General features: G+C 42.6%; 4 protein-coding genes across 7 annotated transcripts in view; 2 read left to right on the forward strand and 2 right to left on the reverse strand.

The window, feature by feature from the left end:
- LOC112102628 (EF-hand calcium-binding domain-containing protein 6-like) overlaps positions 1 to 7,219 on the reverse strand; it is a 77,971-nt gene extending 70,752 nt beyond the window's left edge. Inside the window, exons 1-3 of the mRNA XM_029910616.1 lie at positions 7,197 to 7,219; positions 2,893 to 3,000; positions 929 to 994 (exon numbers count right to left, since the gene is read on the reverse strand). Coding sequence (XP_029766476.1) covers positions 929 to 994; positions 2,893 to 3,000; positions 7,197 to 7,219 — 197 coding nt within the window. The remainder of the gene's footprint in view (positions 1 to 928; positions 995 to 2,892; positions 3,001 to 7,196) is intronic.
- A 33,124-nt stretch (positions 7,220 to 40,343) lies between these two features.
- Positions 40,344 to 44,438, forward strand: SLC25A4 (solute carrier family 25 member 4). Its single transcript, XM_024219242.3, has 4 exons — positions 40,344 to 40,551; positions 42,416 to 42,902; positions 43,509 to 43,649; positions 43,964 to 44,438. The coding sequence occupies exons 1-4, from the start codon at positions 40,441 to 40,443 to the stop codon at positions 44,119 to 44,121; spliced, it is 897 nt and encodes a 298-aa protein (XP_024075010.1). The 5' UTR covers positions 40,344 to 40,440; the 3' UTR covers positions 44,122 to 44,438.
- Positions 44,439 to 48,176: 3,738 nt separating this feature from the next.
- CFAP97 (cilia and flagella associated protein 97) lies at positions 48,177 to 95,286 on the reverse strand. 4 transcript variants are annotated; one of them, XM_024219239.2, is made up of 7 exons: positions 95,203 to 95,286; positions 94,592 to 94,667; positions 81,486 to 82,385; positions 81,312 to 81,383; positions 65,193 to 65,461; positions 53,016 to 53,166; positions 48,177 to 50,073 (listed from the first exon to the last, which is right to left on the reverse strand). In XM_024219239.2, the coding sequence occupies exons 3-7, from the start codon at positions 82,348 to 82,350 to the stop codon at positions 49,946 to 49,948; spliced, it is 1,485 nt and encodes a 494-aa protein (XP_024075007.1). In that variant the 5' UTR covers positions 82,351 to 82,385; positions 94,592 to 94,667; positions 95,203 to 95,286; the 3' UTR covers positions 48,177 to 49,945. The 4 variants fall into 4 exon arrangements, with proteins under 4 accessions (XP_024075007.1, XP_024075006.1, XP_024075008.1 ...); XM_024219238.2 differs by having other exon boundaries at positions 94,569 to 94,667; XM_024219240.2 differs by lacking the exon at positions 94,592 to 94,667 and having other exon boundaries at positions 95,203 to 95,279.
- Positions 95,287 to 100,307: 5,021 nt separating this feature from the next.
- The window catches only part of SNX25 (sorting nexin 25), a 165,390-nt gene continuing 147,708 nt past the window's right edge, over positions 100,308 to 117,989 (forward strand). Inside the window, exon 1 of the mRNA XM_024219250.2 lies at positions 100,308 to 101,293. Within this exon, the coding sequence (XP_024075018.2) occupies positions 100,832 to 101,293 (462 nt within the window). The 5' untranslated portion in view covers positions 100,308 to 100,831. The remainder of the gene's footprint in view (positions 101,294 to 117,989) is intronic.

The following is a 117,989-nucleotide window of genomic DNA, read 5'->3' on the forward strand; positions in this document are numbered from 1 at the left end:
AGCCCACGAAAGCTTATGCTCTAATAAATTTGTTAGTCTCTAAGGTGCCACAAGTACTCCTGTTCTTTTTAAAGACTAGCCATTTTGTTTTTCACATAAACGTTCCCCTTCCATCATTTTGTTTAGAAGAAGCAGACCATATGCCCAATGATAACAGAATTTAATTTAGAAGCAAATAAGTAGAACTAAAGGAGAAACCATAGTATCTAAGAATGGTCAAATAAAATCAAGGGATAATCAACAACAAACCACCTGGTCTAGGTTTTCAATACACTATGAATTGCGACTGATCATTTAAAGGCACAAGGCATGTTTGTTTGGCCAGGTTGGGAGTGATTTTATATTACGGATTGGAGATTCTGTTACATTCTGTTAAAGCCTGATCCTGTGAGAAGCCAAGTACCTCACTCCCGTTGACTTCAGTGGGAAATGAAGGTGCTCAGGACCTTGCAGGATCAGGCCTTTGTTTTGTCATTTATCATTTTTAATTGGTGTAAGGCACCAAGAGGGCCTGATTCTCTGCTCCATTACACTAGTTTTACAGTGGTGCCACTCCATTGAAAACATCGGGATTGCACTAGCATAAAACCAATGGAACAGAGTGGAGAGTCAGATCCAGTTATTTTTTATGTAACACACCCCCTTTTTTCTATCTTAAGAAGATTCAAACTGCTCTTTTCACACAATTGTAGTTTGAAAGAGAAAAAAGTGACTGAAAAAAATCCATTATTTCCCTGCCTTCTCAACACCTTTGGTCATTTCACGTGGCCTCACCGACACTGAAATGCAATGTGTTCATGCCACGGACACATGCAGTGGCAGGCAATGTGAAAAGCTGAGTATTAAGGAAACATCCCTATGAAATAAAAACTTGTCTACAACAACTTCATGATCATAAATGAAGGGAACAAAAGAAACTCATTCTTACCGGCTCTCAACTGCTGCTTGAAACTCCTGCTGACTAATGACCTCTCTCTCCAACCTGTCAATTTTTCTGAGAAATACAGAAAAAGGGATCAGACCCCATGACGTTCAGAAAACATATTATCCTGCATATTGAAAACAAGTGAGCCCTAGATTAGTGAAAGGACACAGCTAGAAGATCATTTTGGCCCACATTTCATGACTCAGATAGACGGCCCAATACCATTCCAAGGTTTCTTCTATGTCATCTACCTTGTGCGATAAGGGGCAAACCTTGCCTCAAGTGTACAAGGCCCTGCCACAGGAGAAGTGGTCTGGCTGCACTGTGCACAAATGGGGCATGACTTGAGGAGTCCATTTTTCCGGGGGTTCCTTTATGCACAGCTGCTACACAGAGAGGAGCAGACAGTGGGTCGGCCGGCAAGTGAAAAGAACCAGCGAATTTGCTGATTCCTGAATCCATTGGTCAGGGAGGGTGCAGACACCAGGAAGACTACTCCCCATGTGAGGCTGTATGGGAGAATTCCTATTTCCTTTGCCCCTCAGCTCTCAAGGAATTCCCCAATGCATAGTCAGACTAGTCAGACTTTGCTGGAGACAGGATTTAGGGCAATGACTACTTTTCATGTATAGTTGAGGTAGTCAGTTATTTTTTGTCAAGGTCCAAATTTCATGGTCAAGGTATAGTCAAGGGTCAGACTCCACAGAAAAAACCCCCCAACAATAATTATAATAATAAGTAAATAAAAATATTTTGGGGTTCAAAAACGTCTGGTTATCTGGATTTGGCCCGCAGAATGTCTATTGATTACCTGAGTATATGGCATATCAGTTGAAAACCTTCAATGACTTGCATCTTAACAAAACGCGCTGACTGAACACACCAGTGAATCATTTAAAAGGCGCACTGTCAAGAGTTACAGGCTAAACTGTGATTTTAACGGTCTGTCTATGACTGAAAACAAATTCATCAGCTCCCTCAAAGCTCAAGGGCTGTAACACAGAGAGTTCCAGTTTCTAGCTGAGCTTCTGCAGCAATAAATGCAGGGCCTGGAATCTATTTGTAACTGTGGGCAAATCCCGAGGGACACCACAGCCTCACACAGCTAAGGAGAGAGTGGGCATAGTTGGCTTTCCAGCACCTTCCTTGACCCTAGGGGCCACCAGCACAAGTTCTAGCAGCCTGAGGGAGTAATGGGGAAAGCTCTTCAGAACACAGAGCACTCCAGCCACACACCCTACAGCGGGGGTGCCAGGAGTCGGTGATGCATAGCCAGCTACCCCAGTTCTACACCACCCAGGGGTTCACCTCCATAAGGAGCATCCCCAACTGGCAATTTAAGCCACCTTTCTGTCATCTTTACCCTGCAGGAACAGGCAAAGGTGACAAAGCGGGGCTGAGGATCTGGCACTTCAGTTTTGCCTGCTCTCATGGGGACGTAGGGCACTCTGCACTTTGCAGGGTCAGGCCCTATGGAGCAACTCTCACGACGAGGCAGAAAGGTCCACCAGGGCCCCGCAAATGCCTAAAATATATGTTTTAATTAAATAAACTAAGAGTGGTCATTTCTTCACAATCACTCACACTTCTCTGAAAAGGAGGTCGGTGATGATGCCACCTTCTCAATAATATAGAGGCTAGCAAGGGGTCATTGGCTTTTAATGAGATCTTGATTAGCATCTGGAACCATTGCTAAGGCTCCAGGCCTGCAAAGGGATCTGATCTGTACAGAACCTCACTGAAGAGTCCAACTGATATCAACCTATTCAACAACAATGGAACTCTGCAGGGGGATCCACACAGTTGCACCCCACTGCAGGATCAGGGCCTAAAACATTGTCTCCTGTAAAAACTCCTTTTCTTTCATTCTAAATTTGTATTTCCAGTGTTCGTGGATTCTTTCTATTTTAGCACCTTCAATAGTTCTAGCTCACAATCTGTCAAACATAACAAGAAAAGACACTTACTGGAACGTGGCCAAGAGTGAAAGGAAATCAGATTGAAACAAATTTGCCAACTTTGCTTCAATTGCAGTCAGAGTGGAAGCTGGGCTGATGCTCCTTTCACGATGAAATCTACAAAGGATGCAATTTAAAAGCAAGGATTAATACAGATATTGCACATACCTTCTTTATTCTATTGATATTCTTGTGCTGCAGCTAGAGCTGGTCAAGAGATTTCTGACAGAACAGTGTTCCACGCAAAAATCCAGATTCAATGGAACTAAAATGTTTTCTGGCTAGCCGGCTCCCAGCTCTGGAAGGCACCGAGAGAGAATAAACATGGAACAACACAGTGCCATAACTACAGTACCTTCCAAAGTATAACCACGCTTTTGAAAATAATGTACTAGCCCGCACCTCTCCACACACGTTATGGCTAGACGGTTTGGTCTGTGCTATTGTTCAGAAACTGGCTGTGGATATGAATCACTACAAACACACCCTTGGTGTGCTTTATAATAACTCCATTCAACAGCTTACAGGCTACTATTACTAGGATACCATCAGCGACAGACCACCGATGGATGGTCTGTTGGAATGTTATTTTTAGATGTTGGTTGGAGAAGTAGAAGATAAGATACTCCTCTGTGCTCAGGCACTCCTGCACACCCTGTGGGTTCTGTAAATCATGCTAACATAGAGCTTTTAGTGACATCAAAAGCCTCTGCGGCCTGGTCAGGATGACTGAGGAACAGAAAGCAAGACAACAATTACAAAAGTTATACATGACAATCATGTTTTAAGAGAAAAATATTAAGGCCAAATCCTGGCCTTACTATTATGATGTGCATTCTTAGGTAGGTGAGTGATGATGGCTAAGCAAAGAGCCCTGAAGTCATTATGCTAAAGCAGAGCAAAATGGGATTAGTACAATGGGCTTAAGCCAAACCCCACTGACATCAGAGAGAGTTTTTCCATTTACTTCCATGGGCTTTGGATCAGCCCAGGGTGCTCAGCTATGCCCCCTACTGCTGTTCCAAAGCAGAGTCATGTGCACTTCTCTCAATGCCCGCTGACAGGGTGTGCGCCTGTGCAAGGGCTCACGCTCCGTGCCATGCTCCCATTCTAGTAGACCACACCACTTTAGGGCTATGGAGTGCCTCCAGATATGCCAGCCAACTCCTTCAACTGCTCATGGAGATACTAGGTGGCTTCTGTCCTGCTTCTGCACAGGTGAGAATAGGGTTACCAGTCCTCTTCCCCCACCCAGTGCTCCAACACAACAAGACACATCAGAATTTTGCTCTGAGCAACAGAACATAACAGTACCTTTCTAAGAATTTATACAAACTTCAGATGAATCTGATGCAAGGACCAAAGGCCCAAGTGTTCGTAACCAATGAGAAGAGTAATAGTTCCACATGATGAAAAAATACAGAATAAAATCTGAATTAACTATGGTAGCTCCTTCCTATGGGTCTCCAACACACCTTGTCTTACTTGTTTATATTTTAGCTTGTAACATTTCTGGGCCACAGGCTGTCTTGCACAGCATCAAGCATATTATTGGTGCTTAGCAAATAACGAACAACAGTAATGACAGCATTGGCCACATTATTTTGTTGTAAATACAAAATGGCATTGAAGACCTTTAAAAATATGAAGATTTGAAAAGAAAAATGGTATTATCTATTTCTGAAAAATAAACATCATTTCAATGGATTAAGTATTTCATTAAATAGGATCGTGAAATAATTCATTTACTCCTGGACTGTTACTTTTCTGTTCACATTTTGTTAATAATGTTCAGCTGAATTTTGTGACAGTCTTTAAAGTTCTTCTGGTACTGAAACTCCCACAGCAGAGGGCAGGAGAATAGCACAGAGGAAGCATGGCTCAGACTGAAAAGGGAGTCTCTCCAAAGACAAAATGGATAGTTTTACTGTTTGTTAACAGGTTTATTTCAGGTTACTTATCTTGTCATGGAGGCAGATTCAGTCTTTAGAGGCCCTATCTAGTAGTAGTTATCTCCAGCTTTCCAAGTCATGCAAACTGCAGAAGGCCATGGCTTATGGCTCTGTACCAAGCCACTTATTCAGGGGGAAAGTCATCCTGCTTCAGAAGGCTAATGTTAAAATAAACTTGTGCTTGCTGAAGCAAAATTGCACATCTCCCACTGTGGTACAATATTCCCTAATGGTCTATATTCCACCACCTCTACTCCAAATGGGAACCAGGCAGCACATGAAAATTTCTACAGGCCAAGGTTCAGAATAACCTCTAGCCCTCAGTGGTGCCCAAGATGAGAAACGTGCATTGTCCTGATTTAAGGGACCTTTTTTTTAAAAACACAAATCAACAAAAACCTTTGCATTGAGGAGACCTTTCCCACTTACCAGAAGGGAGAGGTTCTCTTTTGGGGATGTGGAGGGAGAGGGGAGCCCTGCCCTAATTCCATCTGCCATTTTTCCAGGAGCGTTGTAGGGGGAAAGGGTACAGTGTAGGCTTGATGAGCCCTACTGGATGACAGAAACAACGCTGTCGGCCAGAAATGCAACATATTAGACTTTAACTCTTTCCTGGTTGTCACTGTTAGTCAGGCAAGAAAGCCTCCACTTCACAAAGCACCCCATGAAAATTAGGTGCAGCCTCCACAGATGCAGAGCATAGGAGGCCTATGGAAGTCACAGAGGCGGCTTTCAACTGGATAAGGGCCGTTGGATTGTATTTTCACTTCTCTTTCTGGTCTGAGTCACTGGGCTTAATTCTACCTTGTGAAAATGGGTGCAGCTCTACCAAAGCCATATAATCAGAGAAAGCAATGATAAATAAGCGACGACTTCATACGAACTTATGCTTGGAATTAGAGAGAATTTTGTGTGTGATCCCTCTGTCACTACGATCCTGGAAGTTCCTTAAAAGATCCAAATAATTGATCCCAGTTTGGCTGTTTTCAAGACCACATCTTGCCAGGAAAAGGTTAAAATGCTCCTTTTTGAGATGCATGTCAAATTTTTGTAGGATTGACAAGAAGGATTCTTTTCCCACCTTCCAAAAAAAAAAAAAAAAAAAGTGAATCAGACTTCACTTTATTTAAATAAAACTTTAATATGCAGAATGTCACTGATGAGCTTTCTCATTACTTATTCTGTTGCATGATCACTGTATTTATTCAGTGTTCAAGGGCCACATTCAGCCACCTTACTCGTAATGGGCAAAAATCCCAACTCCACTGAAGTCAATGGCAATGTTCGTATTGGCTTGGGTGGAGCCAGGGTTTCATTCAATGAACAGAACTTTACTCTACAAGCAGTCCCATTGATAGGAGTTCTCCCCTCCACTGTGGCTCTTTTATCCTGCTGTGGATCAAGCCAAAGAAGAATTCCCCCTGGAGTAGGCTTAGCTTAAGGCCTATCTGCAAGCCCCAGCATTGGTGGCATGTCAGGAATGCATTGAGTAACCATTATTTAATAAATCTTCATATAGTTTATTATAGGTCTGGCTACAAGCATTGTCTTTGGTGCAAGATCTAAGGGAAAATTGACCTGGGGTAAGTGACTGGTCCTTTGTGATGAGGAATAACCTGAATCTTGTTGTGATTTTTGGTCTTAAAGGCCATCTACTACAGAGATGTGCTCCCATGGGTGGCAAGATAAGCCAGAATGTCCGAGGGGACTGTCTGGGACCCCGTTTAAGGCTGTTAATGTGCCTGATCAGTTTGCACTTGGTGCAGTTGATTGGTGAAATCTAAGTTCAGAATTCACAACCAATTTGGAGTTTGTGCCCTAGTTTTTAAAAGTGTGCCCTGAGTTGGTACTTGTACTCTTGGGCCACCATTGTGAACTTAATAAAAAGTGTCAATCTATAAAAAGAGATTGCAAACACTTTGGGCTTGTTTGTTTGGTCCTCTCCTTTATACATAATCAGTCTTGCTAAACTGCTTGCCTTGGTCCTGATTTTCTAAATGTTTGGAATAAACACTTGCTACTCAAATGGTTAGTGCCTATTAATACAAAAGGGACCATTTTCTTATTAGAAGCATCACCAAAGCTATGGATATAAACAATATTAATGGATACATTTTCCAGCAATTCAGCAACAAATGTGGAGATCACTGCTATACTGGTAAACACAAAGGACCAAATAATGCTCTTCTCGCTTATCTAAGTAACCCTACTGAGTAATACCAGCTGGCTGGTTAGTGTACTGGGGTTTGGATTCAACAGGCCTTGCTTCACATCTCATTACAGCCCACACAATACCTCCAGATCATTTGCTGTGGGCGCTTCCCCATTTAGAACAGATTCACAGACTAAAAAGCATTTTACCTTTCCTGTTTTTTGTGGGTCATGTTTTTCAAATTCTTCTTTCATGTTTCTAAATCCTTCTCTGAATTTATCTTTCAGCCACCTTTCTATGTCAAGTGAAGCTCTGCGTTCCCACTCTGCTTTCGAGATTTCTCTGCTTTGCCCTTCAGTTGTGATATGGAAAGAAAAGTTTAAAAATTATTTAATATAAACAAAAAGAAGACAGGCAATATGGTGAGAAAAATAATACGACTCTAATGCACTGAAACTGTATAGTACTGAAGGAGTCAAAGGATGGGAAGACAGCAGTAACTCTCCGTGATCTAGTTACTGATAAGTCCTAACAGTGGTGAAACAGCCATCTTTCTTCAATCAGTGATGCCTCCTGTTAGTTAGAGCACAGCCCAAGACTCATTCAGATTTTCCAGGTACTTTTTTTTTAATCCAATTAAACTTAAAGACATCACTTCTCTGCACCTTGTACAACTCCTTTGTTGCTTTCTTTGCAAAGTATTTCTTGGGTGTAAATTTAACCAGGATCAAATTTGCAAATGACACTAAATTTTGAGGGGTAACAAACACACAAGAGGACAGAACTAAACTGCAAAGTGAGATGGAAAGTGGGGACTGCAGGGAACAAGCAGAGATCCACATCTACAGTGAAATAAGCAACAAAGATACAAGGTGAAGAGAAATAACCATGCAGCTGCGTTGGTTGCATTTAAGTGAAGTTATTTTCATCTTGTCTCCAGTAGAGTGAAGATGAGGAATCATAACCAGACAGTTAGGAGGGGAGGTGTCCCATAAAAGGATCTCAAGAAGTGGTGTACAGAATAAAAAAGTTTGATGACACCTGTTCTAAAGTGCAAGCCAGCATCAATCCAAGCTTCCCCACACTGCACCACCAATGTGCTTTAACCCTGACTTCGAGGGATCACCCTGAGATGTAAGAGAACAATTCCTCCTCCACAGCCATTCAGTCTCTGCTCATTGGGGAATTCAAGGCAGATCCTTCATACACCAAGCCACACATTTGTATGCATCTCTGAAACTGAACGCAGAGAGCATTAGGCTCCCCATGTCTACCCTTAAGCTAGAAGGCTGGACCCTATGACAGAGACTTACATTATAGGTACTCTCACTGCAGGTCTGTTTGCTGTATTTGTAATATATTTGCTAATGTATGTGTTACTTGATCAACTGTCAGACCTGTTCATGATTATATTGCCCTCTTGTGAGTGTTGTATAAAGAGAATAAAAGCCTTACATATATTTGTAACAAAGGTTTTTCTTTAACTCAAGTAGTAGATGCCTATGTTTTTGGAACCAAAAGTCCTTGATGATTCTATCCCTGATGTTGCAGACAGGTAACTGAGTAGATAACCATGGTGTCTGTGCATAGGTAACATCATATAGTGCAGGATATTTAAGTAAACATTGACACAAAGAAGAAAAACTCCCAGAACCTAGGAAAGGCAACCAGCATAATCAACTATAAGCATTCTATAAACAATACTTGGAGGATCTAAATTACTTGTTCAGTGCTTAGATGTTATTCTGATAAGTACTATAGAAAAACCTCAGATAGAGAGAGTGGTGGAGAATGGTATCAGTAAACAACAAATACGGTGGAAGTTTTGTGATGTGGATACCTAGTCCAATAATAACTGAATTAAAACCATGAAATTCATTTCACAGAGGCTACCAGACAGCCAACAGACAGAGAGTAACTATTTTAAGACTTGACTACTTCTGAGCCAGTTGTCTAGAGATGTATCCATAACCAATCCCACAAGTGATTCACTTTCCATGACCTTTTTTTTCTGATTGCCATGAAGGTTACTGAAAGCTATGGATTCAATTAACCAATATTTATTTATTTTTTACCAGAAACTTTAGCATTGTTTGAAGATCCATTTTGGAGCTCAGCTCCTAGTTTTTTAAGTAGTATATCTCCTTTCAGAACTCCTGTTCCTTCTGTGTCATACCTGCAAAGAGCAAGAGGAGAAAGTCATTATCAGATTTAGCTTCCTTTCTTAGAGAATAGTTCATGCTTCCTCTGCATTTGTCACCTTCCTGTGAACATCAAGCACTGACAAAATGTCAGCAGAGTCAACCCAATGGACCAGGTTTTTTCAATAAACCAAAATTGAACAATAGAGAGACAACACTCCCAGCTGTCCCCATAATATTAGATAAAATAGAGGCAATGGTACCTAGTGGTAAGCACATTAGCCTTCTATTGTAATATATAAAAGAATAAAATCAATAGGCCAAATCCTGAGTCCTCAACTGACCCCCATTCCTCTGCTTCCACTGAGAGCATGGAGCAGCAGATGGGCTCTGCACCTCGTGTTCAGGAGTCATGATTTGACTTAATATCATATACTCCCAATTATCTGAAACCCTATTACCCAAACCTCTGCATTATCACTCACTCCCATGACAGCAAGGCTGCAAAGGGATGACCCGATGTGGTCACAGGGCCAGTGACACCCGATCCTGGCAGGCACCAGGGGCAGGGAAGGCTGCAGTCCTGGCAGGGCAAAGCAGAGTCCTCGGCAGGGAGGGCAGCACAGGAAGCCCTTGGCAGCCCCGCTGTCACAGGAGTGAGTGAGCGGGTCCACGACTGCAGAGGGCTCCCTGCACTGCCCTTTCGATTATCCAAACTCCCAATTAGCTGAATAAAATCTGTGTTCCCCAGGCTATTTGGATAATTGGGAGCATGCTGTTATAATAATACTTGCACTTACATAGCCCTTTCCATCCAAGGATCTCATAGCACTTTACAAACACTGATAATTCTATAAATCAGGTTTATAATGGAAATTACAGTATGAATGATCCTTCCTTGCAGCAGACCTGCTGTTATAACTATAGTGAACTATTGAAAATTCATGTGACCAGTATTTCTATGGAAAGCATCATCACGCTGCTTTGCACCAGTTAAGAAGCTTTGGTGTTTGCCTATTGGATGCACTAACTGGTTACCACATATTGGAGCAGACCCTGTTCTGCAGCTACTTTGTGTGTGGAACTCCCATTGGCTTCACTTAGAGTTCTGTATGCAGAGCAGCTGCAGATTAGGGCCCACGAGTGGTCAGTGGAGTCCTCTACCCTGTGCCTGGACTAAGCATCTTCCCTGTGGCTAATATGACAGATGAAAGTGGCTATTTGTATATCTTACACTGTCCAGGTTCTCTCCATTTACCTTTTCCTCCCTTTATCTGGCCCCACACCAGCATCACACACACATATCCTCACAAGTCTACCACCTAACACCAGAGGGGTGCTCTTTATTTTTTTAAATGGGAATGAGATTATTATCTAAAACTTGAATCAGATATTACCTTCTCCAAAGCTTTTCAAACTCCTCATTTCCAATGTGAAAACCTAGTTTGTTAAGTAGGTTCTTAAACTCAGGCATCAGAATCCTGATGTCATCACCTGGGTTCTTCTGGGGCATCAGATCAGCAATATCCAGGGACCTATTTCCAACAGAAGACAATATGATCCTTGCCTTATGAAACTTACCCTATGCCTGCTACACAGAAATTCCTCATTCTCTTACAAAGACAGAATTATTACATTTTGATTTAAAAGAAAAAAAAATCAATCCTGCTATGTATTTGGGGGTTTCTCTGCAATTGCGTTATCCCTTAGCAGTGGAAAAGAATCAAGAAGGTAGTTTGGTTTGAGTTTTTTTTATATGGTCCACTTTGTAAAAGGATGCTTCCCCCTCCCTCCTGATCCCATTCTATAGACTTGGATGCTGCCAGGGTCAAGCCTGATAAATCCTGAACCTTTTACCAATGAGAGCATTTAACATTAGAAGCAACACATCAAGGGATGTGGTAAATTCTCCATCACTTGGAATCTTTAAATCAAGATCGGGTGGCTTTCTAAAAGATATACTCTAGTTCAGCCACAAATGGTTGGGTTTAATCACTGGGGGAAGTTTCTGGGATCAGTGTTACACAGGAGGTCAGACTAGATGATCACAATGGTCCCTTCTAGCCATAAAATCTATGATTGCTGCAGAAGTGCTTATACCTTTGTTTTGCTTTTTCTTTTAGTTGTGCATGCACCTGTGATGCAGTCATCATGATTCTGTCCCCCTGTCTGTGGTTGATGGGATCAAGCCAGGCTGGAGCCCCAGAAGTAGCAGGATCACGAATTGCTGCATACAACTCTTCAAACTTGATAATGGCTTTGTCCTGTAGTTTAAGCCTGTTACAATGCAGGATTGTGAATGTTTGTTTTCAGTGTTTGCATTCTCTTCAGTGACATAAAAGAGATAGATCACTTACTGATGGAGAAGCAGACCATACAAATCAAATCTCTTCCTTTCAAACACTTCTTTCTTCCACTACCTCAGCTCACATACAAAGGAGAAAGCCACTAAGTGGCAATGACATATATATTAATACTTGCATTAAATGCACTAAAATGTGTTGGTATTAACTCCATTAACATTCAACTAGTGATTAACTATGGCTGAGCTGGTGGAGCCTGGTGACATCTCAAAGTTGGCTGGCAAAAGATCGTATTGTATAGGACTCAAAACTGCAGATGCAGAGCCTATCCAGCCTAGCCTGAGGAGTTCCCACTGCCCTACGATTAAATGCATCACCACCACCAGAGTAAGATTTTATTCTTTGACAGATGTCTTCAAGTTGCAGCTAATCCCCAGGTTACCAGGCAGCAAGCACATCCAAATTGCCACCCAGCAGCTGAAATCAGCTTGCCCTTCCCTGCACAGGTCACAGGAAGTTCCACATCAAGGGGTTCGACAGTAGCCTCATGGTGCCTGACTGGCTCCCTACCCTACATAAACCCAAGAGGCATTCCAGGAAGTGTCCAGGCAACAATGTGGATCATTAGCTAGCTGCAAAGTCCACCCTGCATTCTCTGTTCCTGAACTCCTGGTATTGACCATGGCTTTGACCTGGACCTCGACTACCACTCATACCCCAGAACACCCACACAGACCTGATATCAGGTACTGACCTTTGGCCTGATCCTTGACCGGTCTCTGGCTCTGCCCGTCAGCCTGATTACTGCCCCTGATACTGACTCTGAACCCCGGTTGTTGTTCCTGCCTACTGAGCTCCTGCACTAGTCTCGCCTACCTTTGCACAGAATCGTGACCCACTCTTTCTTCTGTACAATTTGTAACAAGAATGGTCATCTATAGGAGATGTAAGAGAACAGCCTTAATACAAATGCTGTTAGAATACCACGATCTGATCTTTCATGAATAATAACTCCATATGGCTTTAAACCAGGGTGAAGAAAATTCAAGTTGATATGGCTCATCCAAGAATAATTCTGAATGCTGCTGTTGCTACTGCATCTACACTTACTTTTAAAAAGGAGATATTTACTAGGGACTAGGGGTCTGATCCAACAGCAATAAAAGACTCCCACTGACTTCAGTGGGTGGGGTCTCAAGCACTATGTTCTTCAGTGCCCTATTTACAATATTCAATTAAACTCTTGTAAGATGCCATTTCAATCCAGTCTGCCACTGTACACTTTTAATATGGATTTTTGATCAGTTAAACAAAAATAAGTTGTCTAATTTGATCGGGCATGTCTTAATTTGCCTTTTCCCTGCAAAATACAGACAAGTCATATTGCATTATACTGTGCTTAAATAATGCAAATTTAAATAAGAACATAAGAACGGCCATACTGGGTCAGACCAAAGGTCCATCAAGCCCAGTATCCTGTCCTCTGACAGTGGCCAATGGTAGGTGCCCCAAAGGGAATGAACAGACAGGTTATCATCAAGTGATCCATGCCCTGTCACCCAATCCCAGCTTCTGGCAAACAGAGGCTAGGGACACCATTCCTGCCTATCCTGGCTAATAGCCATTGATGGACCTGTCCTCCATGAATCTATCTAGCTCCCTTTTGAACCCGTTATAGTACTGGCCTTCACAACACCCTCTGGCAAGGAGTTCTTGTGTTTGTTTTAAACCTGCTACCTATTAATTTCATTTGGTGGCCCCTTGTTCTTGTATTTATGAGAAGAAGTAAATAACACTTCCTTATTTACTTTCTCTATACCACTCATGATTTTATAGACCTCTATCATATCCCCCCTTAGTCGCCTCTTTTCCAAGCTGAAAAGTCCCAGTCTTATTAATCTCTCCTCATATGGAAGCCATTCTATACCCCTAATCATTTTTGTTGCCCTTTTCTGAACCTTTTCCAATTCCAATATATCTTTTTTGAGCTGGGGCGACCACATCTGCACGCAGTATTTAAGGTGTGGGCATACCATGGATTTATATAGAGGCAATATGATATTTTCCTGTCTTATTATCTATCCCTTTCTTGATGATTCCCAACATTCTGTTCACTTTTTTGAATGTCACTGCACATTGAGTGGATGATTTCAGAGAACTATCCACAATGACTCCAAGATCTCTTTCTTGAGTGGTAACAGCTAATTTAGACCCCATCATTTTATATGTATTATTAGGATTATGTTTTCCAATGTGCATTACTTTGCATTTATCAACATTAAATTTCATCTGCCATTTTGTTGCCCAGTCACCCAGTTTTGTGAGATCCTTTTGTAGCTCTTCACAGTCTGCCTGGGACTTAACTATCTTGAGTAGTTTTGTCTCATCTGCAAATTTTGACACCTCACTATTTACCCCTTTTTCCAGATCGTTTATTTATATGTTAAATAGGACTGGGCCCAGTACAGATCCCTGGGGGACACCACTATTTACCTCTCTTCATTCTGAAAACTGACCATTTATTCCTACCCTTTGTTTCCTATCTTTTAACCAGTCACCAATCCATGAGAGAACCTTCCCTCTTATCCCATGACTGCTTATTTTGCTTAACAGCCTTTGATGAGGAACCTTGTCAAAGGCTTTCTGAAAATCTAAATACACTATATCCACTGAATCTCCTTTGTTCACATGCTTGTTGACCCCCTCAAAGAATTCTAGTATATTGGTGAGGCATGATTTCCCTTTACAAAAACCATATTGACTATTTCCCAACAAATTATGTTCATCTATGTGTCTGACAATTTTGTTCTTTATGATAGTTTCAACCAATTTGCCCGGTACTGAAGTGAGGCTTACTGGCCTGTGGTTGCCAGGGTCACCTCTGGAGCTCTTTTTAAAAAATGGCGTCACATTAGCTATCCTCCAGTCATTTGGTACAGAACCTAAATGAAATGATAGGTTACAGATAACAGTTAGAAGTCCTGCAATTTCACATTTGAGTTCCTTCAGAACTCTTGGGTGAATACCATCAGCTCCTGGAGACTTATTACTGTTTAGTTTATCAATTTGTTCCAAAAATATTTTAAAATGGAGCTACTCAAATAATAAAAACATGCATTTGTGACTCATTTATACACTGGTTGATAGCAGGGGTGGAGGGAATTATTAATCAACCATTAACCCCTATTATTTGCTCAGTTCTAATTGCAAGTAAGCCTGAAATTACATCCACAGTGCTATGGGGTATGCACAGATGTGAATGGATGTAAGACAATGAAATTCACACACAGTGCCTGCAATTGTTAATATAATACACAAATATTATTTCTCAGTAACTATGAACTTATTTCACTAGTGTAATGCAGGTTATTTGCCTGAGTACAAAGCTATGACTCAGTGAAGGGATTATATTACCGTCATAAATCACTTCAGGGTCCTTAACCAATTTACGAATGGTGCAAAACAAAAGAATAAAATGAGATTTGAAAAGATAACTGTGATGAAGCTCACATAGTGAGGAATAATGTGAAGCAAAAATCATAGGCAGGGGAATTATGGACCAGGCAGTAAAAATATAGAGAAGGCTGTGAAGGTTATGGTGTGTAATACATTGAAGAGGAGCCAAAAGTGTGATGAAGTCATTAAAAAGGAAACAGCAATAGTACAATAGCAGGAATAATTCAAGCAAATTATTGAGGAAATTATTCCTCTTTACTTCATGCTTGTTAGGCTTCCAGTTGAATTACTGCTCTCAGTCTGGCATATCATTTTTTGTAAAGAAAAATCAATTGAGAAGAGTAAAGAAGATGTTTAGAAAATAAGATCCAGGAGAAAATATTAAGAAAACTTACAGAAAAATCCAACTCAGTTTTCTCACACCCTGAGGGTATTTTAGCTGCCAGAACTCTTAGAACAGTTAGGCAATTGAACAAGATGCCAAAGTTGCTTATAGAATCACCATCACTGGAGGTATTGAAAGCTCAACTTGACACCCATCCGTCACAGCTAGTGTAGGAATAATAAAATCCAACTTTCAGGGAGACAGACAGATGACCAACTAGAGGTTCTTTTCAACCCAAAGGACTGTCTGAAGAAGAATGAGTTGCAAGATTGGCATCAGGAAATCTACTTTTAACAAATTTGCTTTTTAAATATAAAACTGCGCTCTCCCTCTTATAGTACAATATTTTCCAGACCATGTGATTTAGAAAGGTGCATCTGTGCTTTATAGTCACATCATCGTATTGTTTCCAGTTTGAAAATACTGTACTATGCTGGCAAGTGAAGGATGAATTTCTTGAGTAGGGAACAAAATTGGGAGAGGGGGCTATTGCAGTAAACCAGGTCTGCCATAGTCAAAATGGAAAATTTACTCATATTTATATTATAGGCAGGGCCGGCTCCAGGCACCAGCCCACCAAGCTTGTGCTTGGGGCGGCACCTGGAGGGGGGCGGCGCGGTGCTCCGGCTCCGGCCGCCGGAGAGAGCGGGGCCACGGCCAGGCTCGCCGCCCTGCCCCCGGCGCTCTGGCCGCCGGGGGGAGAGCGGAGCCCCGGCCGGGGCTTGCCACCCTGCCCCCGGCGCTCTGGCCGCCCTCCCCCCCGGGGCCCCCCCCCCCGCGGGCGGCAAAAAAGCCAGAGCCGGCCCTGATTATAGGTTATGAATAGTGGAAGTCTTTTGCTACCTTCTTTAGCTTTTATCTGATCACATACCTTAGAAGAAGTTGCTGATACTGCTTGAAGCTGATATACCTTCCCAGAAATTTGGTCAGCATCATTAGTAGCACATCTCTATGAATGAATAAAAGTAAGAAATATATCTATAGTGTGATTTGATCCAGTCCACCTCCATACATTGATAAGAGACAAAAGTGGGGGGGGGGAGAGGGAATTGGGAGGAAATATAAAGTATTTCATGGTACTAAATATATGGGAAAAGACCACTGGCTTTGTTTCATACCTTTAGTGATACACATGCATGTGTCAAAGTTAAGTAAGAGGTCCCAGACAATGCAAACTGCTGTGTGAGACACATACCTATTGACCTGCCCCTTGCCCTCAGGGTCATTGTTTTTGAACAGTTGTCTCATAGTAAAATAGCCTCCAGATCTCATTTTTTCATGCAAAATGTGCTCCAGCTTAAAAAAAAAAATTGATACACATTTAATAGCAAATATACAAATAACAGACACCTCTAATATGTACTTTTAACTCATTTTTTTCCTTAAAGTACAAGAAGAGGATGTCAACTGTCACTGACAAGATGATAAGAAATCAAAAAGGAATAAATATTCCACAATGAAATGATGTATCTTTAATAACCACCCGGAGGGGAGGGGGGGGGAAGTACTTTCTGTAGAGTCTTGAGCAGGAAAAGAAAAATGTAAATTTTTTTTCTGCTCAGCTATAATATAGGCTTTCAAGTACTGTTGCGCGACTGAATTGAGTGAACCTTATTGGCATTGCCAAAATAAATATGATCTTTGCTTTCTGTGTTATCATTAAACCATGTGTTGCCAAGTTACATTTTGAGAAAACTACAAGCCCAATCCTGAAACCTTTACTCAGCCCGTATTCAGACAAAGTTTCCATTGTCTTCAATGGGAGTTTTCCCCACGAATGACATTGTCATGAGGATGCCATTCAACATAGGTAAATTCATTCTGGAATAATTGTGAAGGAGTGTGTACAATGTTTCAGAGTTTAATTAATACTTATAGAGGATGTTACTAGGTAATTGAATTATACAGACTTATGCTGACTGTTCTTTTCTGACAGAAACCTTCTAAAAATCATATATTTTTAAAGGACTGGAGCTAGAATTTCCTGTGGAAAATATTAAAATTGAACACTGTAGTATAAGTTAAGTTAGGATATGTAGTTATAACCTATCACTGTGCTTGGCTTTCAGGGCAAAAGGAGGAAATGTACGTGTACTTCCTTCATGCCAGTTCACAGGGATTGCTGACTGAAACCTTTCTTGGTACCGATATAGCCTATGAGTCAAATTTTATTCTACCCATTTATTTATATGGACTGTATTTGATTAAAGTCATACCTCATCAGCTTCAATCCTGAGCTGTGTCCCAGACTGAGACAGTAAACTGGTCCTGCTGCTAGCAAAACTTGCTCTGCTTACTGCTGGGTTTCCAGTGTCGGCTCGTTGGCCTGGGTCATTAAAAAAAATAATCACTTTTCAGAAACTATGAACAATGTATACAGGCAAAGAGAGCTAGTAGATAGGGCACAGAATTCAGTCACAGAGGGACCACCAGATCATCTAGTTGGACCTCCTGTATATCACAAGCCACCAATAACACCCAGCACCTGCACACTAAACCCAACAACTGAAATTACACCAAAGTATTACAGCCCAAAGGAGACACATTTGCCACAGGGAGAGAACAGGAGGGACCGAAGTGCACCAGTGCCCAAGGTCCCTGCAATGGCAGGGAAATGATTAAGTGAGATATGCCCAGATAATCCTGGCAAGGGACCCGCACCCACACGCTGCAGAGGAAGGCGCAAACCCGTCTAGCGAAAATTCTTTCCTGACCCCATATATTGCAATCAATTAGACCCTAAGCATGTGATCAAGAACCATCCAGCCAAGCATCTGAGAGAGAGAATGCTCAGTGCCACCTCAGAGCCCTGGTCCTCCATGTCCAATGTCAGTTCTCCAGCTGTGGCCATCTCCAATGCTTCACAGGAAGGAAATAATGCATTGGAGCAGGAGGAGGAATACCTCCTTAGCCCCTGAAGCATGAGCTTTAGGAACATAAGATACAAACTGGAAGCGAGCCCCAGGGCTGTTGAGCCTTGACCCCTACCATCACAAGCAACCCTGACAGACAACTGCATTCATAAATTTGTTCAGCTCTCTCATAAAACTAATTAACTTGTGTGCCCCCACAACTCCTATTGGAAGGCTCAGAACCTCACCCTTCTGCTGGTTAGAACAGTCTTCTAGTTTCCAGCCTGAATTTGTTCATGGCCAGTTTATACCTATTTGTTCTTGTGCCAACACTGTCCTTTAGCTTAAATAGCTTTTCATCCTCCCTAGTATTTATCCCCCTAATGTATTTATAGAGAGCAATTATATCCCATCTTCGCCTTCTTTTTGCTAGACTAATCAAGCCAAGCTCTTCCAGTCTCCTGTCATAAGCTAGGCCTTCCATTCTCCTGATCATCCTTGTAGCTGTTCTCTACACCTGCTCCAGTTTAAATTCATCTTTCTTGAACAGGGTAACCATAACAGTAGGCAGTATTCCAGATGAGGTCTTAGAATAGCATTAATGCTTCTCTATCTCTACTGGAAAGGGCAATCAGGAGACCTCGGTTCTAGTCCCACCTCTGCTACTGGTTTGCCAAGTGGCCTGGGGCAAATCACTCATTCTCTTGGTCTTATATTCCCTAAGCATATTCTACAGATAATGTGTTGCTCTTTGTATTATAGGTATGTTGATAAACAGAATCGTAGATAAAAATGGAGGGCTCGAAAGGACCTTAAAAGGTTATCTAGTCTATCTCCCCATGCTGAGGACAGATCCCTGCAGGACCCCACTAAATACATCTTCCCAGTTTGACAGCTAATCATTGATAACTATGCTTGGAGTATGGTTTTTCAAACAGTTGTGCATCTACTTAATAGTAATTGCATCTAGACCACATTTCCCTAGTTTGCTTATGAGAATGTCATGTGGGACTATGCCAAAAGCCTTACTGAAATCAAGTTATATCATGTTTATTGTTTTCCCCCCATCCACTAGGCCAGTAATCCCATCAAAAATGAAAATTAGGTTGCTTTGGCGTGATTTGTTCTTTAGGCACCCATTTGAAAAATCTTGCCGATTGTCTGTGGCTGTATATGGTCCCATCTGGTGCCTTAAAAAATGTGCAGGTGTATAACTTACTTACAAATATTGATAATAATTTGTGATTGATTTCAATTTGATTGGAGAGGGGGGGAAAAGATGACTTCAGATGGTCATAGAAATGCCAGTGTGGCCTTTCACAGCAAAAAATAGGGGATATGTCTGTGTGTTCTTGAATTTGAGCCCCAAGTAATAAGATATTGACTTAGAAATATTTAAAGTTTATATCTGAAGATTTTTCATATTTCTTACTGTATCTACATACCTCCCTTTTTGACTAATTTACAGTTTTACCTAAAAAACACATGAGAATACACACATACACACACACGGCACAATCTTGCAAAGGCAAGAGAAAGCCAAAAGATGACATAATAAATATGTGTTGGGCTTTTCTAATCTCTACAGTCCAAATTCTGGCCTCTCATTGACTTCAGTGGGTGGCATAGGCTGCAAGGGAGGGTAAAATTTGGTTCAATCAGTCTGTAATAGCACATAAGTGAAGTCATACTCTGAGTGCATGCAAATCGGGGTATACATGTGCAAAACTGTGCCTTTGACATTTCAATGTTCTAAATGCAGCATATTGACCAATGTGTTGTGTCAAGTATGACCCCCAAAGTGACCAAATCTTGACAGGTTTAGTATAAAGTAAGAATCTAAAAGCATGGGAAAGGCCCGTTTCCAAATATCTTAATATTGTCTTGCACAGTTCTGTACATTTGTGTCGTTTTGTTGTTGGTTATACACATTATTCTTTTGACATTCCCTTTTGGCTGAACCAGTAATATAAGCAAATGGCTTGACTGAACATGTCCTGTTGTGTTTAAGGATTACCTCACCAAAGCAACTGAATCTAGGCTAATAAAATGGTTTATTTTTTTCAGTACTTCAGTTGTGGCTGAGCTACATGAGACGGGGAGGAGAGAGCAAGAAAAGAATAAGGAACATGATATAAGAACCTGAAGAGAATTGACCTGAAAAGAGCACTAGTGCTCCACTGCTGCTTCTTTGCCATCCCATTAGGAATACTCCTGTGTTGTGAATAATGTCCCCTGAATCCTATGTGCAGCATTTGAGGACTGTGGCATCACAATAGTTTGTTCCACATCTTCAGGTTTTTTTCACGCATTTTTCAAAGTTTCACTTCCCTGTTTCTATTCTTTTGTGACATCTCAAATGTGGTTCGTATTTTGGTGGAAAAACTAACTATAGAAACTGCTAGTCATTGATTTCTTCTACATCGGCTATTTGAAGAATTAGATTGGCATGAATAGTCTTTATTTTTAGGTTATTCTTGTCCCTAAGTATAATGTACAGTAAAACATTTTATAACATGTAGCTGTTAATAATAAAATCACAAAGTGTTCAGATCTAGAACTTTTAATCCATAGACCCTTATAAAGGAGGGGAAGAATCCCTATGTGGTCACCTTTTGGTATTATTATAGTTTATAATGGATTAATAAATAATGGCTATTATAAGCACATTATAGACATGAGTACTAAGTGTTATAGATGGTTATAAGCACATCAGTAGAAGTCATTATAGATGGATACAAGCAGCATTGTACATGAAGAATGTATTCACTTGTTCTGTGGTCCAGAAGGATATGCAGGAGGTCAGACTAGATGATCATGATGGTCCCTTCTGACTGTAAAGTCTATGAATCTGTGAGAAGGAGATGAGTGGCAGACCAGATGAAAGTCTCTGGTGAAGGTAAAAGGGGGGAAAAAACAGGGGTGACATCATGGTAGGTGCCTGCGACAGATCACCAAATCCAAGAGGGAGGTGGAGGAGGTATTTCTAGAACAAATAACAGAAAAATCCAAAACCAGAAAGTAATAGGGAATTTTAGTAGCTACCCAGACATCTGTTGGAAAAGTAATATGGCAAAACAAAAAAATCTCCAGTTGGTTCTTGAAATGTGTTGGGAACAACTTCTTGTTTCGGAAGATGGAGGAAGTAAGCAGGGGTCAGCCATTTGGGACTTGATTATGACTAACCGTGAGGAATTGTTTGCAAATATAAAGGCTGAAGGCAACTTGAGTGAAAGTGATCATGAAATGATAGATTTCATGATGCTAAAGAAAGAAAGGAGTGAAACCAGCAGAATAAGGATAATGGACTTCAAAAAAGCAAACTTTACAAATTCTCTGACTCTGTTAGGTGAGGTCCCATGGGAAGAAAAATCTAAGGGAAAAAGGAGTTCAGGAGAGCTGGCTAAATATGACTCCATCAGGAGCTCTTTAATGACTTGAAAATCAAAAAGGAATCCTACAAAAAGTGGAAACAGACAAATTGCTAATAACAAGAAAGAAAGTATAGCACAAGCTTGTATGGAAAAAATCAGAAAAGCTAAGACACAAAATGAGTTACACCTAGCAAGTAGCATAAAAGGCAATAAGAAAAGGTTCTTTAAATGCTTTAGGAGAAAGAGAAAGATGAAGGAAGCTAATAATGGATGACACCAAGGTGTTTGAAGTCTATTTTACTTTAGTCTCCTTCACTAAAAAAGTTAATGTTGAATATTAACAAGGGGGAAGGATCACAAGCCAGAACAGGGAAAGAATGTGTTAAAAATATTTGGAGATGTTAGATGTATTCAAATTTGCAGAACCTGATGAAATTCATCCTAGAGTACTTCCAAGATTCCTTCAGCTCATTCTGTAACTGTTTGCAATTATCTCTGAAAACTCATGGAGGATGGGTGAGGACTCAAAGGATTAGCAATGGGCAAACATAGTACCTATCTTTAAAAAGGAGAAAGGAAGACCCAGGGAATTATAGATATGTCAGCCTAACTTAGATATTTGGAAAGGTACTGGAACAAATTATCGAACAATCAATTTGTAAACATGTAGAGGCTAACAGGTTGATAAATAATAACCAACATGGCTTTGTCAAGAACAAATCATGCCAAACGAACCTAAATCTGCCCTCCCCACCACCAGGGACCGTAGGGATGTGGTGATGGCCGCTTCCGGGAGCAGCGCGGGGCCAGGGCAGGCAGGGAGCCTGTCTTAGCCCTGCTGCGCAGCACTGCCACCCCTCCTGCACCCCAACCCCCTGCCCTGAGCCCCCTGCCACACCCCAATCCCCTGCCCTGAGCCCCCTTCCACACTCCGCACCCCTCCTACACCCCAACCCCCTTCCCTGACCTCCCTGCTGCACCCCAACCTCCTGCCCTGAGCCCCCTGCCGCACCCTGCACCCCAGCCCCCTGCCCTGAGCCCCCTTCCACACTCCACACCCCTCCTGCACCACAACCCCCTGCCCTGAGCCCCCAACCCCCTGCCCTGTGCCCCGTTGCACCCTGCACCCCATCTGCACCCCAACCCCGTGCTTTGAGCCCCCTTGTACACCCTGCACTCCTCCTCTGCCCCAACCCCTCTCTCTGAGCTCCTTCCTGCACCCCACACCCCCCCACACACCCCGCACCCCCTGCCCCAGCCCTGCATGCAGGGCCATGAATGTAATTTCGCCACCCAGATGTGGCCCTTGGGCCAAAAAGTTTGCCCACCCCGATGTAAGGAAAGGATAGTCAAAACAAATGATGCCTCGGGTACATCATAAACCTTAAACACTTTAAACCAAAAATAAATACTAAGTTTACACTTGCTGCAGACCACAGATGCATATCACAGGCCAAGTTCTGCTCTTAATTACACTGCTAATGTAACTCCAGTAAATCAACAGAGTTATCTGGATTTACACCACTGTAACCTGAATCAGAACTTAAATCTGTGACTGTTTAAGAAAATTCACCATTTCATAGAACAAGTTTTCACCTAAAAGCAAACCCTGGTGTGGTATGACCAGGGCCAGATTAAGGCAGGGGCTTTAGGGGCTGCAGCCAAGAGCCCCGGCTCAAGGCGAGTCCCACAAAAATAAATCACAGGCAGCGATCTCCAACTCTGGGGGGCCACTAAAAGTCACGCGGCACAGCAGGGCGCTCAGGCAGGCTGCCTGCATGCCATGACTCCACGCCGCTCCCGGAAGCGGCCGGCTGCTAGACCGTCTCTGCGGCCCCTGGCGGGGTGGGGGAGGCAGCTCCGCGCACTTGCCCCGCCCCCAGCACCCATTGGCCAGGAACCGGCCAATGGGAGCTACAGGGGTGGCGCTTGTGGGCGCAGGCAGCGCATGGAGACATGCTGTCCCCCTCCCCGCAGGGGCTGCAGAGACATGCTAGCAGCAAGCTGCTTCCAGGAGCAGCGTGGGGCCACAGCATGCAGGCAGCCCGCCTGAGCCCTGCTGTGCTGCCAGCCGGGAGCTGCCTGTGGTAAGCGCCTCCTGGCCAGAGTCTACACCTCGCACCTCCTCCTCCACCCCAACCCCCTGCCCCAGATCAGAATCCCCATCCTGCACCCAAACTCCCTCCCAGACCATACACCCCCTCCTGCACCCTAATCCCCTGCACCAAACTCCCTCCCAGGAAAAAGAGTTGTATACAGGGGCCCCACAAAATCTAATAGCCCCGGGCCCACAGGAGAGTTAATCCGGGTCTGGGTATGGTGTACATACTAGCATCTGAAAGCTAAAAATTTGGATAGTTGAGGACATAAATAGTCAATGCTATAGAAATATTATTGCTGCACTCAAAAAAAAAATCCTCTAGTCCAATATACAACAACTTTCCTAACAAAGACCTAACCAGAACACTATTTGGAAATAAAAATGCAATTAAAATGCACTTAAATTGTAATTAAAAACATTTCCATTCAAATTCAAACAAACTCAGCTGAGGACTTCTGATACATAAAGAGGGGAACAAACAGCGAGCTGGTAAATATTTTGCTTACAAATGGGAACTATCCCTCCGACATAGGGGCAGTTAATTTATACGTCTGTCTGTATCTCTCTCACACACACACTTCCTCAATTATATCTTCCCTTATAGCTGCTGTGCGTATTGCAAAAAAGAACTAGATAAGAGGACAGGTCCATCAATGGCTATTAGCCAGGATGAGCAGGGATGGTGTCCCTAGTCTCTGTTTGCCAGAAGCTGAGAATGAGTGACAGGGGATGGATCACTTGATGATTACCTGTTCTGTTCATTCCCTCCAGGGCACCTGGCATTGGCCACTGTTGGAAGATACTAGGCAAGATGGACCTTTGGTCTGTCTGACCCAGTATGGCCTTTCTTATTTTCTTAGCGAATCCCCATATCTATCCCATACGTTACATCATCCCCAACACCTGGTGCTTATGTTGCCTCCCTCTCAGCTGATCCTTATGCCTAACCCCCAGGCATGTGGCATCTTCTGACAGCAGAGATGCACGTTAGGTGTGCTCTCCTCACGCGGCAGCACTGCCAACCCCGGGGGCTCCCTCCAGCTCCCATGGGACGGGCCCCTCTCTGCCAGCACTTACCGACTAGCGGGAGCTTGGGCTTGCCCGGCTCCGGGCGGGCTGAGTTCTCCTGCGGCTGCCGTGGGGACAGGAGGGAGCGAGCACCGCGGAACGGGGGCAGCAGCAGCTCCGGCTCAGGGGGCTGCTGGGGCGGGGCCCGGGTGCCGCCGCTGCCCCCTGCAGGCTGCTGTCCGCAAGGCGCGTACCCGCGCAGAGCCAGGCGCTCGGGCTCGCCGAGCCGGGAGAGCGGGTGCTGGATCACAGGCGGCAGCCGGGGCGAAGCGGTGCTGGGAGCCTGCGGGCGGCTGGAGGGCACCTCGCCGCGGGCAGCCATCCTGGCCGAAAGGAGACAAGAGAAGGCCGATCCGTGTCGGGCTGCTCACCCGCTCCTCCCCGGCGCCAGGGGTTAAAGCCCCAACACAAACCACCAGAGGGCTGTACCTCGCTGGGTGCGGGGAGGGGAGCCCAACGTGCCCTCCCCTCCCCCTCGTTTAAAAGGCTGCGCTTGGGGAAAGTTTCCAGCCTCCCGTATCTGGGTTAGTAAATTCCTCTGCCCTGTGCTGAGAGCCCGGGGTGCTGCTGAGCCAAAGAAGCCCTGGTAGTGCCCCGTGCTCGCCCTGGCCTTTCCCCCAGCAGCCCCAGTCTGTTTGGAGCTGGTGGTGTTTCTCTTCTGGAACAAGGGGAGGTTGCTACAGGCAACAGAAAACGCCTGAATCCCTTTTCAACAACATTTCTGCAGAGAGAGCCAGAAGCACCACTGGGCGGTCTGGCTGCATTCCCAACCCCGCGACAGAAGCCATGGGAGGAAGGGAACCCCCCGCCTCCCCAGCTTAACCACTGGACTCCCCTCCCTACACAGCTACCGGAGGAGCGTTACCACCAAGAAACGGATTCTTGCATACTGCACGGAGCATGGTCTTGTGAGCATATGTGGGGCTCCCCTTTGTAACAGGCAGCCAGTCCCTTGGCACATGTATGGAAATGAAAATAAAATATAGACTTGAGCCACAGATATCAACCTGACTCCCATCCCCAGGATGCAGCTGTCTACAAATCCGGGACTAAAGCCTGAGTAAATAGATCTACCTTACACTGTATCCTGAAGGTCAATAAACTTGGACTCCCTCCGACCAACAAGGAGACAAAGTTGAGGCGCTTCAGCGGAGAGTGTCTAGCTCCCATACCTTCAAACCCAGGAACTGGAAAAATGCCCTAGGTGTCAGCTATCAGAGGAAAAGGGTCTGTCTATTAGATGGACAGGACAAACCATAGGGCTTTACAGAGATGAATATCAGGCCAACCCATCTTTAAATGCACCCCGAAGTGAACAGAAAGTCAATGCAGATCTTATAGACCTGGTATAATGTGTTCCATAGCCAACACCATCAAGTAAATAAGCAGCCATCTGCATTTTGCACCAGCTGCAGCTTCTAAGTGATCTACAAGGATAACCCTATGTAAAGCATATTACAGTAATCCAGTCCTGAGGTGACACAGGCATGGATAACTTATGAGGTGGACATCAGAAAACCAGGGTCATAATCATCTTCACAGATGCCTGTGGAAAGCCCCTCTGATCATATTATGTGAGGATTCAGAATCAAAATTAATGATGTACACCAGGGGAATAAGAACAGGAGTACTTGTGGCACCTTAGAGACTAACAAATTTATTTGAGCATAAGCTTTCATGGGCTACAGCCCACTTCATCAGATGCATGTCCACAAAAGCTTATGCTCAAATAAATTTGTTAGTCTCTAAGGTGCCACAAGTACTCCTGTTCTTTTTGCGGATACAGACTAACACGGCTGCTACTCTGAAAACTAAGGGAATATGAGTTTAAAAACTATGGCCTAGATCCACAGAGGGATTTAGACTGCACACCTAATTTTTAGATACCTTGAAAGTCACTGGAATCCCAAAATCCTGAATTAAGCCCCTAATCTCCCTATAGAATGCATGAGGAGAGATAGATGCCTGAGAATGGGCTCCATAAAAAAAGCATGCTAGTGGGTAGCCAACTAAATTAGCCAATGGGAGATGCCAACTAGATGAGTGTATCCTAAACCCACCCCTCATACAGAGTTAGGCACCCAAGTCTGGGTTGCAGGGAGGTGCTAGCCTATCTCCACTAGCTCTCCACACCTCGGAACCCCTCTCCTAGACTCAGGTGCCTAAACTGTTTTTGCAAGAAATAGCAGAGAAGGTGGTACCTCCCTTATGACTTTTAGCCCAGTGGTTAGCTCATTCACCCAGGAAGTGGGAGACCCAGGTTCAATTCCCCTACCTAAATGGAAGAAATTATTTTAAGAAGAGTCTCCCACTCTCAGGAGCATGTGCGAACCACTAGGCTATGGGATATTCTGGTATGAGTATCTTTCAGTCTCTCCAGCTGAAGCTGTTCCATTGTGCATAAATACTTAAATAGTCACTGAGCCAGAGGGAGAGAGTGGACATGATTCCACACTGGTGGTTAGTCCCTCTAATTTATTTAATCCAAAGTGGAACAGTTTCAACAGGAGAGATTGAGGGAGACCCACATTAGAATATCTCATAGCCCAGTTCATGAGCATAGGGAGATCCCTTTTCAACTCCTTTCGCTCTATCTGGTAGAGAGGGGACTTGATTTCCGGTATAGTGGTGAGTGCTCTAACCATGGGGTTAAAAGTTATAGGAGAGGCAATGTCTCCTGCTGCTGGATTTTGAATGGGCCTACGTCTGGTAGCTGTGCTCTGAGGACCCCTACCAGATAAGTGTCCCCCTGCCTATTGTCCCCAATCTTCACCTTGTTTGAGAATACCGCTGGGATTAGGTATGAGATAGGCATCTGGACGCCTACAGCAAGACATTAAATTTAGACCACTAAGGGATATTTGTAGAGATAATTTAGGCACTGAGTGAGTTTAGGTGAGTACAGGGGCAGGCAGCAGATGCACACTGGTATTGTGTAGGGTTACCATATTTCAACACTGAAAAAAGAGGACACTCCATGGGGGCCTGGCCCTGCCCCAACTCTGCCCCTTCCCCACCCCCGGCCCCAGCCCCGCCCCTTCCCCAAAGCCTCTGCCCCAACTCTGCCCCCTCCTCTGAGCACCCTGCATTCCCCCTCCTCACTCCCGCTCTGATCTTGGTTGGGGGTTGCTAAGTGCTTCCCTGCTCCCCACTCGCCCTGCAGCCTCTGCGCCGCCCGCCTGCCCTGCCCCTGCACCCCCCCGCTCCTGCAGCCTCTGTGACCCGTGCTCCCCACTCGCCCTGCAGCCTCTGCGCCGCCCGCCTGCCCTGCTCCTGCACCCCCCGCCCCTGCAGCCTCTGTGACCCCTGCTCCTCACTCACCCTGCACCCCCCGCCCCTGCAGCCTCTGAGACCCCTGCTCCCCACTCGCCCTGCAGCCCCTGCACCCCCCTACCCCTGCAGCCTCTGCGCCCCCTGCCTGCCCTGCCCCTGCAGCCTCTATGCCCCTGCCTGCACTGCTCCTCCTCGCCCTGCAGCCCCTGCACCCCCCGCCCCTGCAGCCTCTATGCCCCCGCCTGCCCTGCTCCCCCGGCAGCCTCTGCCTGCTGGGGGCTTCAGACGCTCGGCAGCGCGGGTCCCTGCAGCCCCGGCCGCAGCTTCCTTCCTGCCACCGAGCACGTTCCCCGGCCTGTCTGTCCCCGCCGGAAACAGCTCCCGCAGCGCCGGGTTCCGAGCTGCGCGGGGCAACGGGGCCACAGGAAAGGTCCCCCAGTGGCCGGGGGGGTCCCCGCCCGCAAGGGAAGCCCGAGCCCCCCCGTTCCCCGCCTGAGCATTGTAGCTGGGGCAGCTGGGCTGCGTTGCGGACCCGGCGGAGCGTGCTGGGCGGACCCTGGCTTACGCTTCCCTATTTCCCCGGACATGTCCGGCTCTTTGGAAATTCCCCCGGACGGGGATTTGAGCACCAAAAAGCCGGACATGTCCGGGGAAATCCGGACGTATGGTAAACCCTAGTATTGTGGATCACAGTAGCAACTAAATCTGGGATTTAAGTGCCTAAATCTTGGGTTTAAGCACCTAAATCCCCTTGTGGATCTGGGCTTCTGGCCCCAGTCCTGCACTGAGAATTGCATATGGGTCTCTGTGCCTGAAAATGTCAGTTGGTAATCTCCGACTGTCTGAATGATTCAAGGACATCCAAAATATTTGGATAATCAGAGTTTCAGATTAAACAAAATGTGACTAATTGGGGTATGAGGAGGGTTGACCTGTATGTGGTAATTGCTTTTTGTTATGACTGTATAAACTGTGGGACTTATTTAACTTTTCGTGCTCATACAAGGTACTGGATTGACAGCACTGAATGATTATTTGTTACTTCTCTTAAAACAAACTCAGTAGTTTTCAAAGATTTCCTAAGATGAAATGTAAAGATCAAACTATTTATATGTACCAGTTTGGAGGTTTAAAAGTGTACCAGGGCACATCTCTTTTTCGTAATACAACAACAAAAGGATTATGTCTTGTCTTTTAGATTGTAAACTCTGGGGGCATGGACTGTCGTTTAGTATGTGTTTGTATAGCACTTAGCACCCTAGGGTCCAAGCCAGTTGTGGCCTTTAGGGCTACCACAGTATAAAAGTTATTATAGTATATTATTATAAGCCATAATAATTAACAATTGATTCAATTAAAATGAATGGGAGCAAATTTAGAATTGATAAAAAGAAATACATAATGCACAATTAGCCTGTGGATCTAATTACCACAAAATATCATTCAGATAAACCAAAAATCACACCACATCAGCTGATTATCTGAATTGTTAAGACTGTGTTAGCAACCCTCTGCTCTGACAGAAGCAGAGTACTGGGACCATGCCCCAAACTGAAGAGAGAACAGGGGAGGCTGGTCTATTGTATCAGCTAAAAGGAGTCTGAGATTCTCCTCACCTCTTTACCCCCTGGGCTGTGGGAACCATCCACCCTAGACTTCCCTCCTCCTCTGGCCAGCTGAAAGAATGGGGGGAAATCATGAACTGTAACTTGGCCACGAAGCCCTCAGGGTGTTCAGCAAGTCCATCCCAAGACTCTGGGAGACTGTTGAGCTGTGGCCTCCCCACTAGGCCTGCTGGGCCCCAAATAAAGCCTGTTACAACAACTCATGTGCATAAAGTTACACACATATGAGTGTTGGCAAGACCAGGGTCTCTGATGAGAAAAAAAATCCAGAGTTACAATAAAGATTTTTTTTAAGATGTTGGAAGAGATATAAACTCTAGGCTGAAGCTTTCCCTGTGGGCAGGGCCGGCTCCAGGCACCAGCTTGCCAAGCAGGTGCTTGGGGCGGCCACTCGGGAGAGGGGCGGCACGTCCAGCTCTGTAAGAATCCAAAGAGTCAGAGATAAGGATTATTCCTTTGATTCAGTATTTATAGTTTCTGCTCACAGAAGGCAATCTGAACTGTGTTTTCAGACACATGGGCCAGTGAATTTCCATTGTCGAACACAATGGCCCTTGCTTTTAAGTTAGCACTTTTACGCAGTAAAAATCATGGAAGACAGGTGAGATTCCAGAGGACTGGAAAAGGACAAATATCATGCCAATCTATAAAAAGGGAAATAAGACAACCCAAGAAATTACAGACCAGTCAGCTTAACTTCAGTACCCAGAAAGATAATGGAGCAAATAATTAAGCAATCAATTGTTCACAGTCAAGCTGGAAGGGCATATCAAGTGTGATCCTGCAGGGATCAGTTTTGGGTCCGGTTCTGTTCAATATCTTCATCAAGGATTTAGATAATGGCTTAGAGAGTACAATTATACAGTTTGCAGATGATACAAAGCTTGGAGGGATTGCAAGTGCTTTGGAGGGTAGAATTAAAATTCAAAGTGATCTGGACAAACTGGAGAAATGGTCTGAAGTAAACAGGATGAAATTCAATAAGAACAAATGCAAAGTACTCCACTTAAGAAAGTACAATCAATTGCACACATACAAAATGAGAAATGGTTGTCCAGGAAAGAGTACTGCAGAAAGGGATCTGGAGCTTATAGTGGATCACAAGCTAAGTATGAGTCAATAGTGTAGCGCATGCAAAAAATAAGTGAACATTGTTCTGGGATGCATTAGCAGGAGTATTGTAAGCAAGACACGAGAAGTAGGTTAGACAAGCACCTGTCAGGGATGGTCTAGATAATACGTAGTCCTGCCATGATTGCAGATGACCTCTCAAGGTCCCTTCCAGTCCTACGATTCTATGATTCTTCATTTACATTTCCAAGGCTCCACTCGTGCTTGATGGGTAATTTAATTACAGGGATATATGCAATGTAAAAAGTAATGTAATAGCAAACAACAATCCTTCAGTAGTTTTCATGAAGTTTACACATCAAGCACATTCTCATATTAACACTCACACACACTTTTGGTCTAGGGCCATGGCTCTCAACATTTCCGGACTACTGTGCCCCTTTCAGGAGTCTGATTTGTCTTACGTATCCCCCAAGTTTCACCTTACTTAAAAACTACTTGCTTACAAAATCAGACATAAAAATACAAAAGTGTCACAGGTCACTTTTACTGAAAAATTGCTTATTTTAATTTTTACCATATAATTATAAAATAAATCAATTGGAATATAAATATTGTACTTACATTTCAGTGTATAGCACACAGAGCAGTATAAACAAGTTGCCTCTATGAAATTTTAGTTTGTTCTGACTTTGCTAGTGCTTTTTAGGTTGTTGTAAAACTAGGCAAATATCTAGATGAGTTGATGCACTCTGGAAAACCTCTGAGTACCCCGTCTAAGAACCACTGATCTAGGGTTAACTAGTTACAGGGATATACATAATGTAACGTGATAACAATCAACAGGTTATAGATAAGTGAAGACAATACCATTAACATTTTATTTGAACTAAACTAACACACAAGTGAATTGACCTGATTATAATACAATACCTTTTGACACTCCTTTGATTTCATAGAATCATAGAATATCAGGGTTGGAAGGGACCTCAGGAGGTCATCTAGTCCAACCCCCTGCTCAAAGCAGGACCAATTCCCAACTAAATCATCCCAGCCAGGGCTTTCTCAAGCCTGACCTTAAAAACCTCTAAGGAAGGAGATTCCACCACCTCCCTAGGTAACCCATTTCAGTGCTTCACCACCCTCCTAGCGAAAAAGTTTTTCCTAATATCCAACCTAAACCTCCCCCACTGCAACTTGAGACCATTACTCCTTGTTCTGTCATCTGGTACCACTGAGAACAGTCTAGATCCATCCTCTTTGGAACCCCCTTTCAGGTAGTTGAAAGCAGCTATCAAATCCCCCCTCATTCTTCTCTTCTGCAGATTAAACAATCCCAGTTCCCTCAGCCTCTCCTCATAAGTCATGTGATCCAGCCCCCTAATCATTTTTGTTGCCCTCCGCTGGACTCTTTCCAATTTTTCCACATCCTTCTTGTAGTGTGGGGCCCAAAACTGGACACAGTACTCCAGATGAGGCCTCACCAATGTCGAATAGAGGGGAATGATCACGTCCCTCGATCTGCTGGCAATGCCCCTACTTAGACAGTCCAAAATGCCGTTAGCCTTCTTGGCAACAAGGGCACACGGTTGACTCATATCCAGCTTCTCGCCCACTGTAACCCCTAGGTCCTTTTCTGCAGAACTGCTTCCTAGCCATTCAGTCCCTAGTCTGTAACAGTGAATGAGATTCTTCTGTCCTAAGTGCAGGACTCTGCACTTGTCCTTGTTGAACCTCATCAGGTTTCTTTTGGCCCAATCCTCTAATTTGTCTAGGTCCCTCTGTATCCTATCCCTACCCTCCAGCGTATCTACCACTCCTCCCAGTTTAGTGTCATCTGCAAACTTGCTGAGAGTGTAGTCCACGCCATCCTCCAGATCATTAATGAAGATATTGAACAAAACCGGCCCCAGGACCGAGCCTTCGGGCACTCCGCTTGAAACCGGCTGCCAACTAGACATGGAGCCATTGATCACTACCCGTTGAGCCCGATGATCTAGCCAGCTTTCTATCCACCTTATAGTCCATTCATCCAGCCCATACTTCTTTAACTTGCTGGCAAGAATACTGTGGGAGACCATATCAAAAGCTTTGCTAAAGTCAAGGAATAACACATCCACTGCTTTCCCCTCATCCACAGACCCAGTTATCTCCTCATAGAAGGCAATTAGGTTAGTCAGGCATGACTTGCCCTTGGTGAATCCATGCTGACTGTTCCTGATCACTTTCCTCTCCTCTAAGTGCTTCAGAATTGATTCCTTGAGGACCTGCTCCATGATTTTTCCAGGGACTGAGGTGAGGCTGACTGGCCTCCCGGGACCTCCCCCGATCGCCATGAGTTTTCAAAGATAATGGCCAATGGCTCTGCAATCACATCTGCCAACTCCTTTAGCACCCTCGGATGCAGCGCATCCAGCCCCATGGACGTGTGCTCGTCCAGTTTTTCTAAATAGTCCCGAACCACTTTGTTCTCCACAGCATATGAGTGAATTAGCCTGCAGCCCTGTCCTGAGCTGGCACCAGGGTAGACAGCATCACACATGCATCCTAGAGTCATTAAATTATCTCAATAAATACTCCTGCTAACATACAGCACATATTTTCAAACTAAAGGCTTACTCAGTTCAACAGATAGAGGAAAGTAGGGGTTAAAATTAATTTTATGATAGAACTCTTAATGCCACCTTCACCAAGTAGTCATTGCAACTGTAGTCAATGATGTTACTAATTGGTGGCTATTCCCTGAGAAGTGACAGTAAAAAATTATATCATGGGAATCCATGTTGATTTTCTGTTAATATCTTTCATATTGAATTTGCTCTGGTTAGAAGTCAAAAGAGGATTTTTCTGTCAATTAACAAGGTCATTCTCGTCTAATGTAACTGAATTTGCATATATCCACAGCCCTTCGTCTTCAGTTTTTACTGAAAGTTTCCCAAGTTTCCAAAAGCTATTATGCTGTTTTTACCAATTTTCAGACAAATTTTGGAGGAAGTGGGGGAGGCAAGGGCACCATCTCCTCACACTGCCTCCTCTACCTCTTCCACTTCCAAGCCCACTCAGAGAGGCGAGATGGTGGCTCACAAGCCAAGACAGCCTAGGTTACCAACCTGTCATCTCTCTTTCAAGAGTGGGGAGCTGTCAGAAGTACCTGACTCAAGTGCTGGTTTATGTGAATCCCACATCCACCAGATACACATTACCAGCTCTATAGATAGTGATTAGCAGTCAAAGCAAATAAAAGTGAGTGAACTACTTTGCATAGAATCATATAGCACTGGAAGATACCTTGGGAGGTCATCTAGTCCAGTCCCCTGCATTAAGGACTAAGTATTATCTAGACCAGTGGTTCTCAAAGTCGGTCCGCCATTTGTTCAGGGAAAGCCCCTGGCGGGCCGGGCCGGTTTGTTTACCTGCCGTGTCCGCAGGTTCGGCCGATCGCGGCTCCCACTGGCTGCGATTCGCCGCTCTAGGCCAATGGGGGCTGTGGGAAGGGCGGCCAGCACATCCCTCGGCCCGTGCTGCTTCCCGCAGCCCACATCCGCCTGGAGCGGCGAACTGTGGTCAGTGGGAGCCGCGATCAGCCGAACCTGTGGACGCAGCAGGTAAACAAATCGACCCGGCCCGCCAGGGGCTTTCGCTCAACAAGCGGCGGACCGGCTTTGAGAACCACTGATCTAGACCATCCCTGACAGGTGTTTGTCCAACCTGCTCTTAAAAATCTCCAATGATGGAAATTCCATAATCTTCCTAGGAAATTTATTCCAGCACTTAACCATCCTAACAGTTAGGAAGCTTTTCCTAATGTCCAACCTAAACCGCCTTGCTGCAACTTAAGCCCATTGCTTCTTGTCCTATCCTCAGCTGTTAAGGAGAAAATATTTTCTCCCTCCTCCTTGTAACAACCTTTTATGTATTTGAAAACCTGTTATGTCCCCCCTCAGTCTTCTCCAGACTAAACAAACCCAATTTTTTTTTAATCTTCCCTCATAGGTCATGTTTTCTAGACCTTTAATCATTTTTGTTGCTCTTCTCTGGACTTTCTCCAGTTTGTCCACATCTTTCCTGAAATGTGGCACCCAGAACTGGACACAGTACTCCAGTTGAGGACTTATCAGCGAGGAGTAGAGCAGAATTACTTCTTGTGTCTTTCTTACAATACTCCTGCTAATACATCCCAGAATGAGGTTTGCTTTTTTTGCAACAGTGTTACACTGTTGACTCATATTCATGCTAAAAAGGTCAAAAATGAAAAACTGTTTTTATGTTTCAGAACCTAAGTGTTTTATTGAAAGTTTAAAAAAAACCCAGAATATTTACTCTATTTACCCAGAAAACTGTAAAGTTAAGTTTTTGCAACAATTTTCACCTGTTTTTTAATTTTTATAATAAACAATAATAAATTCCTGGGAAACTTGAAACAAAATAAAAACTGAAAATGTAGGGCCTTAGATATATCACACCTAGAGCAACCTATCAGTCAGCAGAAAAGTTAGATGGTAACTGTGAGCCTCCGCTTAGTACCCTAATCTCACTGGCCTGGGTCTACAAAGCCAGTGAAGAGCTGAATACCTAATTTCTAGGACCTAGAAAATCATTGGAATAACTATGAGATCTACAAAGCCTGGATTAGGTACCTAGGTTCCCTATAAAATGAATGAGGACAGATAGATGCCTAAGAATAGAATCCACAAAAGCCATCAGGGAGCCACCTAAACTAGTCAATGAGAGATGTCAACAATAGGGGTGTGTCCTAAGCTCTGCCCTCTCACAAATCAGGCACCCAACTGTGGGCTACAGGGAGGTGTCTATCTCTGCTTGCAATCTGCAGCCAGGAATCCTCTTGTGGAGTCAGGCAGTTTAGGCACCTAAACTATTTTTTGCAATAAATGCCAGTGGTGGTACTGCTGCTGCTTCCCCCTTATAACTTTTATTCCAGTGGTTAGAACCTTCACCCAGCATGTGGTAGACCCAGGTAGAGGGGGAAATTGAACTTGGGTACCCCACATCCTGGGGGAGTGCACTAAAAGTTATAAGGGATGTGATATCTCCAGCCCCTGGATTTTGACTGGAGCCCAATCTAGTAGTTATGTTCAGAAAAAACTTACAGGGTCAGACCCTGCAGGAGGCATAAACATCCCGCACCTACCTCCACCTGGTTTGTGGCTTGTGCTGGGCTTAGGTGTGAGACGGACACCTAGGTGCCTAGGCAGTGGTTCTCAAACTCCCCCCCCCTCCCCCAGACCACTTGAAAATTGCTGAGTGGATCACTTAATGATCTTTCCAAATGTTAAAGCAACAGAGAGTCCTGTGGCATCTTTAAGACTAACAGATGTATTGGAGCATCTCACCACTATACAGATGCTCCAATACATCTGTTAGTCTTAAAGGTGCCACAGGACTCTCTGTTGCTTTTTACAGATCCAGACTAACACGGCTACCCCTCTGATACTTTCCAAATGTTGTTTGTACCATTAGCTAACTATTGTAAAGTGCTTTGGATAAAAGCACTATATACAAGAAACTTAATAATAATTAACTTTTTTGTTCTACAAATAAAAGCACACAACTCATATTTTCATTTCAGCAGTTTTATCTTTCTAATGTGATGGATGTGCACTCTCTCCCCCACCATGGCAGCCCCCGAGCTGTGGCTAGGAAGGAGGAATGTCTCTTCCTCTCTCCCCCACCACCACAGCAACCCCCAAGCTGGGGCTGTGAAGGAAGTGGGTTTTTCCCACCACAGCAGCCCCTGAGCTGAGGCTGGGAAGGAGGACCATCTCTCCGGCTACGTCTTCACTACCCGCCGATCCGGCGGGTAGCAATCGGTTTATCGGGGATCGACTTACCGCGTCTCGTGAGGACGCGGTAAAATCGATCCCTGATGGCTCTACCGTCGACTCCGGAAATCCACCTCGACAAGAGGCGGTAGCGGAGTCGGCGGCAGCGGTCGACTTTCCAGCGTCCTCACCGCCAGGTAAGCCGACCTAAAATACGCAACTTCAGCTACGGTATTCACGTAGCTGAAGTTGCGTATCTTAGGTCGGAACCCCGCTGTAGTGTAGACCTAGCCTCCTAGGCAGCCACAGCCCTAGAGCTGGGGAAAGTCACCTCTTTCTCTGGCCACTGCAGCCTTACACATCCCAAATTCCCCCTCCCTTCACCCCACTGCCCACCACCTCACCTTATATGTGCATCTTCTCCAGGGTCCAGGCAGCTAATTAGTGGAGGCATGCCTGCACAGCTCTATTAATTAAGTGGGTGGCCCTTCATTCACTTCTGTGTGGTCATCCAGGTGCACACTTTAGAGGGAACTATCTGTAGACCACCTGACTAGAGCTCACAGACCACTGGTGGTCCATGGACAACAGTTTGAGAACCTCTTGCCTAGAGTGAGGCAGCAATGTGCATGCTCATAGGCAGAAACATAGGGAGTTTTTACAGTGAAAACTTAAGCAGCGGGTGAGCTTAGGCACCTACAGAGTTAGGTAGAAGCGAATCAGGGGTTTGTTGATCTGGGGTTTAGGCACCTAGGTATCTTTCTGGATCTAGGCCATTATACTGCCTAGAAAAAGTCAGCAGGACCTCAGCTCTTACTGTTAAGTTCCAAAACATTCTTAGTTTAATTCCACATCTCAGCAAGTTCTTTGGTGTTAAAAGGGGGGTTAATGATGACTGAGGTACCAGAGAAAGAAAAAATGAAGGTTAAAAGACCAGCAGCATTGAAAAGCAATAGTGGTTGCCTAATGTTTTCCTTCACCAGCTGTGCATGAAACTAATTAACTCCACCTGTGGAGTATCACTATGCTTTCTAGTTATACAATTATCATCTGACATAACATACCTGTGGGCTTCTGTGCTCAGGTACTCACAGCTGTGGCTCTCTGCTCTGTATCAGGGCTTTTACTTGTGGTGGCTGTAGTCTTTGACAGGAGTCTATTCTTCCCATTGTCCAGTAGCTGTGGAAAAAAGAGTCAAGTCAGTTCAGTTGGGGGCCCATGCTGGGTGGGATGCAAGATGCTGCCAAAGAAGTGGTTCTGTTTGGAGTCAGAGGTCTCTCAAATATCCTAGAACTTATAATTGTGAAAAGAGCCATCTTTACCTTCTGGGTGTGTTGCTGTATGTTCTTCAGCCCTTGACAGTATTAACACCTCAGGATTTCAGCTAACCACCTGCAGGGAATAGGAAGGGATTTTCCGCCCCCCCCCCCAATGTATTCTGGGTTTTTCTTTTAATCTCCTTTGTCTGAAGCAGCTGGAGATGAGACATTGGGCAGGGTGGGCCTGGGCTCTGAGGTGGCACTGAGCATTCTCTGTCTTAGGTGCTTGGGGTCTAACTGATCGCCATACATAGGGTCAGGAAGGAGTTTTCCCCCAGGTCAGAGTGCAGTGACCTTGGAGTTTTCCCACCTTCCTCTGCAGTTGTGAGGGCAGGTCAATTGCCAGGATTATCTGGGTATATGTCACTTAATAATTTCCCTGCTATTGCTGGGGCCTTAATGCACCTCGGTTCCTTCTAATCTCTGCCTGTGGCTAGTGTGGTTTCCTGTGGGCTGTAATACTTTGGTCTGATTCCAGTGGTTGGGCTTAGTATACTGGCAGGTGGTGTGCTGGGTGGTCTGGTTGGTGGCCTGTGATACGCAGGAGGTCAGACTAGATCAGTGGTCCCCAACTTTTTTGTGGCCAGTAGCACATTCATGTTTTCAGAAGAGTGTGGCGGGGGCCAACAATTTTTCAAGGCTTATTTTGTATTTATACATTAAATAATATGAAAAACATCATATTTAATATTACATAGTATATGAATCTAGAGAAAAGAGAAAAGCCAGAGAGAAGCCGCAAGGACAGAGAACACTGGCACCCACAGCCCCGGAGTTCTCTGTCCCCAACAGGCGTGGGGCCCCGGCTTCTCTCCACTGCTGGGCATTAGGTGGGCTCCGCACCTGCCGGGGACAGAGAACACCGGTGCCCGCAGCCTGCAGCCCCAGAGTTCTCTGTCCCTGGCAGGCACAGGGCCGCGGCTTCACTCCAGCTTAAGCCGCAGTCCCACGCCTGCCAGGGACCGAGAACACCGGCGCCCGCAGCCTGCAGCCCTGGAGTTCTCTGTCCCCGGCAGGCACAGGGCCATGGCTTCTCTCCCTTGCTGGGCACTAGGCGGGCTGCGGGCGCACATAAATGCCCTGGTGGGCGCCATGGCACCCATGGGCACCACATTGGGGACCACTGGACTAGATGATCTGGTGGTCCCTTCTGACCTTAAACTCTATTACCTTGGCGAGGGAAACATTCTTAAAGTACCTGGGGCTAGAGGGAGGGGGATCAGCCACAGGGGCTCACTAATCCAGTTTAGTGTTTCATTGAGGAGAGGAATTTGATTTGCATTAAGAGAATATCACTATGTAGGGAAGGTCAGTCTTTTAGCTGCCAAGTTAAGGTGAAATTCAGTTCTACTAATTATTATTTGTATTTCATGAGCATCTGCAAATCCCAACTGAAACTCATATGCCATTGCACTGGTACTCTACAAGCCCTGCAGTGCTTATCACAATCTATGGCCCCCATTCTGAAAACACACCTGCTTAACTTTACAAGAACAAGTAGTCCCATTGATTTCAGTGTGTAAGCCTTTGCAGGATCGGGGTCTAAATAGACAAGTCACACAAGGAATGGGCAAAAGTATTATCCACATTTTATGGATGGAAAAGAGGGGACAGTGAGGCACAGAGAAATTAGTTAAGAATCAGGTACTGAGTGCACAAATTGTTCTGCTGTTTCACATTTGGTTTGGGTCATGCACTTGAATTTCCCAGGGCACGTGCTCCCTAGAGCCCCCTCACTCCTCCCTTCCATGTAAGTGACCCTACTTAGCCCACTCTGCCAGTTATGTTCCTGTCTCATGCAGGGTCGTCTGTCCTTAAGGGTACAGTGAGGACACTAGCAGGAAAACTTTTCTCTTCTCTTCAGGAAATCTAGGATCAGGGATAACATGTTAGCATTTGAAGCTATGTCAGACTTTTAGGACTTTAAGCAAGGTGTTAAATCTTAAGAAACTTTCTGTCCTCCACGTAAAAGGCTCTAATCCAAATTCTGCAACTCATGTCTCAGCAAGCCACTGAGGGTCACTATTATATTTATATCAACTTCTTTACCCTATCTTACAAAATATCCATAGAACCCAATTAACCAGGCTGCACTGTTGGTGTGCATCAGTAGGTACCATGTTTCTGTAAATCAGATGCAGTGTGTATGTGTGCCTCAATACAGACAATAACAGCCGTTAAAATACATGTGCTGGTTTATGATAAGTTTTTATCGGACTCCCAAACTTCCCTTGATCTGTCCGTTATTCTCCGTGGGCAGCACTGGATGTGAACGCAAATGGTTAACACCCTCCGAAGTATTTTTGCAGCCCCCCTCCAGTCCCATCCTGCGTCTCCGCGGTGCTATTAATACAGCAGGCACATGCTCTGACATAGCGTTCTCCAGCAGAGAGCAGATAACTTTAATTTGCCCTTTAAACGTCCCTAGCACGGGGCAGCCGCCCCGCCCCGGCGGCCTCTCTGGAACAGCATGGCGGCTTTGCCCCTGTGCCCTCTGATGACTGGGGGGGTTCCTAGCCAATGTGTGTGCCCGGGGGGACCCTCCTCTTATCGCGAGAAGCAGAGGGGATATAAGTAGGAGAGACGCGCTTCTTCATTTGGAGCGCGGTGCAAGAGGCTGGTCGGGGGCAGCTGGGTGGGGAGGTGCGCGGCAGCATCTGCTTGTGCAAGGGGGCTCTTTGGAGTTTGTCTGAGCGAGTTCCAACATGAGTAACCAAGCGATCAGCTTCCTTAAGGACTTCCTGGCTGGCGGGGTTGCTGCTGCTATTTCCAAGACAGCTGTCGCTCCCATAGAAAGAGTTAAATTGCTGCTGCAGGTAAGGAGGTGGACGATTTCGTTCAAGCCCCGGTCTATGGACTTTGGTAGAGCAAACGGCCCGATTGACTTTGCTTGTCGCTAGCGTGCATGGCTCTCTTTGCTTTAAAGGCACCATGTAACTCTAAACGCTGCTAGCGAATGTGTGAGTGGAAATTTAGCAACAGGTTGCCTCTTATCAGTCTCGGCTCGTGATTGTCCAGAGAGCAAATCTAAAGGGGCTGAGGGCATGATGAGGTTCAGTGCACGGGGTGGTAATCTACAAAAGGATGCTGTGTATTGCCCTGGGCGCTTGCAAGGAGTCTTCCTTCCCTGGGGGGTAGGAGTGTGAAGTTTGACTTGGAAGCGATGCAGGAATCCTAGTGTCATATGGGCAGAAGCTTGAAGTGCCTAAATATGGCAACTGGCTTCGGGAACTCTGGTTACGCAAGAGCAGCACCGCTTCTTTCCCCTGGCTCTGTTTATAGCCGGGATACATGGGGACACTGAGCGCGGGGGGCGGAAATGGCCTCAAATCCGTGCTTAATTTATGCCAGGGCTTGGAAGTTCATATCCCCAGCAGCTCTGGGCTTGCCCGCTCCGTTATGAAAGTGTAAAAAAAAAATTTTTGCTTTAGCTCCGGCACCTCATTCATTACAAATTAAGCTTCAATGGTCAACATCGTTTTCAGGGGCTTGTTGGCCGGACGATAAGACCGGGGACCCAAATATGCTAAGAGTGCACTTACTATCTGACTTGCTAAGTAAAATGGAAATGTGAAACGCTAAAGCAAGGTTGTACACTTGTATGAGACTAACACACTTCTGTGCAATTGGATAAGCTTTCTGGAAGATGTCTTTCTGTTAAAGTTTCAGGATCCTCCTGCAAATGCCCTGCAGTGTCTCCTCCTGTAGGCAGTTTCCCTTTGACCTAATAATGTAATGGTCTTAAAGAAACTGGATTAAGATAGCCTGTACCTGTTTTATGCAATTATGTTGAATGGTAAGGTTATGAAAAAAGGCTCCATGTAATCTTCCAGAGTAGATGAAAGATGATAGATCTCCTGGTGAGAAGCAGAATTTTCTAAGAACATAAGAATGTCCCTACTGGATCAGACCAATAGTCCAGTTAGCTCAGTATCCTGTCTTCCAACAGTGGCTGATGCCAGATGCCTGAGAGGGAATGAACAGAACAGGGCAATTATTGAGTGATCCATCCCCTGTTATCCAGTCCCAGCTTCTGGCAGTCAGAGGCTAGGGACACCCAGACCATGGGGTTATGTCCCTAAACATCTTGGCTAATAGCCATTGATGGACATATCCTCCATGAACTTTAGTTCTTTTTTGAACCTAGTTATACTTGTTGCTACAGGGGTGTTGTGAAGGCCAAGAGTTCCACAGGTAGCCTGTGTTGTATGAAGAAGTTCTTCCTTATGCTTTTTTAAAAACCTGCTGCCTAGTCAATTTATTGGGTGACCCCTGGTACTAGTGTTATGCAAAGGGGTAAATAACACTTCCTTGTTCGCTTTCTCCACGCCATTCATGATTTTATAGATCTCTACCATATCCCCCCTTTACCAAGCTGAACAGTCCCAGTCTCTCTAATTTCTCCTCATATGGCAGCTGTTCCATACCCCTAATAATTTTTGTTGCACTTCTCTGTACCTTTTGCAATTCTAATCTTATCTTTTTTGAGATGGACTACCCAGAACTGCATGTGGTATTCAAGGTGTTGGTGTACCATGGGTTTATATTAGTGGCATTATGATATTTACTGTCTTATTTTATTCCGTTTCTTCACTTTGACAAATTGGGGTTTGTTTGATACATTGTCCAATGTAACTGTTGCAATCTCGTCTCTGTGCCCTTCTCTCTCTCACTTAACAGGTACAGCATGCCAGCCAACAGATCACAGTTGACAAGCAGTACAAGGGAATCATGGACTGCGTGGTGAGGATACCCAAGGAACAGGGCATCATTTCCTTCTGGAGAGGCAACCTGGCCAATGTCATCCGTTACTTCCCCACGCAGGCCCTCAACTTTGCTTTTAAGGACAAGTACAAGCAGATCTTCTTGGGGGGAGTGGACAGGCACAAGCAGTTTTGGCGCTACTTCGCAGGGAACCTGGCCTCTGGAGGTGCTGCGGGAGCCACCTCCCTCTGCTTCGTTTACCCTCTGGATTTTGCCAGAACCAGGCTGGCTGCCGACGTGGGCAAAGGGATGAGTGAGAGGCAGTTCACAGGGCTGGGCAACTGCATTGGCAAGATCTTCAAATCTGATGGCCTCAGAGGGCTCTACCAAGGATTCAACGTGTCAGTCCAGGGCATCATTATCTATAGAGCAGCCTATTTTGGGGTTTATGACACAGCCAAGGGTAAGTGGAGGAGGAGGGAGCTGTGATTACTGAGAGAGAATCCAACAAATATAAGGATGGCCTGCTCCAGTGCACCCTGCCTTGGGCATTGGCTTTCAGGACTTAGTTAAACTGCAGCTTTGTTTAAATTTATATAATGAATTATAAATATTACAGCACACTTTTGAAATGCCATCCTGTCCGTTTTGGTTGATTCCCTCATGTCAGGCTTTTGTTTCTTGTTTTTGCAAACTCAAGAGCCTCCTAAAACTGTTTGTAACTTCACTCTCTTTCCAGCGTGGTCATTTTTGTGTGTTTTGTTATTGAATTAGGTTATAAGAAGTTTAAATCCTGCTACTGTAGTGCAGTTCTGCAAGGAAGCTGTTATGGTCAAGGTTAAATGTTCTAAAAATCAATTCTTGATTGACTTTTAAATGGCTGGACTGAGTGAAGACTGGATGATGCTGAGCAAGATGTGGCTGAAGGAATTGGCTGTGGGGAAAAGTCCCCTCGACTTACCATTGATCAGGCTCTGTGAATGAATGGAGTCTGGGGTAGGAATGATTCTCTCTCTCTTCCTCTCTCCACCCCTTTGTACTGACATTGTTGATTTACTCTTGATGACAGGTATGATGCCTGATCCCAAGAACGTGCACATCGTAGTGAGTTGGATGATTGCCCAGTCGGTCACCGCTGTAGCGGGGCTGGCGTCCTACCCTTTTGACACAGTCCGACGTAGGATGATGATGCAGTCTGGCCGAAAGGGAGGTAAGAACAAGTCTTCACCTGCAGTGGCCTAGCTGCAGAGATTATCTCCCCAGCAGGACATGGCTGAAATTTAAGGCATTATATATTCTACAGAAAATCTATGGCCTTTCTACTAAAATAATACATAGGAATAAATTGGTCCTCACTATATTTGATTGGTCTTTCAGATTGTTGTGAAGTACTTTGCTAGAGCTGTGTTTTTTGTTGTAAATATATTTGTATTAATTTAAAATCCTCTAGGGAGCACACTTCTGATTAATTGAACTGCCTGTATGATTCAAGAGTTTCTCAGGTGTACCTTCTTGTCTCCACAGCTGATATTATGTACAAGGGCACAATTGATTGTTGGAAGAAGATAGCTAAAGATGAAGGAGGCAAAGCTTTCTTCAAAGGCGCCTGGTCCAATGTGTTGAGAGGCATGGGCGGTGCTTTCGTATTAGTATTGTATGATGAAATCAAGAAATTTGTCTAAAGTAAATAAAACTATTCTGTTCAGTTGTGTAATATACTACTTGTGGTTTAATGGACAACAAAATATTTCCTAGGGAAATTGAGATGGCTGTCATGGGGCAAATCCAGTTCAGAGAAGGATGCATAATTGTTTAATGGTTGTCCATTGGATCATAGTTAAATTTTGAATGAAAAGTCCTCAGATACTTATATTGGAACCTGTTTATATATTAAATATCTGCACAAGATCACTAATGTACTTATTCCTATGACTAGAATGCATTTCTTGATTTGGTGGCTTACATGCTAGCTATTAAAAGAGTTCACATTATTAGATTTTAAAGAAACCAAGTCAAGATCAAGTACTTATTTGTATTAAAGTGAATGTCTCTAACTACCCAACAGCATCAGGGCATTCAAAACACATGGTTGAAGAGCATGCTTCTCCTATTAGGCTGGACTTCTTAAAAATCTGATATTAAAGTGAAAAAAGCATGTTTACAGATATACTTGGATACTATCTGTAAGCACCAGGCTATAGGTTCTCAACCACTGCTGTCTCCCTGAATAAGCCCTCCCTTAAGGTAAATGAAGTCCTAAATTCCAACAAACTTTGAAAGACTGAAATTCTCTGTTCAAGATTAAGTGCCATACATGTCTTTACAAAAAGCAACATTATTAGTTGTCTGTTGGATTATACTTAATGTTCAATTGAACCAAAACAGAAAAAAATTTGTGTACTGATCATATTGTTACTTTTTCTCCTGTTTGGTTTCCAGTACTGATCCATTTTTCAAATGATCCATGCTTGCAATAAGTGTTCTGCATGTACAGTATGCATGTACTGTATTTTAGTACACAAGTACACTTCAGATACTAATATCCATACCCATTATTATTAATAGTAAAAAACCTGTTTTAGGATGAAGCATTGGTATGATTGTAACCCTAAAACACCTTGCTAGTAGTGCTGTAGTAATTGTGGAGATAGTGACAATTTAAGTCACTAGTTTCAGTAGCTTATAATTTTCCTGAAAATTTACCCTGAAACGCAATTCTCTCAGGATTATTCTCAACTAATTGTAACACTTTTGCAGGGGAGGGGAGATGGTGGAGAAATTTGAGTTAAGAATCTTAGAATTTGTATGTGCTGAATTGAAACTGCAGATATGGTATATAGATAATGCTCAATGAGAATAAGCTGTGTTCTGCATTTGAAAATAAGTGCCTGGGCAAGGACTAATAATTTAAGACTGTGTACCTCATGCATATTCTAGTGATCCAAATGCACTGTCTGATATAGCCACCTAGCAAGATCAGGATTAGACTTTCCAGACAGAGGGCTTTTTTTAATTGCCACGTGAGGCAAAAAGACTGGCATACTTGATTTGTACTTTTTCACATCTTAAAATTGGGATGCTAAATACAATGTTCAGTGCACCTTTTTGTGTGAAATTAAATGCAAAAAAGTCTGCTAGAACTTGCTATGCTACAAAGCTATAACATGGATACCTTTTTGTAATGAGGGTGTGTGTGTGTGTGTGTGTGTGTGTGTGTGTGTGTGTGTGTGTGCGCGTGCACACACACACACAGTGGATATTAGGTAGGTTTGTTTAGTACAGAGCTAATTAATCTTAGGGAAGCTGCAGTTTACATTTAGGAGGGAAATGCCCAAAGTATAGTAGTGCTCTCATTGTGTGACCTTGAGTAAGTCACCTTACTCTTCTGCCTCCATGAACCCTAATGAGAAATGCTTTTCCTATTTTCAGTCAATCACCAACTGCATCTGTACTGAACTGTCCTGTATATTTACTCATCAAATTCCTCAACTGTTAAGGATTACTCTTTGACATTTAATGTTCAACAAACTTTTGGCCATTTGGTGTATTTTATGACTGATCACCCACAGGTTTTGGTCACTCTGAAGGAGTTAGAAATCACTTTAGTTTATAAATAACACAACTTCCGTAGACAGCAAGTGCTATCAGCTGTTGCTATGATGCTTGCTTGAAAATGCTCACCATGCTCTTGGAACTAATACACTCAAGGCTTAGCATATTCTTAAGTGTGCCCTACAAGTTCAAGATTTTGCTATTTTTCTGCTGAAAAATAGGACTGATGCTTTTTTTTTTTTCTAATTTCTGAAGAATCTCCCTTGATTTCAAAACAAAATGTCTTTGTCCCTTGCTGAGATTTATTCTTAATTAGGAACTGTGGGCATTAAAACTTATTTCAGAGCTGCACTTCAGCTTTTTAAACTTCTTTAAAATGAAGCACAGCTTTGAGTCTGGTTCCCACAGGCCAATATTAGGAAAGACTGGACCTGCACTTCACTCTTGCCATAACTCTGCTGATGGTTACACCTTATAGATCCTGCCATTTCATGCTAGTTGCACAAGTGGGTGATGCTTAGACTACCATCACTACTTTTCTCAAATCTTGCCTCTGGACCTAAAAAGCCAGTGGGGAGAAACAGAACAGAGGGATGTCTGCACCCCACTAAGGGTAAGCCAATCCTACAGCACCCACTTAAGCATCCAAACACCCCTGGACCACCAGTCCCCCTCTTCCCCATCTTGTGTCCAGAGCAATGAAGACCTGATCCACTATGGCTCGTGTCAACAAGGGGGCTTCTGCCTCTGCTCTAGTGTTTGCTAATCCCCCCTCTGCTGGAGACTGGCTGCAGATAACCATCTCAGTTTTGGTTACACTTGTCATATTTTCAAGTTTTAAACTAGAAATGAAGGCATTTTATTCAAAATGAAAGTTGAGATTGACATTCTCAAATAAGTCTGGAAGCAGAGAGCAACTTTCATGTATTTGTGCATTTTAATTTGCTTGACACTACAGTTTATAAGCAGCACTTGTTTCCCCAAGGGTCAGATAAAAGGTCTTCAGTTTTTGCTGGAGAGTATTAACAGGAAAGACTGAAGATACTGTCTTGAAAATATTCAGACTTCAAGCAGCATATTCATAATTTTGGGAGGTGCTGAGAGTTCTGCATAAGCATCAAACAAAAAAATGTTGTTTTGGCTTCTGTTGAATAAAAATGCACTGTGCATACAATTCAAGTTTCAGATACTCCACACTCCTGCAGAAAAATTACAGTACTTACCTTTATGCTATATATAAACAAAATGGTAGTGGGAGAGAAGCACCTGTCTCAGGCACTTTACCTTTAATTCATAATTTGAGAACAAGGAGACAGGAAATGTTTGGCAAGTGGTTTCTCACATTATTAAAAGGAATGGGGAAAGAATCAGCTTTTGAGAGAAAAAACAGCCTTGTTCCAAAAGGAAAATGTGGAAGATCTTCTGAGGAGATAAAGTGAAAGACTATCTAGTAAAGAACACTGAAAATGAGGTGAAAGTTTGAAGTGGGACTATTACTATAAATATCCCAAGGCAAAAGGATTTTCAACCAATGACCCAGGACAACAGATGTCATAACTGAAGATTTCAAGTTTAAAAAAAAAAAAATCCGTAACAATCTCAGAGAAGTTTAAGCAGAACATATGGTTTCCTTCATCAATGAATGAAGGGAAGTTATATGGAGAGGTACTACTGAGAAGGTGGCCATCATGAGGAAAGATTCCCTTTAGGATAAAAAAAGAATTACATTTAAACTGCCTGACAGATTATTACCCAGGACTTGCCAATAAACCTGGTTTTAAAAATAATCATCCATGAGTGAAAAAGAAAGAAAGAATCACAAAGCTCACATTTGATGCATTTTTGCACTCCTGTTTCACTAGCTAAACTGATAAACAGCCAATTTCTCTCAGTGTCCTTTACAGTTGCTGGATAATAAATTAACAAAATGCTCCAAGAAGCTTATGCAATGATGAACATACATATAATTCATGTTAAATATTTTACTTCTTACAATTTACAAAAGGAGTGACATACAAAACTGACAAATTCCCCATACCAAATTCAATCTAAGCAGCTGGGATGATTAAAACTAAGCCCATTTTGTTAGTTTCTTCAGAGAAAAGAATTGCTATAGGAACACTCAAAAGTGCCTAGTGTACCCTTGATATTATAGTTTATTTGTGTGTCATTCAAAAACAAAGAATTTAAATGGTGAATAATTTTAATCAGCACAGTTATACAAATAATTACAGCAGTACTATTCAAAGAACACATTACAGTCACAATGAAAGAACAATACATTTCAATTATAGCTTTTTTCCATACTACTGTTTAAAGTTAAAAACTGTTAAAACATTGTCAAGCATATAAAAATTTAATCCACAAAAGTCAGCAGGTTCAGAGGTAAAGCTTCTTTAACCCATACAGTTCTGTCAAGTTATCAGAGAGGACCAAAGAAACTAGATGATCCTGTATGCCAAGTGTATCACAATATTAAATATTCAAAAACGTATGCCATTGTGCTAAACATGGAGAGAGAAAATGGATCTGACTTTTGTAGGTCTAGGTCTCGATACTATTAAACAAAGAAAAAATCTTTGTTAAATAGAAAGACCTCCCAATAGTTCTGCCATAAGGGAGTCAGGACAACAAGCAAAAGTACAGTAATAACTATGGATAGCAGATCATAATTCATGCTCTTTATGAAAGAAAATCCTGCGGCCAGTGACCAAATTGCCTGTTGCAGTTTAGATATGGAAATAAACTACATCACATACTGCCTTCCATTACCACTTCCATAAAATCTTACATTTATTATGTAATGGGAAACTGTTGCTAAGGTTGGTCTGAAACTACTTAAGAGATCTAGTATAAAACATAAACATTAAAAATATAAGTTAAAGATGCAAAACTTTGGATTTATCCTTATATTCTACTTTGTCCTCTTTTCTAATTCTGGTTGATAGTATCTCTCAAAACTTGGATGTTGTACTACTAAATTTGTTTCCCACAGCTCCATATCTGTTCCCACTAGTAAGCCAGGGCAGAGGTCTGCAAGTAGTGCCATCACTAAAGGCAATGGCTATTAACCCAGTTTGGGGAATAGTTGAATTTTCTGTTTTTATTGGACTTCACATTAGAATTTCACTTCACATTTATTCTCCTATCCAACAAACATTTCTACCCAGTACAGCAGGTTCTTTTTTCCTTGTGTGTAGGTCCATAAGTCTGGAAAAGACATCACCTCTGACCCAGAATGAACACCACTTCTTTATTCAGCTAGAATGATCTGCAATAGTTGCAGAACAAGACACTTCCTGCATCCTCAACATTTTAGCTCACTCACATGAAAGAAAGTGCTATTGCTGCGCAACCAGAATGGCTTTGTTGCTGCTACAAGGCAGATTTCCTCCACTATTCTGCACAACATTCAGATATTTCTATACCCTCTTCCTGCATCATAAGAAATAAAACATATAGATCTACTTTTTATCAAAAACATTCCCACAAACTGTAATAAAAAGAAAACCATTTGAGCCATTATTGCATGACCTAGAAGTTCTGAAGACCAAACAAGGATGAAAAATTAGGACCATTTACAAACTAAACACATGCTTGAAAGTTTATTGCAAATTAAAAAAATTAATTAAAAACATTAATTTTTACATCTTGGAACCAAAGCGCAGCAATTCCATCCTTCACAAGTGTGAACTTCATTTGTGCTTTGCAAATAAAAATAATTCGCAAATTCCATTTTCACCTCTCTCTTTTATAAATACATCCTCTCTCAGGAAACACTGATTAAAGTGAAATTGTCCATTTAAAACCAATTTACAAGAAATTACACCACACTGCAGTGCACTTTAATCAGCAAACAATGATGACAATATTCTTGCACAGAGATAATCTACAAAAGCAATAGAAATATAAGTCTGGCGATCAAGTAAGAACTCTGGGCAAAGTACAAATAATTTATAACCAAGCAGCACGAACATTAGTGGGCTTAGGTCTCCGTAACGCCCCACTAGATGCATCAGAAACTGGTCTCTCAGTCCTATGACTGACTGTACTGGATGCACTAGATGCTCTTGAAGCTCCTCCTATTAGAGAATATAAGGAGAACATATATCAACAAATGATCTTGTTATCTTGGATGCCTGGATACGGTAGGAGGCCCTATTGCTTCCTTTCCCCCCCATACTACCCCAAAGAACTGTTATGGTTTTTCTAGGGTTTGGGGGCCAATCCAGACATATGAGGGGATGTGTCACTGCCTGCTCTGTAAACCTGGGTGCCTCAAAATGCTTTACTGCTGTAGCTCCAAACCTGGGCTGCTCACAATCAGCCTACTAGCACGCAGGTCACACCCTAAGTGTCTGTGTGCTATACAGCCCTGGTTCAGCAGCTCTGACCTCAGCAGCCTCTCTACAGCCCCCCTCTGGCTTCCACCAGACTTGGTTACAACCAACAAGAATATGACCCCAATGTACTTCCAGTCCCAAATTTCCCCAAATTGTCCTTGCCTGGACAACTCAGAGAAATAATAAGGTTCGTTGCTCTTGTAAAGAGAGACAAAACTACATCACATCTTATTAACATAACTAGGGCCAAATACACCCCTTCCTTTAAACACAGCACTGTGCTGGTTTATGGTAAAAATGAAATAAATTTATTAACAAAATATACATAGGATTAAGTGAGTTCAAGTAAAAGGAATGAAGATAGAAAGAGTTACAAGTAAAACAAAACAAAAAACACACTTCTAACTGTCTAAAACTTAATCTGGCAAGATACAGGCTTTGTTCAAGATGGCTTCTCTCATCAGTCATTCTTTTTCCCACCCATGGCTGACTTTCCCTCAGTCAGAACTTTCCATAAGAGTACAAGGTGCTGGCTTCCCTTGTTGTCTTAGGTGAAAGATCTTTGCCAAAGCAGGTTGCTCACCTATATTCAGTTTCCAGAGACTTCAACTCCTTCTCGGTTGAAGGACCCATCTTTCTCAGCTCACAAGAGCTCTGTTCCCTTGTGTTTGTTTAGTGATGGATGCCAAAGATGGTTTCTGTCTTTGAATTTTGAAAGATATAAGCAATGACTATTTCAAGAGGCAGGATAACCTCGTAGGATTCGTCCTTTCCTGTGGGCTTCCCATTTCCTTGTATGATTTCAATGAAAATGGACCTTCCATTGTTTCTGATTCCACCATGCTTAATTTACATAAGAAATAAATATAGCTGACATTTCCTCCTGTCTGGGCAGACTATACCACCTAATATCAATGAGTACCCATAATTCCTTACACAGTGTTAATACATACCTTTCACAATTATATTAAATCACGTGTAATTAGTTTTCAAGAAAAGACCTTGCTCTATACACTTGTATAATACAGTAATATTGTATGCAATCAGTTAGTTCAATTGCTTATTACTTGAGATTCAGCCCCCCTCTCTCTTCATAGCTCAAATAAAGTTCCTCTTCCCTGCTGGGGGTGAAGCTATGCTGTCTCTTTCCCCCACTTGTTAGCTTGATAGCTTTGTTTATCTGGTATGCAAATGTGCCTCCATTGTGTTTGCCTGACAACTAATCTGGAAAGGACATGCTGACCCCCAACCACCTGTGAGCTTTGATGGTTGTTTAATCCCACTGTCTCTGGTCAACTCTTCTTCATTTGTATTCAAGACCTGGGCAGACCTGTTTACAATTTCCCTGAACTGCCTCATTTAAACACACTTTAGTCATAAATCCAGCAGTGTTGCCAACCCTCACCACTAGAAAATCATGCGTCAGACCCCGCCCCCAAAATCATGAGATTAAAAAAAATCATGATTTTTAAGCCAATGAAATGTGGGTTCTCTTTATTTCCCTTTTGGTTTCTGAGCCTTTAAAGTGCTCTCAGGTCACACATCTGGCTGACAGCAGGAGCCTCTCCTTGCAGGAGTCCTGGGAGGAGGGGCTCCCACTATTAGCCCTGGGGTGGGCTGACAGTGGGAGTTCCGGCTGCCCAGGGCGGGCTGGCAGCGATTTCTAAGTAAAATTATTAAGGCTGATTCATGATCTTGAGCTAGAACTCTCAAATGTCAGGTTTCCCCCCGCCCCCCCTTCTTCCCAGCTCTGGCTGAAACCCCCCCAAAAACCCGACATTTGAGAGTTCTATTGTGAGATCATGAGTCAGGTTTAATTTTACTTAGAAATCACATCTCTTGCGATTAATTTGTGAGAGTTGGCATGTCTGATACCCATCCCATACATACACCATAGAAAAGAATGAATGATCAGTAAGTTATTTGTTTTCAAATTATACCCCAACAAGCCATATTTTGTACAAAGATTATTACAAGCATGTGCAGGGTATGAATACAGGGGTTCTTAGTGTCACAAATGTCATTGCCATGTTTGCTGCAGACCTCACAAGAAATTAAAAACAAACCTAAAATGGTTTGAGTAGTTTAAAAGTAGTCTGGACAAACCATTCAAGAATAGTGTAGAACCTCAGAGTTACAAACACCTCAGGAATGGAGGTTGTTTGTAATTCTGAAATGTTCATAACTCTGAACAAAACGTTATGGTTGTTCTTTGAAAAGTTTACAACAGACCATTGACTTAATACGGATTTGAAACTTCACTATGCAGAAGAAAAATGCTGCTTTCCCTTTATATGTTTAACATAGCATTGTACTGTATTTGCCCTTTTTTTTTCCCCTCTGCTGCTGCCCGATTCCATACTTCCGGTTCCAAATGAGGTCTACGGTTGACTGGTCAGTTTATAACTCTGGTGTTCATAACTCTGAGATTCTACTGTATGTTGTAGATAATCTTGCTAATGCAGAATTGTTTAACAAGATGAGTTCTTAGAAATTAGATATGGTAAAGAGTAATTATACAGATAATGCATAGTTCATTTATTTTTATATATGAAGAAAATGATTTATTGTTCTTAAAGAAAACTACAGAATATTCTTCCATTCTAACAGGAGGGAGAAAAATCGCTCTGAGTGCAAAAATAAAATATAATGCACACAAATGCCATACCAGGTCCACTTACTTGAAGAGCTAAGCTGGCTTAGAGCAGACTTTCCTCGTCTTGTGGATGGTGAAGAACTTAGATAACCCATATGACGCTGATAGTCCATCAACTGTTCAGAACGCTTCATACCAACTGTTGGTTTCACAGCTTCCAGTCTCTTTAGAAGAGCCTTAATTTAAAAAAGCCAGTTTTGGTTAAAGAAGCTATAAAGAAAATATTCACAAACAAATTAATTTATATTTGTATAAATCACAACACCCCACAACTGAAGTGTGATCTATAACTCTACACTCAATAAGTTAATTACCAGTGAAGTGATTCAATCTTATTCCATCCTTGGGTCCATTCCCCCCCCGCCCCCACTCTTTTTGTTAAGCATATACACCTCTACCCCGATATAACGCTGTCCTTGGGAGCCAAAAAATCTTACCGCGTTATAGGTGAAACCGCGTTATATCGAACTTGCTTTGATCCACCGGAGTGCACAGCCCTGCCCCCCCCCGGAGCACTGCTTTACCGTGTTATATCCGAATTCATGTTATACCGGGTCACGTTATATCGGGGTAGAGGTGTATTAAACTCAAATACTACATTTATTTTAAGTCCCTAAATTGTGTTTTTCACTGCACACTATATACAAAATGTGTGTCTGCATAGCCATTTAACTGTACTTTGTGTTTCTCAAAAACAAAATTAAATAAACCTATCACTACATGGGGAGAGGGTAAAAAGAGTGTGATTGTTTCAGACTAGTTTTCAGTGAGTGGCATAAGCAGTCACGGAATGTCAGCTATGTCAGTTTAAGTGCAATAAATCTATTAACATACTATAGTTTGCATATGGGAACCTGGAAATGTGCATTGAGAGAGCACAAGAGAGAAAGGACAAGTAGTTTTGGCTTAGTAGTATGTCATGTGTTTGCATCACGTGCCAGTCTGTTCATCATCAAATGGAAATACCTAGGTAAGCAAAAGTCAAAGGAAGGACTTTGGCTAGAAATAGCAACTGCTTAAAGCCAGTTGCAAAACATGAAATGTTAGACTAGTCTCTAAATGTTAGATCCAACTTTGTACATGATTTTATCGCCATCTCCTACACAGCTGCATAATTTTTGACCTGTGACAGGAATTATAAATTGATCATTCACTAATCCTGAAACTTTAAACTGTAAATTCTCAAAACATTTAATGAAACAGTCTACACAGGCAGGCTAATATAATGAACTGATATTCTTCCGTTAAAAGACAAACATGTATGAATTTACATTCCAATAATTGTATACGGTCTTTGTACAATTTACATACCAGGAACATCACAGTAACTTCAAGTATGCCTTAAACTTCATAATGACTGTTTATCTACCGGATATGCCCACATTACTCAAGAGTTAAAGGAAACATATGTTTGTTTTTAACATTACATTTTTATGTATCAAATGTATTTCAAGCTGTTATGCATGTGTTCAGACAGGGAGCAAAAAAAGCAAACAATTTTAAAACATGCATCTTTCACAAGTAAGAAAGATGTTATTTTCCAAAAAAATTAAAATGAAGACAGATGAACATTATTGAAAATATTAACCCTTATTTATTGAGAGATCAGATACAGATTTTAAAGTGGTAGTGGCAGGTTCTACCCTGCCATAAGGGACCCTCCTGTAAGAGATGAGAGGGTAGCCTTCATCTGTCCTTACTCTCTGCTGAGAATTTCATCAAGAGGCATTATCTGGGGTTTTGCAATCCGGACAGCAGTCTTCTGCATATGGAAATGAACCTACCTGAACATTTAAAATGACAGTCCTGACCTACTGAATCAATGAAGAACTAATAGACACCTTATATTTGATGACCAACAGTGTAAGCCTTCTAGCACCTTACTAAACAAACAGTAATTTTAAGTTGAGTTTACTTTCAATTATTAAATATCTCCTGATTTTTAAAATTAATATTTTCTTTAACACAATATCGTAAAATGTTCACTGAATAATGCTATGACTATTCTTACTTCTTCCCCACCCTTTAGTCTCTATGGCTCTGATCCCACACCATTCAAGTCAATGGGAGTTTTACCATTCACGTCAATGGTTGTAGGATCAAGCCCTATAAAATAAGCTTTTGTTGGTATAAGAGATTTCACTGATTAGGATTTGAGATAACAACATGGGGCCATTACATCCCTCATATTTTAAAATACATCAACACCACTCCTTACTCTTAAGAACTTGTATTGCAGCTATCATCATTTTAGCCAAGATGGACTTTAGAAACAAAGCTAAATCAATTTAAAATAAAAAAAAAAAAAATTAGGTCAGTGCTCAGCAAATCAAGGCACCATGCTGTTTTCCCCTCATCTCTGAGGAACAATGCTAATGTAGTACATCTGTTATTGCCCCAGCCTGTGCCAGCCCAGGAAGCAGGAGATCGGAAAAGGTTATAAAATGGAATTTTTTCTCCCCCCATCACCATGCAAGATTAAGTAGATTTCAGATACTGGATTTAACATAAACAGGAGAAGAAAACAAGTGAAAGTTTTGTTATCTTCCAGCGTTACTGCACCTTCCTGTTCACAAAGCCTTACACTGATGAGTAAGACTCTTCCCTTTAGGAACAGGATCTACAGATTTCTGAAGAATTTCTAAAGCACAAACTGTAAACAGCGGAAGCAAGCACTGGATCACTGACATTTGGAAAAATGAAACAAAACAGAAGCAGTATAAAAGATTGGTGCTGCTTAGTGGCTTAAAATGAATGGCATTCATTCAACTTCCACCACAGTAAGTGAGCACTAAAACTAGTCTGGGTACTTTCTTTTTTCAAAAATTCAGTATATGTTCTTCTAAAGCCATTCCAGAGGGGGAAGGGAGAAGTCACAAGTAAAATTGAGTATCTAGCTCCATAAAGTTCAGTTTAGAGGAAAAGGTTAAGCTACTACTTTCCCTTGTCTTATGTTGCTCTTTGGATCTCTGTAGGCTTCAGTTTCACCATCCATTGAACTCCAAACAGCTGACTGTTGTGCCTCAACAGCTGTTCAAGTGTATTTATATTATGACGTCTCGAATTTCGTTCTTATTAGAACCACACTATTACTTTGCAGAGCAGAGAAAGAACAGAAGGTGCATTTGAGGACAGCTTCTTTTTGTTCCTCTGCATGGACTAATTTCTAATTTTTTTCCATTGTTAAAGTGGCATTAATTGGCTCTATACTTGTCAGTTAGTTGTAAGTAACTGATAAGCTCCAAAGTTCTTTCATCTATGACAAAGACTTAATGGAACTTTGCTAATTATTTTGTGAGTAGGAGCCACGGGCAGCTCAATGAAAGAAAGCTGAGAAGATAAACAGCAGCATGAGCGAAAAGGACACAGTTTGAATATCAAAAGGAACCATTATTTACAGTACCTTCTCTAGCTTCAGTGAGTCTAGCCAGTCTATAATCATTATTTTTATTACTGTAGCACCTAGAATCCCCCATCCTGGACCAAAGACCCCGTTGTGCTAGGTAGGCACTGTACCTACACAGAACAAAAAGACAGTCCTTCCCCCAAGAGCCTAAAATCTAAGTACCTGCTATGATCACAGTTATCCTACTTCATGTTGTACCTATTTGCACGGCACAAGCAATAGTGCTAATATCTGTGTAACAATCCAAGCAGCGCTGTAACTATGGCATTTTAGCACCCAGGATGAGCAAGCATATTTGTGCCCCCTACTGCTTCCCTCCCCTTCATTTCTCTGCCTCATTTTTCCACCCCCACAGCTTTGCGCCCTGGGCGTCTGCCCTGTCCTGGTAATGGCCCTGAATCCAAGAGCCTGATGTTCTCGCCTAGTGAGGGAAAAGTTACTACAGGAACTTCTCCATGTGGCAGGATTTCTAATGTTGGGAACTGCTGCCTGGATCTACACCTGACCTTGGGCTAGATCTGGACTCCTATCACAAGGTTGCTTTTAGACATAGGTTTTTATTATATTACCAGATTAAAGGAAAACCTAAATATTTTATTTTAGAAAAACAACTATGAAGCACAAAGCCCTAGGAAGTATCCCCCTTTGCTCCAGCCTCTGAGATTCTGCCTGCAGCTCAGCTTCTGAGGTCCTGCTGTATTCCACATTCCAGGAGACTCTGTCCTACAGCAATTGCATTCTGTTGAACTTTTTCCTTTGGACAAACGGGCTAGTGAGTTAACAGAGCACTCTCAGCATTGTTCCTGCTGTCCCTTAGATGTAATCACCAAGGCAAACACAAACAACAGCCTTAAAAATCTACAGTCCTCTATTTGACATCTATTCCCTCTCCAGCCTACCCAAAATGCTGCTACTAAAATCATCTCCCACTCCTTCCACTTCAACCCCATCACCTCAAGTCCTTTCACTAGTTTCCTATCTATTCCTTAGCAAAGGTCAAACGCCTCATCCTTACCTTCAGGGCTCTACACATCTCTGCTCCTTCCTACATCTCAGTTTCTAGCTTCTTGCACACCACATTTTGGTTGCTCCTCTCTAATGACCCCTTGTCTCCTCCTCATGACCTTGTGCCTTTTTCAGGATGCCCTCAGCAGCTGGGACTGCCTCCTTCTTGTGCATCAAGCAATCTAACTTTCCTTCAGAAAACACTTCCTCAAAACTCAGTCTTCAGCTGGCTTTCCAACCCTTCTCTGCTCTAGCACTATCTACTAGAAAAAGTAAATAAAAAGTACCTTACCTACCTTGTCTCTCTCATAAAGCAATGCAGCATTTGCAAGGAAGCCAGATTGTATAAAAACACTCTCTCAACGCCATCATCTCTCCTCACCTGCCCTACCCTCTAACCATCATAGAGTATTGTCATCAAGTTATCTACAGTAGAACCTCAACGTTACGAACACCCTGGGAATGGAGAGTGTTCGTAACTCTGAACAAAACGTTATGGGCTGTTCTTTCAAAAGTTCACAATTGAACATTGCATAGTAACATTTCAAAGCTGTATTAAGTCAGAAAAAAAAAAAGATGTTTTTAACCTCTTAATTTAAATAAAACAAGCACAGAGACAGTTACCTTATCTTGTCAATTTTTTTTAAATTTTCCCTTTATTTTTTTAGTAGTTTACATTTAACACAGTACTGTATAGTATTTGCTTTTTTTTCCTTTTGTCTCTGCTACCTGATTGTGTACTTCTGGTTCCAAATGAGATGTGTGGGTGACTGGTCAGGTCGTAACTCTGATGTTTGTAGTTCTGAGGGTCTACTGTACCTAATTCAAACTGTAAGCATCTCAGGAAGGACAGGGACTCTGAGTTATGTGTTTATAAAGTGCTATGCACATTAACTGTACTGTAAAAATAAGGATTCTTACATATCAACAGTCAGCGTCAGTGCAAGCTTCCCTGCACTGCTCTCCTCACCCAATATACTGTAACTGTTCTGGAAGGTATCATTTCCAAAGCTGAGAGGGTGGCTCTGACTAGGCCCATTCAGTTTCCTCCAAGGCTTCCAAATGGGCGAACTGATGCAAATTGTGATGGCCATTTATCTACCAGGAACTGGGCTGAGCAAACCAGCTCATTAAATGCAGGCCACCTAACAAGTGCCAGATGGTAATGATTTCTAATCATGACCAAACAGAGACACATTTAAAGTAGCGAACTATGTGTTTATCCCATTACTTTAGAGAACATGAACTGATTCAGGGACTAGATGGTTAAGTATCTGTATGCTGGTGTTTTAAGGTCTCTGATTTATAGCAGGGGCTGGTAGCACTGCCTAGTAAGATTGCCCAACATTTCCCATTATAAGACCTTGTTTCAGTTGCACTTTTCAGCCTGAATGGTTAAAATCTGGCAATTTCCCACGACAGGAGTTGGTCTCTGGCTGAATCTTTTTGGAAACTTGCAGCCAAAATGTCTCAGCCATTTCTGAGAATGAGGCTCAGGAAAATACATGTTTTTTCAGTGTTAAAAAAATATGACCACCTTTTCTTTGGAAACCTTTAGCAATCTCCTGCTTTGGAGCAGGGATTTGAAATTTGGCAGGTGGTGGCCTGTGTGTCAGGGATGGACCTTGTGCGGTCTCTGTAAAAATCCACCAACATTTGGCCAAGTTATATACTTTTGGGGGGGGGGGGGGGGGAGGGGAGAGAGGGGGAAATCACACTTTGAACATACTCAGAGACTTGTTAGAGCTTAACAGCTAAAAATCTGAAGATTTCATCTTCCCTGAGTATGCTCAAGCTTCTCACAGCTCCTAATGCTGACCAGACTGCAGCTGCACTGTCCTCAGAGCGCCTGAAGATGTCCTGCCACTCAAGGGCTACAGGGACTCAGAACTTTCCCTGTAATTGCTGCTTGAGGCCAGGGATGGGCCAGGCAGAAGAACCTAGAGCAGGGAACCTCTCAGTCCTGTGCACTCAGTGACCTCCTGCCCCTCAGGCAATATGCAGGGAGAAGGATCTGATTCAAATGCAGAGGGCCAAAAGCCAGATCTAGGCTATTGCAGGACAGCAGATTGGGACAAGGCTGCTGGGTGACAGAGACTGGGACTTGCTAGGCAAGGAGACTAGTTCTAGGTACTGTGGAGGGAAATGGTAGAGTCAGGAAACCAGCGAGTGGAGGGAAAACAGATCAGATGAAGAATGGCACTGGCAGGGCAAGAAGCCTGAGGGGGGAGGCTGGGTGTGGAGGAGGGAAGGTTGGGCAAGGAGACTGGGAGCAGGAGCAGAGGTGGGGGAATCTGGAGCAGTCAGATTAAGACAGTGGGCAAGGAGACTGGGATTGGGTTGAAAAGCCTGAAGACTGGGATGAACTAGGTGCAGAGAACGGGACTGGACTGAGGAGCGAGTGGTGTGGTAGAGACAGGACCGGGACAGGGAAGAAGGGATGTGTGTCAAGCTTGGGGGGAATGGGTAGACAGAGTCTGTGCCCACTAGAGAACACTCCCTTCCAGAGCCTGGAATGGAACCCAACATTCCTGACTCATCATTCCTCTGCTGTCAGCAAATACCTGTGAAATCCACTGGTAAAAAAAGTGTCCCATCCCCCTCTGGTGCTGGTCCACATGAGTCTATGAGGTGAATCTAAAGGTTCCAACCCTGCTTATGACCCATGTCAGTGTCAATATGATGCCACATGATGGAATCTCGGGGTGGGGGGAGGGGTGTCTGCTTTTAAACCCTAGGAAACTATATTCAAATATAAAAGCTATGTTAAAAGGGACATTATGAAGGTTACGAAGTCAAACACACAAAAGTTAGGACGTGTCAGAATTAAGGTTGCCTGTGCAACCTTTATTTGGCTCCCATGTGCATATGCATTATGATACAGTCTTTAATTGCATGATCATATACTATTTTTTCCTCACCTGCTCTAGGGATGAATCAGAGTTGCGTATTGAAGTACTGGGACCCCTGCAGAAGATGGAAAATGTGTAGTGAATGAGGCAGGAGATTTCAGGAAGAGAGGAGATGGTCCCAAGGTTAAGGCAGTTGAATGTGACCTGGAGAACTAGATTCTACCCCTGCCTCTGCCACAGAGTGATTAAGTGATGCTAGGCAAGTCACTTAAACCAAAAACTTTTCACAAGTGATCACTAACGGTCTGGGTGTCTGACTTGAGACCTGGGGTCTGATTTGCTTAAGTGCTGAGCATTCACAGCTGCAACTGAGTCAATGAGAGCTGTGCTGTGAATATCTGAAATGCTATATAATGCTAAACACTCTGAAAAATCTGGTCCTAGGTATCTCAAATTGGGCACCCAAAATTAGTGGACACTTTAGACCTTAATCTCTCTACGATTCAGTTTGCCATTTGTAAATTGGAATAATAAACCCCCTCGACTCCAGCACGTGTTGTGAAAATAAATTCATTAATGCTTGTGAAGCATTCAGATGCTATAGTGATGAGGACCATGGAAAAGCCTATGAGGAAATTAATAATTCGGTCTTCAGAGCAGGGTTTGAAAAATGTGCAGTAAACACAGCATGGGGTGTGTTTACTGTACCCCGAACAATGAGGAGAAAAAAATATTGAAAAGTTGCTCATTAAGTGAGCACCGTCCATTCTGTGCACTGAATGAGCTAAGGGTCCTGTACAAAAAGAAACCAAAAACAATATCTCATAATGCATAGATATAAGGAGGCTGGATTAAAGGTTGCACAGGCAACCTTGATTCTGGCATTTCCTAGTTTTTGATGCTTGACATTGCAACCTTAAAAATGTTCCTTTAACATAGTTTATGCAGACTAGCAGTTTGCATAATAAAATAAACTTCCAACTCGTAAGGTACTTTAGGATACATTCCAGCCTATAAGCTTTAGCATGTTGACAATTGTGTACTAATTATATTTACACCACATCTGGTTTAATCTGTGTCAATACAGACAGATATATACCTGCAGAAGTTAAAATAAAATTGTAACATAGCAGCAACATTTGTTCCACATTCCTTAGGAAAAAATAGGTTGGCAGACAAAGAATATGCCAGACTTATTTTAGAAGGATAAAACAGTTTGTGATTCAATAGTAGCCTCTACTGGTCATTTACGTTTTGTTCTTGCTATTTCAGATAGCAGACTATAACCTAAACAAAATGATCAAACTTTCCTGCTTACAAAAACAAAAATTAAAAGAAATAGCCAATGGGAAAAGTTTGACATCTATGAAGAATCAAATTGGAAAAAGAGGTAGTCATTAAAATGTCCACAGTAAGAAAGATCTGAGGACTGTATTAGTGACATAGCTTTATTAAAAGAAGAGTGAAATATAACAAATTGAGTTTAGGACATGATTAAACATTTTTTTACAGCTGTAAGACAGCATTGCATCTTGGAGCAAATTCTAAAGAGTTATTTTTGAAGATTTATCAATTCATGTATTTCTATTCAGTTTTATGCTGCTGACACTCTAGGGCGGTGGCTCTCAAACTTTCCAAACTACTGTATCCCTTTCAGGAGTCTGATTTGTCTTGTGTACTCCCAAGTTTCACCTCACTTAAAAACTACTTGCTTAAAAAAAAATCAGATATGAAAATACAAAAGCGTCACAGCACACATTACTGAAAAATTGTTCACTTTCTCATTTTTACCATACAATTATAAAATAAATAAATTGGAATATAAATATTGTACTTACATTTCAGTGTATAGTACATAGAGCAGTATAAACGAGTCATTGTCTGTATGAAATTTTAGTTTGTACCGACTTCACTAGTGCTTTTTATGTAGACTCTTGTAAAACTAGGCAAATATCTAGATGAGTTGATATACCCCCTGGAAGACCTCTACATACCCCTGGTTGAGAAGCACTGCTCTAAGGGATAACTACTGTACAGAAGCATATGAACAATGAATATTTGTGGTACTTTTCTTCTTGGGCTAAAAGCAAACATCAGTAACATCTTTAGAAATATTTACCACACATTAAGGGAGTAATCTATGAAATGGCTAATTGAGTCTTAGAGTATGCAAATGTGAAGTCATTCACTTTTGATCCCAAAGATTCTAAGGCAATACATTGTTGGGTAATACTGACAAAGAAAGGTACTTGTGGATTCAAGTTAGCTGTAACAAAGATAGAAGTGCATCATAGGTGGTAAAAGAGACTAATTGGCACAATGTTTAGATAAGAAAAAAGGCAAATTATAACAGTGTATCATGTAGTGATTGCGGTCTACCTGGAGCATGGCATCCGATTTTCAGCACCATGCCTGCCTAGAAAACATACAAACTCTGGAGAAGATCCTGAGAAGAACTACTAAATTTGTCAAAGATATGGGAACCCCAGCTACAGTGGCAGGCAGAAGAATCTAAGCTTACAACTGAGAAGCTGATGGGGTTAAGGAAATCTTATTGCAATGTACCTAAAAAGGGACTGCAAAAACTTGAGTAGGGTCTTATTCCAAATAAGCAACAAACAAAATTAAGAGACTATGCAAAGTTTAGATACGTAGTATTCTGGCACTCTGGAACTTTTTTCAAGATGACAACCATGAGCACCACACATCTGTAACTTGTGCTTATGCCAAATTCTTCACAGTGAAATTACACTGGTCACTAAATCTCCAGGAAGTGTTTGTATCTCAGTCATAGCTATTAAAACTGGAAGTGAACAAAGGAAAGTATACACTTAAAATAGACAATTTTAGAAAGTTTTTTTTCCCCCTTTTTTGGTTAGCCAATCAGCCAAACCAATTTCAATTTTCTCTGAATGTATTCACTATTTGCTAGTATTCACAGAACAATCTGAATGAAAATTTTCAGACTATGTTTTGTTTGCTTCTGTTGTTACCTGAGAAGTGTAGCTGATCACATACACTACATGTTACTATTTCTGCTGCCTAACACATTTTAAGCAGGTGAACAAATAGTGAATAATGCATATGAATTTGAGATATAATGTTTTGTGCTATAATTTGCCCACAAGTCATTATAAATGAAAAACTGCACTTGTATATAATTTTTAAAATTATTTTACTATTTGACCAGCTGAAGCAATATCCTATTACAATTGAAACTGGATTCGTATATGTCACTAAAATGCGTTACTACAGTAACTCCTTGCTTAACGTTGTAATTATGTTCCTGAAAAATGCTACTTTAAGCGAAACGATGTTAAGCGAATCCAATTTCCCCATAAGAATTAATGTAAATGGGGGGGGCGGGGGTTAGGTTATAGGGAAATTTTTTTCGCCAGACAAAAGATTTGTGTGTGTGTGTGTGTGTGTGTGTGTGTGTGTGTACACACACACACACACACACACACACACAGAGTTTAAGTTTTAAACAAACAATTTAATACTATACACAGCAATGATGATTGTGAAGCTTGGTTGAGGTGGTGAAGTCAGAGGGTAGAATATTTCCCAGGGAATGCCTTACTGCTAAATGATGAACTAGCACTCGGCTGAGCCCCCAAGGGTTAACACATTGTTGTTAATGTAGCCTCACACTCTACAAAGCAGCATGAATGGAGGGAGGGGAGACAGCAAGGCAGAGAGAGACAGAGACACACACTGTATGCGAGAGAGAGAGAGAGATATGCATTGCCCCTTTAAGTACATTGACTCCACTCTAAGTACATTGCCTTTTTAAGTAGATCAGCAAGTTGAGACAGGAGCTGCTGCCAGCAATCTCCCTCCGTCCTGAGCCCTGTTGTGTGTTCCCCCCGCCCCCCGCTCTATGGAGATGGAAATACAGGAGCGGGGAGGGAGGGAGGGAGAACACCCTGACATTAGCCCCCCCTTCTTATCCTCCCAGTGCACAGTAAGCTGGAGGCTCCCGGGAGCAGCTCCAAGGCAGAGGGCAGGAGCAGCACATGGCAGTGGGGGGGAGGGACTGCTGAACTGCCCGGCAATTGATAGCCTGCTGGACGGCTGCCGCACAAGGAACTTAGGGGAGCGGGGAACTGATAGGGTGGCTTCCAGTTCACCCTGGTTCCAAGACCCCACCAGCTAGCTCCAATGGGCTGCTCTTCCTGCAAGCAGTGGACAAAGCAGGCGGCTGCTAAACAACATTATAAGGGAGCATTGTGCAACTTTAAACGAGCATGTTCTCCAATTGATCAGCAACGTAAAAACGTTAACTGGGACGACTTTAAGTGAGGAGTTACTGTATATAGGTTCAACATAATGGGACAAGCAGAGAGCTACAGATATTGAAAATGATGGCAGGTTATACACACAGTTATTTCTGATTCAGTTTATGTCATACGATTTATTCTTTGTGTATCAATATACTTAATGGGTTTTGTTGTCAGCATGTAGATAAACTAACATGTGCTGAGTTAGTTTAGTCTACTTAATCTGCCACCCAGAACTGAGGGTACATTAACTAGATTTAAATAGAAGCTGTTTCCCTCAGGTGGAACATTTCTACAGGAAAGAAAAGCCATATAGTTTTAAATCCATTTCACATACTGAAAAAACGACTGTTGTTTTGTCAAAGTAGGATGATATATTTTTCTTACAAATATATGTACATACTGCGTGTTCAGATACTATAGAGATGGAGGCCATACAAGTACCTAGGATATTATTTCACACTCCTGCCTAACTACAGAAGGCTGTCGGTTATTTCAACAACATTTATTCTGGCCTTAATATAATAAAAGTTTAAAAAACTAAAGAGACATTTCAAGTGCTGTCTTATCAGCTTGGCAACCTTTAATAGTGGCCCATCTGATACCAAGCAGCCTTTCCCTCTATATTGATTCAAAACAATACTTTTTACACTTACCAGATTCTCTCTTTCAATCCTTTGCTGCTCCTTTTGCCTGTTGAGAGCACTATGGTACAACTTAGGTGGCAGGCCAGCAGGTTTCTTCAGAGTGGCACTTTTGCTCCTTGGCTTTGCAGATTGTCTGGACAATTCTTTTAACAGCCTTTGGTTTTCCTGATCAATTTGTCTTACTTCCTCATTTGTGAAAGAGTAATTTTTCCTTGACCCTGGAGTTGGCTGATCAATGACGAGTTGTTGCTGTTCCTTTTTCTCCAAATGTAGAAAAGCTTTAAAAACATAAAAGCAAAAACAAACATAGATGAAAGACACCACGTGCAAATAATTTTACATTACTATGATTTATTGATAGAGCTAGAAAAATAAGTCAGAATTTTTGAACATGTGGGCCTGTAGTTCAGCATTTAGACACCTAAATAAATGGCCTTATTTTCATTACTGTCAAGCATCATCAACATATTATTTTAATGGGAGCTGCCTGGTATCTCAGCAAATCATGCCACTTAGTTAGAAAATGTTAGCCATCATGTTTTCTCCCCCTCTCTGTTTTAAACTGAAGAAGAGTCACACTTAGGACCTGTGCCTGAAAGGTTTAAGCAGCTGTGACTCCCACTGACATGGGGCTGAGGTGTGCTGAGTACTTACCTCTCAGGTTCAGGCGTTAAAACGTTACCTCAATATTCAAAAGATCCATCAGTATGCAAATACATGCAGTATATGTTGTAGATACTTTAACAAGGTAGAGCAAAGAGCAAAGTAGACTCTTATGGACACAAATCAGCAGTGTGCAAAGCTGTTTCCTTTTGACTGTTATCAGCACAAGCAAGGCTCCAGGCAGCCAAGAACCTACTGCTCTGTACCTTTACATACATGCTCCTCCACTCCCTTGTCCAGTGATAAAGTATAGTCAGAGAAGACTTTAGCTAGAGGAACAACTATCTTCGCTATAGTTATTGTGGCACCAACAATCATCACAGATTCACAGTAATCACATATATGCATGTGTGTTTACTGTTAATAGCATACTACCATAGCACTGAACACAGGTGATCGGTGGCACAGCAGTGCAGTATCATTTGTGATACTAACATAAGCCTCACAGAAGTTTTCTAGCAGTTGTAATACAGTTTCAGGAAGGCCAGGGTTAGAAACTGCCCCATGGCACCATCGATCAAGCTAAAATGAAGTTTTAAATGTTGACACAGTGTTTGCTCCCAACATGTACAAAGTTCTGTAAAAATCTCAGTCCCAATTGTGCAATTGGGCTAGAATCACATTTTGGATACAGGAGCAGTTGCCTTTGTGAGGAATACAGGAACTAGAGAACACAGCACTGGAACAAGGAGACAAAATGTATTTCCGAAGATTACTATGAATTTGGTACAGGACTCCCAAACAGAAGAGTTTTAGAAAGGATCCTTGTTGGAGAGAGAGAAATAAGTAAATAAATGTATGGCCACTTTAAAACAAATAATGGAGAAAAGAGAAGAACCTGGCCTGGAAGTATTTAAATAGTCAATAAACAAAGAATTAAAATAGGGATATGGCAGCATAGAGCAAAGGGGAAGCTTGAAAAAACACACAATTTACACCTCAGAGTACTTCAATATGCCAAGGCAGATTTGGCATTTTTAAAATGGGCAATTTCTTGGATGGGAAATATTTGGTTCCAGGTGAAAAGGTAATTAGCATTAAAGGCCAAGCCTCTCAAAAGTGATTATTGGATGTCTGGTTTTTGGTGCCATTCCACCAAAAGAGCATGATTTTCAGCAAATACTGAGCACCACCTTTGTAAAAAAAAAAAAAAAAAAAAAAATCAGGCTTCTTTAAGGTATTTCAAGTTAGGTTCTCAAAAACTAAGGCACTCAAAATCCCTAGTCACTTTTGGAAAACTTGGCATAAGAGCTAACACTCGCAATGAGCCAGAAAAGCTTTCATTCAAATCCAAACAGTTCCCATAGGAACAACTGAACTTGACCAAGCCAGAAGAACCTCTGATAAATGTAAGAACTGAACTTCATCAACACTAACTGCAAGACAGGTCACATCAGGAAAGACAGTTTAGTCAACTTGTCAAGATGGTATGCAAAGTACCATGTAATATGTACTACAATGCAAAACTAGTGAAGAGCAAGTGTGCACATAACACATTAATAAGCTTTGAAAAACATCTTTGCAACTTAGTACTTCATTTATAAACAGAACTGAAGTACAATCATTTACCAAAGTCATTCAAAGATACAGATCTGGGATGTGACTCATCCAGATAAACCTACAGAAGACAAAAAGGAACAAACTAAGAATACCTAGGCTACATGATTCATGTGGAAAAATAAAATGGCAGTGCTCTTCCTTAACACAACAATATCAAATATATCCCTGTAGGAACATGTAGAGCAAAAGCTGCAGAACATGAAGGTACCTGGAAGAGAGACACTAGTCACTTGGAAAATAGTCTGTAAAAGAGATTTGTTACATATCGTGGATGACAAACGTACACAATTGCTAACTTTATTACTCCAAAGATGTTGAAGACAAATGATTTCACCTACTGCTCCTTATCCTCTACAGCCATACTTCTTTATGATTTCATAAGGTAGGCAAGGTCAGCACTTGGATGGGATCCAAGAGGGAAAACCAGGTTACTGTGAGAAAAAGTTTTCAACCAATTCCCAGAAGAAACTATTCAGCCCCTGAATACTTCTTACTGAAGATCCCACACACTTCTCACACAGGAAGGAAGTGTTATTACTGGTCTACTACTCAAATTTCACTTTGGTATTTTCAATTCCATTTCTTACCACACTGCTCCAATCATGTGGTACCTCCATCTCCTTGTCCAGAGATGAGTGATTACAGCTCTAGAGTTGCTGGATAGGGGGCGCCTCACTGCTGCTGCTGCTTTCTCTGCATTGTCTCTCACCACCACACTGTCTTCAGCCATGTTGCAGACTCCAGGTTCTGAGGCTCCACTGTCCAGCCCAACTATTAGCAATTTTAGCCATCAGTTATTTTCACTGGGTAAGAGGGGAACTATGCCACAGCCCCTTCCTCTGCATCATTTCTCATTGCAACCCTGCTCGTCTCTGATCAGCCCATGAGGTTAGTCTCTATCACCCACTTGTTAAATTTTCAAAACAAATATCCTTGTGCTTTCTCTTATGCTGCCCCTCCTGCTTGGGAGGGGCTCCCTAAAAGTATCTGCAAAGCTACCTCATTATCAATCTTTATAACTCTTCTCAAAACTCTCCTTTGCTGTGATGCCTATAAAAAAACCTGACAACAGTTAGGCCCTTGGTGCGCTGAGACCACGACCTTTCACGCTGACCAATACTGTTTCCTTGTACTCCCCTGTCTGTTTGTATCGTTTCCTTGTACTCTCCCACTTCTGTCTGTATCCATCTGTTGTCTCTTGTCTTATGTTTAGATTGTAAGCTCTTTGAGGCAAGGACCATCTTTTTTTGCTGTTGTACACCACCTAGCACAGTGTGACCCTGGCCCATAACTAGAGCTACTATTATGGTAAAACAAGTAATACCATAATTAAAACACAGGATTCTTCACTTTATGTCCTAACTGGTATAGCAGAACACGGTAATGCTACACAACATTTGTCACAATTCACCCCAAAGATGGCTGTACTCCAATGGAGAGTAAAGCAAATTCCTACATATATAGTTCATAAACTTCATCAAGCTCTTTGAGATCCTTAGAGATCAATATGCATAAGTCTCATTACTTCACTTATCTTCTGCCTTCACAGATCTCTTTACTACTCTGATAAATCCTTAAAAGCATAAGGAATGTAGTGGTGAAAAAAAAGTAATGAAGGTATGAGGTGACGCAAATACCAGTCTCAATCCACTTAGTACTGGTCTGCAAATGCTTTCAGGATTGCCTTATGGGATCCAAAAAGCCTCTTGACCAACTGTTTACATGGAAGTGGTATACAGGAGCTGCATCACCCTATATTTATTTCAGAAGTCTTATGGAGGCAATAGTGTGCAACTTCTACAGCACAGAGCTGGACTGGCATCTTGCTAGGAACCCTGGGGCAACTAATACATATTTACATAAATTTACATGCATTGTACCAGTTTGATATCCTCCGATGGATTTATTCATCTAGGTTTCATTTAATGGTTCATTTTACAAACTATAAACCTGTTTCTTCCCTTTCAGTTTTATTCTCTTCTCTCTTTCCTTCTGTCATTTTCTCTTTTGTGCCTTTTCCCCCTCCTCTTCTCTCCCTGCTTCCTCAGCTTCCAGTTACTCCCTGCCTCTTTTCTTCCATTCCTTCCACTGTATCCTCCTTTCATCCTTCTCCATTTACATCATCAATGCCTTGGCCACCATCACTACCTCACCATTAACATGAGGTATTCCACTTGCAACCTGAAGAGAAGCTCTGCTCCACTCCCCCAGGCTATTGGATCTAGGTGGTCTCACTATTATTAATGCTGTAATATGGAGCTCAGTTCGGTTACCAGCCTTTTGATGACTCTTAAGGATATTAGGTTGCTGACAGTAGTATAGCAGGTGCACAAACACTGGAAAGGAACAGCTAGTGACCCAGAAAGGGGAAAAGCTGTGGAATCTCACTAGGGAAAAGTTCTGCTATGAAGTGCTACTCAGTGTTACCTCTTAATGGCAGACTTTTGGGCTGCCAAAAACAAACCATTTTCCACACCTTGACATGTTTCCACACAAGGCCCATGAGTTTTGCACTAGGGTTCAGAGCTGGTAGCGTCTGTGCTACAATCAGACAAGATTTCCTCAAGGAAATCCCGTCTTAAAATCTTTCGCTACTCATCAGCCATCTTTTTTTCTGTGGAAGATATCACCACAAACTCATGGCTCTTAGTTGTCTATGACCAGTGTACATTTCTTCCCAGTACGGCTTATGGTGTGGCCTGCACAAAGAAACACAACTGGGTTAGAAATTTCAGTTAGTTCTCCCATTCATAGTTGCTAAAGAACAGTCTGCGTCACTGTGACAGATTGAATGCACAATCTACTTAATTTATTGAGTAATAAAATAACTTCAGAGCTCTTTCCTAATGTAAATTTTGGAACCCACTAATACCATGATAAATGGCACTTACGCATCTCAACCCTTCATTGATTGAAGCCTCTACACAGAAAGCATCTTCTAACTGAGAGTGCCTTAGTTTCTTGAAATGGGTAAATAATCCCAGTCTTGTTCTATTATACAGTCCCTATGGAGCACAGTAAAGATTAAATATTTAGTCAAGGAAAAAATACATACATGTTTCCTTATGAGAGCAAAACATTAGCAACCTTAGCACTACAAATTAAATGCTAGTCCCTACCCAACCAGATAATACAGCATAATCTCACTAAAAATCACACCTTACTAAACTACACTGAAAATCAATATGGGGAGGAACTATCTAATGAAGTACAGGAGCAGGGTTGATAAGGGTGACCCCAGCTGACCCATGGGAACATTGTGTTAGAAGCAACATATCACATTTCCCTTCCCCTCTCCTGGTACCCTGTTCTGCTTTGTACACGCTCCCTGAAGGTCTGGTACTGGCCAGACAGGTTACTGTGCTAGATAGACTCTTGGCCTTACCCAGTATGGCAGTTCTTATGATTGTGTTTATTCAACCAGTTATACAGCTGGTTGAATAAATTTATCTGAATATTTAATAAGATATTTGTAGCTAACATTTAACCAGATAAGATTTCAAGTTATTACAAGTTTGTGATATGTCCCTCTCACTACTCCTTTCCTTAACTTCATTCTTTGGATAGTTAGAATGAGTATCCACTATTTTATACTATACAGATTGGTGCAGTAAAGTCTGATCTAGGGCTCAGATCCTTAACACCAATCAAATGGGTGAACCCCTACTTCAAATGGCATTTTGCAAGGCATAAGGGTTCAGTTGCACTAACTCCATTGCAAGATCAGGGCCTAGGTTATGACCAGAGTAATGTCCTCTGTTATATGACTACCAACAGGCAGAAACATGAAAACCAAGGCTTTGTTCCTTGGGGGTGGAGAGGAAGGAGAAAATATGAAGGGGGGGGAGAAACATTATAGGTGAGATGACGGACTGGCAAGGAGAACTCTGTGGTTGTCAAGGGAGATTTTGACAGAAAAATGAAGGGGTGTTGAATATTATAGGTTTTTTTATGGTGCTCATAAACATTACATTTAATTATCCTTACAATAGTTCTGTGGAGTAGTGAACCAAAAAACACAAATTAAATTTTCTGATCAAGATCATACAGGAAGTCTGTAGCAGACCCAAATATAGAAACCAGATCTCCTGAATCCCAGTACAGGGCCTTAACCACAAGAATACCCCGCTCTCCATGGGAAGGAGCTGACTAGAAAGGGTGCAAAAAAAGGGAATGATGAAAAATAAATTACTAATGGTAGAGTGAAAGTGAAAAGGGGATTTAAGGGAATGGATTTAATTTAAAGATAACACTGAAGGTTCATTGAGCGGCTGACATGAATGAGATCATTTTCTCCAGAACATGATCCACAGGAAGATTTTTGATAGGCTCACTTTTTGTTAATTAGTAACAGGCCTATCAAAAAGACATTTAGGTACCACCCGTGGCCAATCAGCATGGCCTCAAAATGTCAGACTCTCTTCCAATCCCCTGCCAATTAACCAAAAGTTAGGTTAAACAAATTTGCCTTGCATCATGCCCCAAAGGTCATCAAATTCTGGCTTTGGTGGACTGTAAACAGGCGTTCCAGAGATAGTGTCCCCTTCCATACACTTCCCTCTCCAAAGTTCACCTCTAGAAACTGACAGGGCTTATCCACAAACAGAAATTGTGCCAGTTTAACTAAAGGTGCAATGTTGTATTAATTTAGTTAAATCACTGCAACTTTATTTGTAGATCAGGTCTTACGAAATAATACTAGTGCTCAGACATGAGAAACAGAGCTCCTTAGGCCTACTCACCTGATTTCTTAATCTGAATAACTAATAATTGCTTTGAGACCTTTTCTAGACTGAAATGTATTTATGTAAGATGTGTAAAGGTTAAGGTGGTCTGAAAATATTTTTCAATTTCTGAAATTTTGATATACACAGTTTAGTTTCTGATTAACAAATAGCAGTACTTGCACGTATAGAGTCATGCAGAGTACATTTCTAATTTCCTCTTACAGATGAAACACTGAAAGAGATGTTTTGGTAATAAGTGCCTTCAATGGTTTCCATGAAGAGAAGGCTGACTTTTAAACCCAGAAGCACAGATAATGATAGCAATAAACAATTCAGCAATTCTTAAACATTCAGACGATCTAGCAGAATAAAAATCCAACCTCAAATAAAATATAGGAGATAATTACTGAGCCTAGCAAGTTAGAGTAGGGTGGTAGAGTTGATTTAGCTGTCTTACGTGATTTAAATTGTCGCCTCAGCACAAGTAAGTATCTCTACACCAGTCTCTCCAGTCCAAGTAGGGAACTACGTTGCATCAATGCTTGTACCAACACTTGTACTTCAGGACTTGCCAGGTATTCTATTTTACTCTGTTCCATTGTCACATGTATAATACAAATTAAAGGATATACAAAGATTAAATACATATCCTACATAAACATTTGATCCTATCAGTCTAAATCCATACTTCTTGTAATAAATCAAACAAAAATATTTTCTAGACAATTGATTTTATATGGATTCTATCAATGAGAAAAAGGAAATGTGTTTGAATGATAAACCTTGCATGATCAAACACCTTCAGAAACAAAGTTGATGTTTATTCATTTATCTTACAAGGAAGACAATAAAAACCCTTTAGACATCAGAAAATATGCATCTTTCCATAGATTTTTAGGGAAGTCTACATTTCTCTTTTAAAATTTAAGAAGAGATCCTAAAGTTTCTAGCTTTTCAAAATATTCATAATGTAACCTGATGAATGCCCTTTTACCTCCAAGCCTGCACAAACCTGATCTGATGAAACTAGTGATTTTTAAATCTAAGAGTATAATTTTTTTTAAGTGGTCTGTTTTAATTTGGATGTAGGAATGCTACTCTTGCTTAACAGACTCAAACCACTATCATCCAGGAAATGCACTTGCTCAGCATGGCTGGGAACATCTATCATATACATGAATGGAGAAGCCCTAGGAATAGGTCTTGAACCTTTGATTATGCAAAGATAAATTCTGTTTTCTGGAGAAGAGACCACAGCAAAGGGTAAACACAGTTGCAATGTGTTAGGCTGAATGTAGTCAAGTTTGCACCACCTTACAGTTTTCCATACTAGTTTGTTTGAAACCAGTGGGCTGTTTAGTTACATAGTAATGATACCAAGCTCAGATAATGTTTTATGGGTAATGTACATATAATCCCCATTTTACTGATGAAGTATCTGAGGCAGAGGAAAAATTAAATGACTTGCCAAAGGACATGTAGCAGATCAGTGGCAGCGCCAAGGATAGAGTCCAGGTCTCCCAACTGTCAATTCAATACCCTATTCACTGCATCATTCTGTGTCCCATACTAAGTTAATAGAGAATACACAAGATGGAATTTATTGATTAATCCTCACAGCAACCCAGTTGGTATCAACCTGGTTTAACAAACGAGGAAACAGATGAGGAAACAAAGGGTCAAATTCTGTAATGTTTACCTCATTACTATTTCATTCATTCACTCAACTTCAGTGGAGATACACCTGGCATAAGTCAGCAGAAACTTTGGCCTATAGAGGATCAAGTGACTTGCCTAAGGCCATAGAGCAAGTCAATAGTATAGTGGAGGTTAGAACTCTGGAGTTCCTAGCTCCCAACTCCTGTGCTCAATTCGTCTCTTATCTGTGGAATCTTAGTGCCTTTCAGTGACAACCAACACTAGATATAAGTAGGGTCCAGAAAACTAACACAAGAAAAATCCCCCAAATTCCAGAGCTAGTTGGGGCACGGAGAGTAGATATGGAAATCCTTTTTCAGACAACGCTGAAAGTATTCTTGCCTATCAATTTTGTCAACAGTATATTTTATTATTTCCTGTTTAATAAATTTGTTTACAGATTACTCAGACTACAACAGAAAAGATAATGCATCTCACACATTTATGGTTTCAAATTTTAAAATTATAGGGTTATACTTTAGATCTTATTCTAATTTTCTATAAAGTATTTAAGATTAGAGTCTGATACATGAGCAAAATAGAAGTAAAGTCCATGTATGAAACTCTTATATAGGAAAACTATATGTACTATGCACTATGTAACGTTGGAGCGGTGTAATGCTGTTTGTGGAATCACAAGCACTGTCACAGTGAATACAGCTTCCCCATGGAAAGTGGAGAAAATGACATATAGAAATTTACTAAGCTAAGTATTGATATCAAATTAGCGCCAAAAGGCCTCATTCCGGATTGGGTCCTTCTTGGGCTGGCCACTGTGCAAACAGACGTTGAGAGTTCCTGCCACAGAGATCACAATCTCTAAATTTGGCCCAAACAATCAAAGCCCCATTTTATATCAACATGTAGATGAAGACCACCTGTTTAAACTCCCATATTTCCCCTCCCACCTAGGTTATGGGTTTATTTTTTAAAATTGTATTTAAAAATTTTCTAAAATATGATCAATTTGCTCTCTTACCTGTTCTCCTTCAGTAGAGAATGGCCTGGGATCTTCCTCATACTGATGTATTTAAAATCTCATACAGTATGGACATGATCTGTCCAGCACTGAAATGCTAATGGTAACTCTTACACTCAGCATGTCATAATGGATAATTCGCATAATGACATCAGTTCTACTTCATAATGGAATGCCATAAGTAATCTCAAATGTGAGCTGAATTTTTTTTTTTTTAAGTATGAACCACATCATATCACACCACACTATTTAGCATTTATATAGAGAGGTGTTGCCAAGTGAAAGTGCACTTGGACTCACTGGAGGGCAGAAGGAGAGTCAAGAAAGGGGTAAAGACTGCCCGAAAAAGTCTTTTGACAAGGTTGGAGTCCTATGCCTCCTTCCACTCCCTGCCATATATAACTTGAGAAAGTGGGTGAGTCTTGAAATTTTACCCAGTTTATCCTTGAAGACATCAAGAAAATATTTGTTTTTCTTATCAGAATTAATAATCCTGATTTTAGACAGACACAGCCCTTAGTTTTTATATTTATTTTACTCATTTTTATACTACACCTCTATCTCAATATAACGCTGTCCTCGGGAGCCAAAAAAATCTTACCGCGTTATATTGAACTTGCTTTGATCCACCAGAGTGCGCAGCCCCGACCCCCTGGAGCACTGCTTTACCGCGTTATATCCGAATTCGTGTTATATCGGGTCGCGTTATATCGGGGTAGAGGTGTACCTGCTGCAATGGTTACAGAGATTAACACACAAATCAGATGGGCTATCTAGAAAGAATCCAAAAACAAACACTAAACCATACAAACAAGCCTCACATAAGATCACTAGACTCTAAAGGCACAGGGTTCTCAAGTGAGACAGCCCAGCAGCTAATCACATAATGTTCATACTTCTAAAAATTAGCTAGAAGATCTTTGCTGACATAGAAATTGGGCACTGTCTCACATAACTGGATTCCAGATCATTCAGGACTAAAGATCAATGACAGAATCTTGAATATAACCTGGAAACTAATAAGAAATCAATGCAGATATTAAGCACAGATTTTGAATTCACACCGGCCAGCACCACTCAGGAGGTGGGCAAATGCATTCTCCAAACTACAAACTGAAGGTAAGGAGTAGAAACTTAAAAGGCAAATTTTATCCTTAGTTGTAACACCGAAATTTTTATTTTAAAAGACTGGTTAAGATCTCTAATCAATCTTGGGGATTGTAAGAACATGAGTCTATTTTAAATTCCATGAGAGGAGCTAGAGGGGGACCAGAATTATTTCTTCTAACATCTCAGATTTAGTAGTATTCTCAGTCTGAGAACAAAGTGATGAACTCTAGTTCGAGCTTGGTTTCCTATTTAAGGTTACAAATTGTTTTGAGGAAAAATATATGTAGCAAGGATTCTTTAACTCTACTAAGAGCAGCATTGTTGGTTGAATGAAGCAAGGCCCCACACTCAACTTCATGGCACCTCTATTTGTCTTTAAAGGAATAACTTTGGAACACCACATCCAAGCAATTCCAGAATTTCAGGGAATATTCCAGGCATCATGGAAGAGTTTGATTGAGAGGAAGGTCAGGACCCCCAACTGCCTGGTGATGTCAGTAGAGGAATTTCTCTGACACCCCCTACTACTGCTTAAACATAGCAAATTGAGCTGCTGTCTCTGGTGTGTGGGGAGATTGTCTTCTAGCCTGGAGTCTGACAGAAACAAGAGAGTCTTAGAAGGAGGGAAGGGGATGGGGGGAAACTGGAGAAGAGCACAAGCATCAGGGACCACAGGGATGTGGCAGTTGTGGTGAGGGAAGCCGTTATAGCTAAGTTAAAGAAGAGACTTCCTGTTCCATCTGAAATGGAAACTATTGTTAGGCTAGTCTGCACCGGGTGCTTTGGACTGCTAATGTACAGAAGCCTGGGTCTACTGAATTTGTTCATAGACTACTCCATTGGAGATGAGAGATAGATTGTCTGGGTTGGTCTTTTTACAACTGCCAGTAAAATACCAAGATACCTTGCTATCATGAGATCTAATCCTTGCTAAAGCATCTAGAATGAAAAATGCCCATCACACCCTTCTGTTGAAGATAGACCTTTCTAAGGGAAGTCTGGGACATGAAAAACAATTGAATTAAAGTCTAATTTATATTTGGGAGTGAGATGAAGCAGGAATGAACAACAGGACAAACTCCAAAAGAAAAGATTATGCACTAATACACAAAGGTTAAGGCTACATGTCAGAATATATACAATAAAAACTCTGACTGATGGGGTTTTAAACAGGCTACTTCACCTTGAATGGAACCTTGAAATATGTTTAACATGCGTAGATAACACAATCTGTTTCACCTTGTATTTAGCTGTGACACTGATTAAGTTTCCCCAGACGTGAAGAAGAGCTTGTGTAAGCTCAAAACTTGTCTCTCTCACCAATAGAAGTTGGTCCAATAAAAGATGAGGTGGGTGAGGTAATATGTCATTAACAATTTAAACATTTGGGAAAATGTATGTTGCTTGGACAACACTTCTACCCAATTTCAAGTAAAATCTTGGTTTACTCTAATCCTAATATTGCTGTGGCTTCCACTTATTTAGATCAATTCCATTCCTATCACTTGACAAGTAGCTGACCTTGTTATCCATATGACCACTAGAGGCCGTATCACAGCTTGCCTTGCCATAGGCAGTGCTTTTGTCAGCAATAGGACTATAGCAGTGGTCTCCAAACTTTTTTGATCGTGCACCCCTATCAGTAAAAAAATGTTTTGAGCACGCACCCCCTGCCGCGCCGCATGGCCGGCTCTACCATTTTTGCCGCCCCAAGCAAGCAAAAAAAAAAGCGCCCGAACTGCAGAAGCCCCCACTTTGGAGACCACTCGACTATAGTGCTGGAATAAATTTACTTACAGGGTATGTCTACACTGCAATTAAAAACCCATGGCTGGCCTGTACCACCTGGCTCAGGCTCATGGCTTAGTACGTGCTGTTTAATTGCAATGTAGATGTGCAAGCTCAGGCTATAGCATGAGCTCTGGGACCCTCCCATCCCACAGGATACTGGAGCCCGAACATCTACAAAGCAATCAAATGGCACCTTAGCCTGAGCCCCAGGAGCATGAGTCAGCTGGCATGGGCCAGCAGCAGGTTTTTAATTGCAGAGCAGACATACCCTTAGATGTTCACCTGTTGTGAACATCCATCGTTCTGAAGTGCTCTCTCATTCATAATTCTGGCCTCTTATTAAATAACTTAAAAAAAAAAAAAAAAACCAGTCAGAACTGCCCAGTAGTACCTGCCTTAAAAAAGTTCAAAAGCAATTGAAATAACAGGGAGAAAATTGTATTTTCAGTACAAATTATTTTGTTCTGATTTAATTCCAAGTGGAAGAACTGAAATATTTAACTACTTACACATTGAATATTATGTTCCTATAGCAAAAAACATTACAGATTTGAGAGACTCGAAAGATTTATTTTACTAGATAAATGTGCTTTAAATTAAAAATTATGAATATTTTTCCAAACTATAATAGTATGGAATGGTTTGCCTGTTTTATATAAGCACGTATTAAGGGCACATAGCATGAGGAAAAATGTACAGCAACTCCTCGCTTAACGTTGTAGTTATGTTCCTGAAAAACGCGACTTTAAGCGAAACCAATTTCCCCATAAGAATTAATATAAATGCGGGGGGGGGGGGGGGGGATGGTGTTAGGTTCCAGGGAAATTTTTTCCGCCAGACAAAAGACATCATATACATATACAATATAAGTTTTAAATAATTTTAAACAAACTATGTAATACTGTACTCACCAATGATGATTGTGAAGCTTAGTTGAGGCAGGGCGTAGTGGGGTCGGGGCACGGAGGCTTGCCCCACTCCGCCCATCCGCTCCCCAGCTGGAATGCTGGGTGGGCAGAGTGGGATACGCCCCCATGCCCCAACCCTGCTCCCCAGCTGAAACGCCAGATGGGCAGAATGGGGCAAGCTCCCATTCCCTGACCCCACTCCCTGGCTGGAATGCCGGGCGGGCGGAGGGAGCAGGACAAGCCCCCACACCACAACCCTGCTCTCTGGCAAGAGTGCTGGATGGGTGGGTGGAGCAGGGCAAGCCAAACAACCTTATAATGGAACGTTGCGTGACTTTAAAAGAGTATAATAGATCAGCAACCTAATAACAAAATGACTTTAAGTGAGGAGTTACTGTATGCTAAAAATCCTTGTCAGCTGCTATAAATTTGTGCCGATATACATATTGTTCTATATGCTCAAACTGAAACAGAGTCATTTTAAATCACAAAAGTTATTTTACACTTTACACCCTCCCCCACCCCCCATTACAGGATGTACGTGCCACGCCACTCTCTTCACTTACCATCCAATACAGCTGTTTGTTTCAACACAAAGTTTACTCTTTTAACGTCATGTTCTTATTATAGTTTTCTCCCATCTTTTCTCCTTTAGTACTATAACATGCCATTCTATCTTCATTTTCTCCCCATATCAAAAAAAGAGACTTTCATGTTACCACTCCGCTCAGTTCTGCAAGGTACACTGTTGAATGCCTCCAGCAAGAGGCAGATCACCCACAACTACAGTATGAGCTGGGGGTACATTCACCTCAGGGAACTGTACTCATGTAATTGTTACATACATTTACACCCAGGTATACTTGTTTCCAATATTATAGCATTATCCTTTTTATGTTTCATTAGTAAGGTTTAATAAAATTGTATTAAAAGCATCTCTGATAGTCACACAGTGCTCACATTATGCTCATAATAAAGCAATTCTTATGGTTAAACATTTGTGTTGTACATTTCTGTTTTCTCAGAAAAATTATTTTCCCCTGCACTCATTTTGTGCATACTGAAAAAGCTGAAAGTGTAAAAATAATTATGGAATAAAAGTGTCTGTACTCCCAGAGTAGCCACTTTCCAAAGGTCAATATCTTATCTGCTTTAATTTTTGAAGTACCCAAAGTAATCACAGCATCTTATGCTTGCCAGTTTAATTGTTCTAGACCGAAGTCATTTGGAAATTATATAAGTGTTAATCAGCATCATTAACTGGTAAATATACCTAAATTCCACTTCTCGCCTCCTGACTTGTATTACTTAAAGATGGCCATGAGTAATTGCTTTTCAATTTTGTGGAAACAAACTTGCTCCTTATATTCACATCCTTGGAAAATATTTTTATTAAATTATAGTTCCTATTGTTTTATGCATGTGACAAAGTTTGGGCACCAAACCAAAAAATTCCAAGGTCCCCTTCCCCACAAAAAAAATCCAGTTTGATTTGAACTGAAACAAGTTTTTGTTGTTGTTGAATTGAAAAACAAAAACCAAACAAAATTGTTTCAAAAATTGACCAAAATGTTTTGTCAACCCGAAATTATTTTTTTTATTTTTTTTATTTTGAATTTTCCATTTGATTCAGCTGTTCCAGGTGCATTTTACCTTTAAAAAAAATTGGCCAAATTTGAAATAAAAAACACCATTTCAAATCAAAAAGCCTCAATGAAATGTTTCCACTGCTTAAAAAAAAACAAAAAAGTTTCAGCTGAAATTATTTGCCCAGTTTGATGCCCCTTTTGACAAAAAAAAAAAAAAAAAAAAAAAAAAAAAAAAAAAAACTAATGTTAAAAACATTTCACCCAGCTCTACCCAGAAGTTTAGTTCCCTACCAATACTATGTACTAACATGATGCTTTGCTGAGTGCATGAAGTCACCATTAAGCAGAGCTGCTAGAGCATAGGGAATAACATAAGGGTTAGGGAAAGCTTTCTTTTCTTGCCCACAGTGCAGCTTCCAAACAGCTAAAAATTTGGTCCATTACACCGTGAGAATAAAGACAGAAGGAATCATTAAGAAAGAAGGTGCACAACTGCTAGTTTTAGAAGGAATTCTTTTCCTTCAATTCAATATTTAGAAGGAATTCTTTTCTCCTTTAGTACTATAACATTTTAAGTTCATTTGATTTGTTTATTTATCATAAGGGCACCAGAAGTTAAAATGTATTTGTAAAATGTTTGCTATTTATAGCTGTGTTTAATTCTGAGTTGCATTTTAAAGTTGAGAATGTCCATAATTTGATAGATTTCCCATATTAAAAGTTTGGTGTTTTTAAAGAAAATTGCTAGTTATTAAATGGATCATGATTTGACAAATCAAAGTATGATGTCAGTGGATTTGTGAAAATATCAATCCTATTTGGGGATTCATCACATGGCTACTTATCCCTTTACCCATAGGAGTTTATTAAAGGAGCACTTCCATTAGTCTACTGATGTACCAGCGTGCTATTACATAAACAAACAAAACCACAAGGCAGCTTTAAAACTGATGCAACTTGGTCTGAAGCCAATTTTAAAAGAAAAAGCAGCACACACAATGACCCCTAATTTCCATTCGTGCTCAATGCCATAGCCCCTCTCAACATAGAAAAGGTCACACTTTGTAAATAAGTTTGTAAAAATTTTGTTTAAGAAAAATCACCTTTCAAAAGCTGATTCAGGTCCACAGCATCATGCAAGACCTTTTGATTATGTCTGCGATCAAACTCAGCATCTAGTGAGAAAGATACAGATGTAAGACTGGGTCTCAATTTTCCATTTTCTAGTCTGCTAGGCTTTACAAATTTTGTATCGTACTTCAATTCCTCAAAATTACCCTGTAATTCTTGGCTCACATTTTCTTGTCTTTTTACTTTCAGTTTCTTATCATTTGATGCTGCAAGTTCAAAAGATTGGATAGGACTGATGTCTGGTGTTGATAGAGGTGTTACATCAGTCACTGTATCTTCAGACTCCTCTGTGTATTCACCAAGCTTTGGTTTTACTTCCACTGACTTTATTCCTGGCCTGAATTTTTGTCTTGGAGATAGAAGAGCCAAGTTACATATACTTCTCTTTGAGGAAGAGTGTGATGAATCTGATATGCAGCTATCAGAATCCATATCTGAACCATCTGTATCCGAACTTGAGGAGGAAGAAGAGGATGAGGATGAGCTAATATTGGTATACTTTTTGTTAACTTTCTTTATGCTACTGGATTGCTTAGCTGATTTAGGTCTAACCCTTTGTTTTCTGCCATCATCACTACTGTCTTCTTCATCTGTATAATAATCCTCCTCACCTTCTCTAACTATTTTGGGGATCCCAGCTGGAATGTTTACACGTATTCTTCTACTTAGCGCAGAATTTCTACCTGATGTACTTGCATTTTCTGAACTTAAAGAAACTGACTGTGATGAAGCATTCCCACTATGGTCAGTGCCACCATTTATGGAATGTTCCTTTGGTGACTCTCTCTTTTTCTCTTCACTTTCCTCCTCAGCACTGTGTTCTTGCCTCAGTTTTGTTTCCGATTCGGAGTCTGATTTGGCGATGTGTGTATCTCCTTTTTCTATGAGTTCACTATGTTCTTCACCATTGGCTACAACAGGGTTTTCTTCTTTCTTTGGCTCTTCCTCAAAATCACTATCAAAGAAAGAGTGGTCCACTTCACCCTCTGACACATCTTCATACCGGTCCATCTCAAAAGTTATTGTATAAATTCCAACTCCTGGTCCTGCAGGTGTGAAAAAGGGTTTTCAAAATATTAACAAAAAGCAGTATACCCTCAGTATAATTCTAGGTTATATTATTAATGATATTATACTTCTATGATATAATTAAATATGTTATGGACCAGGTAAGTTAAATATTTATTTATAATTATATATGGGCCAGATAATATGGTAAGAGGCTGCAGACTTAAGAGAAACAAGCTCAAAGAAAGGAGAAGCGGCAGATAGTTGGAACTAGGACGGGGGGGGGGGGGCAAACCTTGTGAAGTTCATAAATTAGCATAAATTGGGGCAAAGCTGGGGAGGAAGGGACACTGTACTGCTTTTGGACTCTACAAGGCAGTTTAATGAGGAGGAGACCAGGGGAAACATTCAACCCTGCATAGCTCTTAAGCTGTGCAAGGCAACAGAACCACAGATCTTTAAGAAAGGGGAGCAGAGACCTAAACCTTGTAGAACTCCTTATCAGGGGAAACTTTTACACTTGGCTTGACACTAATGATACTAGCACTGAGCGCACACCTGCCTCAAGTACTTTTTGAAGCACAGAAATTCCACAGGGCCCATCGTTCCCAGTTCTCTCCCCACTTTTCAACTGCTCTGAAGCTTCAAAGCTTTCTAAATCATGCACCACTACATGAAGAAAAATGGACCACATGAAGTTCAAGAGCGCCATACAGCAGCTTAAGTAGTAAGAAACCAGGGATTCTATTGAGATCCAAAGCTTCGAAGAGCCAACGAAGCAAAAGGAGATCTAGTGAGCTAGACTGCTTGCAAAGTTCCTAAGCACTGCAGGGCAACAGAAGTGGAAGGAAACCTGGGGAGCCATCAACTCTACAAATCTCCTGAATTCCTCCACAGCTGTTGAAATAGGGACAGGGGAAGCAGGACAAGACATACTTCCCCCTCCCCCCGCCCCCCTCTTAAAAGTCCAGAGTGGAATTTGAGTTTTGCAGTATTTATCACTTCTTGTGTCAATTGGCTTCAAACATCCTGTAGAATCTGACACCCAGCTCTCAGAGGCATTCCTAAAAATAGCCTAAAAAAGGAAATGTAATGCTAAAAAAGCTTAACTATAACAACTTTATAATAAAGTAAATATTAAAAAGAATGAAAAAGGCAAAGTTAAAACCATCTATATATTACATACACTTCCCGAATTTTATTTTATTTTTTAAAGAAAATGTAAACTTCACATTAGATATTCCCAGAACAATCTTACTTGGATTCAGGGTGGATAAAAATCAATGATTTTCCTTAAAAAAACACCACCACCACACCGCTACCTCGATATAACGCCACCTGATATAACACGAATTTGGATATAATGCGGTAAAGCAGTGCTCCGGGGGGGAGCGGGGGCTGCGCACTCCGGTGGATCAAAGCAAGTTCAATATAAGTTTCACCTATAATGCGGTAAGATTGTTTGGCTCCCGAGGACAGCTTTATATCAAGGTAGAGGTGTATCCAATTTTTTTTTATTTAAATCGGATTTTTTAGATAAAATGCTTTTTGAGGTAAAACCTACCTAAAGACAGTTTTAATTAAGATACATTATAGCTCAAAGATATCTCATTATGGAATAGGGATTATAAATTCTAATTCTATAGTATGAGACAATATATTCATGTAATGTTTAAGAAAAGTTTTGTAAATGAGTTCCAATAATTCATGGATTAGAGACCCAATCTTATGGGGTTCCAGGGGCTTCTTTATAGATTATTTAGGTTAATCTTTCTATCTACTCAATGGGGCTCAGTCTAGAAGATACCATCAGAGATGCCTAGTTTTGCAGTTCTCAACTGTGAATTTGGGTCTCCAGAGATAACATGCTTGTTAACAGGAAAAATGTTTTTAAATAAATATATAGAGGTGAGAAATAACAGACCTCAACCTTATTGTCTCTTGTTGAATAGTATACTCTCATGGATACATACATTCGACACTTTATGGAACTATTTATATATCTTTCTATCCATCATTGTCCAAATAAGAACTCTCAGAATCAATCCCTTACCTCTCTGTAAAAGTGCAAAGTTTCAAAAAGTTCAATGAATAGAAGATTTTGGGGGCGGAACAGATCTGGACAAGGAGAAAAAGTCTGGATATAAATGTGAGAAGGAAGGGACAGGCAGTAGAAACAAAAGTGAAACAGTTTGAGCAGCATATTCCACTAGTCTTGAGGTCTTTCTGAGTGTAGCTTTCATTGATTTGAGATCTACCATACAATTCTTTCACTAGAAGGGAAACCTATAATGGCAGCAGGCCATAAAAGAGACCCAGTTTCGGAATATTTGAATGAAGTTCCTCTACCTGTGGGTAATACAAGCATGCGTGCAAAATGTAAACAGTGCAACAAAGAAATGCAAGGCCTGGTTGCCCAAATGAAACAACGTCATGAGAAGTGTTCCTTCTCAGGAGGAAGCCGCATTGAAGATGATGAAAGGAACGTGTCTGAACATGCAGGATCTTCAGGTTGGTAAACTTTTTTATTTCATACTTCTTTCTTAAGGACTGCCTGTCTTCCTTCTGAACTATTCTTGAATTCTCATGTTTGAGCAAAAAATATAGTTGTTACTCTATGGTACTATCATTTTAGATGCAGTTGTGATAAAAAATAAATAGCTGAAATAGGCAGATCTTCCTTTTACAATTTCACCTTTAAAGTAGTACTGAGTGTCAGTGAATGCAATGAGTAATACTAAATGAGCAGTATGGTAATAATAATTAAATAACTGCATTGACTTATTTTGTTTAGGAGAATTCATCCCCAACATACAGGATTCTGAAGACTATCCACCTTCAAGATCACCATCATTTTCTATAGGTTCAGCGTTATCTGCCAATAATAGTGTTTCAGTCACATAACGTATGTCACATAACCACAGTATATCACCTGTAGCAAAAAGAAAAAAAAAGAAAAAAAAAAAGAAAAAAAGCTCCATCATCCAGAAACAACCATAGATAAGTTTGTGATAAGAACCAGCAGATTACAAAAAGAGGTAATTGATGAAAAAATTGCCCGGTTCGTTTATGCAACAAACTTTCCTTTCTGTATGATGGAGAACCCACACTTCATTAACATGGTTCAGTCATTAAGACCAGGATACAGTCCATCCAACAGAGCAGATGTCACAGGCAAATTGCTGGATAAAGTGTATGAAAGAGAAAATGAGCAGTGTGCAAAAGGTCTAAAGGGTGAAATTGTTAACCTGAGTCTTGATGGGTGGAGCAACGTCCACAATGATGCTGTTGTATGTGCTTGTGTGACAACAGAAGAAGGGAATGTCTTCCTTACAGAAACAATTGATACATCAGGAAATGCACACACAGCAGAATACTTACAAGAAGTAGCAGTTAAAGCTATAACAAACTCTGAAAAAAAATTTCAAATGTCTAGTATGCAGCTTGATCACAGACCAAGCTGCAAATGTATCCAAGATGAGAAGAAATTTAGAAAAGAGTCCCAACTAAACATACGGTTGCAGTGCTCATTTGATGCACCTCCTAGCCAAAGACTTCAGTGTTCCAGAAATAAAGGCTAATGTTGTTGAAATTGCAAAATACTTCCGTAACAACCACTTTGCAGCAGCTGCTCTGAAAAAAGTGGGAGGAACCAAGCTAACTCTCCCACAAGACGTGTGATGGAACTTCGTAGTGGACTGTTTTGAGCACTATATAAAGAACTGGCCTAATCTGATGACAGATTGTGAACAAAATAATGAAAAAAATAGATGGCACTGTCACAGCCGAAGTTTTTAACATTGGGCTTAAGAGAAATGTTGAACACATGCGGAGTACCTTGAAGCCTATTTCTGTAGCGTTGACCATAATGCAGGGAAATAGCTGTTTTATTGCTGACACTCTTGAAATTTGGAAGGAACGGAGTGAGATCTTAAAAAGAGAAATATGCAATGACAGAATTAAATTACAAGCATTAAAAGAACGAATGGGACAAGCACTATCTCCGGCTCATTTTCTTGCAAATATTCTCAATACTCGGTACCAGCGTCAAACCTTAACTGCTGAAGAAGAAGAGTTGACTATGACATGGACATCCAGCAATCATCCATCCATAATGCCAACTATAATAAACTTCAGAGCTAAGGGTGACCCATTTGAGAAATATATGTTTGCCGCTGATGTTTTAAAGAAAGTCACACCAGTGAACTGGTGGAAGTCACTTAGCACTTGGATTCAGAGATTGTTGAAGTGATCATCTCACTTTTAGCAGCGGTAGCTTCTTCTGCCAGTGTAGAAAGAATATTTTCTTCCTTTGGACTAATTCATTCCAAATTGAGAAATTGTTTGGGACCTGAAAAAGCAGAAAAGCTTGTTTTTCTTTTCCAGATTATGAACAAACAGGAAAATGAAAGTGAAGACAACTGAGTTAGCTGCAGAAGCCAATATTTTAAGTTTCTCATGTTGACCTGGCTGACATAGTTGATTTTTGTTTTTGTTTTAAATATTTCATTTAAATATTTTAGTTAAAAACAATTTTTAACAAAAACAAACCTGATTTTAAAAAACTTGAATGTTTAACTAAACTCAAAAATTCATATGCTTCTTTTGTTAAAATATTATATGTTTGCTGTTGAAGAAAAAAATCCAGAATACATAACGTTGTTGTTTTACTAGATAAAACAATTTAAAGGTCTGTCTGGTGATGTTCTCCTCCTAATATAGCATGGAAAGAAAATCCTCCAATTCAACGGGTTAATTATTGATATTTGGAAATAGCTCACCTCTCAATGACTTCATAAATATCTGCTTCAATTACCTTTGGTAAATGAAATAACCAAACAATCATTAATTTTCTGATATAGCTGTAAAACTAATCTGAAAAGTTTTCAAAATAAATCACTTTAAAAAGGTATAGTGTGTACCTTCTAAAAATGAAACCTACACCTGTCTCTGAGTTGTAAAGAATATGTGTTAAGGTTATAACAACGAACAAGAATGCACTTTTATGTAGAAATCCATGATTAAATTGAGTCTTCCTGACTAGTGATTTAAATCATTATTTAAATCCATTTGATTTAAATCAAATCCACTCTGCTTGGATTCCTCTTTCTTTAGGTTCAGCTTTCATAAGACCCACAATTATGGAACTACCTGTTTAATAGTCGTCATGCGTGGGACATCAGCTTTATAAAGCTGAATAATACAACACATATAGTATTACAGTTTAACTGTAAATCCTTTACATGACAGATACAGAAGAAGGTCTTTGCGTCAGTAGTTGCATGACTCTACTTTGTAGCTACATGCAAATGAACCAATAACTAAATGATAGAACAGCGTTCTTGCCTCTATTATCAGACCTCAATATTGTTTGCCGCATGGAATTTACTTATATCTAATCTTTTTTAAATTGTCTTATACAAATGGAAGAGTGAAATTCTATGGGTCACACTTAAAGTTGGTTTGGGGCAATTTTACACATTTTTTCTTAAATCTAGATTAGTTAAAAATGTATATCTATATTACCTTTTCTGATCATTTTCGTCCATTAACATTTAAGTGTTAACTGTAACATTCTTGCAAATATAGTTTTTGTATCATTATGTTCTTAGCAACCAAGACTACATTAAGAATATTTTAGTGTTACTGGTTATATTGTAACATATAGCCATGCTAGGTCTTCACAGTTGTCACTATGCTGCATAGTAATGGCTAGTCACAACTTCATGGCAACAATGGAGACAGAATTCGAGCATCCAAAATACAGGTCTTTTTGAACTACAAAAGAATCACTTGTTAGCACTCTGTGGCCTCTAAACACACAGTTCAACAACTTCGATTCTGCCCAGCAGATAAGGATGGTAACATTAGCCGCTTCACTGCAATATTAATATTTTATTCATAACATTACCTCTTCCCTTTTTCAGGCACAGTCCCTTCACTTTGTAATCTTTACATTATTAAAAAAAACAGATGTGCTGCTTTGGTCAATTTCTCTTAGTGACATTTTTGGTGCTTCACAAACTAGACATTGTTTTAACGGTGAGTATGAAATGAAATTATAAGAGAGGAGTGAGTCTCAGTTGGTACTTTTGTATTTTATTCCCTTGTGCATCTAGGACACATGACATTTCTTTGAAAAGTGGGATTTGCCAAATTATTTGTAGTTAGGGATTTTTCAGGAGAATAGCACACTACATATATGTACAAAATCTTTTATTGTACTGTCTGTAGAAAGTACAGATTTTTACTATTTCAGTTGCTAGACTATGGAATCAACAAATGAGATCATGCAGTCTTAGTAAAAGCTGTCACTGATCCAAAATACCTATGCCTAACTTCTGATTTTAATAACCCTCTTATTTACACATTCAAAGAAAACATGTTTCCTGCTGTATACGCTAACAACTGTCCATCTAGGAAATTCTTACCAAGCATCAATTACTTACCTAAGCCCCTGTCTTTTCAACACTTACACATATGCTTAACTTTACTAAAATAAGTAGTCCCACTGAGGTCAACAGTAAATTATGAACATAAGTTTTTGCAGGACTGGGACGCTATGGAATATCCTCAAGAATACACTAGCTAGCTGGTGGTAGTAAAACAGTAACTATAGGTATCCACTACCAGCTCCCAAGTTTATTATTAATTATTTGAATTATCACAGCACCTAGTGCCACAATCATGGACCAGGACTCCACTGGTCTAGGCAATATATAACAGACAAAAGACTGTCTTTAAAGAATGAGGACCAAAACTTTATCAGCCCTAAAGATTTCTTAAAAAATAAAAAAATAAAATCTGCTACCAATGCTATCCCCCGGAGATCAGTTTGGAGATGGGTTGTAATAATAGGCCCTCTGGACATTACTGTAATATAAATATCAAATAATAAAGGTAGGATCCCCACAAAAAAATAACTTAGGTTGAAGGCACATATTAGTGGTTTGAATGGATGTTACGTTTCAATGTTAAGGTTAAAACAAAGTTAGAAACCCAGAGTGTATAAAGTATGGAAGTACACAGTTAAAGCATCTAGACTAATTTAACTAGTCCCTGGAGTTGTCCTCCTACCATTTCATTTTTTTGCACACGGAGCATTGAAGCAAACATGCATCCCCAATACCAAATGTGATGATTTACCACCACACAAACTTCCCATCTTTCATTACAAGTGCTCCAATTTCATGATTGGGACATATGGTGTTTGTATATGTAGAGTTATTTAAGTTAAGCCCCAATGTGGACACAAGAATAAATGGATATAAACTGGCCATCAACAAATTTAGGCTTGAAATTAGATGATGGTTTCTAGCCATCAGAGAGTGAAGTTCTGGGACAGCCTTCCAAGGGGAGCAGTGGGGGGGAAAAAACCTAACTGGCTTCAAGACTGAGCTTGATAAGTTTATGGAGGAGATGGTCTGATGGGATTGCCTACAATGGCATGTAGCTGATCTGCGACTGCTAGCAACAAATATCTCCAATAGCTAGTGATGGGACACTAGATGAGGTGGGCTTTGAGTTACTACAGAGAATTCATTCCTAAGTGTCTGGCTGGTTGGTCTTGCTCACATGCTCAGGGCCTAACCGAACACCATATTTGGGGTTGGAAAGGAGTTTTCCCCCAGGTCAGATTGGCAGAGACCCTGGGGGTTTCCTCTGCAGCATTGGGCACAGGTCTCTTGCAGGTTTAAACTAGTGTAAATGGTGGATTATCTGTAACTTGAAGTCTTTAAATCACGATTTGAGTACTTCAGTAAATCACTCAGATGTTGGGGGTGGGTGGGTGAGGTTCTGTGGCCTGAAATGTGCAGGTCAGACTAGATGACACTAGATGTACAAGGAGACATGCTAACTTTCTGTCTAATGACACTTAAAATAAATTACCAGCATCCGGAATGATTAGGTCTCATATTGTGAAGTGTCATGCACCTCCTGTAATGCACTGAGTGCTCTCAGTACCTCTCAATATTTGGGACTTTAAACAGAGTTGGGAATGAGTCCCTTGAGTGCTGCTTGTCATATCAGGAATCTGTAAAATTGTTTAAAGTCTATTATGCATCACTAGGAGACAAAGCAGCATAGCTACAATACAAGATTTTAGTTTGTGTGGTCCTTATTTTTAAAAAAAAAAAAATGGCTAAGGTAGTATAACTTTCTGATTTACTCAGGTCACTGCTAGGGGAAAAAGAGTAAATACTGTGTTCGAAAGCTTGGTTGGTTTCTTTCAAGTTTAACTCAGAATTTCTACTGTTTGGATTTTTGGTGTGGCAGTGGGTGCGGGTTATTAAACTAAACCAATGTTCTTCAAGAGTAATACACACAAGCCACTGAACTGTGCCTGTAACATTAATGGAGATTTTGTGTGGGAATCTCCTTAGTTTTTTAAATAGCACTAACATGAGACTAAAAAGCTAAGGGGGCCTTTGAAAGAGGGGGGCATGTGGAGTGCTGGGAAAATTACTTTGCTAATACACAGTTCAAGGTACCTTAGGAGGGAAACCAATCTCCTACAGACCTTAGGTCCTGTACACAAGAGTATGGCTTTGCTTGTGTAAGTGAATCAAGGCGAGCTAGATTAGTTAGTTGGTTTATCAGGCCAAAGCCACCTCCAAGCTTAGTTTTCTTCTGACACAGAGGCCCCACAGCAGAGTCCCCTGTTCTTTGCAAACAACTCTCACCACCTCAGATCTCTCAAACTCACTACACCAGACATGTCATCCAGGATATTTATCCATAGAGAGTAATATGTAAAGTATTTACAGAAAGCTTGTAACTTGTCAAAATTCACAATCATTGCAGGTAATATTTAAGGAATTATAGAGAAAGAATGCTTTATGGACTTGGAATAAAAGTCACCAGGGGCTAATCAGTCTCAGTGATGGCCCTTTTGGGTAGTGAGGGAGTTGTCATCCTGCCCTGTGTAGCCAGTGACATAATGCAAGGCTCAACTGTGTGGCCTTGCACAATACTAGGACTTCCAATGGAAAACAATTAGAGGCAACTTAAAAAAATAAAAAAATAAAAACCACTTGAAGGTAAAACAGGAACTTTACAACAAGACAGGGGTTTGCCCTGTCTGTGAATGGGGGATGGGGACTGTTTTCAGTATAACACAGAGGAGTGAGAAGCACTCTGGATCCATTCACTGAGGAAACCCCTTGTGGTGTGGGGATGTTTTCATGAACATTTAGATCCTGGTTCTGGTGAAACCAGTCTGCTCTGCAACACACTGAACTTTGAGGGGGAAACCTACTTTATTGGATAGGAAAGGTAACTATTAAGCCTAGACCAAGGTTTACATTTGGTGATTGTTTTATATTGTTACCATTTGTTTCCACCACTCCCTTGTTTCTAATTTAATCTTAATTATTTCTTAAATAAGCCTACTTTTGTTTTATTGTAAGGGCTCATAACTGCTGTGTGGTTTATGGGAGCAGTGGTTTAGGGTAACACTGGTAAAGTGGGGTACACTGCACCTTTGGGTGCAGAGGATTTGGATTTTCTGCGAGTAGTCAGTGTCAGCAGCTGGATATCACAGGGGACTAGGGTGCATCAATTGTTAACCTGCAAGGTGAATACAGGGCTGGTATAGTTCTGAGGAGAGTGCTTGAATGGCTAAACGGATGGCAGAATTAGGTTGCTGATCCCCCCCCCCAAGCAAAGGCAAGACTCCCTCATGCTGGAGGCATGGGGTTACAATGTGACTCTCAGTCATGGGTGCCCCAAGAAAAGTCATAGGCTTCCCTCACCCCTGCTGCGTGGACTTTCAGAAGCTTGTGAAACCCTTTCTCCCCCACAGCCCTAGGAGACTGAGAACCATCACCTCTACATGTCTTAAAAGACTCTCTGGGAAACTTCTGAATGCTCTTCCTGTTAAGCCTTAGATGGCAGCCCTTCACCAACCTTCTCTAGATCTGTCAGTCTTCTAATGAATCAAATAGGCTCAAAAGACTAAAAAAAGCCTACTAAGACTCATGGGATGGAGTGTGTCAGGATGAACCTCCTAAAACTCATGAATGAGGGGGCAATGAGCCACCTAAAATTCACTGAGGGTTCTGCATGCCTCAGGAAATACACAACAAAGGAGAGGAACGGTCCTCTTTATCCCACAAATGCTCTCTTCAGTCCCCATATCTGCAGGTTTTCTAAGGTCCATAGCGAGGGAACCCTACTCCTGGAGACCTTAGGATGTGTGTGGAAGCACACCTGTGAAGAGAGAAAAGGAAATGGGGTTTTCGTGGGCTGGGGCAGGCAGCAGAGCAGGGAAACACTCCAACAGCTGAATCCAAACAACTGAAGGTTTATTTCCCAGACTTCATTCTGAAGCTAACATCTAGCAAGAAAATGCTTCTAATGTTTAGTATTATAAGCTGATGTAGCTTTAGTATCCACAATTTTATTTAGAAAGCACAAAGAACAAACTAAAGCAAACTCAAAAATACAACTCAAAGAGGGAGGGATAGCTCAGTAGTTTGAACATTGGCCTGCTACACACAGGGTTGTGAGCTCAATCCTTGAGGGGGCCATTTAGGGATCTGGGGCAAAAATCTGTCTGGGGATTGGTCCTGCTTTGAGCAAGGGGGTGGACTGGATGACCTCCTAAGGTCCCTTCCAATCCTGATATTCTATTATTTTAATGCATCTTACCTTACAAGCAGCATGTCTGATTAATTTCATTTTTGGTGGAAAATGCCCCTTTCATCATTGACAACTCTTCCTAGTTATTGATTAGCATTTTAAGGCTTTTCTACAGGAAAATGGATTAGTTTCTCATTAAAGCATAAGTCTGCACCAGTTGCATCACACCCCATATATGCATCAGAACAGACCAGAGACTGAAAATAAATAGCCAAAAGAGATGGCTCTGTTTTTTTACTCCATAACAAAATACTTCTCTTGTTGAATAGTATGCTCTCACAGATAAATACATTCAACACTTTATGGAACTATTTATATATCTTTCTATCCATCATTGTCCAAATAAGAACTCTGTACATGTCATAAGAGTGACTAAATTACAGTCTTTTAAAATAAATAAATGTAATAAATATAAGTGCATATTTACCTTCTGGTTTGGATGTAGTCATCTTGCAAATGTTTACCTAGTTGATGTGCTGTGGATTGTTTGACACAAAGGACTAACAGTTCTGTAATTAGCCCTTTACACGTTACCATTAAGCCAGTTTCAGCAAGACTCTGTTTAACAGAACCATACTGAAGAGGAAAACTTCTAGCAAGGCTTACATACTATTATGCAACATGCCATAAAACAGTTGTTATTTTGTGAATGCAAACCATGTTGACCGTATTTAAACCATAATAGCTTCCTTAACAGGCTTTGAGAAGGTATAGACAGTGCTTCATATGTGTGGTATGCACTGCTGTATATTATGTAATATCCCCTGAGATGCCCAGCAATGCATATCTAAGATCACAATTTGTATTATTCTTCTTTATTTTGTTTGGTGCAGAAAGAGTATACATACTTCCAATGTATACAAAGTTTGAGCAGATTGCAACTTATTTTAATGGATTTATAGATCCCACACAAAAAATGAGTAGTTAGTTATCATACAGATTTGTATTACTACTGATAACAGCAAAGAAAATAGAAGTATGTAAAACAAAGGGCTAGAATTGTTTAATTCCAAGGAAGACACTTACGAGACATTGGCCAAATATATAATATTATTGAGATAGTATAATTCACCAGGAGTAAGTCATTCATAAGTATTATGCTACAATTGTGTTGTAGTTTGCTGAGTTAAGACATTTTTGCCAAATGTATAATACTTGGACCCAATGACCAAACTCCATTACATATAAGCATAATGTTGTAATATGTTTACAACATATTTTACTAAGCACTATTAAAATGTCACTCTTCTGTATTTCCTATCCCATCACTCCCATCTCTTTTTCTAGGCCAATTAATTCAGCAATACTGCAATCCAGTGGTTGACACAAAACAGTCAACTATTACACAAGCAATCCTGTTATGGACAGTAAATTGAGGTACCAGTAAATGAATAAGGTAGTTGGATGACACATTATTTAAAGGAAAGGACTTTGATTTCCATACAAATACCTTGCTGATCAACACAGATGGGGAGGTGGAGACACAGAAAGTTGGTTAATATGGATATTTAATTGGAACATGATTTAATTCAGGTTTTCAATGCAAGCAGAAACTCTCCAAATATAGCTCAACCAACCTCCACACTAAACAGACACCTACATATGTGTCAGTCAGGCAGGGACTCAAGTAGCAAACCAGTAAAATCCTTGGAGGGTGCAGGGGGGAAGCAATCTCACTAAAATATAATACAAAATATAGAATTAAAATCTTCCATTTTCCAAGGCCTGCTAATTACACGGTGCCTTTGCCTGCCCACTCGGGGGTGCTGCAGGAGAGCACAGCCTGCAGCTGTCGTTCGCCCCTGGCAGGGCATACACACCCGGAGGAACAGCCTGTGTGCATGTGGACGAGGGCAGGGGGGAGGCTAGGATCTGAGGAGAGGAGGAGCGCATCCAGGCGAGGGGCCCCGAGGAAAACCCGCGGGGGCTCTAGCCGCGGGCAGCGGCGAGGATGCTCGAGGGAGAGGGGCGCACAGGCGGCAGGTTTACCAGTCCCACACCGCCGCTAGGGCCGCCCCCTTCCCGTGCAGGGCAGCCCCGCCACCCCCGGGGAGCCTGACGCCAGGGTGCCCCGGGCAGCGGCTAAGCTCCCGTCGCCGTTCCCCTGGGACTGAGCTTTGTTGTGGGCACAGCCGGAGCCGCCAGTAGCGCGGGACGGACGGAGCCCAGCAGCCTCCTCCCCCGGCCCAGGCCCCGCGGGCGGATACTCACGGAGATCTGCGCTGCAGCAGCTCGGCTCCGGGCCCCGCGCCTTTCGCCCAGGCGCCAGCAACAAGCCCGGCCCCTGCGTCGCCGGGGAGGGGGTGGAGCTCCGCTCGCTGGGCGCCAGGGGGCGGCCTGGAGCCCCGTACGGCTGCCTCCGGGGTGGGGAGAGCTGGGGCAGGGCAGCTCCGCCCTTGGCAACGCGCCTTATCAACGTGCCGCAAAGCCGGGCTCCGGCGCCCTGCCGCGGGGGGGGGGAGCGGCGGTGTGTAAATCCCGCACGGCCGCACCGCGGCTCGGAGCCGCGGGGTTAGACTGGGCGGTGAGGCCTGTCCTCCGTCACCGCAGATCGCTGGGAGCGGCTTAGGGCGAAGGGAATCCGAGACTTTTATGATAGTAGTTTTGCTTTTGCTTGGCCTTTGTAGCCAAGGGACTCCTGGGGCTGAGCGCAAGGACTGGATTAACTTTTTGTGGAGCAGGGCGCGGGGGTCGGTCCCCGGAGCGAGGGGCCGGCCGGGGCATGGCAAGGGAGGCCCCGCAACACCCAGCCGCCTGCGAGGGCACTAGTTACAAACTGGCAGTTGCCAGATGCACAATGGCTCATCCGGCCTTGTGCTGCCAGCCTGTCCCTTCCCCTGGGGGTAGGGTTGCCAACTTTCTAACGGCACAAAATGGAACATCCTAGCCCCGCCCCTTCTCTGAGGCCCCGCCCCTGCTCACTACATTCCCCCTCTCTCTGGGGCTCCTTCCTCCCACCCTCACTCACTTTCACTGGGCTGGGGCAGGGTGTTGGGGTGGGGTTATGGGGTGAGGCTGGGTATGAAGGGTTTGGGGTGCAGGAGGGGACTCCAAGCTGGGGGGTGGAGCCAAGGGATTAGGAGTGCAGGAGGGGCTGCAGGTTGCGGCAGGGGGTTGGGGTGCAGGAGGGGGTGAAGGCTCTGGGGTGGAGCTGAAGATGAGGGGTTCAGGATGTGGGAGGGGCTCTGGGTTGGAGCAAGGGGTTGGGGTGCAGGGGGATGAGGGCTCTGGACTGGAGCCAGAGTGGGGGGGGCCTCTGGGCTGGGGCAGGGTGTTGGAGTGCAGGGGGGTGAGGGCTCTGAGTGGGAGTGCAGGCTCGGGTGGGGCTGGGGATGGGGGGTTTGGGATACAGGAGGGGGCTCCAGGTTGGGGGGGACTCAGGGCTGGGGTTGGGGGCGCAGGCTTACCTTGGGTGGCTCTGAGTCAGCAGCGCAGCTGCCTGTCCTGGCTCCATGCTGTGCCTCGGAAGCGGCCAGCAGGTCCAGCGCCTAAGCAGCGGTCCAGAAGGCTCTGCATGTTTCTCTTGCCCGCAGGCACCGCCCCCCAGCTCCCATTTCGCCCATTTGCCAGGACCGGTACCAGGACAGGTAGGGACTAGCCTGCCTTAGCCCCACAGCACCGCCATCCAGACTTATCAGCCTGGTCTGCGGTGCTGACCGGAGCTGCCAGGGTCCCTTTTTGACTGGGTGTTCCCTGTCTTCATTGAGTCTCTTTCTGTTAGTGCATTGTACCATAAACTCACAGGTGATCTCACCCTTCTTCACAGTATTTTAGAATCAGAGAAGGGTAGGACTGCACTCAAGGCAGGACTAAGTATTATCTAGACCAAAGGTGGGCAAACTATGGCCCGCGGGCCACATCTGGCCCACAGGACCCTCCTGCCCGGCCCCTGAGCTCCTGGCCCAGGAGGCTAGCCCCTGGCCCCTCCCCTGCTGTTTCCCCTTCCCCGCAGCCTCAGCTTACTGTGCCGCCAGCGCAGTGCTCTGGGCGCTGGGGCTGCGAGCTCTTGCCGGGCAGCGCAGCTGTAGAGCCGTGGCATGACCTGGTGCTCTGTGCTGCGCAGGGGCATGGCTGGCTCAAGCTGTGCGGCACGGCTGCCTGTCCTGGTGCTCTGGGTGGTGCGGCTGTATCGCCGCCAGCCACCAGTGCTCCAAGCAGCGTGGTAAGGGAGCAGCGGCCTGGCACAGCCTCCCCTAACTGGCCCGCCATACAATTTTGTAAACCCGATGTGGCCAAAAAGTTTGCCCGCTCCTGATTTAGACCATTCCTGACAGGTGTTTATCCACAGGCACCAGCTTCCTCTGGGCACCCGGGGGGCTCAACCCCCCTACTCTTCCCCAGGCCCTCCCCACTCCTTTCCCCCAAGACCCCACCCCTGGCCCATCTCTTCCTACCCCACTCTGCCCAGGCCCCGCCCCCACCCCTTCTCCCAAGCCCCCAACCCCACCTCTGCTGCACCCCATCCTGCCTCTTCCTGCCCAGTTCCGCCCTCTCCCCCTAGTGTGCCCCGTCCCCGCTCCTCCCCCACAAGCACCTCCTGCAGGCTATGGAACAGCTGATTGCTGTGAGTAGGAGGTGCTGGGAGGGAGCGGGAAGAGTTGATCAGCAGGAGGACAGCCAGCGGACAGGAGGAGCTGGTGGGGGAGAGAGGGAGCTGGCTGCCAGTGTGTGCTAAGCACTCCCTAATTTTTTTTACATGGATGCTCTAGCCCTAGAGCACCCACGAAGTTGGCTCCTATGTTTTTATCTAACCTGCTCTTAAAAACCTACCACAGAGATTCCATAACCTCCCTAGGCAATTTATTCCAGTGCTTAACTATCTTGATGGTTAGTAAGTTTTTCCTAATGTCCAACCTAAACCACCCTTGCTGCAATTTAAGCCCATTGTTTCTTGTCCTATCCTCAGAGGTTAACGAGAACAATTTTTCTCCCTCCTTCTTGTAACAACCTTTTATATACTTGTAAACTGTGACCATATCCCCCCATCTTCTCTTCTCCAGACTAAACAACCCCATTTTTTTTCAATCATCCCTCATAGGTCATGTTTTCTTGATCTTTAATAATTTTTGTTGCTCTTCTCTGGACTTTCTCCAGTTTGTCCACATCTTTCCTGAAATGTAGCACCCAGAACTGGACACAATACTCTAGTTGAGGCCTTATCAGTGGGGAGCAGAGCGGAAGAATTACTTCTCATGTCTTGCTTACAACACTCCTGCTAATGCATCCCAGAACGATGTTCACTTTTTTTTTTACAAGTGCTACACTATTGACTCATACTTAGCTTGTGATCCATTGTAACCTCCAGATCCCTTTCTGCAGTAATCTTTCCTAGGCAACCATTTCTCATTTTGTATGTGTGCAATCAGTGCCAGCTCCAGGCACCAGCTTACCAAGTAGGTGCTTGGGGCGGCCACACCAGAGAGGGGTGGCACGTCCGGCTCTTCGGCGGCAATTCAGCAGTGGGTCCCTCGCTCCCGCTGGGAGCGAAGGACCTCCTGCCGAAGTGCCACAGATCGCGATCGCTGCTTTTTTGTTTGTTTGTTTGTTTTTTGTTTTGCGAGGGGGGGGTGGCTGCTTGGGGCGGCAAAAACCCTGGAGCCGGCCCTGTGTGCAATTGATTGTTCTTTCCTAAATGGAGTACTTTGCATTTGTTCTTATTGAATTTCGTCCTATTTACTTCAGACCATTTCTCCAGTTTGTCCAGATCATTTTGAATTTTAATCCTATCCTCCAAAGCACTTGCAACCCCTCCCAGCTTGGTATTATCTGCAAACTTTGTAAGTCTACTTTCTATGCCATTATCTAAATATTGATGAAGATATTGAATAGAACTGGACCCAAGAATAATCCCTGTGGGATCTCACTCAATATGCCCTTTCAGGTTGACTGTGAACCACTGATACCTACTCTCTGGAAATGGTTTTCCAACCAGTTATGCCTCCACCTTATAGTAGCTCCATCTAGGTTGTATTTCTCTAGGGCTATGTCTACACTAGCACGTGAAAGACAAAACTTTTGTCTTTCAGAGGTGTTAAAAAAACACCCCCCTGAAAGACAAAAGTTTTGTCGCGGACAAGTGCTGGTGTGAATAGCACTTTGTCAGCAGGAGTGCTTTCCTGTGGACAACACTGACACTGCTCATTTAATGACAGTGAAATTTTAAAAGGTTTAATGTTTTTTGCTGCTCAATTATATTAGGCCCAGATCCTGTAGGCAGAGTATGTCTTCACTACCAACAGCACTTTAACGTGGCTGTGTAGTCGTGGCACCAGAGCTGGGAGAGAATTCTCCCAGTGCTGTAAAAAAACCATCCCCATGAGGGGAGTAGCTACCAGCACTTGGAAGCATGCTGGTGCATTGTCTACACTGCCACTTTATAGCGCTGAAACTTGTATCGCTCGGGGGGTATTTTTTCACACACTAGTCCCATGTGTTTACTCACAGTAGCAGAGTTAAGCATGTGCATGTTTGTAAAATCAGGGCTTAGATTATAAACCCTTTAGGGCAGGGATTGCCTTTTACTCTGTGTGTAACCTTTTTTTAAAACATTATTAGTGATATTTATGTTTTGTTTTATAACCGTATGATGATAATTAAGGGTGTGACAATAAGGAGACTATGTATTTTGTATTGTAATCCTATTTATTGTACAGTGCCCAAAGTGTACTTGGTGGTTCAGACCTGTATGAAGTCAAGGTCCTTGCACTGAGTTTACAGACTAAGGGCTTGTCTACACTACCGCGGTAGTTCGACGGCTGGCAATCGAACTTCCGGGTTCGATTTATCGCGTCTGGTGTGGACGCGATAATTCGAACCAGGAAGTGCTCGCCGTCGACTGCGGTACTCCACGTCAGCGAGAGGAGTACCGCGGAGTCGACGGGGGAGCCTGCCTGCCGTGTGTGGACCGCGTCTGAACCGCGGTAAATTCGAACTAAGGTATGTCGACTTCAGCTACGTTATTCACGTAGCTGAAGTTGCGTACCTTAGATCGAATTGGGGTGTTAGTGTAGACCAGGCCTAAGACTCCAATTCTGCAATGAGGTGGTCCAGGCTGGACTCCTGTGTCGTTGGTGGGGCTCTGTGTCATCCCTGCTGACAGATCCATTTGCAGATTAGGGCATTAAGTGCCAAATGATGGCAGTAGTTATACAAATGTAAATCTGGAGTAACCCGACTGATTTCAGTGGATTTATACTAGTGTAAATGAGATCAAAATAGAAAACAATTATGGCTGGGGGGAGAAATGTTTTTCTTTTTGGTTCGATTTTATTCATGTATTTACTTGCCTGAAAAAGATTTCCATTACAAACAGAGTGTTACATAAACGCCCCACTGAAACACACACAGTAAAATCCATCCTCACCACAGGGCGATGCCTTATAAGCACTCCCCAGGGGGCGAGTCTTTCGGTCTGGGTGGGCCGTCAGCCAGGCCTTGCTGCGTGTCGAAGCGAAGGGTTGAAGACAGACCCCCTCGGAGTGTGGCTGCCCCTCCTTGCCCGGCGGAGAGCACATGGCCCCTGCAGCTGTCACTCAGGCGCCTCCTTCTCCTCCCCCTGCTGGACACGCGCGGGCACGGCGCGGCCTCCCCCTGCTCCCACCGAGCGCTGGGCCACCAGCGGGGAGGAGGAGCGGAGCAGCAGCTGCTGCCGCCGGAGTCGGCGGGGAGGGTTGGTGAGGAAGTGGCCGGCCCCGCTCCCCTCCTGTGCTGCCGGGCATGAGCCCCGGCTCCCTCTCCTGCCGGTGCGGTGCCAGCAGCCGCGGGGTTCGGGGAGAGGCGACCTTCCGAGGGGGCCGCTGGGGCGGGAGATGCGCTTGTTCCCAGCGGCGCCAGGAGCAGTATGTTCCCCGATGCCGACAGCACTAGCAGCAGCGGGCAGCCCGAGTCGGCGGGCGCCGCAGTTTCTGGCGCCCCGGGAGCGCACAGCCCCGGCGGCCAGTCCTGCCGCAGCAGCGCCCCAGCGGCAGCCGCCGTCGCCGGCGGGGAGGAGGAGGCGGACGACGAGGAAGAGGAGGAGGATCCCGGCTCGTCCCGCCTGATGCTGGCGGCCGGGCTGGGGCTGCTGGCGGTGTCCGTGTTCCACCTGGGGCGGGCGGAGGCGGGGGACGGGGGGCAACCGTGCCTGGCCCTGCTGCTGTTGCGGCTGGCCCTCTACCTGGGCTGCGCGGCGGCCGCCTTCCTGCTTGGCACCTTGCTCGCCTTGAGCTGCCCGACCCGCGGCCGCCTCCGGCCCCCGCCGGACTTCCCCGCCGCCTGGAGCCGCGAGTCGAGGGGGGACGCTCCGCTCCTGCGGGCAGCCACGGTAAGTGACACCCCAGCCTCTTCTCGCTGCTGGACAGACCCTCCTTCCTGCCGATCCACATGCCTTGGGCCCGGCAGCACAGAGGCCCCGGGCACATTTTGAACTGCGATTTCTTGCTCACTCCTGTTTTGGATTAAATCCCCTCAAACCGCAGCAGTGAGGGGCTGAGATTCCTGCCCCCCTTCCCAGCGCAGACAGACCTCCGGGGGAATTGTGTGCGCCCGAAACCACACGGGGGAGTTTGACGGGTGTTAATCTTACGCTTGGTCTCTGACAGATGTTACGTTGCAAATGCTCTGCGTTGACAGCGCTGCTGCAATTAAGTATTGTTGGCTACAGCTCAGTCAGGGGCTTGCTCCTGATCATACAAACTTGTCCCCGGGAAACGTTGTATGATGACCCGTTTTCCTGCAACAGTTGAAAACGATGTTTATTCAGGTCAGTTCAGCTCTGCTTAACTGGCACAAGTTATGCAAGTTGCTAAAGGGTATATTTAAATAGAGAGTGCCCTTAGGTAGCCATCCGGCATCCAGGAACAAATTTGTGGCAGTGTATTAAAAACACTGGCGCACATGTCAGTAGTCTTCTTGCCATTCCTTTAGTTTAAAAAAATATTAGTTTGGGAGGGGGGGATAAGATACAAGATATTCATGTGCTTCAATGGAAATGCAGCTGTAGGGAGTGCCAAAGAACTGTCCTTGAGTAAACTTTATCATAATATCTCCTTGAACTCTTACACACCTGCAAGATGAACTTGGGAAAGACATGCAGCTTTATGTTCTGTTTACCCTCCCAGGTTAAGGCCCCCAAATATAACAGTTTTCCCTGCTGAACTCCAAAGGCCAGTAGTGTAGAGGCAAACCCTGTGTTAACACATCCGTAGACTTGCAGACTTAGTGAGAAATGTTAGTCAAAGCAACTTATTTTAAGCATTTCCTGCCCCAAATAAAAAATCACAGGACTGAGAAAACTATTGCTTGACACGAGGAATTGTTTTCACTCCAATACTGCATACAGATATAAAGGATGTGTAGCATCTGATATGCCAGGTAAGCTCAGTATAGCTGATAGGAGACACATGCTTGTGAACTACATATTTCCATGAAAATATAGTGTAGGTAAGTGAAATACCACAATAATAAATAACATACTTTGATATAGTGCATTTCATTAATAGATCTCAAAGTGCTTTACAATGAAGGGTAAGCGTTATTAGCCACATTTTGGTATAAAACCTAAGAGTTAATAGGATCTAGTTAGTCATGTTTAATGCTTTAACTTTGGTGTTAACAGCGGCATGAAAGTGTTGTCATTTCTGAATTTCCAGGGTGATGTCTGATTCAGCTTTTGACAGCATGGGCCTTTGAAAGGGAGAGAGCAGAAAGCCTGTTATAATTCACTCAATAGTATAGTTTGCCATTCTTCCACCTTTCCCATCAAACAAGCTAACAAAACTTTTGGGAGAGGACTTGTTTCTTCGACCTATTAGTCTTTAAAGAGGGAGTAGTAGGAAGGAGCTAGTTTGTGACCAGAAATAAATTACCAGGCCTACTCCTGAGGGCTCCTGTGCATTTTTGTACAATAGAAAAGGACAGTGCATTATTGCCAGTAGAAAAGGATTATTCAGCCAGATGCTGGTGACACTAGTAGGCAAAACTGGCATGAAGGCATGTTCAGGGTCCATCCCCAGCAGTGGGTAAAAGTGATATTGTATCTGATTCAAAAATGGCTATGCTGTGTTTTACACTGAGGTGCCTTCACCTTGTTCAGGGTTTTTTAGGAAGCAAATAGTGTAACTGTGCCATATGTGTGCAGGGGATAGCATGTGGGTTGCAAAACCATTGAGGAGACAGCTATAGGCCGTATGAGTAGGCAGCAGTCACCTAACCTATATCGAGAGGGGTGTCCTGTTAAATATTCTGGCTAATGGATTGTGACAGTTCAGCCAGGGTTTTTTTGGGGGGGTGGGGGGAATGGGAGGGACACCTAGTGTTTATTAACACTATTAAGTGTATAAATATTCTTGGATATTAAAGATAGTTAGTATAAAATTGTGAAAACCCATCTGATGCTGAGAGAAAAAGATGTGCCAAGTCATCACTAACAAGCTTCAAACTCCATGGTCCATATCTTCAGGTGGTATAAATCAGCATGAAGTAAATGCAGCTGTGCTCATTTTCCCCATGTGTGACTATCTGGGCCCCTGCTCCTTTTTTTGTTTTTTTGAGCACACCCTGTATCTGTGGTGCAAAACCTCTCCAGGTTACCTAGGTTTTAAATCTCTCATTGCCACAATAGGAAGAAACAAGTTGAGAGGGCATTGAAATACACATACAGTGGAAACCGCTTAATTAGAGAAGATTGAAATTTAAATCAAGAGTCAATGCTGATGTTTTCACTCTGAACAACACAATACCTTAATCCAGTGGGCAAGAACAAGAGCTGAAATATCTAGAGACAAATACACTTGTTTCACTTTATATGCTATATACACATTCTTTTCCTGGTAGATAATGTTTTCACCCCTCAGCTAACAGAGAGCCAAATTTCTCCTCTCATTCCTGTCCACTGGTTTCATGTGTGGTGCTGTTGTCTCATCACACTTGTTTTGTACTGGCTCCCTATGGGTTTTATCCTGTGCTATTTTTAATTATTTCTGAAAATATTTTAAATCATTTTAAAAAACAAAAACCTCACAGTTCAGTAGCTGTGGCACAGTTACCTTGGTCCAGGGATAGCCCCTTTTCCCAGGGTCTGATGCTTGCCAAGATTCAGTCAATTACAATGTGCCAGATGTAGTCCAGTCAAGATCCTTTCCCACTACAACATAATCTGACTACCTGAAAGGAGTGGAAGGAAATGCCAAAAAAGGAGTGAGGGGATTTCCTCCTTTCCATTTGGAAGCCCCCGTCCCAGGCATCTGACTTCCTAGGTCCTACAGTTGCAGCTCTGTCTTGCTTTTTCTGACACAAAATTGCTTTAACCCCAAGGCTCTTCGTCTTGCAGATACATTTTCTCCAAAGAGGATTTTTTTTATGGATACAGGAATCATTCTGATCAGTGCTTGGATACTATAGTGGTGGGGGCAGTATTAGCAACTTGATAGGTACTACATAAAAATATAGGCCACCCAGTAGATTTTGTTGCCAAATCTCTCATTCATCTTTCTTTCTGTAATAATTTGTAAAATTAGCTCACCTCTGCCTATTATGCTTTCTAAAATATTTACAAATCTTCTGGTCTTGCTCAACTGTTGCTTTTCCATCTGTCATGGATCCTTCTGATATCATTTTTCTATCCTTTCAAGAGCTAGTAATGGGGCATTAGGTATCAGTGAAGCTGAAGTTTCCCAGACTTTGACACACCTTTCCTTTCCTCAAGCACAGAAAAGAATAATCTGGCTGTGTCTAATGCAAAACAGTTTTCTAAAGAGGATTATGGTTGGGGGCAGAAGGCCTTCATTGGAAAAATAATCTATTTGGAGTGGGTGTTTTGATATGAGCTCAAAGCAAGCATGTTAATTGTTCATTCTTGCAGGGTGACTTCCACTTTAGGCTCAGCAAATGAGGAAACACTAAGTATTCAGTAATAGATATTTATTCTAATGGGAGTTGGATTGAGCTCTCAGCAAGTTGGTAGGAATGTTTAATTGACTTCAAAGGGAGTTAGGTCAGGCCCTTATCCTAAACTTGGGTTAAACTCTCCATTAAAAAATAGTTTTGCCAAAGGCCTTGGTTCTGCCAATACTTATGATGCGTGAGTAGCCCCATTGTTTTCAACAGGTCTATTAATGTGAGTAAAATAACTTACATGAGTAAGTGCTGAAGGATCAGGCCCTGAATAAGCAAAATTTGTGCTTTCCTACCCTTGTTTGGTTTGAACTGTCTCTCAGAGAAGCTATCATCCCACAATGCTAAATGTACTTTGCTTAACCACTATGGGAGGTGAAAGGTGGGATTTTTTTGGTGTGTGTTTGTGTTTTAAAGCTTAGATTGTTCAGTGAATGCATTAGAAATCTATTGAGAATTACATGGAAAAATAACATATTACATTTAAAGACTTCAAAGAAAGTGTGTCATTTAGTTAATATTAGAATCTACAAACAGACGCAAAATTTAATGTAAATCAGACAATTTACTTTGCGCCTTTGGTTAATTGTTTGTTTTTTTGCTTTTGCTCCTTCACCAAAATCTGAAGACTTATTTTCCAGTAGTTTGAAGATCTGTGTCTGCACAACAGGGCACTGTATCAAAATGATATTTTTGTATGTGATGTATTGAGTGACCAGCTCTTTGTAGACAACACCCCTGATTCCATATCAAGTTTAGTTCTGTGAAGATAGTTGTTGGGTTTTTTTCTTCTCCTGTACTCTCTTTCTATTTTCATTAACTTCCATAATGGATGAAAAAAACATGCAGACCATTCATGGCAGTAGTACAATAAATAAAAGCAATAGTAAACATTTAGTTATAGGAGCTAATATTTATAGACATACCGTCCTTTCTCACAGATCGTAACATGTATGGTTCTAGGCTGTATTTGGCTTTCAGTCCTTTAACATAAATAGGAAATATTCCTAACACTTAGCAGGAATTGGTGCTAGACAAGATGCCAAGGGACAACAAAGAAATATAATGTCCTAATTGTACTCTCTTCTAATCAAGTATCAGAGGGGTAGCTGTGTTAGTCTGAATCCGTAAAAAGCGACAAAGAGTCCTGTGGCACCTTATAGACTAACAGACGTATTGGAGCATAAGCTTTTGTGGGTGAATACCCACTTTGTCGTGGGTATTCACCCACGAAAGCTTATGCTCCAATACGACTGTTAGTCTATAAAGTGCCACAGGAGTCTGTCGCTTTCTTCTAATCAAAACTCTTAAAATTCCCTGGGGATATTTACTTACCAAACACAAACATGCCCTGTACTCTGCAATGCCTTGGGTTAATCAGATATACTGATTTGTGTTAACAGTGTAAGAGATCATTTTGATTTTTAAAAAAGTCCCTTGAATGGATAACTGAAAGGGGAAAAAAAATAAACTTGTGTGTTCACAGGTTTCTCTTAATGTAGCTCTGTGAACTATTCCCCAGGAACTGGGATGCCACAGTAGTGCTCTTTTTCCTTTCTAAATTGTGTTTTGACACCGAGTCACTTTAATGACTCTTAATTAGTGGGTTGAGTTGCCACACTCACTTTGAGAAATACCAAAACTAAGATGGATGAGATACTTATTAGAGTCAATGACTGTGCATTTAGTTGATATGAATGATACTTTATAGAGAGTGGTTTATTTAATCTAACTTGAACTAACAGAAAGGAGGATAAACATGTTTTCCAGCAAAAATATGTATTGGTCATAACATCACCCCCAGATTCTGGAGATTAGTTGTTTCTGTTTTAAATTCACATAAAAATATTCTCGTGTACACACATGCCCAGCATTGAGCGTCTCTTGAAAATTTAAACCTGATATAGTCAGTCGCTTTTTTTGTTTTGAACTTATCTTAGGAAAATATCTTTCACATATACTTAGCAGGATTCCTTCTTCAAAACTATTTTTATACAGTTATTCTGACTGAGATTTACATGGCTCTGTTTCACATTCTGAGGAGGTCAGCTTTTCTTTCAATCCATATAGAATGTATGTATTATGGATAATGCAATGTACATGCGTCCCTTGTGCAAGAAGAGAAGAATTGCATTTCTTCCTCCCCAGACTACCTAAGTATCGCCCAGTCTTTGGAGCTGCTGGGGTCCGGGAAGATGAGTTTTATTACTTAAATTATAGAAAAATCAGTAGTGAGATTACTGGAAAATAGTCCCTTGTGGACTGGCAGCCTAGACCAATCATTTGATATGGTGTAGAAAGCTGAGCATTCTTCCCTCTTCTGATGGGGAGAATCAAATGGGGGGTTGGGATGGTAAATGGCAGGAGCCAGAGCAGCTATCAGAAGACGTACACCTTTGCGTGTAGGTCTCTTTTCTAAAATGTGATCACAATCACTAGGTGGAGGAGGGAGGGCTGGGCACAATGTGGAATGGCAGGAACAGCATCCTACGTACCTTTTGGTTAGGTTCGTATATGCTATTCAGAAACATCCATACTTATCCTAAAAATTAGTTTTTTCTGCAAAATCTACCTGCTGAAGCCTAATTTATCCTCCCTCCCGCCGATCCTTCAGAGAGATATAGGAAAATCACTGATCCTTAAGGTGTCTTGCTATCCATTTCTGTCCATCTTGAGAATATGCTGTTTGCTGTTCTGTCACCACTGCTTTTTGATCATAGGACTTCTGATTTCAGAAACTAAGAATTCTGGACTGTCCTTGTTCAAGATTGCTCACCAGTTTCTCCTCTGCATTTTGACATCTGGAGATGTGCTAGTTTGTCTTTATCTAAGTCTTTTGTTAATCTCCCTTTAATGATGCAGTCAGCTAACTTCCCTAATGCTGAAGTGAATCTTATTAATGCATAATTCATTAAATAATAAAAAAAAGCTGCCATCATACCATCTGCCAATCTTCAGAAATATTTCTGGATTTCTAAGGTTATATTACATAGATCCAGTCCTGCAATGGGAGTGTCACTTGCAGAATTGGGGCTATGATTTTGATAGCTCTGCTATGTAATAATTATTATTTTCTTTTACAACTCTGTTGAATACTCTTTGCCCTTGTGGATTTATGGCACTTTCCTTAGAACTCAATCTGACAGGATTATGCCTTGATGAGTTGCAAAATGTAACCTTGGGATTGTAACTTCTTCCTCAGTGAAGGCTGATGCAAGGAAATTAAATTCTTTTGGAAACTCCATCTTATTTATTTGCTCCCATGACTCCCTGGTGATAGAGTGGCCTTCAGACTTGCATGCTGCTTTCTTGTGTTAGACACATTGAAAGACTTTCTTGTTGTCTTGCTTTGCCATCTCATGTATCCTCTTTTGTCATCTTTATATCTGTCTCACAGCTTGCCTGCCAGTTCATTTGGATAATATTATTTAGTCATTTAATATTTGGCTTCAGAAACCATGTTGGTTTTGGGGGGTGCTCTTCACTTTAAAATAAGTAATTTATGACTGACAAGGAGAACATAAGGAAAGAGCAGCTTCTCTCTTGACAAGTGAAAGCCACATTGCTTCAGTAATTTAGGAGGCCAAGTGCTGGGATGGCCAGTTTATCACTATCCAGATCTTTGGCAGGGAAGTCACAAACTTGGGACCAAAACTCTGTTGGAAGCCCAGTGAAAAACAATCCCCATTTGGATTTTGCATACAGGATATGCCTTGGAATTTAGAATGCTCTTTCTAAAACACTTGATCAGTCATAAAGGTTCTAGAGAGAAACTTGTTTTGGGCCTCTTATTATTACTTGATTTTTGTTACCCTGTGATTTGCAAAGGGGAGCAAACCCACAGAAGAAATTACCAGGGGAAAAGACAATTACACACTTTCTCCCTCCTTCTCCTCCTCTGGTCTGGCTTGGCTGGCTACGTGTTATTCACAAAATAGCTGCATGGTCCATGGGCCTTGTGGATAAAGAAGGTGTGATGATAGAAGCAGAGGATCCTAGGGGCAGTCACTCTGTACTGTATTTCCCCAAAGAGAATGCTCACCCAACATAGTGGAAAAGGAGCAAAATTAATGCTGATTAAAGCAGAATTCCTTCTCCATGTTCTTCTGTCCCCCCCATTAAAGGAATCAGAACACAGTGTCTTTGCTGTAGAAGGAGGCTTGAGGTCAAAAGGGTTGGAGATAAATGCAGAGGGATTGTCTCTGTAGTAGGTTAAGCTGGGGTCTATGATCTGTGGAGCTGAGGCCTGGGTTTTTCCCAAACCTTAACCTATTCAGATTCTCCTGCTTTTGAATTTGCTGGGAGCTTTGGGTTTGAGGGCTGATTGTTTATTTCCATATATTCTCATAAAGGAGGAGAGCATGGGGCTATTCTGTAGGCAGGGAATCCTCTGTTAACTCATCATTATTCTTATGAAATTGTGCACAAACCTTTGCTCTGATTCTGAAGGCTTTTTTTCATATTAAACATGTGATAGATCCACTAATGGATGAAAAAGGAATATTGCTTTGTAAACAGACATTGAAATGCTAACATTACTTAGACAAATTAGAAATAATCACAGGATATGGGGAAAGATAGTACATTCAAAACATTTCCCCCTCCCCAAACTGAATAGTCCTGTCTGTCTAATTTGATACAACTTTAATTAAACTTTCTATAAAGTTGTTATTGTTGGAAACTCCTAGTTGTAGAAGCTAGGGCTTGGTTATCTGTATGTATGTATGTATGTGTTTATATCACTTCAACTCCATCAGTTTAGAAACCAATACAATTAAAACAGTACAGCCCCCTAGCATGGACACAGTTATGTTGTAAATTTATGGAAATAAGATATACCAATATAAGCATCCTTTTCCCCGGTATAGCTGTCCTCGGAGCACCCAGGCCTGTGATTCACCTTGTTACCTCCTACCTCTATTGTGAGGGAGTCTTGCTTGTGTCTGGCTGCGTGTCAGCTCCCTAACACCAACAGCCTTTCATGCCCTCTCCTTGGGGCTGTGGCAGCCCTGTCTTTGCCTTGCAGGTTAACAATAGGTGCACCCAGTCCCTGAGTCCCTTTGAACTCTTCCCCTGTGATATGCAGCCCCTGATACTGGCTATTTACAGAAATCTCAGATCCTCTGCCCCCAAGGGGGCAGTGTACCCCAGTTTACTAGTTTTACCTTAAACCACCATTCCAGTAAACCGCACAGCACTTAAAACAAAACATAAAACAAAAGTAGGTTTGTTTAAGAAAAACTAGCACTTCAACACGAAACAAGCGAGAGTGATGGAAACAAATGGTTACAACACAAAACAAAATCATATGATGCGAATCTGAGTCTATACTTATTAATAGTTACCTTTTCTGTCTAATAAAATAGGTCCCCTCCTTCCAAAGTTCAGTCTATTGCAGAGCTAGCTGGCTGGCTTTATAGGAACCAGGAACCAATTTTTCATGAGAATTCTTGAGGAGCGGGAGCTGTCTCCCCGGTGAATGGATACAGAGTGCCTTTCCTCACTTTGTGTTACAGTGAAACAGTCTGTTGTCTTTATTCATATGCAGGGCAATTCCCTGTCTGTTTTAATGTTCCTTTTGTACTTCTAAGTGGTTTCAATTATTTGCAATTGTCTCTGAAGATTTTCCACTGAAAGTCATGGGATGGCACAAGGGTAGACAATTGAGCCGTGGATTACATCTTGGACTAACCAGGGTGGGGTGATTTTCCCCCCTACTTGAGTGGGCCATCACTGAGACATATTATCCCCTGGTGACTTAAGTTTTAGTCCAAGCCCATAAAGCATACTTTCCCTATAATTACATTATTTCTTAAATATTACCTGTATGTACATACATGGCAATGGTTATGAATCTTGACAAGTTACAAGTGTTCTGTAGATACCTTTATATATTGCTCCTATGAATATCCTGCCAGACGTTTGTTTGGTGTAATGGGTTTATTGGGTCTGAGGCTAGAGTTGTTTGCAAAGAACAGGGGACCCTTTGTCACGTGGCCTCTGTGTCACAAACTATGTCCAAGCTAGGGGGTTACACTGTTTTAACTCTGTTGGTTTCTAAACTGAGAGTTAAAGTGATGCAAAAACTGGGTGTAGACCAGTCCTTAGTGTGACTGATTTCTTTGACATCTAAAATTGATTTTAAAATATCTTAAATTTCTTAGAGGTTTGTGTGGGTCTTTTGTGACTGAAAAATGCTTCAGTACTGTTCATAAGGTATTTCTAGTAGGAAAATTATATATCCTTCTCAGTTAAAGCTGAACTCATGGAAAATCTACTAAAACGTTATTAGAAGCAGCAACTCTTGATTACTGCAGTTCAGTACTAATGTTCATGTTCATCATGAGACTGTGACAACTAAGAAAAATGTTAATAGTTACAATATTGGATAGTGCAAACAGATATGAGTCATTTGATATTGGTTTTTGTGTATTACAGTCTTTTGCCTTTTGGCCCTAGATTAAAATTGAAAAATGCTTTGCACAAAGTATAGTTGTATTATGTACATTGTATTCTGAGTTCTGTACTAGTTTTATTTTTATTGCATGAGTGTAATAGAAAAAAATGCTAATTTTCCTGTGTGTCTGGGCAGAAAACTTGAGGGCAGAATAAGTATGTGGCTGATGTTTATGCCTTGTACTGTATGTGTTGTCTGATTTGTAGTGTCACATGTTTTGAGAATTGCCTCTGACTAATCATGCAATAAGTTGCATATTAGTATGTTGATACTGCAGTTTGTTCACCTTGACCTCCATACACCTCCATCTCTGTAGTTAATTTCTTTACGATTTAATATTTAAACTTGAGTTATTTTTAAAACAGGTTTTAAATTAATCAACTTGTGTCATACCAATAAATGGCATTAGTTTGGTAATTTTTCCATTAGGAAGACTGAGCAGATAGTAAAACACAGTCTAAGACTGGCTCAGTGCCAGCTTGGATTTCATTTCAAGCCTCCAAGGCTCTTGCTGTTTGTATCTTACATGATTCCCATCAGTAACAAATAGGGTTGCCAATTTTATAATTGCACAAAATTGAACACCCTTGCCCAGCCCCTGTCCTGCCTGTTCTTTGAGGCCCTGCCCCTGCTCACTCCATCCCACTTCCCACTGTCACTTGCTCTCCCCCACCCTCATTTACTTGCTCATTTTCACCAGGCTGGGGCAGAGGGTTGGTGTGTGGGAGGGGGTACAGGCTCTGGGCTGGGGATGTGGGCTCTGGGGTGGGGCTAGAAATGAGGGATTCAGGGTGTGGGAGGGGGCTCCGGGCTAGGGCAGGGGGTTGGGGTGCGGGCTGTGTGTGTGCGGGCTCTGGACTGGGGGTGAGGACTCTGGGGTTGGGCTGGGGATGAGATGTAGGAGGGGGCTGGGGATGGGGCCAAGGGGTTCAGAGTGTGGGAGGGGACTCCAGGCTGGGAGGAGGTACAGGCTCTGGGCTGGGGGTGCGGGATCTGGGTTGGGGCCAGTAATGAGGGATTTGGGGTATGGAAGGGCATTCTGGGCCGGGGGTTGGGATGCAGGACGGGGTGCGGGCTGTGGCTGGGTACAGGGTCTAGGGTGAGGCTGCAGATGAGGAGTTTGGAGTGCAGGAGGGGGCTCAAGGCTGGGGAGGGGGTTGAGGTGCAGGAGGGGGTGCGGCGCTTGCCTCGGGCAGCTCTCCAGAAGTGGTGAAATTTCCCTCAGCTCCTAGGCCTAGGTGCGGCCAAGGGGCTCCGTGTGCCACCGCAGCTCCTGTTGGCTGCGTTTCCTGGCCAATGGGAGCTGCAGAGCCGGTGCTCAGGGTGGCACCCGTGGGTGGGGCAGCGTGTGTAGCCCCCCTGGCCGCCCCTCCGCCTAGGAGCTGAGGGACATGTTGCCGCTTCTGGGGAGCCGCGTGGAGCCAGGTATGGAACCTTCCTGCACCGCCAACTGGACTTTTAACGGCCCAGTCAGCAGTGCTGACCAGAACCACCAGGGTCCCCTTTCGACCAGGTGTTCCGGTTGAAAACCTGACACCTGGCAAACCTCGTAACAAATGACAGACATGATACAAAAGACTCCAGCCAGTGCATGCTTCCTTTTCTCATGTAAACAAACACATGCAGGAAAACCTTAAGAGACAGAAATATTTTTTAAATCAGTGTTCCCAGTTTTAGTGGCCTCACACCTCTCCTTTTTTCTCCCTCCTCATTTGTATCCCAAAGTAAGTGAGAGTTCAGAGATTGGTAAAATCTGTCTTAATGGCTGCTGATTGATTAAAGGCAGAACTTTAAGGTATTCACTGTTGTGTTGTGACTGTCAAAAATTTTCATGTAGACATAACCATTTAAAAAATGTATGGTGTCTCGCTGAGTGTTTACCAGTTAAGCATATAAGTCCGTGAGAGCAGGATCAGGCCCATAGTAAAGACGTGCAAGATTTTTTTTTTACCTGAGCAGGTAAGAATGTATTGCTTTGGGTGGCAGCATGCTGTACAGCTGAAGTTGTGTCCAAAGCAGACCCTCTGAAGAAAAAATAAGTGTGTTACTTTTAACCCTTAGAAACAGTAGTGATGCTTGCCCATTTTACAAACAGCCTGACATCTCCTGGATTGATAGCCAGTAACATATGTTGGTTGGGTATGTCTTTACATTGCTTCATAGCAAACGTTATATTTGCAAAAAACATTTCGGTTACAGTCCATAGTTTTCTCTTACTCATAACATTGCAAAATGTTTTTCTTTTGTGCTCAAATATTCAGGGCTGGCTTAAGGCACAGGCACTATAGGCATGTGGCTAGGGCCCTGGCATCACATGATGTCAGAATCTCAGCTTTGGTATTAAGAATTGTTTCTAGCTCTCATGGTTATGAAGAAAAACTTAAAGAGCCTCTGTGACCTGAGTGTCACTGATTCAGTAATGTGTGCCTAGTCAGCAAACAGCCTGAAACAGTAGTTTGGAGGGGTGTAACCTTCCGACCTCATTAATTGTAATGGCACGTAAACTCAGAAACCTGCTGTTCTGGAGGGCTCCCTGATTATACCATTACCCCAGCAGAGGACTGTGCCCTTGCTGCCTCCACACCATCATATGTGGAGGGGCTCTCTCAACCCTGGTCTACACTGGGGGGGATCGATCTAAGTTACGCAACTTCAGCTATGTTATTCACATAGCTGAAGTCGACGTAGTTAGATCTACTTACTGCGGTAAGTCGACGGCTGACGCTCTCCAGTCGACTCCGCCTGCGCCTCTCACCAAGCTGGAGACTAGACTAGATGCGATAAATCGATCTCCGCTGGATCAATTGCTGCCCGCCATCCGGTGAGTAGTGTAGACATACCCTCACACGGAGTCCTCTGCTTGCATAGGTGGGGAGGGGCTATCTGATCTCTCTTCTGGGATAGACCCAGGCTCACCTGAAAACAGGAAGCAGTGGTTTGGGGAGGAGAGGAGGCCTGCCCAGAGAGAAGAGGTGGTGGACCTTAGTGTAGAGGGTTCCACAGAAGCTCTTATACTCTGTTTACGCACTTCATGGAAATCAATAGAGCTCTTTATAGGCCCTAAGAGCTCAGGTACCACATACAGCTGTGTATGGGCCTCTGCAAAATATCAAGTAGACTTTTTCCCATAGAAGTTTTTGCTTTGAAGTGTCTTACTCTTTAAGATTTAAGGGACTATACCTACTATTTCAAAAGATTCCCCTTTTTTTGTCTTTGTCCCCACAGTCTCCCTATGTCAGACCTGCATTGAGCCATCTGCATACAGAAGGTACACTGGTTTAACCAGAGGTACATTTTAAACTGATATAGTTAAACAGTGTAATCAGTCCCATGCATGGGCACTCTTTTATATGAATTTAAAACTGGCTTATTTCAGTTTAGCTTGTGACACAAGCTAAACCAACAAACGTCAGGCTTAAATTGATCTAAAAGAATGTCTATGCAGGGGTTTGCACCAGTTCAACTAAATCAGTTTAAAATTGTATCTTAGTTAAACCACTTCAACTTCTGCATTTAGATGAGTGACACTTCCTTTAGATGTGAAAACATCTAAGAAAACAAAGTAAGCCCTTTCTAGTCTGAGCTGTATAACCAGAACTTCATTCTTCCCCCTTCCCCCCCCCCCCCCCCAGTGAAAGTGTGGCACAGACATACTGGCAGCAATGGGAACCAGTGTAGGTGAAATTTTAAAGTGCTACCTACACTACAGAAACTGTGGTGTTTGATACTCACATGCCCCTTTATCTCCTGTTTCCCTCACCTCAAACCAGTATTACACCCATTTGTCCTGCTGGCATGGGCAGTCAACTGTTCAACACTCATTGTAACAAAGTGTGCAAGACACTTCCTTCTGCTAGAACTCTCAAGCTGTCTGTACACTAAGGATTTTCTGAAAATCTCCTATTGTTGCTTTAGAGCTGGTGCAAGTCTACTTGTGTTAGCAATGATGGGACCCTGATGATAGGCCGGCTACTGGCATCTTTACCATTACGTCATTCAACCCAGGGGCCTGTCTACACTAACACGCCCGCCTTTGCCAGCACCAGTGGAGCTGAACTGATGGTTGGATTTAAAAAAACTTCTCAGCGTAAGGCAAAGTAAGAGTGTAAGGCCTGGTCTACACTAGGCTTTTATGTCGACTTTAGCGCCGTTATATCGAATTAACCCTGCACCCGTCCACACCAGGAAGCCATTTAGTTCGACAGAAAGCTCTCTTTAAATCGATTTCTGTAATCCTCCCCAACGAGAGGAGTAGCGCTAAATTCGACATGGCCATATCGAATTAGGCTAGGTGTGGATGGAAATCGACGGTAATAGCTCCGGGAGCTATCCCACAGTGCACCACTCTGTTGACGCTCTGGACAGCAGTCCGAGCTCGGATGCTCTGACCAGCCACACCCCCGGGAAAATTTGAATTCATTTTCATTTTCCTGTCAGGGCAGTTTGAATCTCAGTTCCTCTTTGGACATCGAGGGGAGCTCAGCAGCAGTGGCAACTATGCAGAGCTCTCCAGCAGAGATGGCCGTGCAATCCAATAGAAAGAGGGCCCCAGCATGGACTGATCGGGAAGTCTTGGATCTCATCGCAGTGTGGGGCGATGAGTCCGTGCTTTCAGAGCTGCGCTCCAAAAGAAGGAATGCTAAGATCTACGAGAAGATCTCCAAAGCCATGGCAGAGAGAGGCTACAGCCGGGATGCAACGCAGTGCCGCGTGAAAATCAAGGAGCTGAGACAAGGCTACCAAAAAACCAAAGAGGCTAACGGACGCTCCGGATCCCAGCCCCACACATCCCGTTTCTACGAGGCACTGCATTCCATCCTGGGAGCGGCCGCCACCACTACCCCACCCCTGACCGTGGACTCCGAGGATGGGATCATGTCGGACATGACAGCGGACGGGGAAGATGAAGAAGGAGATGAGGAGGACGAGGCAGTCGACAGCGCTGGCACCGCTGATTTCCCCGACAGCCAGGAGCTCTTCATCACCCTTACCGAGATCCCCTACCAACCGTCCCCATCCCTTACCCCGGACACAGAATCAGGGGACGGATCAAGCAGTAAGTGCTGTAAACATGTAAACATTTATTTAAAACAGAACGGTAATATTTATACTATTAACAATGTATATTTATAAAAGTGCTGTAAACTAGTAAAAAAATAATCAGGTACAAAACAGGAATATTTACAAAGGTAACAAATGGGTTTTGCATGATTTCTCTGTCTTAGGCTCTTCTCAATTTAGTCCCAAGTATTTTAAAAAAATTTCACAATGTCCGTTACTACATGATTCCCAGGCCCAAGACGCTCCACTCCAAAGTCTCAGTGCACCTACGCGAAAATCCGGTCAATGTGGCCGGGGATCGACGAGAAATCCTCGTAGGAGAACTCCTCGTAGGTCTCGTGGAGGTAGAGCTCAAGCCTGTTGATCAGGTTCCGGGGTAGGGCGATCTTAGTGGGCCCTCCGTGGTAGCAGACATGTCCCCTCCATGCCACAATCAGGTACTCGGGGATCATGGCCCGACATAGCATGGCGGCATACGGCCCCGGTTTTTGCATGCTTTCCCGCAGCATGCGTTCTCTCTGGGTGTCCGGGATCCTCAGGAGGGTGATGTCGCTCATGACGCCCTGCTTTGAATTAGGGAGGGGACTGTTAGTATTGGGACTTTTACAGCCACGCGGTGGAGGGAGAGGGGCAGCATACAGGGATCTTTCCCTGGGACAGCCGCGAGGGGGTGGGACAGGGGCAGAGTTGATGCTGTCCTGATTGCTGGCAGCAGAGACTGGCATTGCTTTCAATGTGAAAGGAGGCCAGTGCTACTGCTGGAGTTTTAAGCAGCCACAAGTCTGCGGCTTACCATTATTGCCCGCTCCAGAAGTTCAGGTCTCCAGCCACAGTTCTCTGAACAGTCCAAGACCTCCGCAAGTCCACAGGCACTGAAGGCGACGGCCGAAAATTCGACCTTGTCCTGAGTGCGCATGTGAGAGGTTCAGTGCATGGTCTTGTTCACAGAGAAAGACTAGGTTCTTTGTATACAATTTCATTTATCTGTCTCAGGAATTCACTCCCTTTTTAAAATTCACACAGACACATCTGCGACTGTCTCCCAACCCAGCCTGTCAGCACACTCCCAGAGGCTAGCGCAGATTAGGCGGAGGAAGAAGAAGACGCGTGAAGACATGTTCACAGAACTAATGGGCTGCTCCCGAGCCCAGGCAGCCCAGCAGACACAGTGGAGGGAGAACTTGTCACAAATGCACCGAGCAGTCATGGAACGGGAGGAGAGGTGGCGTCAGGAGGACCAACAGGCTACTGAAAAGCTGCTTGGACTAATGAGGGAGCAAACGGACACGCTCCGGCGCCTTGTGGATGTTCTGCAAGACCGGAGGCAGGAGGACAGAGCCCCGCTGCAGTCTATCTGTAACCGCCCTCACCCGCCACCAAGTCCCACACCACCCTCACCCAAACTCCAAAGAAGGAGGGGCGGCAAGGGCCGTTAAAACTTTCAGTCAACCCCTGCAGACTGCTCTAGCACTAGAAGGCTGACATTCCCCAAAATTTCATAAGTCCTTTCCCACCCACCTCACAGAAGCCCCCGTCCAAGTTTCACACCCCACGTTTCATGTCTGGTTCGCAATAAAATGTTTGTTTCTGTCCATTACTGTTTCAGTCA

This window comes from Terrapene carolina, unplaced genomic scaffold, assembly GCF_002925995.2.
Source record: "Terrapene carolina triunguis isolate 2854851 unplaced genomic scaffold, T_m_triunguis-2.0 Scaffold66, whole genome shotgun sequence".
NCBI lineage: Eukaryota > Metazoa > Chordata > Testudines > Emydidae > Terrapene > Terrapene triunguis.

Excerpts from the sequence above, each read along its gene's own strand:
- SLC25A4 (XM_024219242.3), top strand. The coding sequence starts at position 40,441 with ATGAGTAACCAAGCGATCAGCTTCCTTAAGGACTTCCTGGCTGGCGGG. Across the intron at positions 40,552-42,415 it reads GAGTTAAATTGCTGCTGCAG|GTACAGCATGCCAGCCAACA; the intron begins GTAAGGAGGTGG and ends CTCACTTAACAG. Across the intron at positions 42,903-43,508 it reads GGTTTATGACACAGCCAAGG|GTATGATGCCTGATCCCAAG; the intron begins GTAAGTGGAGGA and ends TCTTGATGACAG.
- CFAP97 (XM_024219239.2), bottom strand. The coding sequence starts at position 82,350 with ATGGACCGGTATGAAGATGTGTCAGAGGGTGAAGTGGACCACTCTTTC. Across the intron at positions 53,167-65,192 it reads GGATTGAAAGAGAGAATCTG|GCTCTTCTAAAGAGACTGGA; the intron begins GTAAGTGTAAAA and ends TTTTAAATTAAG. Across the intron at positions 50,074-53,015 it reads AAGCCAGCTTAGCTCTTCAA|GAGGAGCTTCAAGAGCATCT; the intron begins GTAAGTGGACCT and ends ATTCTCTAATAG.